The sequence below is a fragment of the Onychomys torridus genome, chromosome 13 (assembly GCF_903995425.1).
Source record: "Onychomys torridus chromosome 13, mOncTor1.1, whole genome shotgun sequence".
Taxonomy (NCBI): Eukaryota; Metazoa; Chordata; class Mammalia; order Rodentia; family Cricetidae; genus Onychomys; species Onychomys torridus.
The window spans coordinates 73,926,712-74,070,890 of NC_050455.1; positions in this window are offsets into that span (position 1 = coordinate 73,926,712).

Here is a 144,179-nt window from a genome sequence, read left to right on the forward strand (position 1 = left end):
CATTGTGGAAGCAGTTTCATGAAGTTGTTAAAGTTTTATAGAACAAAGAAAAAGTCAAAAGTCAAGCTAAGTTTAAAATGAATTGGTGTTTACATCAGAGATGGAGGTACTTCAAGATGGAGGAGCTTTTCTATAGGCCTAAGATGCTCTATCTGAGCTTTTGGGGTTGGTGGTTTGCTAAGTTAATAGATTCCAATTTTCTTTTTATCTATTAGTCACAGGATGTTAGTTCTGACCCAGAGTTGGGCAAGAAATGACTATTTCTATAGACCTAGGCTAAAATAAGGCAATTAGTCTCTGAACCTGCAACATTCCAATCTCTCCACACTACTGAATTACCAACTAGCCAACCAGTGTGCAGGCACAGCTTCTCTTCAAGACCTCATGTTCACAACAGCCTAACCTGATATTACATGACAAAACTGTTGAGCCCATGCCCACTTTTCTTAATAATAACTTTTCCCTTTCCTCCTTTGTATCTGTTTTTATGCACACTTGTGCACCCCCACACACACCCACACACATCCATTACCAGGCCTTGTCCTGAAACTCTAGGCTTTCTCATTCTTTCCTTGATGCTCATATCTCCCCTCTTTCCTCCATGAATCTGTTTGCTGGCCTCCATTGCTGAAGGTTCCAGCTTTCTTGAGCCCTAACTTACAAAGTCATGTATTTTTCTCTTCCTCCTCTCCATCTCCTTCCTCCATGCAGCTACTTTTAATCCTGAGATTTGCCAGAGGAAAACCAATTCCAGAATTCTGAGCCAAATTTGAAGCAAACTTTAATTAAGTACTGACCAGGATAGACTTTGGTCAGGACCATTCCCTTGAATTCCCAGCTGAGTGTTGACATGATATATGTTGTAGGATCTATTTAAGGACAAACCACATGCTGCCATATTTTCCCAGGAGGCTTGACTGATATCTTTCTTGAACTACAACTCTCAGCATCCCAGGAAGTTACTTGGTCCCTGGGCAGGTGGGGTCTTACAGGTTAACTTCAGCTTTGGATCTTCACTACCAAGATTTACTAGTTGATTGCTCTGTTGGTTTTTCCTTCAAAGTGTAATAAAATGGTATTTGAGCTTCCTTCTAAATTCATTTTAAAAATTCTTTTATCAAAGGGATTAAGAACCCAAAAGAGAACCCTGATTACCCCAATAACAAGGTGATCTGTATGTATCACACTCTGACTTCTCAATGTGATCATCCAAGGATGGTAACAGTGGAAACTCTGTGTGTATATTAGAGACAAGTAGTTGTAGTCAGTGTGGTCATTACAGATAAGGCCTCCAAGAACTAGAAATGCTACTGCTTAGAAAACTACTCTTTCTTCTGTAGCCCACACTCCATCCTTCCATTCCACTAGCAGTGTTTCATCTTTTCTCCAATTTGTTATGTATCCAGTTTGGAAAACAGCTATGGTCTCTGTCACATAGAAGCAGGTTTCTGGATCCAAGGAAGTCTTATCTTGGAGCCACGCCTTAACAACTGTGAGCCAGCATGGGTGAATTAGTTGTGGGAGTTCAGCTTCCATCTTTTTCCACCTCTTCTGGGGTTCTTAGGAGGAGGAAGAGAGAGAGATAAGAAAACATCAGATAGAAAGGGAGACCTAGAAAAACAGAAACACAGGATAGTTTTGGGAGGGCCTGGTTGTAGATGTAACCAGCTTGTTAAATAAGAAACACAGAATTAGTTGCAGAGTTAAAAACCACAAGGTCAGAGCAAGAGCGGAAAACCTTACCCTTCACTGCTTCTGCTGTTCTTCCTCTCCACAAGAGATCTACTTCTGTGTGTCCTGTCTATTTATAGACTTCCTGTTCTCCTTTCTCATTGGTTGTAAACCCAGCCTCCTCGTCACTGCCTGTCTGTACAGACCTCCAGGTCTTAAAAGCGTGTGTCTGCCATGCTGGCTGTGTTCTTGAACACACAAAAATCTACCTAGCTTTGCCTCCCAAGTGCTGGGATTAAGGGCATGCACCACTACCGCCCAGCTTCTGCTGTGGCTTGCTCTGACCTCAAGGCAACTTTATTAACATACAAATAAAATCACATTTCAATACAAATAAAATATCACTATACCTGGTTCAATACCTAACAGCCTCGAATGTTTATTCAAAAGGCTTTTTATAACATGCCAAGGGGATAGGCAAAAGACCTCTGCCTTGCAAGATCAAAAAGCATCATACAGCCAAGTGTAGACCCTTCCAAACACTTGATAAACATGTCTATGGTCAAATCATCCCATTATGCAGCCCTGCTGGGTAAAGCAAACTCAAATTCTTTGACCCTGAGTAAGTTCTCACTAGGAAACCTCTGTGAGCACCCAAATTTAGTAAGTCTACATTGCCTGGTGATTACATTACTTTACAGTGAAGGTAAAGATAGAACTAGAGTCAACAGCTGCTGTGAATTTTCCTCATTATTCTTCTGTGGCAATCAGTAGTTACATTATTACTTTTTAAACAGAGACTCTCATTGTAGTAGCATTTAAAAGCTGATAGCAAAAGAGTCATAAAAAACAATAGAGAAGTGGTTTTGGCCTGATCTGCAATTTACAGGTCTTTTCAGATGTCTTTCCTGACCTGCAGCTTCACAGCAAACAAAAATAGAATCCTCCCAGCTTTTTGTAACAGCATCATGAAGGGGGTTTGACTTTGATAATCTTTCCACAGTGAGGTCTATGAACATTCATTGGTGCTTTCTTAAACCCAACAAAGGGATTGAGACTTTTCAATGACAATTTTCTCAAATTCCCATTTGAGCATCAATATTCAGCTATCTTTCATGCTTCTTGTGTGAGCCTATTATTTCACGTCTGTGTGAAACCCAAATTGCTCTGCAATTGCTTCGCAGTTGTCTGAGCTTGACTAGTTGCCTTCTGTGTAACTATGTGAAATCCAAGTAAACAAGTAATGACTTGCATATTCAAATACTAACATATATAGAAACAGAAGCAGGACTGGTTTTAAATATCTCCATGTGTTCAGAAACATATGTGTACAATTTAGTTCTGTATTAACACCTACAGGTCAGTTACTCTGAGTTTAGCACTCTTCAAAGTTATTTAAACATCCCATTCATTTAAACTATTACAGTGAACTTCAAAGGCTCAGTTTCAAATCTGTAGTTTTAGATATTATACATGATGCTGAATGAAAGATAACAGCAAAAACATCTTGTTGATTATTTGCTACAGAGTATTTACATTAAGATTTGTTCTTTGTGTGCAGTGTAAAAGGCTGACAAATAATGATTTAGAATAACCTACAGAGGATAACAGGAATTCATAGTTTAAGACAGTTCTTTAACTTCTCTTTGAGCAGTAGCTTAGTTAGCCTGAGGTGCCTTGACTAAGAAACAAAGTGGGGTAGCTAATCCAAAGGAACATATTTCTCACTGTTCAGTCTGTCAGAAGAGGTCACGACAAGGGTGTCAGGAGATTTGTTTCCTAAGAGTTCCTTTTTGCTAGTGTATAAACTATGTCATCACATGGAAGATGGAGGGAGGGTGGGTGGAAGTGGGAGAGAGAGAGAGAGAGAGAGAGAGAGAGAGAGAGAGAGAGAGAGAGAGGAAGCAATGAGGGAGGAAGAGGAAAGAGAAAAAGGGAGAGAAGGAGCAGTGTGTGGAAGAAAAGGACACACACATACAGGAGAGGGTTTACAGCGTTATTAATTGGACAATAATTCCATTTGGGAGACTTCATTTTCATGAACTCATACCTCCCATAAATAGAATTAATTCCCAAATAGCCAAACATACAACTACCTATCATCATATAGAAGTGTAGGGCTTCAGTACGTGAAATTGAGCAGAGTATATAAATATTTTATAGCAAGTTGTATTGAATAAATTCTTCTTTGATTTGTTTTAATGTTTAATTATAGACATACTCCCCTGCAATCATTGTAGATATTTATTTAATCTAGTAATTGGTACAATTAGATAGTGTGACTTCCTGAGTTAGAAACGGGGCATCTTCTCAGTAAAAATATTTTGAGTATATCCACAAATATCAGGTTAAGGCCATATAAAGAATGTGAAGAGAGTGACACACACACACACACACACACCCATAATGGGGGAGGCATATCAAAGTTTCCTTTGGGATAGAAAATGGCTTAATCTTAGAAGTGACTATTTAAATGATCCCTTGGTCCTTCCTTCTATCTGATAAATCTCTGCATTCATAAATAATGTTAATGTGAGCAAAAGCCAACAATTTCCCAAACACTTTCAATGGGGGGAAATCTTTTTCTTGCTTGAATTCATTCTTTAGGTAAGTTTCCAAGTGATGTATGCCACAGTTTTAGATTATTTCAGTTATTTAGGATTCCACTTTCTAAATGTCTTGCTCCCTCTCTACGTCCACAAAGGACCACATCCACACCTGAGCTTGTCACATCTCTTCCCCCATCTGAGGACTAGACCTCTGTCACTTATCTTTACTGATCATTCCCTAAATTTTAATGTTACTAACAGTTGACTCTTCCTTTCAGAGCTTTTCATTAATTTCCTCATTAAACTGAAATTGTACAATTCATTCTAAAATATCTAGAAAAACCTTCAAAGCCTTATCCTGCTCTTACATGTGCTTCTGAGGCAAAATCCCTTTTGATTATGCTCTATTTTTCTGTCTACAGGAGGATGGTAGGCCGAATAACAGAGCTTCCCTAATGTCTACATCCCAGTTTATAGAGCCTGAAAATATTTTAGTTTACCTGGTAAAGTAAAAGTAACATTGTAAGTAGAATATAGATTGCTTATAAGTAAACCTTACAGCAGTGATCAGTCAGGTCAAACCAATGTTATTATAGGCTGTTAAATATTAAAAATGTTAAAAATAAAAATGAAAAGCCAGTTGTGGAGAATCCTATATCTCTGGAGGCAAAGACGGATATTCTAGAGTTTAAGGATAGCCTGCACTACATAACCAGTGTACAGCCTTGCCTTGTTCCATGTTTTAGTGGAATTGCTTTGAGTTTCTCTCCATTTATTTGATGTTGGCTACTGGCTTGCTGTAAATTACCTTTATTATGTTTATATATGTTCCTATATTCCTGATCTCTCCAAGACCATTATCATGAAGGGGTGTTGGATTTTGTCAAAGGCTTTTTTCAGTATCTAATGAGATGATGATGTGTTTTTTTTCCTTTCCTTTCTTTTTTTTTTAATAGTGGATTACATTGACAGATTTCCCATATTTTGAACCATCCCTGCATCTCTGGGATGAAGCCTACTTTGATCATGGTGGATGATTTTTTTCAATGTGTTCTTGGAATAGGTTTGCCACTGTCTTATTGAGTACTTTCCCATCAATGTTCATGATGGAGTTTGGTCTGTAATTCTGTTTCTTTGTTGCATCTTTGTGTGGTTTGGTTATCAGGGTAACTGTAGCCTCATAAAAAGAATTTGGCAACATTCCTTCTGTTTCTATTTTGTGTAAAAATTTTAAGAGAATTGGTATTAGCTTTTTTTTGAAATTCTAGTAGAATTCTGCACTGAAACCTTCTTGCCCTAGACCTCTTTTGGTTGGAAGACTTTAATGACTGCTTCTATTTCTTTAAGGGTTATAGATCTATTTAAATAGTTTATATGGTCTTGATTTAATTTTGTTATGTGGTAGCTATCCACAAAATTGTCCATTTCTTTTAGATTTTCCAATTTTGTGGAGTACAGGTTTTTGAAGTATGACCTAATGATTCTCTGGATTTCCTCAGTATCTATTGTTATGTCACCTTTTTCATTTCTGATTTCATTAATTTGGATAGGCTCTCTCTGCCTTTTGGCTAGTTTGGATAAGAGTTTATCTTGTTGACTTTCTCAAAAACCAACTCTTTGTTTTATTGGTTCTTTGTATTGTTCTCTTTGTTTCCATTTTATTCATTTCAGCAACCAGTTTGATTATTTCTTGTCATCTACTACTCCTGGGTAAGTTTGCTTCTTTTTCTTCTGGAGCTTTCAGGTATGCTATTAAGTTGCTAGTGTGAGATTTATCCAAATGCTTTATGTGGGCATTTGGCAGTATGAACTTTCCTCTTAGCACTGCTTTCATAGTGTCAAATAAGTTTGGGTATGTTTTGTCTTCATTTTCATTGAAATCTAAGAAGTCTTTAATTTTTTTTCTTATTTCTTCCTTGACGCAGTGACAATTCTGTTGAGCATTGTTCAGTTTCCATGAGTTTGGAGACTTTCTGTAATTTGTGTTGTTGAATTCTAACTTTAACCCATAGTGATCAAATAAGATATAAGGGTTATTCCAGCATTTTTAAATTTATTTATTTTTTTTATTTCTCTGCTAAGCTTCTGTCTAATAGACCTGTCTATTGCTGTGAATAGGGTGATGAAGTCTCCCACTACTAATGTGTGGGGTTAGATGTGTGATTGAGGCTTTAGTAATATTTCTTTTACAAAAGTGGGTGCCCTTGTATTTGGAGAATAAATGTACAGGATTGAGACTTCACGTATGTGAAACTTTTTTGTCCCACCTGGCCCTACAGCTGTTCAGTCCCAAATAAACACACAGTAGTTCATATTAATTACAAACTGTTTGGGCTATGGCTCAGACTTATCATTAACTAGCTCTTACAAGTTGCTTCAACCCATTTCTATCAATCTATGTTTTGCCATGAGGTTTCAGGGTATTACCTGTGTTCCATTATATCTTGCTCCTGCAGTGAAGCTTGGCATCTCCCCTGACTCTGCCATCTCTTTGTCTTTCTTCTTGGATTCCCTGCCTGGTTCTATTCTGCCTTACCATAGACCACAGCAACTTCTTTATTAACCAATGGTAGCAGCACATATTCACACTGTACAGAAAGACCATCCCACAGCACTTCCCTTTTATGTCTAATTAAAAAGGAAGGTTTTAATTTTAACATAGTAAAATTATATATAACAAAATAGTTATCAATAAAAATTATAGTTATAATACCTAGCCTATTTGTATTTAGCAAAATTAAAGAAAATATTTTATCATCTATCCTATATTTGTAAGTCTAGAGTTTCCTTTCTAATTTAGCTTTTATCATAACTATCTAGTCTTCAATTCCATCAAAGACCCCAGAAGGATATAATACTATCTGAGTAAATTTAGATCCCTAAGACTTAAGGCGAGTGGGTGTGATAAAGAAACACTATAAGCAACTTCCAAAGTTCTAGGAATGGCAGAGACATCTGGCTGCCTGGGCAGTCATCCAAAGTTCTCTTGTAACTTTGGGATAACCATCTTCAGCTTATCAGCCTAGAGTATCTGGGAGACTTTTCATTGAGCAGGGAATTTGAAGGACTTTTCTGCTTGTTGTCAAAGTTTATCAGTCACTTTTCTCAGTATCATGCAGAATGTCTGGCAGTTTCTTCTGTGAAGCAGGAACCTGAAGTACCATCCCTCCCTGTTTTAGCAAAGTTCAGTGGTCATTTTCCCATAGGTCCTGTGTAGTATGAATCTCAAAGAGTTCTTATTAATAAGAACAAACCTGAGGCCAGTTATTGGGGTGATGGCTGGAAGATCAGAGAAGCAGAACAAGCCACGGCTCTCTCACCTTGCTAGTTCCTCAGGTGATCCTGTTTCCTCAGGCTGGAAGCTTCTGAGTCCTCCTCCACATGAATCTCAGCTGAACTGTGTTGCTCCAAATCCTGAATGCTTAACAAACCAAATGCTTAACTAGCTACATGTTTTACTCACTACATACTTTTTTCTCTTTAGTTCCTGGTCCTCACGCCTTATATACCTTTTTCTTTCTGCCCCCCACTCCCTGGGATTAAAGGCAAAGGTCACCATGCTTAGCTGTTTCTAAAGTGGCCTTGAACTCAGAGATCCAGCTAGCTCTGCCTCCCAAGTGCTGGGATTAAAGGTGTGTACCCCCACTGCCCAACTCCTGTTATGGCTTACTCCTCCCATTTTCTAGCCACCATTTCTGGCTCTGTTCTAGTGGCTGTCTGTTCTCTGACCCCAGATATGTTTATTTCGGGGAACACACAATATTTCAGGGAACACAATACCCACCACAGTCCTGCATATCCAGTTTATACAGTATACTATCAAGCAGTCCATGCAAGAGAAGTTTCTTACTCAAATGGGTAGCCTTTCCCATATTGTGAGCAAACTCCATAATGAATTTCTTCAGTGTCCATCATCCTCTTGGGAGTAGATTGGTGATGCCAGGAGCAAATGTGTCTCATTTTCCTGAAAAGTCTAAGTTATTAAAACATATTAAATGCCATATTCTGTAGGTCTTTGAAGTGTTTGAAGATTACCTACCTAATTAAAATATATCTTTGTGTACCTAGAAAACTTCACTAACATGGCTGTAAGTTTGCTGATCATACATGACTAATTATTAATATGTATTTCTTAATTATACATTACAATTTTAAATGAGTTGCATAAGCATAATACCTAAAACAAGAGTAGAAATATAAATATAGTTTAACAAAATTGACCTTAAATTTGTATCAATAAACCAGATCCATGTCAATATAAAGTACTTTGAGATAAACAGTTGTTTTTTAGATCAAACAACAATGAAAAAATTTTTAAAATGGGATGTATTTAATGCTGGCCAGCTCTTCCTGATCATTAGGCCTGCCTTGTGTCACTCCACTAGGGGGAAAAACAAAGTGACTTTCCTTCTCCATGAAGCTATTAATTGCAAATAAATACTCTGTTAAAGTTTTTGTGTCTTCTTTCCCTTCTCCATGCTGGGATTTTATCTGGCTTGAATTTGTGTGAGTCTTGTACATGGTGTCACAACCTCTGTGAATTCATATATGGATCATCAGTTCTGTTGTGTATGAGAAATGTTTTCTTAGAGTTGTTCTGCCTCCTCTGGCTGTGCCAATCTTTTGGCCTTATCTCCTGTACAGATCCCTAAGACTTAAGGCGAGTGGGTGTGATAAAGAGAATTAGGCCGAGTGCACTCAAGTTTCTTAGTCTCTAGACATTGCCACTTGTGTCAGTTGCTATCTACTGCAAAAAGAAAATTTTCAGATGATGTGCAAGGGATGCACTGATAAATGAGTATGCCAATATGTCATTGGGAATCCTCACACTGTTATGCTGGTTTAGCAGATTAACAGTAGTAGGTTTATGGGCCCATGTTCTATCTAGTTTCAGATTCTTGGCCTCCTTAACAGTCCCAAGTATGGGTCCCATACATGGAGCAGGCTTCAAATCCAATAAAAAGTGGTTACTAAATCTCATCATAGTATGCCACTATTGCACAGTGGTATATCTTGCAGGTGTATCACTATTATATATCACAGGGTTCTCACTTGGTTGAAACTGACTTTATGCTTAAAGTCCTGGAGAGAATAAGGATATGAGCAATATAACTCAACACAATAAAGGTAATTTACAGAAAGTTTATAGCCAACCTCATTCTAAATGGAGAGAAATTAAAGAGATTTCCACTAAAATAAAGAACAAGAGAAGGGTGTCTATATATTCTTCACATCTGTTCAGTACAGTGTTCAGAGTCTTAGCTCAAGCAGTAACATAATTGAAAGAATCCAAATGGATAAAGATAGCAAAGGACAAAGCCAAAGTATTCTTATTTGCAGATACTCTATGAGGAAACATTTACAGCTGACAAATACTCTTAGCAAAGTAGCAGGATACAGAATTCACACACAAAAATCAGTAAATTTCCCATAAATAAATGACAAGCAAGCTGAGAAAGAAACCGAGGGAAACTATGCTTTTTACAACAGTCTCCAAATATATTGGAATAACTCTGATTAAACAAATAAACAGTTCATAGAAAACTTTTAAGCGACTTCAAATAGGAATTGAGAAATCATCAGAGGATGGAAAGAGTCTCCCCATGATTACAGATCCTTAGGATTAATACTATGAAAGTGACCATCCAACCCAAAACAATCTAGAGTCAATGTAATCTTGTTGCTGGATGTTTCTCCGGTCCTGCCTGGTCCATGGTTGCAACGAATCTCTCCCACACGTAGCTGCTTACAAATTAATTACTCAGATTTATTACAATTTTATTTATTTATAATATTTTCTTAGTATTATATAGTTTATGATATTAAAATTTATAATATTAAAATATAGATTATAAAATTTATAGTATTTATTACAAATATTAATTACAAACTGTATGGACTATGGCTTCAGTTTCTTTGCTGTGGGATGTCTTTGTATGCTGTGAGTATATGTTGCATGGATTGGTTGATAGATAAAGCTGTATTGGCCTATGGCAAGGCAGCTTAGAGGCAGGCAGGAAATACTAGCAGAGAGGAAGAAGAAAGGAGAGGAGGGAGACATGCCAGCCTGCTGCCCAAGGAATAACATGCCAGAATACCTGTAAGCCATGGAACACATGACAAAACATAGATTAATAGAAATGGGTTAATTTAAGTTATAAGAGCTGGCTAGAAAGAAGCCTGCCATAGGCCATGCAACTTAATTAATATTAAGCCTCTGAATGATTATTTTGTAAGTGGTCATGGGACCCTGGGGCCAGGAGAAATGTGGTCTACTGGCATCTTGTTGTTCCTTCTTCAACAGCAGGTTCTCATTTCTCAGACTCCACTCTTTTTCATCTCCATCTTGAGTTTGAATGTACCGCCTAAACTCATTCTTCCTTGCCATTGACCAAACAGCTTTATTTATCATCCATTGAGAGCAAACCATATTCACAGTGCACAGAAAGACACCCAACAGCAAATTTTCATAAAAATTGCATTGCAATTCTTTACAGAAATTAAAAACAATTACCTTAAACAAAATATGGAAACACACATACACATCAAAAGAAAACAAAATTATGATAGCTAAAACCACCCTGAATAATTAAAGAACTACTAGAAATGTCATCATCCTAGATCCTAAGTTGTAATATACAGTTATAGTAATGAAAATAACATGTTATTGTGATATAAAAGAATAGTTTTTCAGTGGAATGAATGGAGGTGAAGACTCAGACATAACTCCACACATTACAGACAACTGATCTGTGACAAAAAAAAGCAAAAATACACATTAGACAAAAGATCAAATAATTTTCAACAGTGGTAGCAACACTGGACACCTACACATAGAAGAATGAAAATAGGTATCTCTTTTCCTGAACAAAACCTACTTCCAAATGGAGCAAGGAATTTCCAAAAGATAAAGTAGGGAGTGCACTGGAACTCAGTGGCATGGGAAAGGGCTTACTGGAAAGTACCCTGACAGCACAGGAATCAAGATAGACATTGTTGTTGTTTGTTTTTGCTCTTTTTGGGGGCCTGCCACCCAGTTCCCAAATAAATCACACACAGAGGCTTATTCTTAATTATGAATGCCTGGCCTTAACTTGGTTTGTTTCTTGCCAGATTTTCTTAACTTTAAATTATCCCATCTACCTTTTGCCTCTGGGCTTTTCCTGTTCTCTGACTTCTATAAATCTTGCTCTTATGCTACTTTGTCTTGCTGTGCAGTTGGGTGGCTGGCCCCTGAGTCCTCCTCCTTCTCTGGCTCTTCCTTTCTTCTTTCCTCTTCCCAGATTTGTCCTATATAGTATCTCTGCCTGCCAGCCTTGCCTATTTGTCTCTCCTGACTTGCTATTGGCCATTCAGTTCTTTATTAGACCATCAGGTGTTTTAGACTGGCACAGTAACATAGCTTCACAGTGTTAAACAAATGCAACATGAACAAAAGTAACACACCTTAAAATAATTTTCTATAATAAGAAGTTAATAATGGGATTTCACGAAGCTAGAAAGCTTTTTTTTTTTGGTTTTTTTAAACAGGGTTTCTCTGTAGCCTTGGAGCCTGTCCTGGACTTGTCCTGGAGACAAGGCTGGCCTTGAACTCACAGAGCTCTACCTGCCCCTGCCTTCCAAGTGCTGGGATTACAGGCATGAGCCACCACTGCCTGGGAAGAAAGCTTTTATATTGCAAAATACACCATCATTCGTGCAAATTGATAGCCTACAGAATGGGAAAACAAAATTTTACTATTTATACATCTAACCCATGGTCAGTAGTTGGAATATGTGAGGAACCCCTAAAACTGAACAGCGTGAAAACAAATATCACAATTAAAATGGGGTTTAAGACTAAACAGAAAATTCTGAGATGATTAAATAAAAATGACTGAGAAACAATTAAGAACTTTAAACATGCTTAACCATTATGGAAATTATAACTGATATTTCAACTTAGCAAAGTAAAAATGACCAAGACTAATAAGTAAATGGCAGCACATGCTGGTGAAGATGCAGGGGAAGGGGGACACTTATTCATTGCTGGCGGGACTGCAAACTAGTACAGTCCCCATGGGAATCAGTGAAGAGGTTCATCAAAGAACTCGTAATAAATAGGCCTACCACAAGATCCAGCTATACTACTCTTGGGCATACACCCAAATGACTCCACATCACATTATAGAGATACTTATATTCATTGCTGTCCTGTTCATAACAACAAGAAACTGGAACTAGCCTAAGGGTTAATGAGTTTAAAAATGGAAACTGAAAATGTACATTTATAGATGGAATATTATTCAGCTGTTAAGGAAAATGAAATGATGAGTTTTTTTTTTTTTTCAGGCAAATGTATAGAGCTAGAAACAATAATCCTGAGTGCAGTGATCTAGACACACACACAAAATTGGTTGTTTTCTCTTACATGTGGATGTTAGCTTTTAAAGTTGAGACATTTGTGTTTAATTTAGAATATCCGCAAAAGTTAGGTGTCTAGTAAGGGACTGGGGGAGGAAGTGATCCTCCAAGGAATAGGAAATAGAATGAAATGTTATAAAAGGAAAAAGGGGAATGAAAAGAAAGGGTAGAGAGGGGACTTTGGGGAAAGCTGAGCAATTCTGAAACACTTTTGAAAATCTATATGGAAACCTGCTATTGTAGAAGCTTTCTAAAAGATGAATACATACAAAAGGAATTTAAATGGAGTTACTATATAATGGGGTAGGGGGAGATAGTGCTCACAAGTATACAGCATATGCTACAAAATAAAACTCCCAGTATCAGAAATGGGTTACGTGGTTTACACCACTGGCCAAAGGTATCCTATAGACTCCCTGAAATAACACAAGTTCTTGCCAAGGCTGTTGGTTATCCTCTACAACCTGCTTCTAAGGTACCACATGTCACTGAGCATGGAGAAATATTCAGCTAGAAACTTCACACCTGCTGACTAGCAATCATCGTATTGGAAACTACCATACTTGCTATTGGAGGAGAAAATTAGCCATCAATACAGAATCAATGTCTTTCCATTTTAATCCAACTACAAGTTGGTCTTCCTGATCTACCAAGGCCTGTTACCATAGGGAATACCGTATTCACTAATCTTCTTTTAGTTCTTACATATACTGTTGGTGGAAGTTCTTCTGTCCCTGCAGCTACTTCCAAATCACTACACAGAGGCTTATATTAATTATAAATAGTTGGCCAATAGCTCAGGCTTGTTACTAGCTAACTCTTGGGTTTTAAATCAACCCACATTTCTTACTTATGCTTTGCCACCTGGCTCGGTACCTTTGTTCAGTGTGGCTCATTCATCCTTCTTCTCCCTGTGTCTGCTGGCAACTCCCCTGACTCTACCCTCCTTCCAGCATTCTCAGTTTGACCATCCTGCCTTTTGCCTGGCTACCAGCAAATCAGCATTTTGTTAAAGCAATTTGAGGGACAGATCTTTATAGTGTGTAAAGGGAGTATTCCATAGCATATACTAGCATGCTTCCACTAGGTGTCCTTAGTCTTTTTTTGGATTCTTCTGGTAGATATCCCATTGGTGGCTTGCTTACATTTGTTTGAATTAATGTCCCCTTATTAGTGAAGTCCTTTTTATTTTTTTAAATCTAAAGTAGCAAAGACTTCTTCCCCAACCCAAACACATCTATCCTGTATTCAAGATTTTATTTCTTCAACTTGCTTATTAGCTACTTAATCTGCAACTATAGCAGGACTTTCCTGATAATTGCTGTTCCTCAGAAGAATATTTAGTACTTACACCCTGAAGTAATTTTGAATGAACAAATGGGAAACAGTATCTTCCTATTTATTGCAATAAACATTTATCATGTGCCACCATTGCTTTGACCCATATATACACTTATATTTTTGCCAGTTTTCTATCCCTCTGACTATCACTAAAGTGTTAGGAGAAGTTCTATCCTGGATCATAGTTTTAGAGATTTAATTCCAAGATGGGCTGCTCCATTGCTTTTGGTCTAAGGGGAGGTAGACCATCATGGCTATGAGTGCATATGACAATGGGCTGCTCATGCTAAAGTAGGCAGGAAACATGGGTTAAAGGAAGACTCTGGATCCAAGACAGACCCTTCAAAGTTGTGCTCCCTTGTAACCAATTTTCTCCAACTTCCACAGTTCTACCATTTTCTAATAGTCTTCAAATTTTTAATATTTCAATTTAAATCCACAGATGAATTCAGAATTTTCATGACCTACCTGTGACATGATACACCTGCACAATACAGCCAGAGATATGCTTCAACAATATCTTCAATATCTATTTTAGCAAGTAGTCAGGCAAAATTTAGCATAAAAAATCTGACTTAGCAGAAAGCAAACATTTAACTGGAGTTAAGATGTGATATGAAGCAGAGAAAAGGCATGCTCAAACCTGTTTTGGCAAAAAGTATTCGTTCTAAATTAAGAACTTCATAGAGAAGAGACATGTAACCACCTTTATGTGTGCTTTCTGTTGTGGAACACGTGGAAAATAAATGTGCATAATTAAATTCAAATTCTTATTGATGTATTTCCAAGCTGAATAAAAGTAACTGGTTAGACTCTATTTATATCCCCAGCTTACAGACCATGCACCTGTTTATCTGTCCACCTACCAATCCATCCATCTGAAACAAAAGTATTATGGAGCATCTGCTTTAAAAAAAGGCATGGGACCACAGTATAGAAAAGCAAAGTAAGAAAGTGGGATTTGGATTTTTAGCATGTTCCTCATTTCTAAAGATCACTTCCTATTTAGTAGTATTCTTATAATCTAAATAAGGTCTCTACCTCAATTTCCAATATCCATAATTCATAAACTCTTCCATTCCATTATTAATGAGAGAAGAAAATAGAACATTTTTTTAAAATTCTAATTTTTTACCAGAATAATCTTCACAAGATATGGTATTTACTTACATATGGCTTGAATAAACTGTTGTATTTAGCCATGTTGCCTCATCTTACTCTATGCAGCCCACCTTGTCAGGGATAGTGCTGGAGATTTGGGGAATATGGATTGTTTTCATCTCTGAATAGGGCAGACATTCTATTTTTATTCTGGGACCAATATAAACAACACATATTTCATACTTAGAGTTAATACTTGGTTGAGCTGAATTCAAACTAGTGGCCTAGAAGTGAAGGGATTCATTTTTCTTTATACAAGACTTCTAAAATATCAATTCCTTGATATGGTCAGAAAATAATCTGACCTAAACCTATTTTGTACTCTCCTTGGTTTTGAGTATAACACACACACACACACACACACACACACACACACACAGAAAGTGAGAGACAGAGAGAGACAGAGAAAGAGAGACAGAGAGGTAGTGACAGAGAGATAGAAAGACAGAGACGGAGAGACAGAGACTCATATACAAATCACATTTGAGTTCTACAATTCCAAATATAATTCAGAAATACCATCCATGAGTATATATTTGAAGAAATATGTTGGTATATGTAGTTAGAGTTTTCCTGCCTGGCCCACACTCAGGACAAATCTCTCTCACCTGCCAGGCCCATAGATGCTCAGAACCAACCAAGTAAACACACAGAAACTTACATTGTTTACAAACTGTATGGCTGTGGCAGGCTTATTGTTATCTACTTCTATCTTAAATTAACCCATTTCTATTAATCTATACTTTGCCACATGGCTCGTGGCTTACCTTACATCTTGTTATGGCAGCAGCTGGCCATTATCTCTCTGCCTTCGCCTTCCACTTTCCAGAATTCTCCTCTCTCCTTATCCCTGTCTATACTTCCTGCCTGGCTACTGGCCAATCAGCATTTTATTTATACAGATCAATATCCACAGTACTTCCCCTTTTCTTTTTTTTTTAAAGGAAGGTTTTAAGTATTACATAGTAAAATTACAGATAACAAAATAATTATTAAGCACGAATTACAGTTACAATATTCAGGAAGATATCCTATGTATCTTATATTTGTGAGTCTCAGGTTTTTATATCTAACTTATCTTTTCTCATAACTGAGGAAATTGTAACTATCTAGTCTTCAACCACATCAAAGACCTCAGAAGGATATAATAATACCTGAGAACCGGGAGAAGGATGCAAGCAACTTTCAAGAGTCTTGCAGGGTAGACAGAGACAGCTGGCAGCCTAGACAGTCAATGTTCGTTTTTAAAGTTAGGGCATTTGTCTTTAGCTCAGAGGGCTAGAGTCTCTTGGTCACTTCTCTCAGTGTCCTGTAGAATGTCTGGCAGTTTCCTCTGTGAAGCAGGAACCTGGAGGACCATTTTGTTAAGCAAAGTTTAGTGGTCACCTTTCAATGGGTCCTGTATGTCCAGTTGATCAAGCAGTCCAGGCAAGAACAGTTTCTTGCCCAAATGTCTATTTTTGCCAATGTGAAGATAAGATATGAAGTGTCTTTAATGCCCATCCTCCTCTCTGAAGTAAATTGGTGTTGCCAGGAGCAGACATGTCTCACTGTCCAGAAAATCTAAATTTTAAAAATATTTTAAATGGCATATTCTGTAGACCTTTGAAGTATTTGAAGATTACCTATCTATTTGAAATAACTCTATGTACACCTAGAAGACTTAACTAACATGGCTACAAGTACGATCAAATATGACTGATTATTAATCTATTTTTAATTATCCATTACAATTTAAAATGAGCTATATAAACATAATACATTAAACAAGAGTAGAAATATACACACAGTATAACAAAATTAACTTTAAGTTTGTATCGATAGACTAACGTCTATACCAATGTAAAAAATTTTAAATAAGTTGTTGCTCTTTAGAAGTAAGTTCCTTAATCTACCCTTTCATCCTATTATATCTATATCATATCCCCTTTTCTTCTTTAGGAAGAGATCGCATTTATAATCAACCTGCTTTAAATAAAAATATTGGGTTTTTTTCTGTCCCACACCAGAAGGCTCTTCTGATTTGGGACACAAGAATCTCTTAACCTTTTCTTTTAGCAATATGTCTGGGTTTAGAGAAGGAGTGAGCCAATTCCATCTCCAAAGCCAGCTTGATAATTTTGGGAAATTGGGAGTAGTTTTTCTTACTACTTCCTGCTGGAGGAGGGGCTCTGTATCTTATTGGTACATAAAGAAAATTTTAGGATTATGGAGTAGTCCATGAGGGTAAACCTCTGAGCCAGTTGTCTTGAAACCATTCTGGATGTTGGATCATCTGGGCCATGGTGTCATTGGAGACCTTTCAGGTGGTCTTGGCTGATCAAACCTGATGTCTCTTAATCTGGAACAAATCCACAGCCTCTGGCTTTCTGTGGAAACAAAAGCAGAGACTCTTTTCCAAAGCAACATATCCTTATATCCAAATTTTGAAGTCAAGGTGTCTTTAAAATTCACATATTTGTTTAACTCAACATCTTTTACAATCAAATCTTTTTCTGCAGTTAAAAATCTCAAAGACAACATAAACCAGATTCTCTGTGTAATAACCATCTTTGTAAGACCGAAATGCTGCTGTGGCTGCTGGCTCCACCCACCTCAGCTTCTCAACATGGAGGTGGTACAGTTTATCTCCAGCTCTGGGTCTGGAGCCGTGTGTACCATCAACTATCAGAAGCAGTTCTATCAAAGCAGTGCAAAGCCCAGACACTTTTTTTTTTTTAAACTAGCAAAGGCTAAATCTACCATGCAGCAGAGTAAAGTGCCACTTGTAGACTCCTCATTCCTGCCCCACTGCATGTCAGATGCACATGCCAGGAACCTGCAAAAGTATCTCAAACAGGCAGGCTGCTGCTAACTTGAGAGAGACAACTAGGAAGCTGTTTTTAGCTCCGTTTAGAATCTTTTTTCTTTAGCATGTCTGTTAATTTACATGTTCAGTTCATGTTTAGGCAGTCATGTTAGTGAAATTTTATGAATATAACTTATGATATTACTAGAATACACAATATCACACCAAAATTCCCAATCCTTTGACTATTTAAATATTTCTGTCCCCTTTCCTTCAGTGATCACTGAATCTTAGCTGTAAGTATTGTATTGTAGATGTATCCATTGATATTAAGCTTAACAATTCTGTGTTTTCATTGGGTGTGGTTGTCTGTGACAGGCCCTGTTTGTTATAAAGAGGAGTTCCCTTATTGTAGTATTGTTCATAATAGTTGGGATATAGAATCGGCCTAGATGATTACCAACCCACTATTGGTTTGAAAAAAGGGGGTGTCATTTCATTTCACACACTAATTTACAATCCCACTAAGATAATTTTAGGGTTTTTTTTTTCAGCCTACTTGCCAACTTTATTATTTATTTTCTTGTTGATAGCAATTCTGATTCGGATAAGATGGAATATCCAGTGCAATTTAAATTTTCAGTTCCCTGATGGCTAAAGGTAATTTTTTTCATCTATTTATTTGTCATTTGTATTTTTCTTTTGACAACTTTCCAATTCAATGGCTCATCTATTAATTGGATTATTTGAGTTTTTCTTATTTTTCTCTTATATAATAAACACATCCTGACCACAGCCTGACCTCCTTCCCCTCCTTCCAGTACCTGAAATCCTCTCACCCCAGATGCACTCCTCCTCCATTTCCTGTTAGAAAAGAGCAGGTCTCCCAGGGGTATCAAACAAATACAGCATAAGAAGATGTAATAGGCATAAACCCTCATATCAAGGCTGCACGAGGCAACCCATAGGAGGAAAACAGTCCCAGGAGCAGGCAAAAGAATCAAAGGCACCATCTCCCTCTCCCACTGTTTAGAATTCCTCAAAATCCCCGAGCTAAACAACTAAAGCATGTATGCAGAGGACCTAGAGCAGACCCATGCCAAATCCAGGGTTGCTGCTTACTCTCTGTGAGCCCCTATGAGTCCTGCTTAATCAATTCTGTGAGCCCTATTCTCCTGGTATTCTTGATCCCTCTGGCTCCTAGAATCCTTTGCCCTGCTCTTCTGTCAGGTTCCCTAAGCTCTGTCTATTTTTTCAATGTTTACTATTTGAATTACCTGTATATCATCTTAAATATTAATTTACTATAAGATACAGAAACTTTTTTTCTCATATTATACCCTTTCTATACATTATGTAGAGTGTTTACTTGCTGGGTAGATGTACTTTAATTCCATACCTTTCCACTTGGAAATATTTAAAGGTTCTTAGTATTATAGTATATTTAATTAATCTAACTATCCATTAATGGATGAGTTGGTGTTGAAATGCTTTGTATCTGATCAATGGAATACTATTTTGCCAAAAAGGGGAGATCCAAACATTCACAGAGCCTCAGTTAAGCTGGTTGGACATTTTGGTACTTAAATAATGCAGAAAGACAAATACTGTCTGATCTTTCTTAAATGAAATATCACAATGTTGATCTCATAGAGTTGAGTTCCTCTTCCCAGAGGCTAGAATCTTGAAGATGTTTTGGAAAGTTATTGGTCACATGCCACATTACTGTAGTTAAATAGAAGCAGTAAGTTCACAAGGGCTGTTGTAGATTAAGCTGACTACACTTGATGAATATACTATGTTCTTGAAAAATCCTGAGAGTACAGGTTGATGCTTATTACAAGGAACTCATTTTATAAGGCCAATACTACCCTTATATTAAAACTAGAAAAGGACATACCAAAAAAGAAAGCTATACAAATTTTCCTGATGAACATAGACAAAATTTCATAACATAGTTGCAAATTACATTTAGAAACATATTAAGATATAAACCTGGCTTTATAGCAGATATCCAAATTTATTTAACAAGGTTAGCTTAAATCATAAATACAATGTAGCATATAAATATACTTGATGGAAACAGCATGATAATCTTAGGAGACACAGGGAATGCATTTGTCGTTATTTCATGAAAAAAATCTTTGAAGACTACCAGAGTAAAAGGAATGTATCTCTGTATAATCAAAACTCTCTCTCTCCTCTCTCCTCTCTCTCTCTCTATCTATCTATCTATCTATCTATCTATCTATCTATCTATATATATATATATATGATATTGTACTAAATGTAGAAAAACTGAAAACATTTCCTATAAATTCAGTAATAAATCAAGCGTGCTAACAATCATCAATGTTGCCTGATATAGTGCATACATTATAAATTGAAATATAATAATTTTTATAGGAAGCTCAAGTAATACTGCTTTATGTGAAAGTGTTGTCAGATGGTTTGGTGGGAAGAGACCTCTGGCACAGGGTCTGGTGGCCTGAGTCATGACTCACATAGTGGAAGGAGACAACAAACGCCTGCAACTTTTTCTGACCTCCATGTCGAGGCTCTTCTACACATGAACACAAACATGCATGCATACACACACATCATCACATACATAGGCATGCACATGTGTTACATGTGCCCATACACACATATAGTCAAACTAAATAAATGTAATTTAAAATAAAACAAGGAACAGGAAGCTCGTTATGAAATCCGATACAACGTCTGACATTTTTGATATTTTTTGGACACAGTAATTCTCTATTTCTGCAATGACATTGTTGCATGGGCTTCATTCTAAGAAGTTTGTTTGGACACCAGCGTTGCTAATAATTTAATTAAAGAATACTGTGCAGAAGCCTTTCATGTACAGTAACCAAGTTTTTGATGCCTAGGCGACAAATGTGGGTAGCCATTGTGTTATGTAGTGGGTATCTTAGACTATTTTCATCATTCAGAAAATCTTCTAATAGTTCTGAATTTACTGATCTGCCTCTGTGACTGTGTTGTTCAGTCATTTATACCCTTCTTATTATTATGACACCCATCAACATTGAATTTTATTTTGAAAACAAAAGAGAGATTTTTTTCCCAGTTCTTGCCACAATTATTCTAAGGAAAGCTCACTGGGATCAGCTGAGATCTGCTGTCATCTTTAGACATGAACTGCCCCAAAGATGAGAGTAGAGGAAAAGCTGTATTTAATTATCAGTCAGATTTTCACTTTCTGTGGTTTATCACTCCTTGAAGAATAAAAAAAAAAAAAAAAACAAAACCCAAAAAACCTTTTATTTTCTTATTTGCTACTAAGAAAGGTCATTTTCTTTGAAAAATGTTTATGCATTTTTTTCTGTTCCCCTGTTAATAAGTATCATATTTTCCAAATAAGAAGGAGCAAATTTAGATCATTTTTATTGAGAAATATATAAATGTGTAGATAATAAAACCTTAACAGTGAGAAGCATAGACATTTGGGAATCTTAATGCGATTTTTCAGTTATAGACTTTTTTATCTCCTTGCTCTCAAATTGCATTTGATGTCAAATGATGCTTTTATTACAGCTTTAGCCCATTCTCTAGGAGAAAATATACCAACATGTATTAGAAAGTCTGAGGAGATGTTTGGATTCGCCTTTCTTTCTTCACTGTTCTTACAGGTTAAGGAATGTTATAACAGCTTTGATTTAACACTGTCTATAATGCAAACCATGGTTATTTATATGCAGATTTCATTACAGCTTTTGGTGAGAAGGTTCATTCAATATTTAAGTTATTGAAAGATACAGATTCAGCTGGTTTATATACTAAATAAATATATCATTGATTACTGACATAGTTCAACATTTTGGATTTACATGATAATTTATAAACTAAAGCCTTACTATATATTTGACTACAGATGCTTGAATTTTCCTTTCACAAAAGAGCAAACGCTTAAGAGAGGTATGTGACTGACTCCTTTATGTTGACAAAGCCTGTCAACTGTAGGTAGAGCTTGCCCAGAAATACTTTTCTTTGAATGTTCACATTAAAGGACTCTCCAGACAGCATCATTGCTTATCTTTATCATGTGGGTCAGAAGTGCCAGAGTATCCATTGCCAGTTGTTGGTGTAAGCTATCTCCTAATCAAGTGATAAATTTTAGCCAATTATCAAATTTTAGCTGTGGCATGGTAATTAATCAAGTATCATGGCACAGAATATAGACAGCACTATGTACTGGCTAGTTTTATGGCAACTTGAGATGAACTAGAATCATTTGTAAAGAGGGAGACTCAACTGAGAAAATTCCTGCACCCCACTGGCTGGAGCAAGCCTGTGGTGCACTTTCTTGATTAATGATTGATATCAGAGGGCCTAGTTCACCATGGGCGGTGCCACCCCTGAGTTAGTGGCCCTGGGAGCTATAAAAAAGCAGGTGTAGTTATGGACGAGGAGCAATCCAGCAAGCAGCATTCCTCCATGGCCTCTAAGTCAGTTCTTGCTTGCAGGCTCCAGCCTACGTGCTGGCCTGAGAACTGAAACAAATGAATTCTTACTTCCCCTGGTTATTTTGGTTACAGTATTTTGTCACAGCAAGAGAAACACTAAGACAGAGCCAGTTGTTCCTCCATCTCTTTGTTCTTAGTAAGAGGCTGGGATTCTCAGGTCAGCTGCAATATTTTGATAGGAAATAGTAAAAGTGGGTCTGGGGAGATAGATTAGTCATGAAAGTGCTTGTCACACAACATTAAGGACTTGAGTTTGGATCCCTAACACCCTTGAAAAACATCAGGCATAGGGGGTAAGAGCCTACAACCCTAGTGCTACAGAGGCAGAGAATGGAACTCATTAGCCAGCATGTCTGAGTCTGTGAGCTCCAGATTTAATAAAACACCTGACTCAAAAACATAGCTGAGCAAATGCCCTTGTGGTATGATTGAGCATTCCTTCGGTATATGCCCAAGAGTGCTACAGCTGGGTCTTGTGGAAGATGGATTCCCAATTTTCTAAGGAAGCAATATATTGATTTCCAAAATGGCTGTGCAAGCTTTCATTCCCACCAACAGTGGAGGAGAGTTCCCCTTGCTCCACATAATCTCCAGCATAAGCTGTCTTCTGTGTCTTTTATCTTAGCCATTCTGACAGGTGTAAGGTGGTATCTCAGAGTTGTTTTGATTTGCATTTCCCAGATAATTAGGGATGTTGAGCAATTCCTTAAATGCCTTTCAGCCATTTGAACTTCCTCTGTGGAGAATTCTCTGTTTAGTTCTATAGCCCATTTCTTAATTGGACTGTTGGGCATTTTGATGTCTAATTTCTTGAGTTCTTTATATATTCTGGATATCAGCTCTCTGTCAGATGTGGGGTTGGTGAAGACCTTTTCCCATTCTGTAGGCTGTTGCTTTGTCTTTTTGACCATGTCCTTTGCTCTACAAAAGTTTCTCAGTTTCAACAGGTCCCATTGATTGATTGTTTCTCTCAGTGTCTGTGCTACTGGTATTATATTTAGAAAGTGATCTCCGGTGCCAATGCATTCAAGAGTACTTCCTACTTTCTCTACTATTAGTTTCAGAGTAACTGGATTTATGTTGAGGTTTGACCCACTTGGACTTAAGTTTTGTGTTCAGTGACAGATAAGGATCTATTTTCAGCCTTCTATACATTGACATCCAGTTATGCCAGCACCATTTGTTGAAGATGCTTTCTTTTTTCCATTGTACATTTTTGGATTCTTTGTCAAAATTATATGTTCACAGGTGTCCAGGTTAATGTCAGGGTCTTCAATTCGATTCCATTGGTACACATGTCAGTTTTTATGCCAGTACCAAGCTGTTTTTATTATGGCAGCTCTATAGTAGAACTTGAGGTCAGGAATTGTGATGCCTCCAGAGATTGTATTATTGTATGGGATTCTTTTGGCTATCCTGGGTTTTTTGTTTTTCCATATGAAGGTGAGTATTATTCTTTCCAGGTCTGTGAAGAATTGTGTTGGTAATTTGATGGGGATTTCATTGAATCTGTAGATTGTTTTTGGTAAGATTGCCATTTTTACTATGTTAATCCTGCCTATCCATGAGCATGGGAGATCTTTCCATTTTCTGACATCTTCTTCAATTTCTTTTTTTCAGGGACTTAAAGTTCTTGTCATATAGGTCCTTCACATGCTTAGTTAGAGTAACCCCAAGGTATTTTATATCATCTGTGGCTATTGTAAAGGGTGATGTATCTCTATATTCATATCAGCATTGTTTGTAATAGCCAGAACCTGGAAACAACCTAGATGCCCTTCAACTAAGGAATGGATAAAGGAATTATGGTACATATACACAATGGAGTACTACTCAGCAGAGAAAAACAATGACTTCATGAGGTTTGCAGGCAAATGGATGGATCTAGAAAAAAATCATCCTGAGTGAGGTAACCCAGACTCAGAAGGACAAACATGGTATGTACTCACTCATAGGAGGATACTAGATGTAAAACAAAGGTGACTAGACTGCTACATAACTCCAGGGAGGCTACCTAGAAAATGGGACCCTAGGAAAGACACAGGGTTCACCCAATGACAGAGAAATGGATGAGATCTACATGAACAACCTAGATGACAGTGGGAGTAATGAAGGACAAGGTTTGAGGGAAAGAAAGCTTAGGGGAGCAGGAGATCCCAGCTGGATCAAGAACAGAAACGGAGAACAAGGAATAACAGACTATGATAAATGAAGACCACATGAGAACAGGAAGAAGCAAAGTGCTAGTGAGGTCCCCAGAAATCCACAATGATACATCCTCTGTAGACTGCTGGCAATGGTCTAGAGAAAGCCTGATCTGACCTAGTTTGGTGATCAGATGGCCAAACACCCTAACGGTCGTGCTGGAACTCTCATCCAATAACTGATGGAAGTGGATATAGAGATCCTTGGCCAGGCCACAGGTGGAGCTCCAGGAGTCCAATTGTCGAGAAAGAGGAGGGATTGTTAGAGTGTGAATTGTTGAGACCAAAATTGGAAAAGCACAGGGACAAATACCCAAACGAATGGAAGCACATGAATTATGAACCAAAGGCTGTGGAGCCCCCAGCTGGATCAGGCCCTCTGGATAAGGGAGACAGTTGAGTATCTTCAACTGTTTGGGAGGCACCCAGGCAGTGGGACCCAGACCAGTCCTTAGTGCATGAGCTGGGTATTTGGAACCTTGGGCTTGCTTACACAGGGACACTTTGCTCAGCCTGGAAGGAGGGTACTGGACCTGCCTGTACTGAATCCTTCAGGTTGAATTGAATCCCCAGGGGAGTTTTGGCCCTGGAGGAGATGGGAATGGAGGGGAGGGGCTGGGGGGAAGGTGGGGGTGGGTGCGGGAGGGAGGAGGAAAAGGAACCCATAGCTGATGTGTAAAATTAAAACACAAATATAATAAATAATAAAAAGAAAAAAACTCTCCTGACTCAAAAACATAAAATAAAATAAAAATAAATTAGAGAGCCACTTAGGAAGACACGCACTGTCAACCTCAGGCCTCCACATGTATGTCCATTTGCACTCTGGCACCCTCTCCCTTTGTGACCCTCTTGTCAGTTCTTTATAACCTACAATCTTGAATTTGATAGCTTATTTATTTAGTCTCATGACACCTTGTATTTTTTTTTTTTTACAACAATGGACTCTTCCAGAACAGATGAGATATAGTCTACTAGTATATCACCCAGAGCTTCATCTGTGTTGCCCTGTCATGGTAACCACATGGTTGTCAAGGCTAACTTCTTCCAATTCCACTGCCTTGTTAGTATCTGTGATATAATTCATCTTCTTCACATTCATGTCAATCAGTTCCCAGGCTCTCTTACAGTTATAACTATGGGTATGATTATTTGTGTTTGGAAGTCAGAAAGTCTTACAAATCGGAGTTGTTTGTACTGGGAAAATTCTTTAATATTATAATTCTTTCATTCTCAAAAATGTAATTATACATTTGTCAAAATGAACTATACTGAAAGAAAGAGTATAGGTTCCTATTTAAATTTCATCATCATGTAATGTCTAATCTAAAGTGATAACGTTTGAGTAATTAGAATTGACCATAAACATACATACACACACACACACACACACACACACAATTACTTCACTTTGTTTCTGTGATGCAAGTTTGTAAGAATTGTAATTGTGTATAGTAATAATCATGCTGGAATTATGTTAACCTGTTGATATTGATGAACCATGGTTTGGTGAAGCTAAGGTAATCTTTAGGTTTGATGCAGTTGCATCAGGAATTTCCTGATTTTTTTGATGCAGTTACATCAGGAGTTTATTGATTTAATAAAGGGCTTGGTGCATCTGAGGCTACTATAGACATCTTAGACCCATTCAAAAAGGATATTCCATCTTGGTCATTCTCTTGCCCTTTACTAGGGGATGTGGCAGCCACAGGGATTGCTGTGGTTGTTCTGGCTACTTGCAAACTCTTCGTGGGGACCTGATTCATAGCTACATAGAGATAAGCTATGTACTTTTTCCTGCCAGAGGTTCATAGTCAGAGATGGATAAGTCCTTCTTGCTAACTGCCAACCTGAGACAGAATACACTTGACAGGAAGTGCATCTCCATGATGGGAAAGGCTGATTATTGAATAAGGATTACCTAAGGCAGGCACAGTCTATCTGAGGGGTCTGAGGGCCCTTTAAAAATTTAAGAAGGTGGAGCTGTGGAAACCCACAGATGTTTCCTAGTAAGAACTTACTCGGGGTCCAAGAATCTGAACTTGATTTACCCAACAGGACTGCATAAGTGGATGATTTGACCAAGGATGTGGTTACCAGGTGTTTAGAAGGGTCTACACTTGGCTGTGTGGTGTGCTTGATGTAACAAGGGGGAGATCTTTTGCCCCAACCTCTTGGCATTATTATAAAAAGCCCTTTTGAATAAGCATGAAAGGTTGTTGTGTACTGACCCTGGTCCACCTTAAGCTATTCTGTGTTTCTTTCTACTCTTCGCTATCTTTCTATGTAATATTTTCTTATACCTCTCTCCTCCTCATAAAAACCCTTGAAAAGGTAGGAGCTGGCCTCCCTCACTTACCCCATATTGTTCTAAAGACAATACCTTTCATTGAAGTGGAGCTTGCAAATTTGGCTAGACTGGTTGGCTAGGGAGTCGCAGAGGATAATCTCTGCCTATCTTACTGCTTCAGGTGCCCAAACACGTTGCTGGTGAAGGCTTGTAACACGGGACTTAGGGATCTGAACACAGGTATTCATGCTTGTGTGGAAAGTGCTTTTTTGACTGATGTAATTTTCTAGCCCTCAAACAACTTTCTATGAACTGAGGCAATATGCATATACTGTGTGTTTCGTAGGTTCTGTATAAATATAACTTTCACTTGGGTTTTCCTAGTAAAGTACAACTAAAATCCTGCTTGACAACTTCATTTTTAAGTTTATTTTAAAATGGTTATTTATTTAATCTCTCTCTCTCTCTCTCTCTCTCTCTCTGTGTGTGTGTGTGTGTGTGTGTGTGTGTGTGTGTGTGTATGAGTATATGTATATGCACCATGAGCATGCTGTGTTTGTAAAGGTCAGAAAAGGGTGTCAGAACTTCTGGGTCTAGAGTTACAAGATTTCATAACTCTTGGGGACATAATCTGAGTCCTCTACAAGAATAGGAATTTTTCTTAACCACTGACTGGACTGTCTCTCACCATAGACAACTTATATGCCCCTTTTCAAATCTTAGGTCAAGTGGCAAGAGACCCACATTCTTGTTGCATTAAGAGACAGAACTACAACTTCTTCAAGACCTAAGTAGCAAAATTGTTGGATGCTAACTCATAAAATTCACTTTAACTTTTCTTTTCCTTTTCCTTTCTTCCACTTCTTACCTCATGTCTTCCCTCTTCCTCTCTCCCCCTTCTCCTCTACTTCCTTTATTTCCTTCATTTTTTCCTCTCTTTCAACAAGGTTATGTAGGCAAGACTTTTCTGAACACTTGCTGTGTAGAGAGCCAAAGATGGCATGGAGTGTCTGTTTTTCCTGCCTATCTATACCTTTCAAGTGATGCTATTACAGATACATACCACCTTGCCTACTTTTATGTAGTGGTGGGTCTACTCTGCAAGCTTTGCACATTCTATTCAAGCACCATACCAACAGAGCTACATCTCTGGACCTGGATCTAAGACTTAACTATAATTTATAAGTCTAATCTCACTCAGCCTCACTCTGTATTTTACTTTTTCTTTCCTCTCCACAAACAAGGTATTTTTTAGTGATGCTTCAATAAAGTTCAAATATGCAATAGTAAAGCTTACTTCCAAGAATTTACTTACTTTTCCTAATATATATTAATTAATTTGATTGATGATTATCCATGTGTAATTGAATTTAGGCCACATAACTAGTTTTATACTCAAGGACTTATTTTAAAAGACTTAGCATACACGAATGAGAAGCATACTTTCAGTAATTTGACTAAAATGTTATTTGAAAATAGTGTCCAATAATTCAAATACATATGACAGTCAAGGTATCATAAATAATAGACATACAATAAAAGCTGAAAAAAGGTAAATATGAAGATTGAAAGTTATTGATTTATGCTTCTTTCTTTTATACTTGTCAGAATAATCAGAGTTATCTGAAAATTTCTGAAGCATTTCCTGAGCTCACTTCATTACATATAACTGAAAAAAAAATGATACCATTCCTAGAATTCAGACAGTTAGGATCTTCATGAATCATTGGAAATTTCCAGTACCAATTGAAATAAGCTGATGGCACATAGCTCAAAATCACTGTCTGAGTGATGACTGCAGCACCCTTTATGATCAATGGTGTAGGAGCTCGGCTAAGGTCAAGTCTGGTGAAGGACTTCACCTCGGGAGAGCAGCAAGGATGACACTGAATGCTGGCACAGGGCTGAGCTACTGCCACTGCCTGTGAATCATGGGAAGCTTGTTGTCACAGTGGTCATCATTAGTCAGCTGTGAGATGTCATGGATTCCAAGAAATTTGGCTTGATAGCAAGATTACTAAACTCTTTCTTCCATTTTGTTTGGTTAATAATAAAATATACATTTGCAATATGGGGAATATTTGAAGCATAGTTGAAAGGTTAACTTTAGAGCCATCTTACCTTTGGATATTTTAAAGGGCTATATCTGACAGGCAGGTTTTCATAAATCAGAAACTCAGTTAATTCTACTGAAATTAATTTATTTTAAGGAAACAACCCAGTCATTTATTATCCCATTAGCCTCTCAGTTGTATGACTGAAAAAAAGGAAACTGGGGATAGGGGTCTTAGAATTTTTAACCCTGCATATCTTTTTTCATCTGACGGTTTCTCTTTATGTTCTCTTGGAATTTCTCTGCTGCCTGTCTACTTTAAACACAGTTTTCTGTTTATTATAGTAACATCACTAATTGTGGAGATGTTACTTTGCCCCTTTTATGATTATAAAAACTTCTCTCAGGAATTGGCTGTACATTTATGTTATCTGTAGTAGCCCAGTCTCAACATAGTCACTTAAATCTTAGATATAGCACAATCAACCACTGTGATAAAGCACTTTTTCTTTTCTTTTTGAGCTGAGGATCGAACCCAGGGCCTTGTGCTTGCTAGGCAAGCGCTCTACCACTGAGCTAAATCCCCATCCCGATGATGATAAAGCACTTTTTAGTAGTATGGCAAGTAGTTTATTGAGGTATCAGAACAGAATTAATATCCATTGAATCAGTCTGTGTAAATAATGGCAAGCACTGGATCAGCTTGCTGAGCAGAGAATAGTAACTCTCAGCTCTAGACTCCAATTTATGTGAGGGAGTGACATTAGTAAAAATATCAGAGTAGCTACCTCCTGTTCATAGATTCCTGCCTTCACAGAAGGGCCAGGCATTTAAGAAAGCTCTTCTGAATCAATTGTAATCAAATATCTACATCCAAACATTTATTTTCTACTTGTAGAAATACTAAATCAAGAGAAAGGAGATCCAGGATTGGCAAGTAATCCTTATGATAGTTGTACTTGCTCTTAATGCCTCTGTGTTATGGAGACAATGCAGTAGATGCTACCTACAGTCTGATTCTGGACTGTTTCCTCATGAAGTAGAAGAATGGACCTCATTCTCCTAGAATTACACTTTATTTTTACCAAACTATCTATCTGAAAAAATGTATGCAGGCCCTGTGTGTTTGCTTATCTCAAACAGAAATTTACTCAGAATGGCATAGTGGCAGGCACTATAGAGTACAGTATTTTGTAGTATAGTATATAGTAAAGTGTGGTATAGGTTAGTATAGTATTGTATCATATACTATAATATGGTATCTTAGCATTTCTGTTGCTGGGAAGAGACACTGTAACCATGGCAACTCTTATACAGGAAAACATTTAATGGGGTGGCTTATAATTTCAGAGGTTTAGTTTACTGTCATCATGGGGGACATGTTGGTGTGCAGGGAGACACGGTGCTGGAGCTGGGAGTCCTACATATTGACCCATAAACAAGTGAACTGAGACACTGGGCGTGGCTTGAGCATATATGAGAACTCAAAGCCTGCTTCCACAGTGACACACTTCCTTTAACAAAGATACAACTACTCTAACAAAGCCACAACTCCTAATAGCAGTGCTCCCAAAAATCATATGGGAGCTAATTAATACATATAGTACGAAACACACCACCTACAAATTTCTAATTGAAGGAAATCATAGGTTAATTGAAAATGTGGGGAGAAAACCTTGTTTGAAACTGGAGAGTTTAAAAGCATGTGTGCATACTAAAGAGGTTTGGAAATGTGGTCATGCCCATAGAGGACACATGCTCATATGCCACATTTTCACTGCTGGTTTTCTTCAATATTAGTACAAGTAAAACTTGAAGACTAATACCATGTTCCAACTGTTAGCATGTTGAGTTCCCCCTGTAGTCATTTTGCAAGGTCTGAGTATTCCATTTCCCTCTTCTCCCATCTCCTCTGTCCTCTTCTCTCCCCTTCCCATTATCTCCCTCTGTATCTCTGTATCTCTTTCTCCCTTGTCTTCTGCCTTCTCTCCTTTTATCACATTGCTTCTTTTTCATTCTTTCTCTTGATTATTGTTCAAGAAAAAATTGGATCAAATGAATATAAATTGAAGAAATACATTCCAGAGGTCAAATTAATCTACTGACAAAGTACTTTCAAAGGAAATAATGAATAAGCAAACTCAGAATAACATTATCAATGGAAGTTATGAAATGAAATCAATTATGAAGTTTAGAGCCAAAATGTGTAAGAACTGATATAAAAGTTACCAGGAACTTTTCAATAATTGATATAAGCAGACAGAGAAGAGGTAAACTAAAAAAAGATAAGATAAAAATCACTGATAGCCGGGCGGTGGTGGCCCATGCCTTTAATCCCAGCACTTACTCGAAAATTTATTGAATAAAAAAATCAAAATTAGTTATTATTTTTACAAAGATTGCCAAATAGGCAAAGCCAACAGGGTAGTGTTTTTATTCATAATATAAATCAAACTGTAAAATTCCTTGGAGTAAGTTAATCTGTTGATCATTTAAAAGACAAAGAGAGGTAAATTATGAATACATTGATAAAAGTAATATAAAGATGGAAAATACCCACAAATACATTAATTGCTAGTCTAATAAATTTCACAGAAGGAATTTTTAAGAAAACTCAAAATAACTAATAATTTGAGGTTCATGACAGCAATATAAGAGTAGAATCTAAGAAAATGGTCAAATTACAAAATGGGAGGGGATATTTCCTAGACAATGAAAGGGTTATTATTTAAAATGTTATAGTTCACAAATGTCTGGGATAAAGGACAACTTCAAATGCCTGGTTACTCATTATTCTAGTGTGCTACTGACACTCTCCCCATGGTTTATAGTAATGTAATAATTGGTATCTAGAAAGTTAGGTTTGTTTTATTTCTTTCTATGTGTTCATCTGATCTTGTGCCACTGCCATACCTTCATTTGTATTTAAATCTCATGTGACTCCTGTTTTCCTTCCAGCATTCTAATAGATACACTATCTATTCAACTGTACAGACACTCATTACAAGAACCTCATTCATGTTGTCAAAACATTCACTGTTTCCATAGTTTGTAAGCTTTCTGTTGTGGATATCCAGCTTTAATCCCTGGTGGTCTGATAAGATACAGGGTGTTATTTTAAATTTTTCTCTATTTTTTAAGACCTGCTCTATGTTCATGTATGTGGTGAATTTAGGAGACTATTCCATACAGTGCCAAGAAGAATTTGTATTCTTTTGTAATATCCTTTAACATCTGTTAGGTTCATTTATTTTATGACACCTGTTAGATTCAACATTTCTATGTTTAGTTTTTGTCTGGATGTCCCCTCTAGTGGCAAGAATGGGATACTATCAGTGTGTGAGGGTCAGTATGTGATTTAAGCTATAATAGTGTTTCTTTTATAAACTTGCGTGCCTTTGCATTTGGTGTATAGAAGTTAAGACTTTCAGTTTCCTCTTGCATTTTTCTTTTGATGGGCATGTAGTGTCCTTCCATATCTCTTATGATTATTTTTGTTTGGAGTTTGTTTTGTCCGATATTGAAATGGCTATACCAGCTGCTTCTTAGGTTCATTTTCTTGGAATATCTTTTTTCATCATTTCACTCTGAGGTAATGTCTGTCCTTGATGTTAAAGTGTATTACATGAATGCAGCAGAAGAATGGATTCTGTTTCTATATCCATTCTATAATTCTGTGTCTTTGGGAGCAATCAGTGTTGGTGTTTGTGTTGTTGTGGTTGTGGGGGTGGTGTGTGAGTATGTGTGTGTTTTCCCTCTTTTGATTAGCTGGACTGCGATTATTTATTCCTTGTATTTTCTTGTCTTTTCCTTATTAATGTAATTTCCCTTACTCTTTATGTACTGCTGGGTTTATAAATAGATATTGCTTGTATTTGATTTGTATTTTTCCATCTACTATGACTGAAAGTTTTATGGGTATAATAGTCTGGGCTGGCACATGTAGTGTGTTTTAGTCTATAGCATATCTGTCCAAGCCCTTCTGAGTCTTGTGAAAATTCAGATTTGCCTTGTATATTGCTTAGTATTTTTTCCTTGCAGCTTTCAATATCTTTTTTTGGGTTCTCTATATTTACTGTCTTGATTGGTGAGGGGAATTTCTTTTCTAGTCTAATATATTTGATATTCTCTCTGTTTCTTGCACCTTGATAAGCATCTCCATCCTTACATTATGGAAATTTTCTTCTATGATTTTGTTGAAAGTATTTCCTGTACCTTTAAAGTGGATTTATTCTCTTCCCTCTATTCCCATTATTTTTAATTTGGTCTTTACGTAGTGACCCAGAATTGCTAGATGTTTTTGCCAAGAGATTTTTAGATTTAACATTTTCTTTGACTGATTTATCAATTTCTTCAATTGCTTTTGCACTTCATGAGAGTCTCTCTTCCATCTATTGTATTCTGTTTGTGAAGCTTATTTGTGAGGTTCCTTCTTGAGTTCCTAAATTTTTCATTTCCAGATTTCCTTCAGTTTGGATTTTCTTTATTGACTCTATTTCTACTCTTATATCTTGGCCTGCTTTATTCATTTCCTTCCATGGTTTGTTTGTGTTTGCATAGATTTTTAAAAGGGAATTACTTACTTCCTTGTTAAGGTTCTAATATTCATAACGGCCATTTTAAGGTCTTTTCTTTTCCCTCAACTATGTTACAATTCCAGAGCCTATTGCAGTAGGGTTGCTGTGCTCTAGCAAAGACATGCTGTCCCGGCTGTTCTTAATTTTGTTTGTATACCAGCATCTAGGCATCTGGGTTTGCGAAGGTTGTAATTTTAGGTATTTATCTTTGTTGGCTTTGCCTTTATTGGGTGGATGCTTTGTTATTTGGTTTCTGTTGCCTTATCTGATTGTTAGAAGGGCACAGTGGCTGTGTATTGCCTGGTAGGGGATTCTTCTTGGATCCTGATAGGTGTGACCACTGGGAGATCCAATAAATGTGGTTATGGGTATTGGAAGCTGACACTTGGGAATGGAGATTGACTTGAGTAGTGAGGAGGTCCAAAGGAAGAAAACAGTGTATTTCATCAGTATCTGCTTATTCCTTTGGGAATGGGGCCAGAGAGTAAAGGGACCCAACAAGTAATCTGAGACAGAGAAAGGAACGAAACTAGGGGATTGTATTTGAAGGAGAGGTAGGAGAGTGAGGATCTGAAGCTGCCTGTCTGCTTAGCTGGCCTACTTGGTTCTCTGGCTGGTGGGTTCCCTTGGAATGTAAGCTGAAATGGGACCAGAATAAAGCAATGAGTGGTGGGAAGGAAGGTGGAAGGGTGTACTGGGTAGATTTTTTGTCAACTTGACACAAGCTAGAGTCAGCAGAGAGAAGAAAATCTCAATTGAGAATATGCCTCAATAAGATCTGTCTGTAGGGCATTTTCTTAATTAGTGATAAACAAGGGAAGGTTCAGTTCATTGTGGGTTGGGCCTTTCCTGGGATGGTGGTCCTAGATTCTATAAGAAAGCAGGATAAGCAAGCTATGGGGAGCACTTCAGTAAGAAGGACTCCTCCATGGCCTCTACATCAGCTCCTGCCTCAGGTTCCTATCCTCACTGGTTTTTGATGATAAACTGTTAGATGGAACTGTGAGTGAAATAAACCCTTTTCTCCCTATGTTGCATTTTGGTTATGGTGTTTCATCATAGCAGTTCTAACAAAGCAGAAGATCTTTGTGACCTACTGGAGATGGTAACCAGATGGGAGGGGAGGTCATTGCAGGTGGTCTGACTGAATGTCACATGAAGGTTTGTGTCCTCATGTGGTGCAGTTGCCAAATATACTCCCTCAAATTACTGCTATTGGAGCATTACTACCAGGCACAAGAATGAACTTTTCATGACCTAACACTCATCCACTAAGCCCCCATCTTCTTAATGCTATTGTATTGCAGGTTAGGTTTCAACATGTAACTTTTGGCGTGACAGAAGCATAAAGATCATAGCAAGAGGTTTGGATTTGCCTCTCTTTGTTTTGGCACCCTTTCTTGCAGCTTCATAACATTGTGAGGCATCCCTGTTTTGTCTACAGCCACACACTGACCCTTGTTCCTACCCCTGTTGATAAGTGAAGCTTAAGACATAAAGACTGGCAGAAGAATTTGGAGAAAGCATAAACATTAGAGCTTGTGTTCTTCTCTGGAGTCATGCTTTAGAAAATATATATATATATATATGTATATATATAATGTTTAAGGTAAAGTCTTAGATTCTTTTTTTACTTTACAGCTCATGTATATGCATACACATACACATACCATAACATTTTAAGTGTTTGTTACTAGAAAGGGTTTTAAAGACTGTCTTGTTTGCCATATGCTGGATATAAAATTCTTTATGAATACTAATTTCCTGTATAGATTGTAAAAATAATTTGAATTATGCAGAATAATTCAGTGAAAATTATTTCATGGGAAAATACACATAAATTTAATTATGTATAAATTTAAAATTCACTTTTTATGCAATTTCCCCCTTTTGAAGATGTAAGGTCACAGTACTATATTCAAGAGCATTCAAGGCACATGTGCAATACAATCCTTTCTCTGAAATCTCAGATTTCTCTTGGGAGCAATGGCACCTGCTGTCAGAGCCTGTACCACAGAATGACAGTGAAGGGGTACAGTACAGATGATTAGAAGTTACTCTGGGAACATAGATTATTATTTTCTTCAACCGTGGCATATCATAGGTGGTTCTTAGAATGGTACAGATGAACTTTATTGTCAGTAATGAGTAGTATTTTCTTATACTGAAGCAATGATGCTAGAAATGTGACACAAACAACAGAGACATGGTTCTCTTAGGAGAGTAAGACTTTTGAGGAAACACTTTCTGTAGCAATATTTAGTTCGACCCTTTCAAGTAAAACAGGGGGAAATGACTTGGGAGAAATTAACTTTCAGGAAGCATCCAGTGTGTAAGGGTTACTTCTGTTGATAGTTTAGGTTCTAAAGAAGACCCAGTGATGTCTTTATTTCCTTCTTGAATTTTAGATAAGTAAGCCAAGACTTCACTAGCTAAGTATTCTGTTGTGGTCTTGTTCCTCAGCTGGTGAAAGCAAAATAAGAGCTAACTTTGCTGGCACTAGAATCAGTGACTTTTCTGCAGTGTCAGCTGACTTCTCCCACTGAAATTGTTTTTTTCTTGGCCATATTTGTTTGTATATTATGATTTTAAAAACTACATTTAAATACTTTAGCTCTCTTTCCTTCGACCCTTGCCTTTTATTACCCTACCCCTCGAGTCCACTTTGCTCATGTAGATCTCATCCATTTCTCTGTCATTGGGTGATCCCTGTGTCTTTCTTAGAGTCTTCTTTACTAGGTAGCCTCCCTGGAGTTGTGAGTAGCAGTCTGGTCATCCTTTGCTTTACATCTAGTATCCTCCTATGAATGAATAGATACGATGTTTGTATTTCTGAGTCTGGGTTACCTCACTCAGGATGATTTTTTTCTAGATCCATCCATTTGCCTGCAAACCTCATGATGTCATTGTTTTTCTCTGGGCTGGAGGAAGGGCATGGGGAGGGGGGACTGGAGGAGGGAGGACAGGGGAAACCGTGGGTGATATGTAAAATTAAATTAAATTATAAAATAAATTAAAAAATACTTTAGAAACTCAACATTGGATATTTTAATTTCACCTAGTTACTGTTGCTCATAAACATTTAATCTAGTTGTTTATTATGACACTAGGACTAAGAAACTTATAAAAGTGTAGGTAGCTCTTTCTTTGATAATAGAATTGTTTCAAATTTTCAGCATTCTAAAGCATGATGGTCATAAATGCTCCCCATAACATCATAACACATAAATACGACCTGTTCAGGCAATATAGTGACACTTGTTATGTGTGTCTTCCAGGCTGACCATTTGGTATTGGATAACAAATTATTGTGCTCTTCCCCAGTGAAGGCTTTTTCTCTGGCTCTCAGTATTCCTTAGTTGCCTATAGATATTTTTGTATGATGGAGGGCTCTCTAGCTTTCCACATCTGTATTAACAGTTTATTTTTGTAATCCTTGTTCATACCATGCAGGCTGCCAAAGAGAGAAGCAAGCAACAGTCCTATCTAGCTATGATAACTATGAACTTACCATAGTTCATAGTTTTACTTGAAAGGGTCATTTTGACCAGCATTTCAAGATAAGCCTAAAGAGAATTCCTCATGCAACAGACAGAGAACAGTATTTAAAATTTCAACCAATCATAAGGCAGAATGTTGGAAAGGAGACATATTGAATACATCTAAAACATAGCTCCTACACCTAAGACTGAGGATCATTGCAGATGAAGGAAAGGCAAGAGTGTAAGAGCCAAAGAACTAGGAGTTTAATTTGAGATTGTGTTTCCTAGGAATTTCAGAAGCTACACCCCCAAAGTCTCACCACCATGACTATCTAAACATGTGCTATCAGCTTTTAGCCAGGATTCTAGTGAGTATCAGGAGGAAGATGCATTTGAATAATAGAATTAGAGCAGATGCATTTGAATAATAGAATAGAACCATGAAAAAGAAACCAAGACACTTTTACTCAGACAATAGGAAAGAAACCTTGACAGCATTCCAGAAACTTGCCAGAATCAAGTCATTGAAGATTCTAATGATTTATTTTAAGTATGAGAGAAAACAGAGTACTCTACTTAAACAGAGCTACCTAGGCAAGACTTTTCTTAGGGTCAACCATGCATATACTCATAGATCACTGTAGCTGTCCAGGGTACCTCAATACTGCTTGAGCTGGCAGAATAATGTAGCATTGTCCATGTCAAGTTGATTTTATAACATGGAAAATGTAATAGTTTTTCCTTCAAAGAAACTCTGGTGAAGATTTCTCAGGGAGGTCAGTTAGGTCAAGAAATGTACACTGGGCTTAGATTTCCTCTGGGGGAAGTATTGAGAGGACGGTGATAGTAAAGTCCATGCTAAAATGTAGTACAGTATCGGAGATGTTAGGAACATGGAATATCTGCTAAGGTAAGCTCCAGTTTCTGAATGGAGCAAGCCTCTTACAGGATACAGCAGCTGAAAACATTAAAGCTATAAAGTTGGGGCTTCCTAACCATAAGGGAGCTTAGATGTCATGGGCCTTCCTGGCAGACAGGGAGCTACAGGGTTTAATGGATACTACTGGCTGCTTTTACTTCTTCCTCTCCTTCTTGTTCTTTCTTGTTCTTGTTCTTGTTCTTGTTCTTCTTGTTCTTGTTCTTGTTCTTGTTCTTGTTCTTGTTCTTTCTTGTTCTTGTTCTTGTTCTTGTTCTTCTTCTTCTTCTTGTTGTTCTTCTTCTTCTTCTTCCTCCTCCTCCTCCTCCTCCTCCTCCTCCTCCTCTGTTCATCCTTCTCCTTCCTCTTCCTCCTCCTTCTTTTCTTCTAAGGTTTCATGTAGATCAGGATGTTATCGATCTTTCTATAAAGCTGAAGATGATCTGGAATTAGCTTTCCTGCCTCTATTTTTGAAATGGTGATGTTACAGGCATGTCTCAGCATAGTTTGCTTATATAGTGCTTAAAATTTAATTAAGAAAGTTCTGCATGTTAGGAAACCACTCTTCTAACTGAGATGTCTATATCAGCAGTTCTTAAATTTGGTGTGCTACCCCTTTGGGGTCACATAACAGATATTTAGGTTACTATTCACAGCAGTAGTAAAATTGCAGTTATGAAGTAGCAAGCAATTTTATGCTTGCGGTCACCAGAACATGAAGAACTGTATTAAGGAGTTTCAGCATTAGGATGACTGAGAAGCACTGGTCTAGACCCTTCATCTTTTCCTTGCTTTTGTCCTGCTAGTTCTTGTTATTCTGTTCCTCCACCTTGAAATGAGGATGCTTGCTCTACTATTGTTTATTGGATTCATGTAACTTTCTTTTTATTTTATAGGAGTATGAAGCTAAGAAATGACCTTGAATCTGAGTACTTACTTAAAATTAGACATTTAAGGAATACTGGAACTGTAAAGTCCATGAGGGTCCTTGAAATTGGACTGAATGCATTTTGTAATTATAAAAACCTTTTGGTGCTAGGGATAGAATGTTACTGTTTGAATCTGAAATGTCATCCATCAACTCATGGTTTTAATGCTCATTTTTCGGCTGCTATCTCCTGTTTGGCAGGTGGTAAAATCTTGAGTATATGAGGCCTTTTCTAGCAGGGGTACATCACTGTGGGCACGTGTTATACCTTTCTTTCTGTTTCCTGACTGACTGATACAAACATAGCTTTCATCACTATTGCTGTAACTCACCTCATGTCCTGTGTTAGTCCCAGTGTTGGACTGAAATGCTCTCAGATCACATGTGCATCCAAACATTTCCTGACTTAAATTGTTTTGTTACCAATTATAACAGTGCAAAACTAACTAGTGCTGAAAGAAATCATAGCTTACTCTTTTTTCCTACTTTTCTTTTACTGAAATAGTTTTTTTAAATACAATATATTCTGATCATGGTTTCCCCTCCCCAACTCCTCCCCAACCCTCCCATTTGAGTCCACACTCTTTCTGTCTCTCCTTAGAAAACAAGTAGGCATCTAAAATAATAATAAAATAAAATAATTTCTTAACTCTTCATTTTGGGGCTACATGTTTGTATCAGATAGCAAATCACCAGAGATCTGTGCTTTCCCACTGTTTTGGTGTAGTTTAGCTTACATTCCACCCTTTAATCCGTTGTACCATCTTAACTGTGTATGACTAGTATATTGTCATCACTGCAGCTGTCCATGGTAGACTTGGTTATAGCATAACCTTTGTCTGACTTTTGTGAGCCCTTCCTCCACTTTTAGATAGAGTTGGTCATTGTGTCTACATCCTTAACATCATTTCTTATTCCATATTAAAATATTACTGACTTAAATATTTGTCTATCTTTTTTATTATTAGTTCTTTTGGAGTTTCATACATCATGTTTGATCATATTCACCCCCTCAAATCTTTTCACATCCAACCTTGATCCCTAAACATTTACTTTGTGTTTTTTCATTTTTAAATACTCCAGAACTAATTTGTTTTGTCCAAATATTCTTGCATGTGTGGTTTTCTATTGGAGCATGGTCAACTTACCATAGTCTATATTCTTAAAGAAAGTCTCTCTCCCTCTCATAGTAGCTAACAATCCTCAATTGCTCCATGGCTTGGTGTGGAGTTGTTTGGTTTCCTCCCCATCCATGTTGTGATTTGGTATGGCTTGTGTTTGAGAGGCCTTGTGTATGCCAACATAATATCTGTGGTTTTATATGTATAGCTGTCCTGATGTGTCCCAAAGATACTGTTTCCTTTTAGTTGTGTAGCTACCCTGCAGAATTCAGAAACACTGTTTTGTGGTAGTCCTCCACTGCACTTGGGTGCTTCACTCCTTCTGAAAAGATCTCTCAGACTTGGGAGGTGGGTATAATTTGTAAGTTCCCCTCAGGCCTGAGCATTTTGAAGTCTCTTCCTCTGTAGGCTGTCTAGGTGTAGGTCTCCTTTTCAATCACCATCTACTGCATATAGAAGCTTCTCAGATGATGATTGTAAGATGCACCATTCCATGGAAATAAGTATAAGTCATTTGGTGTTGGTTTAATACTGTGTCTATTTAGCAGAATAAAAGTAATAAGTTCTCCATAGATCCTATGACCTGTTTACTGTAGTTTCTTGGTTCTGTGATGGTGCCAAGTATAGATTTCATCTTACATCCAATCAGAAAGTGGTTGGTTACTCCCATGATGTTTGTGCCACTGTGATATGCACACAAGTGGGCATATTTTGTCAGGTTAATCATTATTGTGGCTCACAGGGCTCAGGGTGGGTACAATTGATTAATTTTCTCCTTCAGTAGATTGTATAACACCTTCCAGCACTATGAAAGCTAGCCAGGAAGAATCACAATTCCAAGTCTAAACTATCTTGATTTCTTCATGTTTTGTGACTTAAGTATGTGGAGTTTTCAGCATTTAGGGTGTTACTATCAATCAAGTTCTGGAAAGTAGACTGGCAATAGACTGTAATGGCAATAGACTGTAATGTTTGGAAGAGCTGACTGGCCAACACCAAAAGAAATAATCCATTTAAGCCTGAGGTTTTTATTTGGTAGTCTCTGATTTTTAGTAGGGACACTGTACTGTTTCCCTTTTATAAGGTACTTCATTGTAAGTCTCTCTCTCTCTCTCTCTCTCTCTCTCTCTCTCTCTCTCTCTCTCTGTGTGTGTGTGTGTGTGTGTGTGTGTGTGTGTGTGAGAGAGAGAGAGAGAGAGAGAGAGAGAGAGAGAGAGAGAGAGAGAGAGGAAGCTTCTAAAACATTAGATTTCCATATGTCCTTTTCAAAGGAGCTTCATTGTTACTTATACCTCACTAGACTGCCTCCTCCACCCCACCTTCTGTTCTTCTACCCTACATTAATCCTTTCTTTTCCATTATATCTATCTATATTAATCAGTGAAAATCTCAAGGACGGCACTAGAGTTTCTGTGTCTCTACAATGCCTTATACAAAACAGGCCAGACATTGACTAGGTGTTTATAAAATGGATGTACACACAAACACTTTCAATAATAATAATAATAATAATAATAATAATAATAAGTGTATGTTGTTGTGTGAAAAACATTAGAAAGTTTCTCTTACATATGCCTTAGCTATCTCTGAGGGTAAAATCCAGAATAAGAATGAAATGATGTTGGGAACATGAAGGACCTTGCAGATCTCTAGGAAAACCAGTAATGTTAAGCACCCAGGATATTCCTTTCAAAGAGGAGGACATACAACCTGTTTTTCCAAAAGGCTCGTAATTGAGGTAATGCCTGGTTATCTGCATTATACAAAGGGCTAGACCATATTCAAGCTTCCATACCCAGGACCAGAAGGCAGTTAGTAGTTTAGATGACCCTTATATTATCTGTATATCCAGGGGCTCCCTCAAGCTCCAACACCTAGGACCAGAGATGAATTGCCAGTTTCTTCCCTAGGTCCTTAGCCTAGTACAGATAGGCTATCTTTAGAACCCATATTCTTGGAAGAAATGACATGTACTCTAAGTGGAGTTTTGATGTAATTATGCTTCCTTGTGCACCAGGAATATTATATCAGGAAACTCTCCCCCCAATTGTACTGTGTTTAAATATGCTGGCAGTAGGCTGACTGGCATCACTCTCTAGAAGTTTGATCCAGTTTCATGAAGTCAAACTGAACTGAATTTGCACTTGCAACTCTTCACAGTTAATTTCCCTGCCTGTCAATGACTTCCTGCAGGGACCCCTCAGAATTAAAAATGTAAAAATTGGAAATTCTTATATTAGGGAGAGAAAAGTATGGTGGATATTCCTATTTGTGATGCGGTTTGGAAATTAAATAACTTTATCAACCAAACATAAAACCCATCTCCTTTAAAGATATTTACTGTATTAGAGCATTGTTAAGGATACATTGAAACAGTGGACAAAGATATTAAAATAAATCATCCTCAAGAAGAAAAATAAACTGTATAAATCCCAGGAAGAGCAGCAGTATTCTGCACAAAGGACTGTGGGAAGAGACTGGGAAACACAGGGTACAGAAAAGTGACTGAGAAGTGGATGGAGAGCAAATGATTGCAGGGCCAAAATTAGAAAGACAGATCAATAAAGTCTATGCTAGATGCTGAGGTCTCAAGGCTGCAGAAATATGTTTGTTAAGCACAGGAGGCAATGTGGTATTTCAAGCTCATCATGAAAGTGTCACTCAGAAGATTTGTGTCCTAATCCTCTTTTGACACGTGGGCTCTGAAAATACAGATGACAGCTCTAGGTCCTATTTGTTAGTCTGACTGTAGGCAAAACGCTTCAACATAATGCACAAAACTGCGAGAAAGGTCAATAAAACATTTTACTACTAATTTCAGGCTAGTAAATTGGTTATGATAATTGTAATTCTTGTTAATAATTTATAATTAATAGATTTAATAATTTGAATATTGTTTAGTAAGTATATCTTTAAAGATTGATTTCATAGGTTTTTGAGTCTTAGATTTAAAAGTCAGTATTAGGGTAATTATCAGTTTGTAGTAAGCCATGTGTTAGTCAATGATAACAGAAAATAGCACTATAGAGGCTGGAGAGATAGCTCTTGGTTAAAAGTGTGTACTGCTTTTGCAAAGGATCTGAGTTCAGTCCCCACTACCTGTGTCAGATATTTCACAATTGCTTACAAATCTAACTTAAGAGGTTATGTCATTAGAGTTCTTCATCTCACACCCAGATGAATTTGAACACCTGTTTATAGTTTTTTGTAAGGTTTGATTTACCATTAAATATGTACATGTGTGTGGGTATGCATATGACCATGTTCATGTTTTACATCCTTGTTTCTTCCTTCAATGATGTATTAGGATAGTATTAGAGGGTGTTCTTTTTGTTTGTTTTAAATTTATTTTTGTTTCTGTTTTATTGTGGTTTTTGTTTTCTATTGTGTTTCCTAATGCCATTTGGCACTTTCTGGAGACATTTGTTTGGTGGTTGTGACAGCTGTGAGTGAGAAGTAGCAATAGTGTTGCTTTGAAAACTTGCTACATTGTTTAATCCTTTGTGAGATCTATGAGAATGTTTTATCATCTCGTATGATCTTTGTATAACATACAGACGAATTTCCAATAAAGATTTACTGGATTGCTACATATATATTTAATAGTATAAATAAAGCCACTGGGAATAATACACTGGTAGCTATTTCACACTACATAAGTATCTTATAGAATATAACTGTCCTCAAATGCCAATATGTAGGCGTGATGATGGAAACTTACATGAATAAAGTGAGTGTTATTCAATAGAGACAGGGAAGAGAATTTAAGCAAACTGGCTAAACTGGGGCCATAGACAATGAGGTCTTGTTATAGGTACACAGGGAGCTTACAAACTACTATTTTGAGTTGTTATGTTTATTTGAGCAAGTAGAAGATATCTTATGATGCAGACATGCTAATGTAAGCAAAATAATGCTCAAGGAAATAGCAGAGCGAGGCTAAGCCTCAATCAACCTTAAAAACTATCTTTCGACTATGTATCATCATTCTATCTATCTGTATCTGTCTGTCTGTCTGTCTGTATATCTATCTATCTATTTTTAATCACTTATATATCTATGCATGTTACAGTTAGGACTTAATTATTCCAGGACTTAGTTATACCAATTAAATATACAATGCCAATCTATGCTTAATATATAATACTACTTTTTTTTTTTCCGAGACAGGGTTTCTCTGTGTAGCTTTGCACCTTTCCTAGAACTCGCTTTGGAGACCAGGCTGGCCTTGAACTCACAGAGATCCACCTGCCTCTGCCTCCCGAGTGCTGGGATTAAAGGCATGTGCCCCCACCGCCCGGCACTACTTTTTATATTTAATTTCTCCACTCACTATGCTATCACATATAATATTTATATTAATTGTCCAAACACTTCTATTTATAAGTCTAGAAGCTAAACAAATAGGGACTTTATTCTATCTCTAAGAGTAACATCATTTTGAAGTATTTTAGTATACATTGTGGTTGTCTGCTTTATGATACTCAGTTAAATACTCATTGTGGTTCATTGAGTCCTTTAAAAATAATACATTTATAGAATTTAAAGTGAGTTTTGAATGATTTCCTCTCCTTGGAGAATTACTATATTTTGGATAAACACAAATTTCTAATTAATTACATGCATCTTAGTTCTATGAACATTGTAGTTTCCTTCTCACTTCACTGTCATTCAAATGGCTTCCCAAAACATTGCACACACACACACACACACACACACACACACACACACACACACACACTCCACGCACACATATACACAGCCATGCACTCATGCATGTGTGCACACCCACATATACATGCATTCACATGCACACAGACACATAAGCTTTCAGTGAAAATAACTTAGCTTTAAAAAACATACTTATTTTTATTTTATATGCATGTGTGCATGTCCAAATAGAGGCCAGAAAATAGCATTAGATTCCATAGAGCTGGAGCTGTGAGAAGTCCTGAGCTGCTCAGCATGGGTGCTAGGCACTGAATTTGTGTCCGCTGGAACAGCAGCGATTGCTTTCCACCAATAAGCCATCTCTCCAGGCCCTCTTAATTAACTTTTAGTAAAGAAAAATTATTCACATTTGTCACACTAGTATTCTTACTCCATTGAGGTTAGTAATTTCCTATACAGCAGGCATGGTGACACATACCTTTAATCCAAGTACTTGGGAAGTAACCAGATCTCCATGTGAATTCAAGGCCCACCTCATTCCAGTCTACTCAGAGTTACACAGTGAGACCCTATCTCAAAAATTTTTTTTCTTTTTTTTGGAAATCAACATCTTTTTTTTTTTTTATTTTCTTTTTGAGACCCCAAAATTACTTCATTAAATTGATGATTCAGAACTTAGAACTTTACATATAACTGGTCAAGGTGCAGAGAATAAGCGACTGTGGAATGCTGAGCCCTAGTGTCTGTATCACAGAATCTCCTCTCAGGCTTTGGAATCATGGTGAAAGAGCTAATAGAACAGATGTCAGATCCAGAGGTGATGGATGACCCACATGCAGCAGGGTGGCTGCACATATGATCTCACAGTGGTTGTGCCAGCATGATGAGACCTGTGCAAGCCCAAGTCAAACCAAGTCTCATCATGGCCTGGGACACTGAGCATAAAGCCCCACCCTTAGAGAAGTAGCTGCTGACAATAGATAATGTCTGGGGAAGGAGAAATAAATATTTAAAAGTTTATCCTCTGGGAAGACAACCACACTATAGTGGAAAGACCTACATCCAGAAATTTATGGAAAGAACAAATTAGAAATGGCAAGTATAAAATAAAAAGAAATAAAAAAATAAGGGGCAGATGCAAAGTTGGATGGATATGGAAGTAGAGATTGTCTCTCAGAGGAATTGGGGGCATGAATGGGACAAAAACACACTGTATGAAATTCTCAAAGAACTAATAAATGCTTCTAAGATCTAAAATATTTCTAAAAAAGAACAAAAACCTAAAACACACACACACACACACACACACACACACACACACACACACACGCACACACACACACATCTTGATGACTACTTATAACTCATAAAATTTCTGGTTTTAAAACTATAATTCACAGGAAATGTGTAAAATATGTCAATATAGCATTGTATTTTATAATATTGTGTTGGTCAACTTTATCTTGTTGTGGTAAACTACATAAGAAAAGTCAGAATCATAGAGGAAAGGTGGGTTTTGACCTGTGGTTTTAGAAGTCTTGGCCCAGGGTCATTTGGATTTCTTGCTTCTGGACCATGGACAGGCCAACTCTCATGGTGGAGAGGCACCATCAAATGAAGCTGCTTACCTCATAGAGGCTGTAAGCACTGTGCTCACTGGAGAAAGAGAAAGAGAAAGGAGATCAGAGACACACAAAGGAAGGACAGGACCAGGTTGTAATTTCCAAGCACAAACACCAAAGCACTTTTCACTTCAATTAGATTCAACTACCAAAGTTTCTACCATCTTCTAGTAGCTTATAAACTTGCAGAATATCACATATGATGAATTGATGTAATTACAAAGATTAGAGATTGACCCAATTCCTTTCCCAAAGTCCTGCTTCTGAATATTGTTGCACTTGGAACCACACTTTTAAGGTTTGAACAGCAATTCACATGCCAAACTTAACAGCAATGAACAATAAAATTATTAATACACAGCAATAACTAAATTTCTTTTTCAGTGTTACTGAAAGTGAATAACTTAAGCTAAATTTAATTTGAATGCCATGAAATATATAATTTCATATAGTTATTTAACATATGATTGACCCCATGTGTATTAAATTGTGTGCAATAAAGAAAAACATCATATGACATAGGCAATCATTGCAAGTAGCTTTGTTCCTGATTAAGATAGCATTTGAATTTCTACACATGAAGGGATTATTTCTTATTTTTGCTACTTTCAACAGCATAGATCACTGTATTATGTCCCAATATCTTTCTAAATTGGAACTCTTTCCCCACCCTAAGGAAAATAATAAATACTATTGTATTTAGAGTGACTCAATCAAACCCTTTCACCGTCTATGAAATACTGAATCTAATCTGGCACTCTTTAGGATGCTGGCTAATGATACAGTGCAAAGGAAAAAAAAACACAAATATGATTAAAATCAGAAAGTGAATGCAAACCCCACAGAGGGAGAGAAAAGAGCTGGAAATGAACAATTTTGCCAGGAAATTTATACAGAAGGACTCCTTCACTGGGTCACTTATTTATTCCCAGCTTATTGGCAGCCATGAGAAATGCAGAAACACAACTTTTCTATTGATCTATTTGTCTGTTAAAAGAAAGTTTATCAATTCTGAGAAAGAAACTTATCTTCCCACTGTCACTATGTTCTCAAAAATCCTTTCCATTGTATAAAAATTAATCAAAGTGTAAGTTTATAGACTGGTGACAAAAGTTTCAGAATCATTTTAACATAGCCATTTACTACATAGTCTCTTAGTAAAATATGGGGACAGCACATTACATTTTTCTTTCAAAGAAGACATAATAACTGCAAAATGAATAATTAAATAAAAACCCAACAGAATGTCTCTTAGAATTTCCTAAGGATGAATCATTCCTTTCTCAGAGTAGTAATTATGTGCAATGTTTCTTTTGCATTTCACGGTAAGAAAAGCATAAAGAAGGAACATTGCCATCCAGGTGATATTTCATCAATACCAGTGTTCTGATAAACGATTGAGTACACTATGTGAGGCAGGGTCGCTTGCTGTGATGTGTGTATGATTTCATATTAGAAGAAATACCACTCCTTAGAAGAATTAAGTGCCAGTCACTTGATTAGCCATCTTGTACCTTGCTCCCTATATTGCTATTACTATGATTAGATTACAGACCAATGATGCCACCATCCTGGGTGAAGATTTTTTTCCAAGTCTCTTCTCTTGTCATCACAAAAAAATTCACTGTGGTCTGATTTACACAAACCATGGATTTCAAAATTCTATTTCTTGATATTTGAACATTTAAACACTATGACTTCACCTATTCAGTAACATCTCAACCCACCATTGACTTCATTTTTCTTTATTTTACAACCAACATTTGAACACCTCAAAGTAAATATTTAATCATCTTATTTTCCAATTAATATGATTAATCATTGCCTGTGTATGTTCTGAAACCTTTTTAATTCATAAATTTGTCTTGACATCAACAACTGTTGCAATTTAAAGCCCATGGGTATATGGGCATGGCAGATTCCGGGCAAATCTGAAAGATGTGTTTATTTTTTTCCAGTCACACTTATGTTTGCTGTTCTGCAGGGCACTACACAGGGTTCTACCTATGTAGACAATGGCCATACTTAAACTACTGGTATTTAGGACACTCTTAGTTATATGTTGCCTGGACATCTAGATTTTAAAGATAGAACAGCATAGTGTTTAGTTTTCTTGAGAGGATACAAATTAAACCTCTGCAAACACTGGTAATTATGTATGCTATTTATATGCTTCCTACAGTCTGTTCTGAAGGATTTATGGCTACAGACTTCCTTGTTCTTTTCTTTCTCCCATATAATGTGTCTTCTTGTTCATTTCATTGTATCTGCCTGTCTTCTTGGGGTTTGGGATCCTGGCAGAAAGCAGAGATGAATGAGTAGGAACTCAAAGCAGGATGTGGACGTTGATTCTGGAAGTAAACACTGCAGAGTTCCAACACTGAAGGAGTTCTAGTGTTGGAGATGAATCAAGCTAGTGATGTTCCCTCCAAACACTGGGAACTTGGCTATTAGCCAGTGCTTCTTTTCCTTTATTTCACAATTCACAATTTCACAATATATGTATGTGAGAAAACAAAACACCTTAGACTAGATAATCTGTGAACAAATACTTTTGTAGCCCCTCAGTTTCAATATTTGTACATTAAATGTATTAAACAATCTTCACTCTCATCCTTTTCCCTTTCTTTCCTCTCTACCACCTTTCTTTCCTTTACCTGTCCCTCCTCTGTTATCTTTCCTGCTTTCTTTCCTTTCTATTCTTGCCTCTCCTCCTTTCCAAGTCTTTCCCCCTCCCTTCCCTTTCTCTTCTCTCCCTTTCATACCCCACTTTCCTTTCATTTTCTTTAGAATGGTGTCCTATTGTGTATACTGTTGCCTAGCACCTGCCTCCCTCACAATAGACTATACATTGCAGATTATTTTTCCTCAATTTATTTGGGTCTACATCATCACTAAGTGACTACATTTTATACAGTCGGTACATCATGTATTTTAACAAATCCAGTTTAGCTTGACATTGAGACAACATTCATTTTCCTCCCAATTCTAACCATCATACACCAAACAGTTCTTATTAATGTGCTAATTATTGTGCCTTAAGTTGTGATATTTTTATGACTAACATTATTTCTTTTAATATGTTGGGTTGTTTCTACAAAGAGAAGAACAAATTCTTGAGTGCTGTGATGAAAGTAGTTAATACATCATTTCCTCAGATTATTTGTCTCCATCCTCAGGAATCATACCAGAAATTCAGTAGTATGATTTTCATATCCAGTTATGAAAATCAAAGACCTTAAACGACTGTGATCTATACTTGGTGGATTGGTATCAAAGCCAAGAAAATGATCTTCTTTCTGGCTTGTACCAGGTATATTTCAGCCAAATGTTATTCCAAATTCTTATTCTGAAACTTGACCTTCAGTGTGGTTTACTAAGGGAAGAGGGCCACCACGACTAGGTCCTCATGAATGGGGATAATGCATTTATAACAGAAGTCCAGGGAGCTTGTTGATCCCTTTTCTTATGTAAGTACTCAGCAAGATACTGAATCTATGAAGCAGAGAGAGACCGTCAACAGACCCCAGATATGTCAGCACCAGAATCTTGGACTTCTCACTTCTCAGAAAAGAAGAAAATTAATTATCCAGTGTAAGGTGTTTTGTTCTAGCAGCACAAATAATCTAAGACATTGTGTATTTCCAAGGTCATACCTCCTTCTTGGCCACCTTCTGTTGGGCATTTTTTGGTAATAACTTCTCAAATGATGTAATTTGATGGAACCTAATCTTCTAATCTAGTCTTGCAAGTATCAATTCTATCTGATCAAAACCAGCTAATCTTATCGAATCTAACTTTAGTGTCTACATAAAAAGCAATGAATAGTCCACAGAGATAACACAGAACCACTCTGAAGGGTCCCCAGTCTACACAGATAACTATGATTGGGATTTTAAGGGTCTGAAATGAATGGTTAACATGTAGGCTCAACATAGATCAAGTTCCATTTTGTTGTCTCATTATTTCGGTCTCTATCCTGCTCGTAGCCTTATAACTTTCATGGTTCTTTCTTTGTAAACAATTTGCCTTTTTCTCATCTAATTTCATAGCCCAACTGTATCCTATGAACTATATTCTGTTTACCTTGGACATATGAACCAGGTTTATTTATTACACCTAAATCGATAAGCAGACATACTCATACAACCCACCAATGATACCCATTTATATTCAGAGCTTCCTAGAAAATGATTCTGAGATGTTTTCAGAACCATGGATTTTGTCATAGGAGGTTTAGTAAGTCAGCAGTAATCAATCATTTTAGAAGCAACAAAGTATGAAAGAGAATTTTTTCTGCACAGTTTTTAGATAAGGAAGTTCATGGAAAGCAGAACTCAAGGCTTGTTCATTGACCTTAAGAATCACTTTGGAGCTTCCTTTCTCCTGCTCTTGAGACTCTTAAGCTTCTTTGAATAGTGATTTATTTCATCTTAGTGAGTCATGAGATTCCTTAGTGATTCTGTTTTCTTTTAGTGTTAAACTAATCATTATTATTATTATTATTATTATTATTATTATTATTTAAAGAATGCCATCATATATTGAGGTTTTGCTTGCCAATCCATTCAACAAATGAGTGGTTGTGTAATAATTCATGCTGAGTGAGGATTACCAACATATCAAGATACTTGTAATAAAGCAAGTGCATTCTATGAAGCTGAGCTATTATGGAAAAACACTGTTGTAAGATGTTAAAGACTTTAAAATCTCTCGAACTATGTGGTGTGTGTGTGTGTGTGTGTGTGTGTGTGTGTGTGTGTATGTGTAAGAGATTTAATCACCATATAATGGGGGGAATGTCCCAATTAGACATCTTATATCACCAAATGAAGCCTTAAGAGTCAGGAACAAGTTATATCTTGTTGAGTTATTGGATAATGGGGTCCCACAGACAACCCTCCCTGACAACAAACACTATAGCTGGTCCAGGTATCAAGAGGAAGAGACTTTGGAGCACTGAGCCTTAAATGGAATGTCTTCACTAAAGCTTTGCCCTCAAGGCCCAGAGATCTATGAAGAAGGGAGGTGGGAAGAGTGTAAGAGGCAGACGTGATAGGTGACTGACTCCACAGAAACATTGTCTTCCATATACAAAAGGGCTGATCCTCACAAGACTGTGAAAATATGCACAGGACCTGCACAGGCTCAAACCAGACAAAATTCCAGTCCAAAGAAGAAAAGTGGACAAGAAGTCCTGCCACTAACCATGCAGCTGTTTTATATGGATATTTGCTGGGAAAGGAAGGTCAGTTAGTTTTCTGCTCTGAGTGACCCGGGGTCTATCAGCTGCACTCCAGGGCAGGCCCATGCTCAGGGACAGTTGCCTAAGACAAAACAGACTCTGTGTTTTTTTGTGTGTATTCTTTTTGTAGTTTTTTTAGACTTGTTGATTTTTATTTGTTTTTTACTTTCTTTGATTCTGTTTTTGTCTTATTGGTTTCTGCTTGTTTTGATTTTTATTCTTTTATTCTTTTCTATATTTTTTTTTTTGTGAGAGAGTGAGCAAGAGAAAGACCATGAGGTTGGGTGGGTAAGAGAGGTAGGGAGGATCTTGCAGGAGTGGGAATAATATGATCAAAATAAATATATTTTATAATTTTTTAATTAAATTTTAAGAGAAAATAAGACTTGGAAGAAAATCTGCTTAAATTTGTCATTATGTTTTGAAATATCTTCTGAATTATTTCAATATTAATTCATGCCCATTGTGAAAGAATTGTTGCAATCAGTATCTTTATTTCTCTTTGTAGTGGTAAGTGCTTGATACTATAACTTTCTGATTAAACTTCAATCATTTTGCCAGCTTTGATATATTTAAGTATTCTTTTCCTATGGGGTTAATTTCACTATTTCATCAGAAGAATATATTGAGAGGTATAATATCCACATAGCAATTGAATTGTGAACTTCATTAAACACACTTTCTCTTGAATGCTGTACATCTTATTACAAATTAACAGTTTCCTTTTGTATCTCAGGCTATATTGTAGTCTGCAACTGTAAATTTCTTATGCCCTATAATCTCCTCTAATATACACTGTCATTCAGGGTAGCATCTTAAGTGTCTCCTGGCCATTATTTCATTGACCATTGATGAGTCATTGTAGTTCACATATTTCATAGAGTTAATTCTGTCTAATAATCGCTGTGTTTTCTTAGATCATACATTATACATCTTGTTTTGTTTTTTCATGAGTAAGAGTTATCACTTCCCCTTTGTTCTATCTACATGGCTCTACTCAGAGGTGCAATGTTCATACAATGTTCATACATGTTCCCTGTCCACTCATGAAAATGACAGATTCTCTGGGGCATATCTATGTGAACCAAATCAATAATAATCCAGAATACAGATCACTGCATATGGATATAAGTCTAAACTCAGTGTCTCAGTCAAATTGGACAAGCTCACAGAATTCAGAGGCAGAGAGAGAGAGATTATTTTTCCCAGAGAATGAGAAAGGGAGAGGAGGAGTAAGAAACAGAGAGAGACAGAGAAGGAGACAGACAATGAGAGAGAATAAAACAAAGTGAAAAGAGAGGGGTCTTTCACAAGTACTTGAGTTAAATTATTAATATTGGAGACTAAAATTTGATAACTGGAGACTAGTGTTAGCTCTACTCCTAGCTCAAAGTAGATAAGAAGCTACAGTGTGAGACAACATGAGAGAAAACTAGAGAAGAGGGTGGAAGAAGAGGGACTATGTGAAGGACATGGGGGAGATGTATAGGAATAGGAGAGCATAGAGAGGCATGAAAACAGGGATGAAAAGGAGGAAGAGGTTGTAGAAGGGAACAAAAGAGCAGAGTGAAATGCTGGAAATCAGGAGAAAGATGACAAAAAGGAAACTAAGACAGATGAGGGAAGAGAGAGAAAAGCATGGGGAACTGGAAATGGGGTGGGAGTCAGGGGAACCGACCTGAGACAACAAGACAAAAGACATCAAATACAGGACAAAAGACACAGTGTATGTAGGGGAGGGAGGAGGGGGAGAGGGGTTGACAGCAAGATGCAGGTGAGAGTGTAAAGTTGCATAAAAGAAAATTTGGGGTGTTATTTCTGCCTTGTTAACAGCTTTTTGGCTGATTTAATAGTTAACATTTTCAGCAATGTGAGATAACTTTCTCTTTTTAATGTCACTCATTTATGAAAAAGTATCTATAATGACCATTTGTTATTTATATTAAAAAAAACTTCAAACCATGCAAGAGGGGACCTTTCTCTTTTATCAAAGCTCAGTTGTGCACCTCACATAAATAATATTGCATGTGAAAAGCATCCTTACTGTGCTTCACTTGATTAATCATGCTTCAGACATGATTTTAAATTAAAATTTTACATTTTAAAATGTCATATGCCCTTGCAAAATATTGATGATTTAAGATGTCTCTTTAACTTTAATTGTATAGGGGCTAAAAACCAAATTCTTAGACATATTTCATATATTCTAAAAGCAAACTTTTTGTTTTTTGACATTGATTGACAATTTATTTTATTTCTATGTTTGAGGACTTGGACTTAAGATACAGAAGAAAATGTTAAATAATCAACATATTATCCACATATTTTTATCATCTCAGAAAGGCAAGGCTTTCCTCTGGGCCCTACAATTACTCTGCTAAATGGATATAGTATTAAAGTGAATGCTAATGGCTTTTAGTTAGTCATAGATCAGTGCATCTCTCAACCCTCATCAGAGAAGCTTCTTTTTGTAGTTGATGGCAATTAATACAGAGGCACACAACTGGCTGGGGGGCAGAGAATAAGACTACAGAATCACCACCCCTAATTGGGATATCTGAATTAAACAATTTCCTCCCAAGTCTCAGGGTTCATTTTGGAAAAGGGGCAAGAAGTCTTTAAGAGCTATATGGTCTAAATGACTGCAAGGAAATCATGTTTTCTGGACTTGGTACAATGTCACATATGAATTCAAAGGAGCTGAGACACCGTGCATTAAATCTGAACAGGTTCAGGGTTGACAAAAGTCCAGTGTGGTGAGGGGAGATGGGTATCAAGATCTCCTGGCTAAGGAGCAGTTGATTGCTGGTAGGAGAGAAAAAGCCAGTTTTGCTTAAGTCTGCAGCTCCTAGTGTGTTAACTGCACTCTAGGGAGGACCACACATTAAGAATATATGGATAGCACAAACTTTAAAGATTGAAAAACTAAAAGTAGACACAACAGTGGATGAATAGCAAAGGGGTGACTGATCAGGGAGGAATGTGGGAAGAGATCACAGGAATATGGTCTACATGTGTTGTAAAACATTCCCAAAGAAATAGACTAATGGAGAGAGAGAGAGAGAGAGAGAGAGAGAGAGAGAGAGAGAGAGAGAAGGAAAAGAAGAGAAAAAGGAGAAAGAAAGAAAGGAAAGCAAGAATTTGGGAGCCATGAATAGATGATAACAGATGCACATGTGTGATCTCTTTCCTGTGCAACTGATAACTCCAAACACTGACTCTGCATTCAAAATAAAATATGGAACAGAAGTCATGGGATAATATTTTTATTCAAAAGTACTTACACTCTCTGTCAATGTTTTTAAATTGACATGAAATTTTACGTGCATTAATGGACTCATTTGACATTTTTAATATGTAAAGAGTAATTGACAATTAAATTCTCCTTTTACTACTCGCCCTACCTTGTCTAGTCTCAATAATAACAAGTCACTTTCAAGTGTATTTATTTTATTAGCTGCATATTTCTGAAAAGATATTTTTGTAAGTATCATATTAGTTTCTAACATATCTTTCATATGTATAAGTTTATTAAGCTTTATATATTGTTCATACATTGTGAACTACTTAAATTAGCAATCATAATGTTTTCATCAGTTTTTTTGTTGTGGAAAACAGGTTGCTTATATTAGGATACTTAAGTTGTATCTGTCCATACTTCCAGTGTTATTTCTTTATAATAGAGGCATAGATGTACTAAAATTTGATTTTATTTCTTCAGGGTTTCCAGAGCACAGTTTTTTTGTTTTGTTGTGTTTTGTTTTTCTACAAAATAAAAGAATAGAAATAAAAATTGTAGGTAAGTCTTTTCAAATTTCAGTTTAGTCTAAATAATTGCTTTCTAAAATATGAGTAAATGTATCAATGAAGATGGATACACTTGGGAAGAAACATAATGGTTTGAGTCAATGTAAGAAGGAGTATGAAGCCTATAAAATAGGATATGAATATCAGGGAGAAATGGAATGCAAGGTAATGATCTTTGTTTTGTGCAAAATGAGGTTGAATATTCTTAAGACAATTAAAATATCTTATTTTTGTATATGTGTTTTAGTTACTTTTGCAAAAAAATTTGAAACTTAAATACATACATATGGATTTAAACTAAGTAGAAATATACTCACAAGAAAAATGAAACCTAGTTGAAGCTTCACCACTGTCTTTAATGATTTATGCCAATAAACTCCAGTTTGCTAAAACAAATACCCAAGTTAGATGAACTTAAAAGAGAGAAAAGGTTGTTTGGGGCCAGAGTTTCATAAATGTTAATCTATGCCCACTGGTCTCTGTCAGCTTTGGACCTGTATGGAGGCAGATGTTGAGGGAAGGAATCTGTGGCAAGGACAGAAGCCTGTTTTCCTCAGAGTGGGCAAGAAGCAAAAGCAGAGGCAGGAAGGCATGTGGCCCCGTGGTCATCATTAAGAGCATGCCTCCAGTGACCTAGCTCCCTTTAGGCTTGATGTCCCCAAGTTCCATTCCTACAGTGTCATGGGCTGAGGATGAAGACTTTAACACAGGAATTCTTGCAGGCATGTAAGATCCAGGAATCATCCAATTTCAGAACAGGACAGTCTCTGCATGACATTTCATGTATAAGATAGAGATTCTGGTAGATTAGGGTGAGAAAAACATACCGAATGAGTAGGGAATTATCTTTTTTTTTTTGTACAAGTAAAGAACTTCAAAGAGTTCTAAGACTATGCCAAAATAAAAATAAATAAATAAAAATAAATAAACAACAAACAATAACAACAAAAACCACTACCTGGTCCAAATACTTTGGAAAATACATCAAAACTCACACAGATGTTTATAGAAGCTTATTTTTTTCTACCTTTTTTTCTTTATTATTATGTGTTTTAAATTTTATACATCAGCCATGGGTTCCCCTGTCCTCCCCCACCCCACCCCCACCCACAACTACCCCCAGCCCCTTCCCTCCATTCCCATGTCCTCCAGGATCAAGGCACCCCTGGGGATTCATTTAAACCTGGTGGATTCAGTACACCTCCTTCCAGACTGAGCAAAGTGTCCCTGTGTAAGCTCAAGGTTTCAAACAGCCAGCTCATGCACTAAGAACAGATCCTGGTCCCACAGACTGGGTGCCTCCCAAACAGATCAAGCTATTCAATTGTCTCACTTATCCAGAGGGCCTGATCCAGCTGGGGGCTCCACAGCCTTTGGTTCATAATTCATGTGCTTCCATTCGTTTGGCTATTTTTCCCTGTGCTTTTTGCAATCTTGGATTCAACAATTCACACTCTTGCAGACCCTCCTCTTTCTCAAGAGTTGGACACCTGGCTGAGGATGGAGAGGTAGCTCAGCCGTTAAATGCTAGGCTCACAACCAAAAATATAGCAGCTTATTTATACTTGCTAGAATGTGGGAATCAGAAAGAGGTCTTTCAGTATGGTAATGAAGGATAAACTGTGGATCATAAGGATGATGGGGTATTATTCAGTGATGAGCCGCCGTGCCTTGAAAATGCATGGTGGACTTCAAGGACTGGTATGGGTTTGGAAAGCCAGTGTGAATGGCTATGCGTCATGTGATTCCAGCCAAGGCATGCTCTGCAAAAGAGGAATCTCTGAGGATGGTAAAAGACGGAATTGGGAGGAAAGAAAGGTGAATAGTCAGAGCACAGAGGATAACACATAAGGAAACTGTGCTGTGTGGAACGATAATGGTAACATGCATCATTGAACACTTAACTAAAACCACAGAATGTTTTTGTCAGCCAAGCCTGCTGTGAGCTCTTGGCTATGGGAGATGATGACATGTCAACAGAGGTTCATTGATTTCACATGTGCACTACTGTACAAAGGGTTATGGGAGCTCTATACTTTTTGCTTGGACTTTATATGACTAAAACTACCTGAAAGAGCAGGTTATTAGGGCTGCAACATATAAGTACATAGACCTTCTTAGCACTTTGTTGCTCTGTGTTCAATTTCAGAAATAGTGTTCAATTCCAGAAAAAAAAAGCTTATTCTCTAAAGAAATAGCAGAAGAATTATAAACACCTTAAGTGAAGAGATCATGTTTTTAATATTTCTACACCCAGCTAACAGATAACTGTATACATTAGTTTTAGGTCACTGTATTTTTACTGATATTTTCATACAAAGGCTGTGTTTTGAATTTTCTACGTCATGTTGACATTTAAAACATTCAAAGTTTAGCATATTTTGGACATTGGAATAGGATGTTCAGCCTGTATTGGGAATCTTATTTCTCACTGCTACCCTTATCTTATCTCCTAATTACATCTTGTAGGTTTTAAACTAAGACTGTAAACCTCTTGATTGGATTCTAATGATGTCACATACTGCTTGAGTTTTTAAAGAAAAATTTTAATAAACTCAGATAAATGGGATGCTACTGCTTATTTGATTGTTCAATTTCAAGATAATTCCTTGTGTTATGAAAATTAGCTCATTGTTATTTCTTCCTAAGTGTTTAGCCAAAAGCTTCTTCTGCTCAGGGGACAGCTGTTGTACCATAGGAGGAGAGGTTCAGGCTTCAGTGGACTGCACTGCTGGGTCACCTAATGCCACGACAGTTTCCCTTTTCAGTAGGAAGTACACATACTTTCTACAACACATTCATGATTTGGACAAAATACTTAAAATTCTTCTATGTATTTTATACATTCAGAATTCTGCAGGCATAACCTGGAACAGATCTTGACTTTGGTGTGTGTGGGGGGCGCAGGATGGGGGATCTTCTGCTTGCCTTTATTTTGTAATAGTCCATGGGCAGCCAATAATATCATGTTAACGTATTTTAGAACTGTGCTTAGCTTACATGAAGATTGCTAATTACTTAAGGTTGGTATGACCTTCTTAAAGTTTAACATGGGAGTTTATTGCTATTTGAATTAGCCCCAATATAATTTTTTTAATCACAAGTCAAATTTCATTTTCCAATGTGAGTTAAGGCATTTGAGCTCCTCACAATTGAAAAAGCTGCTAAATTTGGAAGATTCTCTGTCCCTGTTCTTCACATGAACATAAACGTCTAATATAGGCATACATTTTCTGCCCTGTAATCCTAACAGAACAATTCAGAATGTATTACTTAGGCTAGGGAGCGAGACTTTCCATATACTCCAGTGAAGAGCTCTAGCAGGGTCATCAAGAGGAAGATGTTTCTGCCCATAATATCCTGTCTCATATGTAATGCTAAATGGATTACTTGGCATTGTAAAAATACAAATATTCTTTGGGAAACTTTGTTGTTATTATGATACATTGCAAAATTAGTGAAGGCATTGACATATATGAAAACCACTTCAAGTTTAGTGCAGAACTAAAGGCAGTTATAACTTGAAAACTTAGTTCTGGATTAAAATGAACCTGTCTGACCAAGGCATTTCTGAATGCAGCTCACTTGGATGATTCTGCACTCCTGAGTACAGCACAGGTTACTATAAATTCTTCACTTATTCTGAGATCCACACATGGGTTTATTGCCCCCAAACCCTCCACATAATTCCGTAAGTAATTTTCCTGAGAATATGTCCAGTAAGGGAATTCACTTTCCCTCAGCCCCAAGGATGGGTTGCTTTAATCAGAAACCTGGGCAATGTTTAAATAATTGAACCTCTTTTCTGGTCAAGGTCTTGACTGTATATTTTACTGCTGGTATGTGGACCTAGGTAATTTATCTCTTATCTGCCCATTGACCTTTTAGGTTTCAGGCACTTTTACATTAAACCTGGAGAAGACACAGTTATTGACTCTAACAGAATGGAGGTACTTATGTTATGGAGGATCCTTTAAAAACAGCAAAATGCTTAATATTTGTCGTGATTTTATTTTTCTTTATAGCAGACTAAAATTCCATTGCACATATGAGTTGTGTTTCTAAAATCAACCATCTATGGTAGATGTCTAGGTTGGTTGCATCTATCATCTATTGTGAAGCATGTATCAATGAATATGAATGCACAAATCTCTTTATGTTAGGATATATGGTCTTTTAAGCATATCTCCAGAAATGTTGTAAATGAGTCAAACTTAGAAAGAGGGATATTGGACATTTTTTTCAGGTACAGATCCTAGATATTAATGTATTGATTTATGTGTGTATGTCTGAATGAATATGAGAGGCATAGTTCATGAAACAAATGGGCAAATAAATTGAGAGAGAGAGAGACAGAGAGAGGAAAGAGAGAGAGAGAGACAGAGAGATGGAGTGGAGTGGATATATACAGCATGAAAGCAGAAGTGGGAGAAGGTAGACAGAAGAAGGAAGAAAGGAAGTAGGATCAGGAAGAACAAAGTATGCATGAAAACATCAGGAGGGAACTTGGATGCTGCTGCAAAGACAGTCAAAAGAAAAACAATAGAATGCTTGCTGTGAGGTAGGCTTCCCAAGAATCCTCAGCTGTGTGGAACAGTAACTCTGATTGTTAGACTCACATCTGATCCTACTCTCTGATTCACATGAAATGGCCAACTGAAGATCACATGTGTAATAATGACTTATAGGTTGAACCCAAAGTTTCTTTCTTATGATTCACTTTATGTCTTCCTTCAGAAGTTGCTATGTGAAATATACTCAGAATTTACTTTTATTTTGATAGAGCAAAGGTAGTGGTATGATGTAATTTCTGTTTTAGCAAGATGTTATGATAAATATCCTATGTTAAACTGTCTTTCTGATATTCATTGTTGTATAATGCCTCATTTTTAAGCAACAGTGAAATGTTGACTACTCAATCATATCCATAAAAATAACTACTATTCTCTTTTAATGAATAGTGTCCCATATTTGGGCCAATGAGATGGCACAGCACATAAGGCACTTGCTGCTAAGAATACAAACCTGAGTTCAATACCCTGGACCTACATTGGAGAAAGAAAATCAACTTCCAAACATTATCCTCTGACCATCAAATGCATAATATGGTTTGTGCACACATACAAGCATATTCAAGAGTGCATACACATGCACAAAAAATAAGTACATACATAAATGAAGTAAATTAATATTGTCCCAATTTTATAAAAATGATATGCTTACATACTATTATATATATATATATATATATATATATATATATATATATATATTCTTTGTATATGAGATATTCTTCAATTGTTGCAGAAAATGCCCACTGTGTATATACATTTATTAAAACACAGATACAAATTATTTAAAAATATCCACTAAAAAGTTTCTTTAGACTTTGTACATTTATTTCAAAAATACACACAACTGATTTTTTTTATTTTAAGGTAAAAATTGACACAACCTTTTAACCAAAGTATTTAACACCTATACAGTTAGTTTCATAGATAACATCATGAGCTTGGTGCACATCAGTGTGCATTTCAGTGATTTTTTTGAAGCAAATTACTGCAGTGGTACTGACATTACCATAGTTTAATTCTAGGACACTCCTACAATTTTAAAGACATCATCCACCTGCAGTAGTGTAAATGGCCCATGTCCATTCTTCTCCTTTTCTCATATATTGCTGGTCCTACATCATTGTTATAGAAAAATTGAAAATCAATTTTAGGAAAATATTGATCATGATTCTTTTCAAGAGTGTGTTAGGTACATTCATGCAGCATCTAGTTTAGACTATAGGTCTGCACCACATCATGCATCTCTTTCTGCTCTTCTTTCTAGTTCCCTTCTGCTCTCTTGCCTATAAGGGACTCTGCATGGACATCCTTCTAAGGAATTCCTTCCAGGTATTGTGATATGATTATGCACCCTGATCACTTTTCTGTACTCTAGCTACTGTTCTCAGACTTGGGAGATGAGGAGTTTATAGAAACAGTGAGGACAAAGTCATACTCAGTACTATAGTACCTTTCCCTTATTCTCCTGCTGGGATAACTGATTATCAAGGATTTGAGCCAAGTAAACAGTAATTGTATTTTCCACTGCAGTATGATTACACAAAAGTCTAAGCAGAATTTCTTATCTGTTTTTTCCCCTCAGAAACTAAATTGATAGAAGCATTTTGAATTTTATAGATTAGGGAAAATTGCTATAATTACTACCATGTAACTTTTTAATGCAAATATTCCTGTGGACACTGACAGGAGACTGTATTGGACTAGAAGGTGAATAATTTCTTGACTTTAAAAGAAACACTCTGTCAATTTTAAAAACATAATTTCTTGGAACATCTTCAAAATTTTTTAAATTTAGTTGATGTTTTGAAGTGTTTCATTTATCTTGAAATTGTATGTTATTTTAATACAGTACTCTGTGGTTGAAACAATATTTTTGTTATTCTGTATAGAATTCTATCTGCATTAAAAAGTTATTCCTTATCATTGCTTTTATAACTCTATTATAGTTTTACAATAGCTTTCTGGTTTGGAAAATTTTTAAGTTACTCAGAAAGGATTTGGATGAATATTATTCTCAGTAAACAATAATTTTGCAAAGGTTAATTGTTTGTAGAAGTTGTGTGGACCACTGACATATAAAACATTTTACCTCATGACCTTTCTTTCTAAAATCCAGGCATAAAATTCAGAAGCAGCTTATATGTTCATGAAAGAATATATGAGAAAAGAAAAGAAAATGTGGCCCACATATACAATGGAGCTTAGGCCAAATGCAATTACATCACTTGTAGGAAATGAGTGGAATTAGAGATCATCATGTTAAATAAATACATAGACTAAAGAAGACAATCATAATGTGTTCTCTAGCATAATCAGTATACAGTGAATATCTATCTATCTATATCAGAATACAGAATGCAATATATATATACAGAGAGAGAGAGACAGAGACAGAGACACAGAGAGAGAAATCAGAGAGAGAGATGGATTTTTAATAGGGGGAAAGCATGTTTGTCTTTTTTTTTTAAACCAACATTGCAATCTTTGTTCCTCTCCCATCCTTTCTGAATATGTATTAACCACCATAAAATCTCCTTCTGATCTCTCAGAAATGTTTGTGTGTGTGTGTGTGTGTGTGTGTGTGTGTGTGTGTGTGTGTGTGAGACAGACAGAGAGAGAGAGAGAGAGAGAGAGAGAGAGAGAGAGAGAGAGAGAGAGAGATCAAATTCATTTTTTGTTCTGTAATTTAGTGTTTTGATTATTATGTGCTGAGGGGGCTTTTTTTTCTGGTCTGGTCTATTTGGTGTTCTGTATGCTTCTTGGTGCCTTGATAGGCTTATCCTTTTTTTGATTAGGACAATTTTCCTCTAAGATTGTGTTGAAAATATTTCTTATCCATTTGACCTGTTTTTTTCTACTTTCTCTATTTCTATTATTCTTAGATTTGTTCTTTTATTTATTTATTTTTTATTTTTATTTTTTTTGAGACAGGGTTTCTCTATGTCGTTTTGGTGCCTGTCCTGGATTTCACTATGTAGACCAGGCTGGCCTCAAACTCACTGAGATCCACCTGGTTCTGCCTCCTGAGTGCTGAGATTAAAGGCATATGCCACCACTGCCCAGCCGATTTGCTCTTTTCATAGTGTCCCAGAATTCTCTGTTTGTTTGCCAGGAAGTAATATTTAGATTTAACATGGTTTTTTCACCAAGCTACCACTTATTCTATCATGTCCTCAATATCTGAAATTCTTTCTTCCATCTCTTGTGTTCTGTTGGTGAGATTTGCCTCTGATGCTCCTGTTTGAATTCCTTTAGTTTCCATTTCCATATTTCCCTTAGTTTGGGTTTTCTTTATTGACTGTAATTCCACGTTCAGATCTTGAATAGTTTTATTCATTTCCTTTCACTGTTTGTTTTTGTGTTTTCATAGACTTCTTTAAGGGATGCATTCATTTCCTCCAAATTGACCACGATGTAAAGGGCACTTTAAGGTCTTTGGCTTGTGATTCAGTTGTAATACTTAGGGTCTGCTGTGGGAGGGTTTCTGGGCTCCTGGGTGTCAGTGATTGTGTTTTTATGCTGTTTTATGCTGGCTTCTAGACATCTGAGTGTGGGAAGATTGTGATTTCAGGTGCTGATATCTGTCTGGTCTTATCTTTGTTAGAAGGATGTCTTTGTTTCTGTTACCCTCTCTGGTTTTGAGGAGAATGTGGTGGCTGTGTGTTGTTTGGTAGAAAATTCTTCTGGGATCCTGATAGTTGTGGGCCCTGGGAGTCCAGGGTAAAATATGTTTCTATGTATTGGGAGCTGACACTTAGGAATGGAGACGGGCTGGGAGGGTAAGGTTAGAGGGTCCATAGGAGGGAGAAGGCAGTGTTTATACCACGTTCTGCTTGGAGCAGTGGTAATAGGAGCAGAAAGTGAAGAGATGCTACAATAGGTAGTCTTCCACAGAGCTGGTCTTTAGACTGTGGCCAGGAGGTGGGTTTGGATAAGATGAAGGGTAAAGTTCTGAAGCTTGAGCTCCTGAATAGTAGGTCTACTTGCTTCTCTGGCAGGCTTAGCAGACAGGTTCCCAGAGAAAGCCTACTGTAGTTGGGGACTGGGATAACAAGACTAGTAGGGTGGAAGTTTGGAGTAGAATCTGTATGTGATCCTTTGAAGATGAGGGCAGAGAGGATGGGGCACAGAAGGCAGTCTGCTACAGAGATGGGAGTGAGAATGAGGGGATTAATTTGAAGGAGAGAAGGAAGTGGTAAAGAGTTACCATAAAACTAACTACTTCCCTGTCTGGAGTGGCCTCTGGTTCCCAGGGAATTCCTGTTGGATTTGGGGGCTGGTATAAACTAATGTACACGGGGAAGGAAATTTGAGGGGAAGACCTGTGTGATCTCCTGTAGATGAGGGAAGCAGGAGAAGAGAGGCTGCAGCAGCTGGTGTCCTATGGAGTTGGAATGAATTGGAAAATCGACTTTGGGGAAATGAGGCAGAGGTGGACATCTACAGTTAGCCTACCTGCTGCCCTGGCTGAAGTGGGCAATAAAATAGGAACAAGTGCAATTATGCTAATTATGGTAATCATCAATTATCTTCACTGAAAGTGTTGATGGTTAAAACAGAAAAAAGCCACTCTCTTGCTTTTTCTCATGTTTTAAGACATTTTCTCTATCCATCCTGAAAGGAGTGGTATTATTAGTATGCCCACGAAATTTTAAGGCTGTTACTTATGAAATTATTGTTATTGGCATTTCATACTATTAGAAATTTAAAGGTGTACTACATGTCTTTTCTAGGATTGAATGGTTATGTTTTACTGAATAGTTAAGCAAAAGCCAGGCCCTGTGTTTTATCATTTGAAAATTGTTTTGATTATTTGTGTTGGTCTATATGTGTTTTAAGCCATGCCATTGTTCTTTCCATTTCTTGTTGAGGAATTCTGAAATCTTGTTTGGTTTTGTGCTATGGATTTACACAGAAGATAAAACAAAATTCTATGATACTTGTGCAAATAGAAAAAGGTTTGTTCAAAGATCAGGAATCAGTGACTCTAATTTATTAATTTATTGATAAATAACTTAAGAAACAATAAAAATAAAGTATACTTATTACTGCAATGATTCTATAATCATAACATTGTTTGGCATGACTATATTCATGTCACATGCTTAATAAATAAAGATTGAACTTATAACTCATGTTCTGTGATATGACCAGATGCACACTGAAGTTAGGAATGAGTCTAGGGACTAAACTTGCTGCGGCAGTTTACTGTGGTTAAAAGCGCGGACCTATCTATGGTAGTGTGTCTATCTATGGTAGTGTGTCTATCTATGGTAGTGTGTCTATCTATGGTAGTGTGTCTATCTATGGTAGTGTGTCTATCTATGGTAGTGTGTCTATCTATGGTAGTGTGTCTATCTATGGTAGTGTGTCTATCTATGGGTAGTGTGGTCTATCTATGGTAGTTGTTTTGGGTGTCTATCTATGGTAGTGTGGTCTATCTATGGTAGGTGTCTATCTATGGTAGTGTGTCTATCTATGGTAGTGTGGTCTATCTATCGGTAGTGTGGTCTATCTATGGTAGTGTGTCTATCTATGGTAGTGTGTCTATCTATGGTAGTGTGTCTATCTATGTAGTGTGTCTATCTATGGTAGTGTGTCTATCTATGGTAGTGTGTCGTATCTATGGTAGTGTGTGTCTATCTATGTAGGTGTGTCTATCTATTGGTAGTGTGTCTATCTATGGTAGTGTGTCTATCTATGGTAGTGTGTCTATCTATGGTAGTGTGTCTATCTATGGTAGTGTGTCTATCTATGGTAGTGTGTCTATCTATGGTAGTGTGTCTATCTATGGTAGTGTGTCTATCTATGGTAGTGTGTCTATCTATGGTAGTGTGTCTATCTATGGTAGTGTGTCTATCTATGGTAGTGTGTCTATCTATGGTAGTGTGTCTATCTATGGTAGTGTGTCTATCTATGGTAGTGTGTCTATTGCGGTCCTTCTTTGGCTTATGTTTAGGCAGTCATGTTGGTGAGACTTCATGGATACAACTTTTCCAACATTCTAGACACACAATTCCACAGTAAATTTTCCAGTTCCTCTGGTTCTTAAAATCTTCCCATCCCTTCTTCTGAAATTTTCCCTGACAAGTAGATGCCAGAATTGTGCTGTAGTTGGGACCAGTCTCCACAACTCTGGATTTTAATCCGTTTGTTGTGTTTTTCTGTGTTGGTTTCCATCTGTTGCATAGACATTTTCTTGTTGAGAGGTAAGAACTATGGGCAACTAAGGAATGTTGAAAGAAGGAGAAATAATCTTCTCCAAGGAAGAGTACACTAGTTGGTTATCCAATACTAAATGATCAGCCTTATAAAATATATACATACAAGAAAACTATATAGACTGAGAGGTTTCTATTTATATGCCTTGGAGAGTGTGTGTGTGTGTGTGTGTGTATGTCACAACAATTAGAGAAAAAGGGGCTACAAATTTAAAATAGAGAAAAGTGGAATACCTGAGGTAGGTTGGAATGAGGAAAGAGATAGGGAGAAATGATGTAATTATAATCCCCCAAAATGAAAAATATATAATAAAAAAATGATATTCGATTCAAATTTTGAGTTTTTTAAAAAGAATGAAACATAAATATCTTTTATTTTTATTTTATATCTATGAATATTTTGACTGCATTTATACACACACACACACACACACACACACACACACACACGTGTGTGTGTGTGTGTGTGTGTGTGTGTGTGTGTGCGCGCGCACATGCAATGAGTGAGACTGTGGTGCCCAAGGAAGAACAAAGATGGTACTGAGTTGCCTGTAACTAGAGTTGTGCACAGATATGAGGTACCATGTGGGTGCTGGAAACTTAACTCAGGTCCTCTGAAAGAGCAGCAAGTGCTCTTAACCACAGAACCATTTCTCTAGCCCCTTAAGTCTAATTTTTGATAACCTAAATACATTAGAAACATCACAATAATTATTAAGATAGTTCTATCATATAGAAAAAGGTTTAAGTGTCTATATTTTCTACACCTCACCATACATAATTAATTAGTCATGAAATTTTGTGGCCTACAATCTTTGTAAGTTGAAAACCAGTGTGAGCTCCACTTTTTTCCTTATGAATGTATTTTAAAGCCACATCATGATAATGTTAATGGAGAAAAGAATTCTTATGAAAAAGACATCAGACTTGGGGATCTTTGTCACATCATCTCTTTGGTCATTTGAGTCCATTATCAATTAATATATCCAATTAATGACAGCATTCCTGTGCAAACATTACAATTCAGACATTTTCTGAAAAGGGGGGAATTGAGATTCTAAACTTTTAATATATTGGCTCCAATTAACATAAAATAGTAAGTTCATGCAACCTAGTTAGAAAGCAAGAAAGATTATATATATATATATATATATATATATATATATATTACCAATTAATAATGAAATGCTCATAAAAACTGAAAACCATAATGCTGAGCTAATGGGAAAACCAAATGAAGAATGTAACGTCATGAACTCTTAACAGATGTCCTAATTAGATATCATTAAGGAGACTATATTAGGAACTCAAATTGAGAATTTTATTTAATACCAAAAATACACTGTTTAATTAATAATTAAGCAGTTATAGGGTGAATTTTCACCTGTACACTGGATGAAACATAGGTTGGCTGGCTGGAACTGTTCTCTTTTCTAAAGTAGATTAATGTTATTCACTTACTACTGTACCGCTTGCTGACAATATCAAATGTAGAATATAGAGAACGAATTTTCTTAAAATTAGATTCCTACAGACTTCCAAATAGTTTCCAAATATTCTTAGGCTGTTTCAAATTTTGAGGGTTTTTTTTTTTTTTTTTTGAGACAGCTTTCCTCTGTGTAGTTTTGGTGCCTGTCCCATCCTCAAACTCACAGAGATCCGCCTGGCTCTGCCTCCCCAGTGCTGGGATTAAAGGTATGTGCCACCCTGTCCAGCACAATTTGAGTTTTGATACTCAGTAAAAACAACTAACATTTTTGACATTTTTAGTAGTAATTTCTTGTTCAAAGGCTCTTAAAAACCAAATAATTTGTGTTGTTAAGTTTGTATTTCTTTTCTATTCTTATTAAATTTATTTAGTGTGTGTGTGTGGCCATTGCAGGCATGTCAGAGGGCAACTGGTGGAGTTGATGTCTTCTACTAGAAGAGACTCCATTTTCAGGCCTAGTGGCAAGAGCCTTTACCTGCTGAGATAACTTGCTGACTGAATTTGAATTTGATTTAATTTGTATGATTTGTACAATTTGTATGAATATGTAATTTGAATGAAATTGTACCCACATAATGTCAGGCATTTTAATATTTGGTTCCTTATTGCTATACTGTTGGTGTAGGTTTGGAGTTGTTCCTTGATGGATGAATTATGTCATTGAGTGAAGGCTGTGAGCACTTAAGACTGCACCCTACTCTCAGTTTACCCTCTCTGTTTTATGCATTCTGTTCAATATGTGATCTCACGCCTGTTGCTTTTTGTCATGCTGTCCTTGCCACTATGGACACTAAGCCCTCTGGAACCATACACCATGGTAAACAGTTTCTTTTTTAATTGCTTCTGATATGCAATGGAACAGCAGATGAAACAGTTATTCTTGAGGAATAACTAAGCTCACCTCTCTCAATAGTAGACTGGCGTTTAATAGAGAGATGTGGAGAAGAACAGGATGCCAAGATGAAGCCACATATACACAGCCAAGAAAAATGGACAGCTGAATTGAAAAGACATCAATAATTTCCAGAATTTAAAATCCTGAATCATGACATGACACTAATGGAATTCAGGTGTTTCTGGTACATGGACTGCTCTCACCAAATGTGAGGTCAAACTGTTGACCTTGTATACATCTTAGTTCACAAAAGAGTCTGTCAGATACGCTAAGCCTGTAGGCTGAAGATGATGCCCCAACACTGTGGAGAAACCTCAGGTGACTGTCCAGGCAGCTGGCTGTTTCTGTCAACTCACATTTTTTTTTGAAGCTGCTTGCATGCACTTCTTGTTTTTATTTTTTATTAGGTAGTATTATTTCCTTCTTGGGTCTCTGAGGGAGTTGAAGATCAGTTATAGTTATAATTATCTTTGTTAAGGATTTCAGAAAAACTCACTAAGAGCTGTAAGTGTATAAATTTGGAAGACGTTATAAGACAGTTCCGTTAGCTATATAAGTTAGGATAAAAAGTGAATCAGGTACATTCTGGACTTACCAAAATAGGATAGATAATGGAATTATTTTCTCTGAATTTGTCAATTACAAATAGACTAGACACTGTTTAGGTATTTATTGTTTGTATATATGGTATATATAGTTATTGTACTTTTGTATATAGTTTTTCTTACATTAGTTATAACTTTTTCCTTTTTTTCTTTTTATTAAAATAGAAAAGGGGAAATATAGTGATATTTTATTTGTATTGAAATGTGATTTTATTTGTATGTCAATAAAGTTGCCTTGAGGTCAGAGCAAGCCAGAGCAGAAGCCAGCAGTAGTGGGGCACACCCTTAATCCCAGCACTTGGGAGGCAGAGCTAGGCGGATCTCTGTGTGTTCAAGGACATAGCCAGCATAGCAGACACACGCCTTTAATTTCAGTACCAACCATAGAAGACCTGGAGGTCTGTACAAACAGGCAGTGACGAGGAGGTCATGTGGCTGGGTTACAACCAATGAGGGAGGAGAACAGAAAGTCTTTAAATAGACAGGACGCACAGAAGTAGGTCTCTTGCGGAGAGGAGGAACCGCAGAAGCAGTGAAGGGTAAGGTTTTCTGCTTTGGCTCTGACCTCGTGGTTTTTAACTCTGCAACTAGCTCTGTGTTTCTTATTTAACAAGCAGGATACATCTACATTGGCCGTGGTGTTTTATTACAGCAACAGAGAAGTTATCAACTGAGACATTGGTAACTGAAGTGGAGCATTGTTGTGAAGAACTTGACTATGTTGTTTTTTGGAAGAATGTAGAAGACTGAAACTTTTAACTAAATCGTGATTGTGTGCTATAAACATATCTTAATGGGCCATCTTAGATGGACCAGCTTGGAAGACAGTAATGGTGAAAGCTTTGTAGACTATGGACAATTGACTCTAGATGTTTCTGAGGGGAGTTATATGAGTAACTGAACCAGAGGCCATTCCTGTGATGCTTTCTCAAAGAGTAAGGATGTCTTCTGCCCTTGTCCCAAGAATTTGCTGGAGGATAAATTAAAAAGTGACAAACAATTTCTATGGTGGATTCAATTTGAAGGCAGCATTGTATGGAGACTGTGGCATATTTAATGACTATAATGTTAGTCCACATTGAAAAAGAGGAAGTAAGGCAGGAAGGCACTCAAAATGCACAGTTAAGAGAGAAAGAATACCAACAGCATTATAGTTACAAGCAAAGATTGTGCTAAAAATTACAAGGAAATTAACATTATTAAGGTGACAAGTCAGGCTCCACCCAGGAATTAAGAGAAAAGTATCTTTAAGCAAAACCCCAATCAGCTAACCTTGAACTTGTGAAAGATATCATAAGGCATTTTCTGCTCCTAGAAAACAACTTAATAAAAGAGCTAAAGCTAATGTGATTTAAGGGGCCCAAAGTCCCCCTTGAGCTTGTGATTGAAGAATCAGCAGTTCAAAGTCTGGTAGAGAAAAGTGAGGAACAAAAGAGAGAAGGAAAGAATGGAGAGAGGGGGAAGGGAGGAAGGAAGAGAGGGAGAAAGGGAGGGGGAGAAGAAGAAAGGAAGGGAGAAAAAACAATGAAGGAAAAATGAAAAAAAAAAGGAAAGACTACAAGGAACTAGGAAGGAAAGAAAGAGACCCCTGCCCTGTATGCTGACTCTAAACTCCTGTGTCTGTTTTACCATCTGGTCAACAGCAACCGAGTAACATGTCTGTGAGAATGTAATGTCTCTGGCATGCATTACCTGAAACGCATCCAGGGTGTTTTCCCATTGTTCCTTTAAGGGTACTTTATTTCAGGTGTTTTAATGTGATTAAGCATTTGAGCAACTTAGATTTTGGAATAATTATCTGTATTTCCTCATTTTATGATAATTTCCATAACAACTGCCAGAAAACCAACTAACCAATAAATAAATAAACATTGGCAGATGAAAATGTGAATTGGCTTCATTCAAAGTCACCATCCTAAAGGAGAAACTGGAATTGCTATGCTATGCTGGGAAGCTTAGATTTTTAGAATCATAAAAGATGTAAATACAAAACTCATGTATGAAATTCTCAACAAAATTAAAATGTAAAATAAGAAATCCCAAAGGATGAAAATAATTAAGAACATTGGTGTGAGGAAATAAAAATCCATCCCACTGTCATTTAATTTATAAGAAGATACAATGGTACATATACACAATGGTGCACTACTCAGCAGAGAAAAACAATGACATCATGAGGTTTGCAGGCAAATGGATAGATCTGGAAAAAATCATCCTCAGTGACGTAACCCAAAGTCAGAAGGACGAACATGGTATGTACTCACTCATAGGAGGATACTAGATGTAAAACTAAGATGACTAGACTGCTACACAACTCCAGGGAGGCGACCTAGAAAACAGAACCCTAGGAAAGACACAGGGATCACCCAATCACAGAGAAATGGATGAGATAGATCTACATGAACAACCTAGACGACAGTGGGAGTAATGAAGGGCAAGGTTGGAGGGAAAGAAAACTTAGGGGAGCAGGAGATCCCAGCTGGATCAAGAACAGAAAGGAAGAACAAGGAAGAACAGACCATGATAAATGATGACCACATGAGAACAAGAAGAGGCAGAGTGCTGGAGAGGTCCCCAGAAATCCACAATGATACATCCTCTGTAGTCTGCTGGCAATGGTCGAGAGAAAGCCTGATCTGACCTAGTCTGATGATCAGATGGCCAAACACGCTAACAGTGGTGCTGGAACTCTCATCCAATAACTGATGGAAATGGATGCAGAGATCCTCAGCCAGACCCCAGGTGGAGCTCCAGGAGTCCTATTGTCGAGAAAGAGGACTGTAAGAGTGTGAATTGTTGAGACCAAGATTGGAAAAGCACAGGGACAAATAGTCAAATGAATGGAAGCACATGATTTATGAACCAAAGGCTGTGGAGCCCCCAGCTGGATCAGGCCCTCCAGATGGGTGAGACAATTGAATAGCTTGAACTGTCTGGGAGGCACCCAGGCAGTGGGACCCACACCTGTCCTTAGTGCATGAGCTGGCTGTTTGAAACCTTGGGCTTACACAGGGACACTTTGCTCAGCCTGGAGGGAGGGGACTGGACCTGCCTGTACTGAATCCACCAGGTTTAAATGAATCCCCAGGGGAGTCTTGGCCCTGGAGGAGATGGGAGTGGAGTGGAGGGGTTGGGAAGGGGGGTATGGGGGCCAGAGTGGGGAGGACGGAGAACCCATGGCTGATGTTTAAAATTAAAAAAAAAAAAAAAAGAAGTTACAACAGGACTAGAAAGATGGCTCCATTGTTAAGAACACCTCTTGATCCTTTAGAGGACCTGGACCTGGCTTCAGTTCCCAGCACCCATGCTATGGGGTTTAAATACTGCCCATTATGCATGCTTTAGAACATCCTACATCACTCCTGACTTCCTCAGGCATCTGCACTCACATGTTATTAAAAACAGAATGAAGACTTTGTTTCAAGGAAGATGAAATAAAACTGCATAATTCAGTAGGAAGCATAGGCGGTCTCTGAATAGGGCTAGAGTTCTTGTCCTTCCTATGCTAAAGCTATCAAACAACAATCTAAGAGAGTTCATTAAACTAAATAAGAAAGCACGAACCATGATGCTATAGTCAGATCTGGAAAAGCGATCCTTCCTCTCCAAGAGGATTTATTGGAAGTGATGATAGAACATTTTTACAACAAAGTGCGAATTATGGAAAACAACTCTACACCTTTGTGAAATTGACAGTTTCCAGTTTGTGATTCTCATCGTGTAATGAATGTTTTCTTCATCACCCCCACGTTTAACAAGATTGAAACTCTCTGACATAGTACCATGGATAAGTTACCTGTGAGAATGTACCAAATACAGAACAACTCCTATCTGCAATATTAGTCATAAGGATTGGACTGTGAACAGGGATTAAACAGTGCCTGGGATAGAAGACCACGGCAGAAATCTCAGGACTGGTGATGACAGTCTGTTTCCTGTAACCGTGATTACACGGCCTTTTTGATTTGTTACGGTATTGATTTGGCAAGAATTCATCACTTTGTGTACTCAATATTTGTGCAAGGTCCTGCACTTATGCTGCGCATTACGACAAAAGGTGAAACTCAGTTCCAGTAAACAATGCGATATCAAAGGACTGTTTTGGAAATTATTACAGCACATGTGATTAGCATATGTATGTTTATAAATTAAATTATATTCATTTTGTACACTTTAACATATTTCTCTCTATACATATTATTAGTAAACACAGAGGCTCAAGTAATTCGAGAAGTACATTTACAAGGATAGCTCGGTTAGAAACCAAATGAAGGGAAGATTTGGGATTTTCTATTCCATTAAACTGTTGAAAACTTATAAAAACTTTTCCCAACAGTTGTCAATAGAGAGTTGAAGTTTTCAAATCCACTGTAGTGAGTGTGATTTTCATTACATGTTTCTGGAGGTTGACTAGGTACGGAATTAAGAGATTCACACATTTTCTAGCAATTACAACTTGAGGAATAAATTCAAAAATTACAGAAAGATTTTAAAATATTTCTAAAGATTTTTCTTTATTCTTCAGTATTTCATACATGTATACAATGAAATATTATTGTGTTTATACCTCATTTCTCTCCTCCAACTCACCTCAGATCCTACCCAGCAATTTTTCCTCCTAATTTTTTGTTTGTTATTTTTAAGTCATTAAGTCCAGATAGTGCTGCCCATATATATATGGCTGTGGGGAACTTGGCAACATAGAATCCTAACAGTTGGCCACATCCTCAAAACAGAATGATTCTCCCTCCTGTAGAAACTATCCACAGGCAACAGACCCTGAGGAAGAATTGGCCTGTAGATCATCTCCCCTATATGTACTGGGATTTCAATTGCCTTGGTCTTGTGTGGTTAAACAGAGGTGCTGGGAGTCCATAGGCATCATAGACTAATGAAGTGTTCTTACTATAATGGAATTCCCATTAAATAGCAAATAAGGGCAATAAACTCTAGGCTGTGTATGTAATAAGTGCTTTGAAACTATACAATACGTGAAGTAAAACTAAATATTGTGAATATGTAGCAGCTGCTATTCTGATAGGTCTCTGCCACTCCCTGTGAATGTGCCCCTGCTCCATATGAGTGTGCTCCTGCTGCCCTCTGTGAATGGGCAGAGGTGCTCACTGTTAATGTGAACCTGCTGTTCCTTTGGTTTTGTACCTTCTATGAATATAAATGTACAGCACCTATTCCACCTGAGTGTATGACTTTTGCTCCATGTGAATGTGCAAGTAGTGCTCCACGTGATTGTGAATCTGAATCTATGTGCAACTACTACCCCATGTGATTTTTCAACTGCTTCATTTGAATGTGCACCTAGTATTGCATTAAACACATAGCTGCCACTCACTTGAATCTGCAGTTGTTTCTACATGTATTCATATCCATCTGGTTCATCCTGGTGTTGTAAAATCTGTTACCTTTGCAAGGCTAGTTTTGGAGTCACTGTTTAAAAGATTTAAATATACTTTGGAGTATCTTATATACCCCTTGGCTCCTCTATATACCACTGAAGTTCAGTTTTGATTCCTAATGCATGGGGAATTAGACCTTAGTCATTAAATAAGAATGTGTTAACTGCGACCCAAATACTTGAATATTTAAGTCAATTGTATCTTCATTAAGATAGAACTATGTAGAGACTTCTGTATTTAGAAAGAAAAAATTCTTAGATGTAATCAAATACAATGGATATAAGATAAACAGCTAAACAGGTTTCCCAAAATGTGTGTATATATATATATACATATGCAACAATGAACAAACAAAAAACCACTTCTCAAAATGTAAGGTAAATGTAGAATGTAAACATGTCTTCAAATTTTATTCCTTGACCTCAAAATGTCAAATACTATGCTCTTAATTCTGGAAAAGTTCACATTTAAAAAATTAACATTATGTTCACTATTAAGACTTGGAATATCCCAGAACTCAAAGAGAATAGATAGCTACCACTGATAAAAAGATAAAAATCCAATTACTCCTGTCACTTAAGAAGAGACAGTATGACTTTAACAGTATCTGGTGAAGTTTGTAGCATTTCCTGGACAAGATTCCCACACATTGTACAAGTGGTAGACAAGTCATTTAATCATTCCTTGAGAAACATAAATAATTATGGATCCATGCAACTCTCATGTACATAGTCAATGACATATACCTGTCACACACACTGGATAGTCCACATCTTCAGCACTCTTATTAAAAGCTAGAAGATCTTATACTTCTATTTGTATCAATTTGGATATTTGGGGGGGGGACTTTATCAGTCACCTGAAATAACCACTTCCTTATGTCCAAGTGACGAGTGCTTACCTTTGGTGGCTGATTTTGTCAGATCGTAAGTTTTTCCTATCCTTTTTGTTTTTGTTTTTAAATTCTTCTTTCATACAATATATCATGACCTCAATTTCCCCTCTCTCTACTCCTTCCAGTAACTCCCTTTTCCCCCAGAGCTACACATCTTTTGTTTCCCTTAGAAAAGAGCAGGCCTCCCAGGGATATCAGCCAAACATGGCATAACAAGTTACAAGACTCGGCACAAAACTCCATAGTCAAGGCTAGACCAAAGCTAGATGTGGCAACCCATTATAAGGAAAAGGGTTCCGAAAGCAGGCAAAAAAGTACCAAAAAAAAAAAAAAAAAAAAAACAAGCTAAACAACCACAACATATATACTGAGGACCTAGGTCACATCCATACAGGTTCCCTGATTGTCACTTAGGTCTCTGTGAGCCCCTATGACCTCTGCTTAGTTAATTCTGTGGGTCGTGTCCTTGTGTGGGTCTCAAAACTTCTGGCTCGTTCAATCTTTCCTCAACCTATTCTGTACCTTTCCTGAACTGCCTAATGTTTGGCTTTGGTCTCTGCTTCTACTCCCATCAGATGCTGAATGAAATCTCTCTGTTGATAATTGGGATAGGCTTTGGTATATGAGTATATCTTTAGAAATCACTTCATTGAATTTCATCTTTTTTGGCCAACATTTTAAATGGCTTATTTCACAAGTTTTAGATTATAAGAATGAGGTGTATATGAGAAGTGTGTGGAGTGAGTTCTGTTCAGGTTCTCTAGGCTACAGGCAGGTAGCAGAGTTTCTTCAGTTCTATCAGCTTCTCATCCAATGCTGCTGCTGCTGAAAAAATGGTTTAGTCTGTTGATGTGCAGCTTAATGATCAGTGCATATGCACTTGAGGACAATCCTTTCATCTTGACTCTATATTGGAATATGAAATCATAGTCACTGTAATTACAATGCCATGATTCCCACTGAATATATTATTTACATATTATTATTATTATTATTTATTATTAAACATTATAGATAAAATAGTATACAATATATTATTAAATATGTTATTTACAATATATTATTAAATATTGATATATGCCAAATTCAATGGGAAAGGGGAGCATGAACATGTCATATTTCAGAAGTCAATTTCTGGGAATCTGTTTTCTCTTTCCACTATGCTTGGGAAGAAGTGACTTTACTCTCAGACCATTTCACTGACTAAGGACTCCATTTTATAATATATTTTTGTTTGTTTGCTTATTTATTTATTTGGTTTTTCAATATAGGGTTTTGTAGGGAGCCGCCATTCTAAGATGGCGCCGACTTCCTGACAGCTTTGCTGTAAACAACTCCATATTTGGCTGTGCTTGCTGGGCTGCGTGCCTCGATGCTTGCACATGCACGTATATGGTAATTTGGCCTTATGTCCTCAGCCTATCCCGTGGCTCCCCGTGCTTGCATTCTGGCGGGATCCAATCACAGATTGACCCGTTCGCTTGGTTCCCTATATAAGCAGCTGCCTTTGGGTTCTTGGGGCCCCTCACCTCCCGCTCTCCCTTAATCAAGAGGCTCTCCAATAAAGTGTGATCTGAGAAGAATCCTTGAATGATGGTCGTTCTTCCTCGCTGGTCGAGGAGCTCGCCACAGGGTTTCTCTGTGTAGCTTTGCACCTTTCCCGGAACTCACTTGGTAGCCCAGGCTGGCCTCAAACTCACAGAGATTTGTCTGGCTCTGCCTCCCAAGTGCTGGGATTAAAGGCGTGCACCACCACCACCCGGCGTGCTTATTTGTTTTTTTTATACAGGTTCTCACCCTCTTTGGCCTAGAACTCACTATGTAGCCCAGATTGGCCTCAAATTCATGGCAATCCTCCTGTCTCAACCCCCTGAAAACTACTATCACAGTAGTATTAAAGGCCCATTAAGGAAAAATTATTACCTTCTAGTCAAGAAATGGACTCTCTGATGTGGATGAACACCTGACTTTCTAGATTGGCATGTTAATCATCTGGCTAATACCTCTCAGCAAGGTTGGCTTATCTTAAGCCGTATAAAGATAGAGGTGGAATAATTATCCATATAATGATGTAAGACAATTTTCCTTCCTAGAATTTCCACCACTTAGCACAGCAGTTTACAAAACTGCTGCCATTTAGCTTATAACTTCACTTACTTATCTGCATTACCATGAAAGCATTTTTCTTTTTTAGTTCTAATAAGAATTTTCTCGTTTCCATTGGAACCTATTCCTAAAATCTTTTACTAAGGAGACTATTAACCCCACGTGGAAAGTTCAAATTCTTTAGTAACATGTGGTGACTCTGTAGGGATGCCCAAAAAAATTTTTTTTCTAGTAAAACTGAGGTTGTAGAAATTCACCACTGTGCCTGGCTTTAATGTATGTGTTTTCATAGCTTTATTTCAAAGAGGGTTTGTGGCAACATCTGTTTGCCAATACAACATGGTATAGTATGTAAATGAAGTTGAAGGGAAAACATGAGTATTTTCCAAAACAGAATTGAGTCTTTGAGTTTAATATCCAAAATGGCTTGTCAAAATTTAATGTTCCTAAGAAGCAGTAGAATGAGCTAAGGGGTTACTCAAGTTCGTTGCAGGCTAATCAACCTGCGTAGGATGTGATTTGGTCATTATACACACAGCCATTTCTGTCACAGATGTAAGGGAGAAACAGCTCCCTTGAGTTCACCAGGGTGCAACCTGTAAAACACATTAGCTTCCTTTCTCCCTTACTTGAAAAGAAGCCATGTGTATACTAGAACTTTTCTCTGAAGTTTCTTTTGTGAGCAGTGGGAAAGATGCCAGACTCTAAGTAAATGTCAAGATCGTGTGGTCCAGGTGAATCTTGAAGCTGTTTTGCTGTGTTTGTTCACTTCCTCCACATCCCCACACATCTCCCACACACACAATGCCTGGGATTGCAGTGCTGAGGACAGCAGACATTTTTCCAGAATTAGATGTCTATAGCTTCTTAGCTCCTTTTGCTATTCTTCACTCCCAGGTGTGCCCTTCTTCTCCAGAATCCTAGTGCTGATTCTTACCTGAGAGAAGAGTAGCAGGAGGCTGATCATGGCACTTGTACTTGGAACTTGTAGATGAGAAAGCAATGTGGTGGGGCCATGAATAATCCTTAAAGTCCAATGATCAATAATTATTTATGATGAGAGAAAACATATTCTTACTGCAAGATTGGGATCTTAGAGTAATAGACTGCAAATACTGTAATCTACCATAAGTCATTTTTACTGCATAAAAATACTATAGAAAGGTTATATATTTTATCAGAGTGTTTTGTTAATAGAACAAAACACATGAAACTGGATAATTTTATAAAGAAAGGATGATTTAATTTATTCACAGACTGGGAGAAGGTGATCAGTTTCATGGATCTGAACCTCTGGTGAAGGTCACTGGTAGGTGGTTATTGTGACAGAGCACATATAGGATGAAGGACACAAGGACAAGCAGGAGCTGGAGAGACACTGGATTTGATAAGTTGAGACTTTCATTACTACATCATGTCATGGATCTTCCCTCCAGAGGTCCAGCAATCCTTTCCCAGCTCAGCAGTGCAACAGTGTAAGGATATGTGACTGGGCCTAGGCTCCTCAAGTTTCCAACACTTCCTTCGTTGCTTTGTGAGGGAAAAGATTGCAACACATAAACTCTGGGGAACAAAACCACATCCAAACAAAACCATAATTCATGTATATACCTGTGAACTTTTATTAGCATCTCGAATTAGGTTTGAAAGGACAGTTCCCTGAAAAAGGTTCAGAGCAGAGACAGGTTCAAATGATGTCTGAGGGAATTATAGCTGCTAAGAGGTAGCTGTATACAGTATATGGTTCTGAATTTGATGCATATATTTTATTTTTCTGTAAAATGGCTGGCATGAGAAGTACTTTTTAAATCAAACAGTAATATGGATGTATGTATGCATACACATCATAAAATAATATATCCCTATGGCATTTCTAATCATCCTTAGTGTTCTTTATCCCACCTCCCATCCTCTCCTGCTACTTTTCCCTCCTTTTCCAATTCCTAAATAAAACCTTCTCCATGTTTAACTCCCATTCACAGCACCTGTATCTACTCTCCCCTTTCTCAAGCTCCCTCTACCTGCTCCCCTGAGTCCTTTTAGATTTTCATGAGGTAGCAGTTTTTGCAGGATATACACTGGCATCTACTCCCATCTAAAGATTTGGAAGCAGGATATGCAAATGAAGGATAACATGGGGCCATTGTCCATCTGGACCTGGGTTACCTTATTCATTATATTTTCTAGTTCCATCCTTTTACCTGAAGAATTTGTGATTTCATTGTACTCAAAAGTGTTATGCAAGCTGCCAGAAAGAAAAGCAGTTGATATAGTCCTAACTAGCTGTAAAGCTTACAAACCACAATAATGGACAGCACAGCAAGACATGCCCACGAGTGCAATAGTTGCCCATATATCTTGAGTTAATCAATAGTCATTTAGTTGGATAGCCTCCCTCCCCCCATAGGAGAGAATCCATGTTTGGTAGTATTTAACTGGCCAACTACTTGTGGTAGATGATGCCACAGACAGGAGAGGAAATCTAGTGCTGCTTTCTTTCACTAGTATAATTCCCTACTGTGTTCTAAAGACTTATGGCTACAGCCACAGATAGTGTACCTGTCCCTTCTCATGAAAGAAACCTTTTTTTTGCAGTGTACACAAAAATGTGAGAATTTCACAACAAGTCAAAGTGCAGAGAATAGCTGACAATGTGGAACCCAGTCCCAGTTGATAAATCAACAACACAACTCCTACATCCAAGACTCAAGGACATCATGAAAGAGGGAGTAGGGAAAAAATAGACCAAAGGACCAGAACATCTACTGTAAGTCAGTGTTTCCTATATATGATAGGGAACTGCACCCACAAAATCATAATGATATGGTCACCTAAAAATCAAAATCACAGTGACAACACCAGCTGACATTCTAACATGGATGAATGATGTCTCACAAGCCTGTATACTTAAATGAAGAGCCATGGGCAATTAATGGGTTAATGGGTACTAAGAGAGGAATAATTATTTTCACCCAGGGACCCTAAGCACATACACATAAGCATTAAATCAATTCAGCATCTCTCTCTCTCTCTCTCTCTCTCTCTCTCTCTCTCTCTCTCTCTCTGTGTGTGTGTGTATGTGTGTGTATAATAATTAGAGAATAAGCTGTGAACTTATCAAGGAGTTATAGGTAAGGAAGAGTTGGAAAAAGCTAGAAGAGGAGAGAAAGGGGAGGAAATGATGCAAATACAGTATTCATACACAGAATTCTTAGAAAAGTAAAATAAAGTAAGTGTAAAATATTAAAAGAGAGCGATGTACATAAGATACAAAATAGTGAATAACCTGGAATATACTTCATGTTTAATAGTGTTAATATTGTTATTATTTTATTTTATTTATTTATTTTTTTGAGCTGAGGATCGAACCCAGGGCCTTGTACTTGCTAGGCAAGCGCTCTACCACTGAGCTAAATCCCCAACACTATTTTATTTTTTATAATTATACTAGAAGATAGAGAATAATATTTTATTAAATCAAGAAAAATCAAGGCGAAGACATGGATTAATTTATATCACAAAATATTCTATCCATAAAATCTGTACATTGTAGTGATATTTTATTAGTGCTATAACATGGGGTCAGAGAACAGAACAGCCACTAGATTAGACACAGAGGCCAGACGCTGGTGGCATACATCCTTAAACCTAGCATTCTGGAGGCTGAGATCCTTCAAGATCCCTGTGAGTTCAAGGCCACTCTGGAAAAAGCCAGGCATGGTAACACACACCTTTAATCCCAGCACTTGGGATCTCATGTCTTGCTTGGGAAAGACGCATGCCTTTAATCCCAGGATGTGATGGCAGGAAGCAGATAGGACCAGGAACTAGAGGCTTTTGAGCAGCAGTTCAGCTGACATCCATTCCAGTGAGGACTCAGAGGCTTTCAGTCTGAGGAAACAAGATCAGCTGAGGAATTGGCTAGGTGAGATTGGCTGTGGCTTGTTCTGTCTCTCTGATCTCTCAGAATTCAACCCAATATCTGGCTCTGGATTTTTCTTTTTTATTAATAAGACCTTTTAAAATTTGTGCTACAATACATACTGGAATGAGTCAAATAGAAATACATCTAAAGCTATATAAAACATTAGTTATATAATATATTAAAAACAAATAAATTATAGAATCTGATAAGAGCTATACCTTCAGGCTTAAATCAAGAAATAAATGCTCAGAAGTTACTAAAGAAAATATCAAAACAATTGGGAATGAAGGAATAAGTACACAGACAATTTAGAATTCTTAGGAGATTCTTAGTTGATGCACAATTCCCAAAAGAAGTTATTTGTGTCTAATTGATATAAACTATTAAGTGTCTTTAAAATATGGCAGCATCAAGAATAAATCACACAATCCAATTCTAATTCTTAGGATCAATGAAGGCTTTAGCAATATAGCATTCATCAGTAGTATAAGCAATATATGATCAGATAATACACAATTTATCAGTGTTTTGACCAATGATAAATGATGTTACTACTAAGACCAATACCAAATAAGGTTTTTTTTTTTTTTTGTGGACTGTATGGTACAGCTAACTTTGTATATCTCTTTCTTCTTAGCTCCAAATACAAAATGATTAAATAAAATTGTCCTGAATAATAAGGTATCTATCAATAGTACCAAACTCACAATTTGTGCCTGGTACTCAGACATTCTACAGAACAAATTGCACACATCTACTTGTGAAATTTTGATGATTCCTACACTTGAATTCCTCCAGTGATTCATGTTGGAACTGTGTGAAACATTTCAGCTCAGCTGAAAGGAAGCTTAGCTCTTTTTATGCGTATGTAGCTCCATGTTGTGCTGGCATGGAAGGGGTCAGTTGTTAAAAACTAAGCCTGGTGATTCAGACATGCAGTCTCAGCTGGAGGATAGACAGAAGCAGAACAGTTATAATTCAAAATTGACTTAGACTCCAGACTAATTATAAAGCCAATCTGAAAAACTTAGTAAAACCCTTTTAAAACAAAAAAAGAAAGTTGGCAATATAGCACAATGGTAGAACTTTGCCTAGTATACATGAGGCCCTGTGTTCAATTTCAGTATTAAAAACTGCAAACAAAAAAAGCTTTTATTAGGAAGGTATATTCTATTAGTCAATCGCTCTATTTATGTTTTAATTGTCATCAATATATTCATGTATCTATCTGTCAGAAAATTTAAGAAAATGCATGAAGAATTGCATATATGCACATTAAATTTACACACACACACACACACACACACACACACATATATATATGAGAAAACAACAGGAGATGTATGAGTTACACATATCCAATAAAACAGTGGGTCTTATGATTATGGAAACAGGTGATTCAAATATGAAGTGTGGGGCCAGGAAAGCCTTTTTTGTAGATAAAGTTCAAAGTTCATCTGCTGGATCCTTAGTCTTTCATTTTATGCAAGCTTCCAGCCAATTAGATGAGTCATGACCACATAATAGATGAAGTCTGATATATTTTACCAAGTAACATGTCACCATTACTCCAAAATAAATAGATAGAAATAGTTGGAAAATATCTGCTGAAAAATTCAGATACCTTAGGTATAGTTAAATTGCCATATTAAATTAATTACCCATTTACTGGATAAGGGATGTCACCATGGTGGTGCTCTTGACTAGTTAAGTGTGAGGGCCTGAGTTTAATCCAAAGGGAAAAAGATAAATATGTAAAATAGTAAAAAGTTTAAAAGTCTAACCATCACATTAAGACAAACAACAAAAACAAAGTTTCACACTTGTTTATTTTCTAGCATTACCTTGTCTTATTTCTAGTCTTATCTCCAAATGCCAGTTTCTAATCCCACAGCCAAAACACAAATACATGGGCCATACCTGGCTCCCAGTTGTTCATATCACAAATAAATTAGAAATCTTCTAAACAGCAGAAAGAGAGAACAGGGATTAGGTGGCAACTTAGCAGAATCTAACCCACTAATGCACAGACTAATATAGTCTATATGTTAGGTGTATAAAAACCCAACAACCTTCTGATTTCTAGAGTTAACAAATCTCAATTTTAAAAGATTGTTCCAGAATTTTAGCACTAGTAAGACAACAGTCAATCAGGAGACACAGGTAAGCAGCCACAGAGACTATCTTTGCATGTCAGTCCACTCAGTCCAGCAGAAGCTGTAGACAATTTTGTACACTGGTTTAATAAAATGCTGATTGGCCAGTAGCCAGGCTGGAAGTATAGGTGGGATAAGCAGACAAGGAAAAATCTGGGAGAGGAAGGCTGAGTCAGGAGACATCAGCTTGCCGTTCAAGGAGCAGCATGTAATGGCACACAGGTAAAGTCATAGAACACATGGTGACATATAGATTAACAGAAATGGGCTGAGTTTATGTGTGAAAGCTAATTATTGGTAGGCCTGAGCTAATGGCCATTTTAACTAATATAATCCTGTGTGTGTTTACTTGAGTCTGAGTGGCTGTGAATCATGGGACTGCGGGAGCTGGGCAGGACCAGGAAAACTTTGAACTACAAGAAGCTACCACCCAGACAAGGAAAATTTGAGAGAGGATTTGCAATGGTATCATTACCATGTCTTTCTGTGGGTGCCTTTTTGTACTCTCTGAATATGTGTTACTGTGATTGGTTAATAAAGTTTTATGGGAAGCCTCTCTGTATGCTGTGAGTAAGTGTTGTTCTGATTGGTTGATAAATAAAGTTGCATTGGCCTATAGCAAAGTAGCTTAGAGGCAGGTGGGAAATCCAACTAGTTATACAGAGAAATGAAAAGCCAAGGTAGAGGAGACACCAGACTGCCATCCTAGGAACAGCATGTAATGGGATGCAAGTAAAGTCATGGAACATGTGGCGATACATAGATTAATAGTTATGGGTTGAGTTAAACTATAAGAGCTATATAGCAAGAGGTCTACCATAGGTCATACAGTTGATAATTAATATTAAGCATTTGAATGATTATTTTATAAGCAACTAAGGGACCTTGAGGCTGGGCAGGACTGGAGAAACTTTCCAGGAACAGTGTCTGATGAATATGTGACTTTTGTAACTAACTAAATGTCCATTTTCCTTTGTTCATACAACCCAGGATATATTGGCAAATTCCCTTTTGTGTGTATATGAACATATCAACATTGAAGACAAACTTAGATATTCCTTTTTTTTATACTAACTAAATTTGGCAATTGGTGATGGCTTTCTAGAAGACAGATTATATGTATCATTGTTCATATAAAGTCTTCTAAAATTTCCTGGACAGACAATTGCTTTCTAGTGTCAAACAATTCAATCTTTTTTTAAAATAATTCATTTAACTTTAGTTTATATGCCTTGGTATGAAGCTGTCCAATTCCCTGGAACTGGAGTTGTAGACAGTTGAGAGCAGCCACATGGGTGCTGGGAATCGAACCTGGGTCCCCTTGAAGAGCAGCCAATGCTCTTAACTACTGAGCCATCTCTCCAGCCTCAACAATTCAGTCTTCTTCTTCTTCTTCTTTTTTTTTTTTTTTTTTTTTTTGAGACAGGGTTTCTTTGTGTAGCTTTGGCGCCTGTCCTGGACCTCTGCCTCTGCCTCCCGAGTGCTCAGATTAAAGGTGCGAGACACCACTGCCTGGCAAACAATTCAGTCTAAACGACTAAGGTTTTAAACATTTTGTACCAGCAGAGACACCTGGATTCAGTCTCTTATTGAAATATCAGGAGACAGCAGCAGACATGTTCTAGATAGTGCAGCAAAGAGGTGAGGGATGAGGAAGTAGAGATCAAACTAAGGCTGTATTTACTGAAATTTACCCAGAGGATGTGCTCTAAAAGTGCAAATTGTGTAGATTGTTCTGTCAACACAGACTGTTCACTGAATATCAATTCTGTAAATATTTAAAGGTATGATCTATTTTGACAAACATTGACTTTCATTTTGCTATGCATACAAAGATCTTTGTAATAAATGACATAGTACCAGCACAACTCTTGTTTAACCTCTTTATTATTCCACATATCAATGTTTGAAATTTCGTTCTATTTTATTCCAACTGTATAATGAGGCTTATCATAAAAGGCCTGCTCAGAAATAGAAGAGAGCCATTTATCTCACATGTTTTAGGAATGAAATAGGCACTGTATATAAATTTGGCTCATGCCAAACTCTGTTTGATAAAAGTAGCTATATATTTTAACATTGATGACTTGGTATTGTTATGAATCAAGACATCTTAAATATATTTTTAAAGAATTCATCATGAAGTTTCACATGAAAATAAGCCTTATAGTTCAGAATGTATAAACTAATAAATTTCATCTGGGTAAATTTTGTGTGAAGTATTGTGTTAAAATTTTGTCTATTATATTTTGTCTATTATTTCATCCCAAAGGAAGTGAGATTTTAGAATTTTTTGCCAATTATTTCAAAAAGAGCTGCTAATGTCACGAGTGCATAAAATCCGGCTGATTTTAATAATTACTACAACTACTGCAATATGAAATGAACGCTATCTACTGCTTTTGCAGCATTCTAAAATGGAGCTATTGTATGTTTCATAATCCAGATGCAACAGCAAGAAATAAACTGGTTTTAGATATAAGGCTTGTTTTGCAGAATTCTCTTTAGAAGATGTGGTACTTTCCAAATATAAAAGTTATGTCTCTGGGTTTTAATTTTTCACTAAATGTGAGTCCCTGGTGGGATTGCCCCACCTGTGTGCCAGGAATCATTCCTGATATTCTGTGAGTACTGTTCTCTGTCAGCATATAGGAAGGGCTTGGTGCTTCTTGTATTTCATTCAGTGCCCTTTGTCAGGCTTATGTCTCCCACGTGAACATCCCCATCAGTCTTCTGGTTGTTCTTCTTGTCTCTATTTTTTATCCTGTTATTTTCCCTGTATTTCTTTCTTTATCTTGCAGCAAGTTCCTGTGTTGTGTTCTTACTGAATCTTAGAGTCCTTTAAATCACTTGTCATGCCATCATATTAGGCCCTGTTTCTTCAGACCTTGGCCTGTTCTGAACAGCAAGCCTGTATCTCTCTTCCTCCTGATACTTGGGATACCTCTCTGTCCTCCAGCCTCAAGCTTTCTTTGATTTCAGTGCCTTTGACATCACTGTTCTTTCTAAGAACTATGTTTTCAGTTCACAGCAGGCCTGATTCTTACTCATTGTTCAGAACTTAGTTTTCTGGGTTCTTCATGGGCTTATTAGCTACACACATTGCTACTAAATTATTCCCTTTAACATGACCATCACAAATCACAGATTATATCAATATTCTAATTTCTAGAATTATCTAGTGATGATAATTATTGCTATTATTTTCAGTGTTATTTTGATAAGGTTTCATGTAACCCAAGCTCATCGTAAACTTACTTTGTTAGCTAGGCTGGCTTTCAACTGCTAATGTTTATATTTCTACAGCCAGAGGGATGAGATTAAAGGTATATGACCCCCATTCTGGACTTATTGCTTCTTTTTCTGAATTGCCTCCCCCTACTACCCTTATATAAAGGCTATGGCAGTAATGGTAGTTCCCTTTTTGGAGCTGCGTTCTGAATGCTTAGAAAGAAAAAGCTGGCTTTGTCGCTCCTCAGGAAATGTTTGTGAGTTAGCTAAGCAACTGATCTTCCAACAGAGCACTGATAGACTAACCTTCAGTATAAATCCAGCAACGCATACTGCCCGCTCACATGAATCTTTAACATGTGGCTCTTCTAGAAGCAATGATATTATTTGTAATTTTATGGAGACATATGCTTTATACTGTAGTTATTCTTTCAGAAGCAATAATGAAATTCATTCAATATAAGAGAAAAACAATAAAGTTTGAGACAGGCTCTGAGAGATTAATATTCACTTTGTCTGAATTTCAAATAGCTGTTAGTGTGGAAATTGTCTCTGCTTAAAGGGGATGGTGTGACTCAGAAACTAGCTCTGGGTCGCTTTTCTCTGCTTCATTATAAAGAAGTATACAGTTTTGCAATTTATCATGTGGCAATATTTTTACTGATTAATTTTCTAAAAAAATGGAAGGCAAGAGAATTGCCTCCATTAATATTTTCATGCACCATGAATATATTGATCTAGCTACAATTTCAATCGCATAGTAACAGGAAGGAATTTTATTGAGCTCATTGCATTTTAAGGAATTCCAGATGCCAAAGTGGGAAATGCAAGCAATAAAAATCATTCCTTCAGAGTGCAATGTCTCCCATGGGCTCATGTATTAGAGAATTTTGTCCCTATCTGATGGCGTCATTTGGGGAAGACATGGAACCTTTATGACATGATGTCTAGCTAGCAGATTTAAGCCAGTGAAGATGAACAGTGAAGGCTACAGCTTGACTGTGCTTCCAGTTTGTCTATTTTATGATGTGCTAAGCAACAAGGAACCTCCACTACAACTTCCCATCTGCCTTAATAAAATATGCTTTCCCCACCATGACGAACTGAAGCTGGGGGCCCAAATCAATCCTTCTCACTTGATACTGATTTTATTGGTTATTTTTGTCACAGAGATAAGGAAAATATACAATGCATAGCCCCTTTGTAGTGGCATGACCTCTCAATTGCCCAGGTGTCATTGAAAATATGCAAACACAAATAAGTAAAGCTATAAGTCTCTGCCATAAATTAATATGTCCACAGTAGTGTTGCCCAAGAAAAGTTACTATGATGATATATAAGACAAAAATGTGGAAGTGACAATAATAAATACAATGAGCAAACACAATGAAGATAGGAATAAATACCAGAACAAAGACCATGAAAACACAATGAATGAAGGTTGAATAAAATAATGTGGTCATGCACTACAACGCACTACAAAGGGGCAATGTGTTATTTATTATTCTTATCTCTATGGCAAAAATCACCAACAAAAGCTCAGTTAGATCACAAGAGTAAGATGGTGATTATAATACACCATGCTCACCACTAAAATACATGGAAAAAGTAACTCAAGATATGAGAATATAATTTAATATATATAATATTTAATATAATAAAAATTGTGGGGAAAGCTACAGAGACAATTGAACCAAGCTAGTGGGAACTTACGAACTTTAGACCCACAGCTGTGGAGCCTCCATGGGACTGGACTCGGCCCTCTGCATAAGTGAGACAGTTGTGTAGCTCAGTCTGCCTAAGGGGCCCCCTGGCAGTAGGATCACAATCTATCCCTGGTATATGAACTGATATTTTAGAGCCCATGACCTGTTGTGGGATATTTTGCACAGCCTTGGTGTAGGGTGAGCGGCTTGGGCCTGTCTCAACTGAAAGTACCAGGCTTTGCTGACTCCCCATGGGAGGTATTACCTCTTTGTGGAAGGGAAAGGGGGTGAGTTGGGGGAGAAGGCTGAGGGGGTGGGGGAAGCGGGAGGAGGGAAGAGAGGGAAGATCTGTGACTTAAAATAAAAAAGAAAAGAAAATCTCCAAAGAAAAGCCAAAATGAAATAGAACTCAAAATGAAAAACTCAGGAATTCAAACAAAATCTTAGAAGAGACACTAACGAGTTGGATCCAGCAGACTAGAGACTATCAGGTTTGAGAAATCAGATCACTCTGTTAAAGAAAATGTTAAATCATAAACAGAAACATAAAACTCTTAGCAACAGAACATGTGTGAACCTTTCACTATAATTAAAAGACCAACCTTAGGATCAACTATAGAGGAATTTAGAAGAAACCCAGGTAAAAGACACAGAAAATATTTTTAACAAAAATCACAGAAGAAAATTTCCCAGTTCTAATCAAAGAGATACCTATTGATGTCCAGGAGACATTCAGAATATCAAATTGATGGGGCCAGAAAAGAAACCAAACAGTCATCTTCCAATAGTCAGAAAATCATATCTACAAAATCCTAAAGGAAAGTTATTTAAAGTTAGAAGAAAAAATGTTAAAGTCACATATAAAGAAAGGCCCGTGGGAATAACGACTGATTTTTGAGTATAGACTGTGAAAGCTAGAAGGACTTGGAATGGTGTCTACAAGTTACAAAACACTACAGATTCCAGCATAGATTCTTATACCCAGCTCAGCTGTCAGTCACAGTCAAGAAAAAAAGGACAATTTCCATGAAAACAAACAGATGTAAACAATATATAACCACTAAGACAGTTTTACAGATAATACTGGAGGGAATACTTAGGGCAGAAAACAAGGTTAAACATACCCAAGCAGGCACAACGAGATAACAATTCTAGGACATTAAATGAAAGGAGATCTAATAACACATCAAAAAAGCAATAGATGAAAGGACTTAATAATACACACTGCTTAATAACTCTTAATATTAATGGTCTTAATTTCCCAATAAAGAGATTTAGACTAACAGATTGGATTATAAAAGAAAATCTGGATATTTTTGTTTATTTGTTTCTTTTCTACTTCCAAAAATATAACTCGTGATCAATACTGATACTACCATGGAGTAAAATGATGGGAAAATATATGCCAAGAAAATAGAACTAAGAAACAAGCAGTATTAGCTATTTTAATATCTGACAAAATAGACTTCAAACCAAAACAATTCAGAAGAGAAGAGAAATGATACTGCTACTCATTAAAAGAACAATCCACTAAGAAAATACTGACATTTTAAACATTTACCCATCAAATACAACAACATCCAATTTTATAAATGAAACACTTTTAGATCTAAAACCTCAGTTCATTTCCAACAGTAAATGGGTGATTTCAACATGTCACTTTTACCAGTAGACTGAAAAATAACCTGAAGAAGAACAACCTTAACAACAACAACAAAACCAAAAGTCCCAACAAACTAAACAGAGAAACTCCATGGTTAAGTGACATCCTAAATCAAATGGAACTAACAGATATCTACAGACCACTCCACTGAAATACTAAAGAATAAAAACTAAAACAAAACAAAACAAGCAAGCAACCAAACAAACCCCTACAATGCTCAAGAGTGATACCACTGGATCTTGTGGTAGATGTATTTTCAGCACTGTGGTGAGTCTGCACATTGATTTCCAGTGTTGTACCAGTTTGCACCCTACTAAGTGTTCTCTTCCCTCCCCTGTCCTCCCCAGGACCTGTTATCATTTGAATTATTACTCATGCCCATTCTGAGTGGGGTAAGATTAAATCTCAAAGCAGTCCTAATTTGCATTCCCCTGGGGACGGCTAAAGATGTTGAACATGGTTGTAGGTGTTTCATATTCTGAGGAATTTGTGATTAGTCCCATGCCTGTGTTGGTTTGAGTGAAAATGACCTCCAAAGTCTCATATGTTTTGGTTTGGTTGCTGGTGGGTTGACTGTTTGGAAGTATTAGGAGGTGTGGCCTCGTTGGAAGACATGTGTCACTGAGGGTGAGCTTTGAGATTTCAAAAGCCCATGCCAAGCTCAGTCCCTTACCCCCATCTTTCTACTTAAGGATAAGATGTGAGGTCTTAACTGCTGCTCCAGCACCAGGCCTGCCTGAGGCCAAGCTCCCCCCATGCTAGTAATGGACGCACCTTCCAAAATTGTAAGCGAGTGCTAATAAAATATTTTCTATTGTAAGTTGCTTTGATTATGGTGTCTTTTCAGAGAATTAGAAGAGTAATTATACCCCATTTTTAAAACAGAGAGTTCTTTTTTTTTGGATGTTCAGTGTTTTCAGTTTTTTGTATATTCTAGATACCTATAATGTGACAGATGTACAGCTGGTATTTACTAGAGTGAAACATTATAATAAATGAAGAAGCTCATATATTTGATTTTCTAATCATACACTCTAATATTTCAATAAATTTATATTTTCATAAACTGTATAAAATACTTCAATGCAGGTATTATATATTTCATTTTATGCACAATTATGGATACAATAGTATTTTGTTTTTAATCTTAAGTAAATATATATACTGGATTTGATGTACTGACATGTGTAGTTTAATTTAATTTAGTCTATGCATGTCATAATTTATCCATAAATGTTCAAGATATATTTTTAGATCATGTCCAATATATCACTGTAAAAAATGATAGAAACTCATTCCTTGCTCTGGCTTTTTAAGTACATCAGTGAACAATATAATATCCACCTAAATTACAATTCAATAGTATATTACATTATAATTTTACTTAACATTGACAAATGCTTCTATGTATACTTAAATAACTGATGTTTGTTGTAAATAGATTTCTATTTTTGTGTATTACCACAAATAGTGGCATAGCCAGACTTTATAGTTTCATCATTTTTGGAATGCCTAAGATAGCATTTCAGTTAATGTGACCTAATTAGTGATGAATGATTGATAATCTTTATACATTTAATTACTATTTCTATAGATAATAGTAAATTATCTATAATTTTTCTGTGTGTTTTATTTGAGTTGCTGTATTTTTATTATGGTTTCTTAGTTTGTAGACTCATCTTTATTTTGTATGTAGGAGTGTGTGTCTACATATATGTGTACGTACTACATGTGTGTCTGGTACTCCTGGAGGTCAGAAGAAGGTGTAGGATCTTCTGGAACTGGAATTACAGATAGTTGTGAGCCAATTGAAGGTACTGGGAACTGACATGTCCTATGTTGTCCCTCTAGCACCTATGTATGATCATCGTTAATAGTAAACTATCATAAATGCCTATGTACATTGGGTTCGTATGCAGTGTCCTTGTGTCCTTGTTAATTCTAATAAATATCAGTGTAGATTCTTAAAGATATTTAGGAGAAAAATTAACAATTTAAGATTTATGTTACACTAGTCTATCTAGACCACCATGTTCATTTTGAAATGAAAGAATTGATAGTTCCATTCTAAATATATAGGTTTGCCTAGGTTTGGGGATACTGAACACTGAGCACTTGCCCTGGTCAGATTTTGATTGTCATACTAACTCATATTCATGAGCAAATGTTTGAACCAGCATTAATGGTATTCAACTCAATATCAGCATGAATTAAACATGTACTATAGAACTTTTAGGCTTTTTATTTAGTAGTCATTATGAACATTGATAAGAAACTGAATGGGGACTTTGAGTTACCTAACTTGTCCCTTCCTGTCTGGAACTACTGAATGAGTTGCTTAGGATTGGTAACTTAAATGCATGTGTGGCTTACTGGAGTGCAGTATTTGGGCTGAGTGCTTATTCTTATGCAGTGGAAACAGTGTCAAAAAGCTTGTAATTTAAGGATGAGTTTCCAGTTTCAAAAATAACCAGGGTTGTGACATAATCAGTTCAATCTTTGAAGGAGAGTTGCCCACCCCAGACCTTTGCAGAACGGGAATAACATAACACCTGCACTAAAGAGTTGGAATGCTGTGGGTGGCTCCATAAATAGCATGCTTCACAACAGAAATAACATCAAAACTTTCTTACAGGAAGCCCTCCTTACCTGGGCCCATACTGGAAATCCAATTAGTACAAGAGACCATAGTGTGTTGTAGACAAGGTGTTACTGTGACTGTCAAGTGTCTGCTTAAGAAAAATGAAGAAAAAAACATTGACACCCTTCTACAATAGATGAATATCCAACAGGAGAAAATAAAGAACACCAGTTATGTCAAAGGAGTTTTGCAGGTGGCTAGCATAGCGAGAGATTAAAGGTTGGCTTGAGCAGATGCTCAGTGGGTAAAACATTTGTCCTACATTCGTGGGGTCCAGAGTTTGAATCCCCAGAGCTGACATAGAGACAGATAAGCATGTCTGTGATCCCTGGCCTCCTGTGGTGAGATGAGAGGCAGGAAAATCCAGAGAGGCTGTTGGGCAGGCTCTCCTGGACTGACACTCCAGACTGTCCATTGACCTCCAGGCTCATACTCCCAGGCATGCACATGTGTGCACACACACATATACCTCATAAACCCATATACTCAGTGATAATAAGAGCTTGAATAAATAAATGTCATCAACAGGTAAATGATCTGTTCATATATAACCGCAGATTCGAAATGTAGAAACAAACGACATCACCCCCAAAGTAGCTAGCTCATTTATCCACCATGAGTGGGTAGTTCCTGACAGCAGTAAGAGCAAATGTATCACAATGCTGTGACAAACTTACTCATGCATTAAACTGGAGGAAGAATTGCACATGTGAGAGGGTTTTCATCCTGAAGAAACTTAAGGCTCTGATTAAAACTGAACAGCCTTTACAATGGTTAATTCATACATTACTGTAACAAAACCTTTGAGAACAGTGACACAGGAGACAAGTGTTTGTCTCCGAGCTCATGGGTAGTCTATCAGGAAAGGAATGCCGTGGACCCAGAAGGTAGAAGTAGCTGAGCACACATTGCCTCCAATCAAGAACAATACTCATTTTCTGTTTCCCTTTGGATAAGAAGCCCAGCTGATGGAATGGTGTCACCCCCATTTAGGTTATATCTCTCCTAACTAACCTAATCTATAAACACCCTCAATAGACATGACCAAAAGTTTGTTTACATGGTGGTCCTATGTCCGATCAACTTGGCAAATGAGAGTGACCATCACAAACTAATTGTGGTAAAACAATCTTCTAGGAAATATTGACTATGATGCCCTATGAATCATGGCACCTGCTGTGACTCAAACATAGTGCCCTATGAATTGCAGCACCTGCTTGAGAAAAGTGGGATTGAACATAGGAAAGTTCCTGTGAGTCTGTGGCAGCAAACATCAGGGTTACAATGAGGCACAAATTAGAAAGCAAAAAGGTGATTTTAAAGAATCAAATAGTATGCCATGAAAACATACATACAGGTAGCATTATCTGTACTTAACATAAATATAATTAAAAATAATTATAATATTATTTTATATAAAATAAATATAACCAAAATTATTATAAACATATTCCTAAATATAACCTGATATACATTTATAATAATATGAAAGTATCAGGAGTTATGGGAAGATTTAGAAGGAGGAAAGTAGATGGAGAAATATTGCAATTAAATTATAATCTCCAAAACAGTAAAAGAAAAATTTAACAAAAAATAATTGAAGTGAATGGATATGATAGAAGTACTCAAATGCTGGACAAAGTTCACCATTCAATAATAATTGATCACTTGAATAACCTTGTGAGAGACCATAGCTCTTTCCAACAGTAAATATTAAGTGATAATTGCTGGACTCCAACAACAAATTGTTCTGATTGAAAATAAAGGGGCATAGAAATATTCACACACATTAATTTTTGTAGTAATAGTATATAATATATGTATATATATTCACACACAATATTTTGTTGCAAGAACAGTAAGTTATGGGGCAATGACTAAAAGTTGACTCGAATTACTTTAACATAATAGATTTTCTACCTAAATTGGAGATGTAGAATTAACTACTAAAGTAATCCAGTGACTCAGAATGACTCCTGAGCTTATAGACACTTGGCTGATTCTTCTCATGTCTCTGTAAATTAGTAAAGAACATGAGAATAATTTGTTTTTCATTGGCAAGACTACAAAATGTATTTGCTGACTTTCTTGAGAATGATGAAATTCTCTAGTGTGTTGAAGTCACCTAGTGAGGAAAAATTTAGTTATGATTCATCATCAATCAGCTTAATTTATAAGTTTCATGATGTAATGAAGAAGTAAAAAGATATGAGAACATTTCTATAGCATCAGTTGTAAGTGAGGTTGAGTTATTTGGTTAGATAAAATGAAAAGATTACTAGATCAGCCAGTTAGTATCTTGGGTATAACTTGAGTTGGGCACATAGGAGACACTATACACATTGTATGAAATACTTAGTATCTTTACTAAAACATGCTGATGAGAAAGATTAAACTAATGGCATTTTGAAGCATACCTTTAACCTATAATATTTTATTGATTATTTTTATCTATGTATAAGAAAAATATGATTTTAAAAAGTCCTCAACCAAAATTCTTAGAGAACGTTGCAGCATAAGCATTATTAGTATTTTTTAAATTATATCGTGTGTAAATATGTATGCCTGCTTGTGTGTATGTGTGTCAGAAGAGAATGATAGATTTCATGGAGTTGGAGTTATTAGTGAGCTGATGAGCATGGTGGGAACCGAGTCCATGTTCTTTGTACTAGGACTGAGTGCTCCTAACTGATGATTCACCTCTCTAGTTTGTTGAAACATTATGATTGACAGATGCTTTCCTTACTGAGAATGTACATTTTACAACACTATTTTGTGATTCCCACACCTCCCTTCATAGAATTGTTTCTATGTGCATCTTTAACTTCTATGCAAATTGGATTTTTAATTTTGTTTCTGATTTTTGAGTTTTCCTTACATATGCTAGATTTAAAGTATTAATAACTTGTTTTGGAAAGATATTTTTACAATAGATTTATATTTTCTAGGTTATAATAGTATTTTTAAGAGAACAAGCTTCAACTTCTTGTTTATATTTTCATGGTTTATGGGTTTTTGTTATAATTATTTAAAATTTTACCATCAAACCCCAAATTGTGCAAGCTTTAGCTTATATTGGTTAGAAATTTTATTTGTACATGTTATGTCATTTCTATGAGATTTTTAAGGTGTTTTCTGATTCAGTTTGAGGGACTCATTTAATCACTTATTTTACTTATTACAAATGTATATCTAGTTTTTAGTTTTCTTGGAATACCACCCTTTGTTGATGAATCATCTTTACATGTTTTTCAACAACATTTGCATATATTTTATTAAATTACTTATTGTATTTCTGGTCCATAAGACTTTTTATATAATTTATATATATATATATATATCTTGTTTTCTAAATTATACAATCCCTAAATACTATAGCTTTATGTTAATTCTGAAAACTGGACATTTTAAACATACAAATTTTATTTTTTTTTTAGTTTGCTTAGCAATTTAATTTCATTCTCATTCAGAATTCATGTTATAATTATGTTATGAAAATCCACAAAACTTTTGAGATTCTCACTGAATCAGACTTTAATAATAGTAAGTCTTTCTATTCATGAACATAGCATATTCCTCCATTTATTTAGGACATTGATTACCACTGCCCTAGTGTTTTAGTTTTTAGTATAGGCATCCTTGACAGATTGTACTCCAGCTTTTGCACTTCTGCATTTCTATGTACTAGTCTTCTGTTTCTCTATGTCTGTCTACTTTCCCATATAACCATGGTCATATATATGATTTACTTAGAAAATTCAGTTGTCCACCCTGAATGTCAGACTGTAACATATTTGTCATATTCCATCTATGATCTTGCCAGATTTACATGTTTGTCCTAAAATTTCTATACAACGATACCAAAGGTATCGGGTTCCTCCTTTCCAGTCTAGCATTGTATCTTGCCTTATTCTTCTGTCTATATCTTACACTATGATATGGCATAGAAATGATAACACAGGGTATCTGGAGTCAATGTTGCATGTAGAATGTTTGTGTAGGTCTAAAGTACTAAGATTAATTCTTTCTTCTCTTCCTCTTTTCCTTCCTTCCTTCATCTCTTCTTTCCTTCTTTTCTGTTTGACTTGGGATTGAACCCACAGCCTTCTATATGCTACACAAGTACTTTATCACTGAGATATATTCTCAGTCAATGTTAGCGACTTTCTGATTAATGTTTTTTCTCAATTATGCAGAGAGAAATGTTGAAGATTGCCTATAGTTTTAAAGTTCGCTGTTTCCCATTTTAGATCTCTCAATTTATAGATCTTGGTATTTGAAGCTTTATAGTATATTTCTTTTTAGGATTTTTATGTCTTAATTATTTTACTATTAAATAATATTTCCCTTGATTTGTGATGATATTCCCTTCTCTGTACTCTATTACCTTTATACTCATTAGAGCACTCTCATGTTTGCATGTGCATGTTTGTCTTTTCTTCATACATTTCTCTTTATGGGATACATGTCCATGATAGTTTGGATGCAGTTGGCTGCATAAGCTCATAGAGAATGGTACTATTGGGAGGTGTGGATTGTTGGAGTAGGTATGGCTTTGTTGGAGGAGGTGTGTTACTGTGCAGGCAGGCTCTTGAGGGTTTATATATGCTCAAGCCATGCTCAGTTAGACAGACCACTTCCTGTTGCTTACAGACCAAGAAGTAAGATTCACAGCTCCCCCTCCAGCATCATGTCTGCCTGCACACCACCATGTTGCACCATGATGATAATTAACTAAACCTCTGAAATTATAAGCCACCTCATGAAAAGGTTTGCCTAGTAAGAATTGCTATGGTATGGTGTCTCTTCACTGCAATAGAAATCCTAATTAAGACAGAAGTTGATAACAGGGACTGGGGTATTGCTTTTACAGGCCTGGCCATGCTTTTGTTTAAAGGAATATGGTCCTTGAGACTATGTATTAGAAAAAGTGTTGAATGCTGTAAGTGCTGCTTCATAGACCAAACTAGTAGGAATAGGGAAGACAGTGGTACTCAGTGTGATTTGTACTGTGGGTACCCAAATAAAGAAGTTTCAGAGGAGAAGAATATTAGTTATGTGGCCTAGAGACTATTCTTGTGGTATTTTGGTGAAGATTGTGGCTACTTTTTGCCCTTGTCTGAAAAGTCTACCTGAGTCTAAAGTGAAGAGTTGTAGATTAATTCTGTTGGCAGAGCAAATCTCAAAACAATCTAATATAGACTCTGTCATGTGGTTATTAGTGGTAACTATAATGAAGATTTATAATCAAAAGGAGCATACTGAAAAAGTAAAAATACCAACTGTACAATTTGAGGAGAAAAAGAATACCAGGAAGAGGAATTGAGTAAAGTCCTGTGTTCAATGAGATAAACAGATAAAGAAATAGAAGTGTAAGATTCTACCCAACTAAATTTCCAACTTGTGAAAAGAAACTAAAGAAAAGCTTAGAGCAGGGTATGGTGGTTCATGTCCTTAATCCCAGCACCCAGAAGGTAGCTACTGACAGATCTCTGAGTTGGAGGCCAACATGGTCTGTAGATCCAGATTCATGACCATGAAGTTAACCATCAAAAACAGAAAGCTGGTGAAGATGTAATTGGTCCAGCCCCAGCACTAGCACAATCTGGTGACTATGGCCACATTGTTCTGGCTTAAGAATTAAGAATAGAAGAAAAGGGTTATGGAATTAGCCTCAGTGATTAAGACAAGCCACTGAGGTCAGGCATATGTCAGGCATACTTAGGGTGTCCCTGAACAAAGGTCTAGAGAAGCCATTGTGTGAAACTAGGAAGTTGAAGCCTGGATTGTCTTGGAGACCCCAAGATGTTGGAAGGCCAGACTGTGGATACCTGCCAAGGAAAGTTGCTAACAGAGAGTAAAACAAGGGAAAGAAGTGTATTGAGTTCAACAAAGCTGAGTTGAGTTGGAGATCTGAAGGAAGAGTGCTTTGATATCAGACATGGAGATGCACAGTTTTGAGTTTAACTTGGTTTGGTTAAGTATTTACTCATTATGTTCCCTTCCCTATGTTTTGTAATGGTACTGTATATCCTGTGCCATTATATGTTGGAAGTATGTGATCTGCTTTCTGATTTTGACTTATAGGGGATTGCAGTTAAGAGATTGCATGAATCAAAAAACAAAGTTTGGACTTCAAAACATTGTTGATACTGTGATAGATGATGGGGAGTTTTGAAATTGGACTAAATGCATTTTGCATTATGGTATTGTTACAAGTTTATGGGTGCCAGGAAGTAGAATGTGATCGTTTGGATGTAATTTGCTCCCATAAGCTCATAGGGAATGTTACTATTGAGAGGTGTGGCTTTGTTGGTGTAGTTATGGCCTTGTTGGAGGAAGTGTGTTTGTTACTGGGGGGGGCGGCAAGGTCTTATATATGCTCAAGCCATACCCAGTGAGACAGATCACATCCTGTTGCCTCTGGGTCAAGATGTAGGACTCTCAGCTCCTTCTCTAGCTATATGTCTGCCTGCATGCTGCCATATATACTGCCATGGTGAAAATGGACTAAACCTCTGATACTGTGAGCTGCCACCCAATTAAATGTTTTCCTTCATATGAGTTGCCATGGTCATGGTGTCTCTTCACAGTAATAGAAACTCTAATTAAGACCATGTCTTTATAGAGATGATGTCTTATAAGGTTTTGGCATATGATATATTGCTGGCCTAAAATCCTTCTACTTTTTTCCCTTTGTCCATCTGTCTTTTGTTCTTTGTTCTTTTGCTCTTTTAATTATGTTAACTGAACATTTTCAATTATTAATATACTTTTTTTCTTATTTGCATCCTTTTAAATGTTTTCATTTAACTCTGTAGATTTTACCATATACACATTTCAGTGATCATTGTGTTATATAACACTTTACAGATTTCCATGGCAGAATACTTGCTGCCCACACTAATCTCTTCTGTGGTATATATATATACATCTACAAGTTCTTCAACTGAATCAGTCTGATTGCTTCCTGCAAAGGGTCTTCGCACATATAATTATTGTTAATGATTTAACTTAATTGGCCATAAGAAGGGGATTAAACGCTTATGGTTCTAACAGTCAGTAAAATTTTCTCAAAGCACTGAGTTTTTAATTATTCAGAGAAATTAAACATGCATGATAGATTTCTTGTAAAGATTATTATCTGTTGTTGATTATAAAGCACATGAGGGAGGACCATTTGACAAGAGATGAGGGTAGTATTAAAGAGCGGGAAAAATACCCAGTTGTCAGACAGGTAATACTAATGATGGGTATTTTTTAAAACTATACTATAATTTTATTTTTATTAATACACACATTCTAGTGATAAAATTTTCCATTGCAAACTTGGGAATAGCCATTTCACAAAACAACATAAATTATCTTCAAGGTGATATTTAACAAAACAATTTTGAAAGTGATGTAGAGGAATTCATGCAACTAAAAGACCCCAAGAAGAAAGAATCAAATTTGTCCTCACACTTAGATGCATGCCTTTCCTGTTTTTGACACAGAACAATGGATTTTTTTAAATCTATTTTCTCCCATATGAATGCAATCAGTTAATCATGTGTGTTCTGGTGGGAAGCCATTGAGAACAGTAATATTCCCAGACAGATACCATGGAAATTACTTCTGGTCTCTGACTGCCATTGTTTCCACTGGGAAAGCTTAGCACACCATGATAAATGCCCTTTCTCTGTGTTCAGAAAAATCTTACAATTCTTTGTCCTTATATTTAGAATTCAGTTGTTGCTTTGTGTGGCGACTAATTCTGGAATTAAGTAATATCTAAAATTGGAAGGTCCATCTTTGAGGGATTTCTGCTTAATTCGAAGTGGGAAGATCTACTTCTAATCCAGATCTTTGAGATGTGTAAACACACTTTGCCTGCTTGCTCTCACCTTGCTAGCAAGTCTGTTCATTCACTGGCATTAAAGCTTGCTTACTTCTTCAGGATTCCAGTGAATCCTGAAGACCAGCTCAGACATCCAACCTTATGGAACTGAGTAACTACTGGATTCCCGGACCTCCTATTCACAGGTAGCCATTGTTGGATTATCTGGACTACATCCTATATTCTATTCTAATAAACACCCTTTCTATATTTATAGAGAGATTCATTCTATAAGTTTTTTTTTTTTTATTTTAGAGAGCCCTGACTAATGCACTTAGAAAATAATTTTTCAGCTTTGAGGACTTAATTTCAGCTTTGGGAGATCACCAAAGGCAACAGTGTCTGTAATTTTTTGGGAATTTCATGAACTAATCTGACCAACAACTTATATGTGTGATTCTCAGGCCTGATATGGATTTGGGGGTTTGTTGTTTTGTCAATGGCTCTTGGGGGCAACATTGCCAACTAGGTGGAAAATTTTCATTTAAACACACACCCACCCACCTCATACATACATAGACATTACATATGTAGTTTTAGATGATTTCTTGTGATTTTTTTTTAGGACACCCTTACTGTTTTTCTTTTTTTTCTTGTATGTTCACATCTATTCTTCAAATTAACTGCCCCTCCCTGGTATTCTCATTTCTTCCTCGAATTACTTTTACTCCACTATTACTGTCTCTACTGCTCTCCTGCTAAAGGTCCATGATTTCCCTTTTCTGGATTCTGTTATTACTCCAGGTTATGTCCTAACATCTGAAGATTTGAAGTTAGGAATCATAGATGGGAGCAAACATTTGACATTTGTCTATCTAGATCTGGGCTCTTAAAGCTAGAAAGGTTGCTGGATCTACCAACAGCTTTAACATTTTAGCCTAGAAGAGAACCTCAGGTTCCAGCTCATCCACCTGAATAGACACCTTGATGTTTCAGACAAGAGAGACCAACTGCTGTTTTGAGAATTGAAAACGTACAAGTAAGTGCATGTTGTTTAAAGCAACTAAGTGTAGCTAGAGACCTTCTATTCAGCCCCCACAAAGCCCTATTAGTCTGACAACCACTTATAAAATAAACACACAGACACTTACATTATTTAAAATGCTTGGCCATTAGCTCAGGCCTATCATTGTCTAGTTCTTACTCTTATATTCACCCCATTTCTATTAATCTATACTTTGCCACGTGGCTCATGGCTTACTGGTACCTTACATCTTCCTTGTCTTGGCGGTCGCTCGAAGTGTCCCTCTTGCCTTCCTCTCCTCTCAATTCTCCTCTCTCTTAGTTCTGCCTATACTTCCTGCCTGGCTACTGACCAATCAGTGTTTTATTTACCAATGAATCATCCACAGCAACTAAGTGTGTGTTTGTTTTCTATGCAGATGGAAAACAAATAAAGCTTAGAGCACTTAGCTTACCACTGCATAGCCCGTCACTCCATCCTTCATGCTTGTCATCTGTTTCACTTGCATATAAACACAGAAAGGATTGTTGCTGCTTTTACTACAGTTACTACTTTAAAGCAATTAAAATCAGGAGAAATGAATTTTACATTAAGTTTTTCCATTCCTAGTGTTCCATTTTGTATAGGACCAAGGGATTTCCTCAAGTTTTGCTAATGTTCAGTTCATGTCTTAGAAAACTAAAAGTAATGCATAAAATATTTGAATTTGGACATAGTTATATACTCAGGTTGTATCATTATAACCAAGGCAGAAAACCAATCGATGACTTTCAAGATTTTCTTGTGGATTTATTATGTTGTTTCTTGGGGAGGGGTATTAGCATGTGTATGATCATGTATATGCATGAAGATGCTCCTATGTGTGTGCACCAAGCCCATAGGAAGCCATCTGGTATCTTCTTCTATCCCCACAGAGAAGAAGAAAGGAATCAAAATAGAATGTCACCAGCAACCTTTCTGACTTTCTCACAAGAAATTGTTCATGATTTGGTCTACTATGTGCGTCATATGTTTATGGTGAAGAAGCAACATGATTCCTATGTATCTGTGAGCCCCACAGGGTTTCATACATTGATGCTAACCTATTATGTATTAGTAAATTGTCACATCAACAAATCAACAAATGATAGATCTTTTACTGGCTTTATCACTTTGGAATTTGGTTCTATTGTCTGGTTAAAATTCAGCTCATTTCATACCATTGGACTGGATACAGAAGTGTCTGTCTTTTAACTTTTAAATAAGGCTATGGAAGATATCAATTCTACTGCGACAAAGGATACATATATAAGAAAGTTTATAAATCTGAGGACTACAATGAAAATTCTCCATTCCAAATTTTAAAATTTATTCACAAAACTTAAATATACACTGTGTTCCTCTCTCTTTTCCTCCTTCCTTGTCCAGCCAATCCTCCTCCTACTTCCCTGTCTTCTTTTTGTATGTAACCTACTGAATTTAATGAGCACCTATTTTCTGAGCAAGGGTAGAAGCTTCTGCTGGAGCAAGGGCAACTTATCAGTGCCTACACCACCGCAGAAAATCAAATCACCTTCCCAAGAACTATTTACTATTGATAGTCTTTCAAAGATGGGTGGAGTCTCATTAGTCCTTCAAAGATCCAGATTGTAATGCCTATGGGTGATATCTTTTGCTTGTCTTGTGCAGATAATCACAGCTCTAGTGAGTTCAAGAAAGCAGCAGTGATGTCATGTCCAGGTGTGCAATAAACTATTTATTTTACCTCATTGTGATGTCATTAGAATATGAAGAAATCACTTTCTGATGAGCCACCCTTCTCTTTGCTATCCCTCCCCTCCCCTGCTCCACATGCATGTCCAAATTTGCTGGCTCAGATTCTTGTTTGCTTCCTTATTCTCTTGCCACCTGTTGCCATCCCCACACCCATAGGCCTAACTCCAGACACACCCCACACATAAAACAGTTTTCTTCATGAACCACATTTGCCTACTAAGTCTCTTTTTCCAGTTCCTGTCTTTCACCCTATCTATTGTTATTTACACACACACACACACACACACACACACACACACACACACACCTAGCTCCAGATCCACTGCCTTCAAACTTGCTTTGATCTTAAGCCACCTTTGGTGAGATGTCTCTTCCCACTGTTCCTTCTCTCCTCCTCCTGCCTTCTGAGTACCTACAAGCCTGCTCTGGATCTCTGATTTTGAAGCCATCTTTGCCTGGCCCAGTTAAATAGCTCAACCACTAGCCTTACCTGTAACTAGGCTCTAATACCCAAACCAGGTAAAGGCACACAGATACAAAAACCAAAACAACAAATAGCAAAAGTACTGACTAATATCCCTGATTAACCTAGATATAGAAGTCTTCAATAAAATACTAGAAACTGAATATAGGCATATACAAGGAGATCATCCACAATAATCAAGTGTTCTTTATCCACGAAATACAAGGATTGTTAAAATATTTGAGCAGATAAATACAATAATAACTTGATCATCTCAATAGAGGCAGAAAAAGCCTTTAACAAAGCCATAGACTTGAAATAAAGAAAGGAGAGGTATAAGGTATGTTTTGAAGGGAGGGACAAAAAGGGGAAAATGATGATGTAATTAAAATCCCCTAGATGAAATAATAAAAGAATTATACATAACAAATTCACAGTATAAAAACTTGCAACAATTCCATTAAATGCAGGAAATAGACAGTGAACTCCATTTTCTCCACTCCTGTTTAATATTGTGTTGAAAGCACAAGGCAAGAAAAAAAGAGAAGGAAATTAAAGGGATATGAATAGGAAATAAGTTAAATTATCCTTGTTTACACATGAAATGTAAGAAATATGTAAAAGATGACCAAAATTTCACACAAAACTTCAAGAAACTATCAACAATTGCAGCAAAGTGACATGGTTAAAAAAAATCAGCTCAAAAAACTTTAACCTTTCTATACATAAACAACAAACACTCTGAGAAAGCATTCTACAGTAGCTCAAAAGGCAATAAAATAAAACGGAACAAGCATAAGCACGGAGGTGAAAAATCTTGACAATGAAAAGTTCAATCCCTGAAGAAAAAGCTTGAGAGAAGCATTAAAAAAAAAAACAAAAAAACAAAAAAACAACAAAAACAAAACAAAACAAAACAAAACAAACAAACAAAAAAACCAGAAAGGCATTCTATGTTTGTGGATCAGTATAATTAAATTGTGAATATTGCCATCCTACCAAAAACAATTTATGGATTCCCTATACCCCAATGAAAATATTCACCGGGTTGGGGATTTAGCTCAGTGGTAGAGCACACTTAGCAAGCACAAGGCCCTGGGTTTGAACCTCAGCTCAAAAGAAAAAAAAAAAAAAACGTGTGTGCCACCACACTTAGCTGGTATTTGCTGGGCGGTGGTGATGCACGCCTGTAATCCCAACACTCAGGAGGCAGAGGCAGGTGGAGCTCTGTGAGTTCGAGGCCAGCCTGGTCTACAAAGCGAGTTACAGGAAAGGCACAAAGCTATACAGAGAAACCCTGTCTCAAAAAAAAAAAAAAAAACAAACAAACAAACAAAAAAAGATAAAGAAAATATTCACAACATTCTTCACACAAACAGAAAGTAAAATCCTAAAATTTATATGACTCTAGAAAAAGACCTCACACATCCAAAGCAATCCTGAACAAAATGAATAATACTGAAGGGACTGACTGTATTTCAAGTTATATTATTGAGCTATGGCAATAAAAAACATTGTAGTAATGCAAACCAAAACCAAAACCAAACAAAAAACATGCAGACTAATGGAATAACACAGGTGTACCACATGTGAGTACATGTAACTTTAGAAATCTAACATTTGACCAAGAGACAAAAACATACATTGGAAAGAAGACAGCATATTTAACAAGTAAAGAGGAACAGGGATGAGGGAGGACAGGGGAATCCGTGGCTGATATGTAAAATTAAATTAAATAATAAAATAAATTTTAAAAAAAGATACCTACTATGCAGTGGGAAACATAAGCCTTCAAATGTAATTCAAATAAAAATTGGGGCAGTGTCCTGACAGAGTCAAATCTTTGACAGAAGAGTGAGTAGTAAAGAAAAGGAATGTAAACAAAAACTTTGGTAGAATGTAATAGTTTATTATCCAGGATTTTCAATAATCATGATCATATCTATATTTTTCAAAATTTTGTGTTTAAGCTTCTTTAAATCTTAACTTACACATTTCCTCCAGGAACTGTGTTTAAGCAGATATGATGAAGCACAAATAAAGCATTACTCTCTGAGGAGTCTCTACCTACACTTGGTATCTCACTCGAAAGCTGTTTAATCAGCCTTGAAATGCTCATATCTGTGGTCACTTGTGAGACAGACTTTGGAAAATTTTGCACAGTTAATCCACCTCTTGGTTTATTTTACATTAGTCCACATTAGGAGTTAGAACAATTATTTCTGGTTATGACAGCATTCAGAATCTTCATCAAATATGTCCTAGCAAAATCATCTTAGGAGTTACTAGGCCTTGGTATTCTTGCAACAAAATGTAGATTCAGAAACTGTTTCAAGTATGATTTGGATTGTTTTCAAAAGTGTTGTTACTGTGCTATGGAGATACAACATAATTTCTGCGTTAAATTTGAGATGTTTGTAAGGCCACGCAAATGAAGATGGGTATTTCCTATCAATGGTTTTTCTCAGGTGTTCTGACCACTTAAATTAGGTTTTGTGAAGTCAGGAGGAAAGTACTATTTGTTAGTCATTTAAAGACAAACCAGAGCTGGCTTCCATTTCAACAGAAAGTTCAAGGTCTTCTGAAATAGTTACTATGTAGAAACCATACTTGCTCTCTCTAAAAGTTTCAGAAGTCATATTTCTGCATTGGAAAATACTACATAAAATGTTTAGGGAGTGTTAAAACATGAGTACTACTGGGGTTGGATAGATGGTTCAGTAGGTAAAAGTATTTTCTGTTCAAGCATATGACCTGAGTTCAAATTCCCAGGACCCATGTAAAAACCTATACCCTTTATACCCTTTGGGCTGGACTGCTGACCTTTGGAGGATTGGAAGATCACAGGACTTGCTGACTACCAGCCTAGCTCCTGGATTATTGGGAGACCTTGTTTCATAGGAATAAGATTGGAAATGATAAAGCAGAGCATCATGATGACCTCTTCCAGGACTCAGTGCACATGCATCTCTGTGCAAAAACAACATCTTTGTGTATGATAATTCAATATAACCTAACTCTTTATTTCAATGTGGTCATTAAGTAGGTACAGATTTGAAGTGGTATGTTAACTGATGGTTATCAACCTTCAATCTGTCAACATTTGCTGGCTGTAAATGGAGGTGGAGTTTCTCTGTCCCAACCTCCTGACCCTAAATTATCACACAAAAGCTTATGTTAATTATGAATGTTTGGCCAGTGGCTCAGTTTTATTACTAGCTAGCTCTTGCATTTAAATTAACTCATATTTCTTATGTATGCTTTGCTATATGTGGTGTTTAGCTTGTTGTTTCATTTTCTACATGTCTTACATCCTTGGCAGCAGGCTGGCATCTGCCCAACTCTGACCTTCTGCTCATTGTATCTCCATTTGGCTTTCCTGCTCAACTTTATTCTGCCTGGCTATAGGCAAGACAACTTTATTATCAACCAATGAGAGAAACACATATTCATAACATACAGAAGGACATTCCACAATATCTCTCCCTTTCTGTATAATCAATGGTTTTAACTTTAACATAGTAAAATTATATAAAACAAAAACAGTTATAAAGTAAGAATCAGTTACAATGTCCAGTCTATTTGTTGTAGTGGATAGCCATCCCAGCATTGGCCTGGAAGTTCCAACCTCCACTGAGGCTTCAGTAATGATCACGCCCACAAGGCGGGGCAGAGGAGGGAGCAGAAGACCAAGGAGCAGGAGGAGGTGGCTCTCTTGGTTGCGGGACGCCGGACGCTGGGGTAGACCGAGAAGAGTTCTCCAGAGAACACCGCCGGACTACCCTATACCTTTGTCAGACCCTGCAACCTACCCCTTCATTTGTAAGTTACCCCACAAAATAAACCTCCCTTTTAACTACGTGGAGTGGCCTTAATAATTTCACCAATAATTTGTATTTAGCAAAATTAAAGAAAATGTTCTATAATCTATCATATCTTTATAAGTCTAAAGTTTCCTACCTAATTTACCTCTTATCATGACTAACAAAACTGTAATTATAATTATCTAGTCTTCAACTCCATCAAAAACTCCAGAAAGATATAATATTACCTGAATAAACAGGAAGTGCTTTTCAAACAACTTCCAAAACACTAGAAATGAGAGCCATTTGGCTTCCTGGACAGCCACCCAAAGTTCTTATGTAACATTGAGGCATTCATCTTCAGACTACAAACTTAGAGTATCTATCAGACTTTTGAGTGAAGCAGGACTGTCCTGCCTTGTACTGGCAAAGTTCATCAGTTGCTTTCCTCTCTGTCCTGCAGAATGTCTGGCAGTTTTTGTTTTTATGTTTGTGAAGCAGAAACCATGAAGTCCATCCTTCCTTGTGTTGGCAAAGTTCAGCAGTCACTTTCCTATGGGTCCTGCATGTCCAGTTTATACAACATACTTGTCAAGCAGTACAGGCAAAAGCAACTTCTTGCCCAAATGGCTAGCCTTGCCACATTGAAAGCAAACTCCATAAGGAATTTCTTAGATGCCCATCATCCTCTTGGAAGCAATTGATGCTGCCAGAAACACATGTGTTTCACTGTTGAGAAAAGTCTAAGTACTTAAAACATTTCAAAAGCCATATTCTGTAGGTCTTTGAAGTGTTTGACAATTACTCTGTCTAATTGAAATATATCTTTGTATACCTAGAAAACCTAATATGGCTATAAGTTTGACTATTATAGATGACTAACTATTAATTTGTACTTTTTCATTATATATTACATTTTTAAATGAGCTGCATAAACATAATATCTTAAACAAGAGTAGAAATATACATACAGTGCAACAAATTTGACTTTAAATTTGTATTAATAAACTAAAATCCATGCCAATGTAAAAACATTTTTTTTTAGATTAACAATTGTTTTTTGGATTAAAGTAGATTTATCCATCTACTCTTTTCTCCATCATAATAATTTACTCTTTTCCTCATTATTTTTATATTATATACCCCTTTCTACTTTAGAAAGAGATTGACTATGGCTAATAACAATTTATAACCAAACCCCCAAACAAAGACAAACAGCTATAATCTATAATGGGAGCATAGTTCTCTAAATGACTTCCTGATGATTGGGGGCACTGGTAACCCTTGAGGGACCCTGAGAAAAATCAGGACAGTTGTTAAATCTTATGTGAGGCCAGATGGTCTCGGTCAGTAGCCTTGAAGGTGTTTTAGATGTTGGATCATATAGGCCATTTTTCTTGGTGTCTAGTCCTCTTGTTCTGAAAATATATAAACTTTTAAATACATGTCTGCATCAATACAAATATAAACTGTGCATTGTAAACTGGCCAGTAAGAGAATTTTTTTGTTGTTTTATGTTGGGCAGGTAAAATATATGTTATGTGTCTTGTAGTTACATAGGTATATTTTCTCATGTCTGTAGTTAGAATTTCAGTGGGTCTTCCTCAATCAAACCTGATTTTTCTTACTCCAGAATGAGCCCATAGTCTCTCATTTCCTGTGAAAACAAAAACATAACCTTTCTCCCAATGTAACATACCTTTTGACTTAAATTTTGGAATCATGATTTCTTTTAAATATATAGGTTAGTTTAGTCTAGCAGCTTTTACAGTTAAATGTCTATTAGCAGTTATCATTTGTTCATTAACTGTCAAAAAATCCAATGAAAAAACAATAAAATATAAAATTCAGACTCTCTGTGTATTTCTCATCTAAATGTGGCAATTATATTTTTTGTTACTCTACTCCTTTTTTAAGACTCTACTATTATTTAATTTACCCCCCCCCCCAGCCTATGCACATTTTTCAAACATACTGTGACCCATTTAGAGACCTTTTGGTCTGAATCTGTTTTTACTGCATATCTCTCTCTTTCTGACATGTGTCTTTAAATTGCTAAGTGGGTGGCTAGGACCAAAGTGGCTGACTCTGTCTCATTCCTTGGCTTCCTAAGAGTCTAGTATGGTATGGTACTGATGGCAACCACATGTATTGCTCAAACCCTGGGGAGCTTCTGGGTCCTTGCTGCCATTGAGCAGTATAATGATGCCCACTGCTCACAAAAACCATCAAACTGTTTGGTGGCTCAGCCTCTCAAAAGAGCTGCCAGTTTTTGCTTCTAGCAGCAAGCCAGAAAGCTATCTCTTGTAGGAGCCATGCCTCTGGTCATCACCAGCAAACAGAGCCCACAAGATTAAATGAAGCTACCAAGAAGCAGTGCTTGACTCTGTTCTTGTGTGTCTAGAATGCCTTCTTAAGTTTTGTCAGGTTTTACATGGAAATTCCGGCCCCACATTGGAACTCCATATGTAACTGGAATTTTTTCTGTCCTGCAATGGCCTGCAGACACTTTCAAATAATCACTCTGAGGCTTATATTATTGTAAATGATGGGCCAGTAGCTCAGGCTTATTACTTGGCAAACTCTTACACTTAAATTAACCCATAATTCTTATCTGTGTTTGGCCAAGTTGCTTGGTACCTTTTCTCAGTATGACATTCTCATCTTGCTTCCTCTGTGTCTGGCTGTTGATTCCTGACTCCACCCTTCTCCTTGTATCTACATTCACCTTTCCTACCCAGCCTGCCTGTCTATAGGTCAAAATAACTTTATTATCAACCAATGAGAGGAACACATATTCATAGTATACAGAAAGACATCCCACAGCAGCTGGCACTACAGATTGAAATGTTTTTCAAGGCTTTTAAACTTAACATATTTGCTCCTGTAGCGATCTGGACTGCAGCACTAGGACTCTGGTGACTCACAGGCATCTGCTAGGAGTAGAAGAGGCACTTTTACCACTTGGTTCTGAATAAAGCCATGCGGCTTTGCGAATTCATGACAATGTTTGATAAGTAACGATGCAGAAGAATTACTCCTGTCATTGAAAAATAAGGAGGAAAATAAATACCCTCGCCCAAACACCTGTGCTCTTTCACTCATTAATAACATGAATATTTCCTGGTTGTCAGAATTCCAAGTCACAACTGGTGCAAGTACACAAGCAAGAGCATCGGAAGCAGTGAACAAAGAGGCAGTAAGTTCTCGGTAAATGTCACTTAGTGATGTGTTTGAATAACAGTATAAACATAGGAACATGAAATGGATTAAGGAAAGGGCATTTTGTTGGAGAACAATTGCAAATGCAAACTTCTGCAGATATAAATGACCCAGTTTTACATAAAATCAATGTTAGTTCTATGTACAGATTTTGTGTATAGAAAATCAGGTTTTGAGTTTATTATTAACCCAATAGATTATCGCTAGCAGTGACAATCAACAAAGAAAGAAGCACATGCATGCACACATACATATGTACGTACAGAGACAAGCACATATGAATAAATGCATAAACACACATACACACATGCACACACACACACATACACACACATGCACACGTACAAACACAAAGGAAATGCAACTTTTTACTTTTTTCATGTACCTTATTAATAAATAACATCCATTCTCACATTGTGATTATTTTAGGAAGCCAAATTTAGATGCTCTCTGATCAATAGTCCTTAGTGTGAAGGTTTCTCAGGAGGGACTCAATGAAAATTGAGAGATGGTGTGAGTGATAGAAACACAGGCTGAAAAGAAAGATCTAATGTTGGACAAAAGTATATAATGATGTACGTGTGCATCATTGATCCATGCAATGCAATTATCAATTTTTCATGAATTGTGTACCTCTAGACCAGTTCTATTCTCAGCCTTGGTCAGAGAAACTTTTTTGTGTATATGTAGCAGTTGAAGCAGAGATTCATAACTGGTCACATGTTAAGGATTAGTGATTGTTAGTTGTCAGTCCTAGTGGATCATATACATCAACCCCCACAAAACTGAGGGAACATTGTGGAAGAGAGTATGAGAAGAATGTAAGAGCTGAGGATGGGTAAGAGAGTCTGCACATTACATCATCATTGCACTAGTGAACTCACAGCAGCTATGATTCATTCCACCAGACCTGTGCACAATTAATCCATTGATAATTTCAGCATTAATGGGAGAAGTGTTCATGAGGCTCCATTCCTAGCTGAGGAGCTATTTGCATCTGAGGGTATTACTGAAAGTCATTTTTATTTGAGGATGTGGCCACTGGAACATTCTGGAACTAAGCATATGCTGGTGGCACTTACTGAAGTCAGTGCAATATAAAAAAAATAAGATGGGAGGAGAAGGTAGTTTGGGGGGGGGGTGATTCACCGAGGGTGATTAGAAGGAGTGAGCTTGGAGTCAGTGTGATCAAGTTATATTATATATGTGTATAAAGCTGCCAAAGAGTAATAAATTCATTTTTAAGAAGTAGATTCCCATATACTCAGTTCCTATTTTCTCTATAGAGTGGTAGTGCTAAATACTTCACTTCTTACCTAACTGTTATCTGTATATTAGGAGTGTAAATATTAATGCTGATTTCACAACAGTTGGTTATTAAATGTGTGGTTTGATATACATGTAAATAATGAGTTATGAAATGGAGCTAGTTTAGGATTAGCATGTTGTCTATGGATATGAAATGTGATGCAATTAATAATAATTAATCTAACTGGTTATTTTCAAGAAAGAAATAACTCAATTTGTTTGCATAAACAATATAGCAAACTAAGGTATATCCAATGATACATATCTGCAGGTACAGTCTGATGATTTGTACTTAACATATGCTCAAGGCACAATAGTTCAACAGACATTTTAGCCATAAGAGATGACTGAGTGTAGTAAATGGACTTTGGAGTGAGGAGTGGATCAATACGTTACAATATTGTACATGTAGTGAAATTTCGGCTAGTAGAAGTTATGTAATCAAAAGTAACATCCAGGGTTGCCAAGGGAGTGCTCAGGTAGTAAGCTGCTTCTTTTTCATCTTTTTTTATTTATTCTTTTCTTATACAATATATCCCAAACTCAGTTTCCCCTCCCTCCACTCCTCTCAGCACCCCCTTTCCCTCTCTCCCAGATTCACTGCTTCTCTATTACCCTTCAGAAAAAGCATGCCTCCATGGGTTATCAACCAAACACAGCAAAACAAGATGAAATGAGATTAGGCACAAACCTTCATATCAAGGCTGGATGAGACAACCCAGCAGGAGGGAAGGGTATCAAGAGCCAGCGAAAGAGTCAGAGACACCCCTACTTCCCCTGTTAGGAGTTCCACAAGAATGCCAGGCTACACACCATAGGGCATATGCAGAACACCTAGGTCAGACCCATACAGAGTGTGTGTTTGCTGCTTCAGTCTCTCTCAGCCCCCATGAGCCCTGCTGAGTTGACCTGTGGGCCATGTTCTCTTGGTCTCCTCAACCCATCTGCCTCCTATAATCCTTCCCCATCTTCTAGGTGGTTCCCCTTGGTCTGTCTAGTGCTTGGCTGTGGGTCTCTGCTTCTGCTACCCTCAGCTGCTAAAGGAAGCCTCTCTGATGAAGATGGGCTAGACAGTGATCTATGAGTACAGCAGAACATCATTAGGAATCATTTCATTGACACTGGGGATGGGCAGTCATGCTTGGTTTGGAGAAGAGAGATGGCTTGTCCATTAAGGCTAGGCTCACAACCAAAGATATAAGTGTGTTCTTTTCAATTATGATTACCTAAATTTAATCCATCCCCCAAGCTATGCAAAAAAAAAAAAAAAAGTCCTAGTGAAGCATGCTTGTAATCACAGTGCCAAGGAGGAACATCTCTGGGCTGTCTGCCCAACCAATCTAGCCTCATCATGGTGTTCCAGGCCAGTGGGAGACAACTATGTCTCAAAAAACAAAATGGGGACAGTACCTGAGGAATGACACCTGTACATTCACACACATATGTAAACCCATAAACACATGTAAAAATATACAAAATGAGGTCAATAATGGGCTTATAATCTCAATCATTCCATATATATTTAATAACTTCACTTTTGTAAGTAAATCCCTTTCTGCTCTGGACATCTCACTGTAGATATTTGTTCCATTTCCTCCTCTTAGTCAGGCAGCACAGTGCAGCTCTACTGTACAATCTCTGTCCCTGCCTGAGTCCCTCCTAAGTATCTCTTGTAGAAATTGATTATAAGTATATTTCTTACATTCTAAGAGATGGGAACATTTGCTGGACCTCATAGTAAGGTTACCAATACACTTTGATGCCACTTAAGTCTCAAGAGTGTTATTCTACTGTATACTCAGCCTATTTGTTTAACCTGCCTTTGAAAAAATAACGCACCAGGAGGTGGTAGCACATGCCTTTAATCCCCGCACTTGGGAGGCAGAGGCAGGTGGATCTCTGTGAATTCAATGCCAGCCTGGGCTACAGAGTGAGTTCCAGGAAAGGCGCAAAGCTACACAGAGAAACCCTGTCTTGAAAAAAAAGAAAGAAAGAAAGAAAGAAAGAAAGAAAGAAAGAAAGAAAGAAAGAAAGAAAGAAAGAGAAAAAGAAAGAAAGAGAAAAAGAAAGAAAGAGAAAAAGAAAGAAAGAGAAAAAGAAACAATAATGCAAAGCCAACCTTATTTGCCTTGGATTTCTCATGTTATATAACCTAAGCTGATATTGCTGTAATCTTAAATTATCTAATCTTCTATGCCCTGACCCAAGAGAACTGCATGTTTGTGTATATGTGTAATGTTAATTATTTGATGTAAATATCAAATATAGATAGAAACAATGTTATAAAGTAAATATATGCTAAAGATGTTGGATACAACATTGATATAGTTTGATAAGTCTGTTTGCAGTGATGTTTGAAATGCTGTTTGTTGTCTGGATCATTTAGGGTCAGTTGGAGTCGATGACTTTATCACTTGTGAAACTCTATTAAATACTCCTGTAAATCATCCCTCATTCCTTCCCCAGGTGATAAAAGAGCAAAGCCTTTTTGTTAGGGACAGACACAAAAAGACAGAGACAGACAGATTTTCAAGACAGCCTTCAGGCTTGTACCAATTCAGACTCATATACCAGAAAGACGGGGATGACTGAAAACACAGGGAGAGCAAAGCAGAGAATCCAAATCTGTGCTGGTTCTTGGTCAGATGACAACAAGGGGAAATGTTTTGATTTTTGGACTTAATGCAACATGGACATGTTATTGATGACTCTGATTTTTTATTAATGCTTTCATACCATGGTCTGGAATATGTGAGGCCTTGTGAGTAATTTACAATACACTAAATGTACACAATTGTGTGTGTGTGTGTGTGTGTGTGTGTGTGTGTGTGTGTGTGTGTGTGTTTGTCTTCATAGGCTAAGGCATTGGATCCTCCTAGAGCTGGAGTTACAGTATCACTGCCATCATCTCCTGAATGCTTCATCTTCCAAACTGGAACTCTACATGAATTGAGCACTTGGCCTGTATTCCTCACCAGGTGGTTCTCATCCTATTGGCTCTGTGAACTAGACTACTGCAGATACCTCATATCAGTGGTTTTGGCAAGTTGTTCCTGAGTGATAAATTTTTCTCTTTTCTGTCCTGGGCTGCTCCTCAGTCTCTGCCCCTGTCCTTTGAATCACACAGGCTCATACTTCCTCTTTGCTCTTTTAGGTTAACTATACCCTACAACTATTGGTCAATTTAGGCAGAAAGCTGTTTGGTTCAAGGTGTGCCAGCTGAGAACTAAAAATACTCTACAGAGAATTTATTCAGTACATCTGTCATGTCCTTATTTATTCACCTTAACAGGAATATCTGTCTATCTCTGAGAGTTAAAATGGAGATAGAACCTGTAACCTCTCCAGCACATATAGATACATTCCATATGTCCTAGATTATCCTTCTCTACAAAATTGAAAGAAAAAATAACCAAAATGAAACCTAGGCAAGTAGTCTCAAATTTCTCATTCTCTTTTCAGAAACATGTAAGATGGTGCATAGAAGATTTAGAGTTTGGTAAATGGAAGCACCTGAAGTGACAGAGTGTGTCCTGCTTGTGCAAGGCCCCTCAGTTGTAAGATCTGCTTACAGAAGCCATTTGCTATCATTATTGCTAAATGAGCTTCCAAATATTCCACATTTGGCATAACCTAGAACACAAAATAACAGAGATGACAAATATCACGTCACATATACAGTTGTAGAGTTCACAAAAGGCTCTTCATTATTTGTGTGTCTCTACATGCTGTGAGTATAGTAGTCCTGAGGAGAGAGGGGCAAAGAGGAAGAGAATAAGGAGTGAGCGAGACAGGGAGAAGATAGAGAGGCATTAGAGTGGTGTGGAGGGTGACGTGTGGAGTACATGCTTGTCTATGCCAGGCTGCATGTGGACTCCTTTTCTCCTCTCTGCATAGTGTTATAAACACTACTATTATATGTTTTATGAAAGGATTATAAAATCTAATAGTATTATTACTATTATGGTTATTTCACAGAGTGCTAAAACAGAGGGCACCAAAGCCTCTCTTAATTCCAAATGTATATGCCCTACTACACTCCTCTAATATTCTAGTGTTGTTCCTGGTTCCACAGGAACCTAGAAACTTGAGCAGCCATTGAATGAAGGGAGTTTCTACTCAATGATGAAATGGTTTCCTAGTCTATCTGTTGCGTTGTTCCCTTGTGAAGCTGGCTTTGGATAAAACAGGGGAACATGAAGTTATGCATGCTTCAGCAATCTGTTTTAGAAGTGGAAAATGGATGTTGATAAAATTTTGGTGATAAACTAGGTGTATATTGGAATTTCAAATTCTATAGATTGAGTTATATAACTAAGACTAAATATTTCTAGAAGGTACCCTATATTTATCAATCATATTACAATCAATTGCACTCAGTGTAAGAAACACAAAATATAACACCAGCAGACTTGTGTTTCCTCTGTGTCTCCATCTAGTATACTGAATAGTTGAGCATCATTTTTGCTGATCTTTATTCATGTGGACATCCCTAATATCATTATTCCAAGATAATTACACTTTCTCCTGTAGGTGATAATAATAAGGCCCATGAGAAATTAAACACAGACTATTAGCAAATATGTTATATTCATGAATTAAAATAATTTTGATGTACTCTAGCTTGATTTATCTCTTCAGAATAACATTTTAACTTGTATAATTCAAAACATCAATTATACCAAAGACAATAAGATCTTAAATGTATTTTATTCAAAATTGTGTTTCTTCTTTCAAATAACTTGTTTGTAGTGACTCAGAAGTATGTTATAGAAATAATAGGTGCACATTTTGCATATGTATTTGCTAAATGAATTGTGTAGTAGGAATGCTACCATGTAATAGGAATACAAAACATAAACTCATAGTTGTCTTCCAAATGAAACCTCCTTGGGGTTGCATTTGAAATGGCTTTATTTGTTTTAATTGTTGTTCATTAAGGTATGCTTAATCTATAAGAAACTGAATTAATTTAAAGTCATTTTGCCTGTATATGGTTGAGTGGCATGCAATCATCTGTGTGTATGTATTTACAGATGTATAAGTAGAAATGTGTGGAAGACAGAGGTTGATACTGGGTGCCCTCATCCATAACTTCTCACCTTGTATATTCAGAGAAGTTATCTAGCTGAACCTGGTGCTTCCCATTTTGGTTAGTCCGGTAGGCCAATGTGCTTGAGAATTCCCTGTGCCTGCTCCCTGCATGTTGGGATTACAAGTTTATTATCATACTTTCTCAGTTTTCAAATGGATTCTGGGGATCTAAACTCTATGTTCACACTTGCAAAGCAAACATTTATACATTTATAGAATCAAACACAAGAAGGAACATTGGCATAGTGGTAGATTCAAATACATGTCTATATGAACTTCTGGGAATGGCCATTCTTAAAGGATACCCCAAATATCTATCTAGTGTAATGGAGTCCACTTGAACCTTATAACTTTGAATAGAAAGTATAACCATTTTAGATTTTGCTTATGTTTTTTCCTTTTAGGTAAGAAATGAAAATTACCAAGCCAATTGTCTGTGTATATATTGTGCAAAATATATACATATATACATGATATGTACACATATATTGAAAATTTCATACATGTATAAAATGTGTCCTAACCACATCTACTCTGTGCTCTCTTCGTCCAACCCTTGCCATAGCACTCTATCATATCTCTCTTCCAACTTCATGTCTGCCTTTTTGATTTAATTATTACATTTTAAAAACTCACTGTGTGCAGTTAGTTCTGTTAATACGTCCATAAGACTGTTACTTTCATTTGATGTCATTTCGTCATCTATCCCATCATTCACTAATGTGTGATTATTAATTGCATGTAGTTAAATTAAAGCCAACTGTTTTTGTATTCATGCATAGGTTTACTATCTGTATTACCACAATAGAAACCTCTCATCATTCATATACTATACAGGTCTCCAACAAGGTCACTGTAAAAGTTATAGTCCCTAATCTGTCACTAAAATGAGAGACCTGTCTTCATACCATTGTTCCTTGTAGTAACTCAAGTCTTGAACCAAACAATATTTACCATTTAACTTGATGGATTTCATTTTCTCTTTGACATCTTACAATTATTGTTTCCACGATGTCAGAAATATCTTAATCTATAGTCATTTCAGTATATTTAATGTCATCGGCACTGGAGCGGAGAGAGCACACCTATCATATCATTTGTTTTAATGTTGGAAGGCAACCATTGAAAATTAGTTTGAGATTTTCTCTTCAGCGACAGAGAAACACGAGAATCATGCCATTGACTTTGATAGGATTCTGGAAGATACTTCAGTTGACAATGGTGGATTTGCAACACTCATATCTTTGGACACTGATATAGATACAAGGAATGTCAGGGTCCAGTGTTGAGATCCAGCTCTGAACTATTGAACGGTCCCATAAAACAAGGAATGCAGAACTGAGAAATGCTAGACAGAAAATATAGAAGTAGATAAAGAAAAAGACAGAGACACAGGATAACTTTGGAGGGCTCTGGGTCAATACACAGTAGCCTCAAGTTTATTTCTAATGGGCGTTTTATATACTAGCAAAGGAAGAGGCAAAAGACCCCTTTCTTTTTTTCCACTTTTTATTATTAAGAGATTTTTCTATTCATTTTACATACCAACCACAGATTCCCATTTCCTCCAAGGCAAGATCTCCCAAGGGGAATCAGCAGAGCCTGGTACATTCAGTTGAGGTAGGTCCAAGCCTCTTCTTCCTGCACCAAGGCTTTGCAAAGTGTCCCACCATAGGCTCTAGGCACCAAAAAGCTGGCTCATGCACCAGGGACAGGTCTTGATCCCACTGCCTGGGATCCCCCTAAATAGTTCAAGCTAAACAACTGTCTCACCTACCAGAGGGCCTAGTCCAGTTCCTTGGGGGCTCCTCAGCTATTAAGGCCTTCCCATTTCAATATCAAAGCCTAGCATACAACCAAGTGTAGACCCTTCAAAATACCTGGTAACCATGCCCCATGACAAAGCATCTTGTGATTAGGCCTTGAAGTATAAGACACCTGGTATTCATGCTTTTGTACCCTATTATGCAGCCTTGGAGAGCAACATAATCTCTGACTCTCTGACCTTGAGTAAAACCACAAGTTGGAACCTTTGTGGGCTCCTACAATTGGGGAGTATAGTCAAGCCTACAGATATAAATATCATTTGCATAAAAATTGGATATGTGACCTTGATTAGAATGTTCGCAAGAGATGACCAAGTAGACATTAGTATTCACTTGCATAAGGCTTTGCTTTTCCTCAGATTTAGACACCCCTTCTATCACTTAACTTTCAGTCTGATCTTACTGTATAGAGAAGATCCCAATGGTATATTATAATACACAACTGGTTCCTGGTATATTGGAGACACAACTATTCCCAAGCTTAATGGGAAAACACACATAATGTTTTCTCCAGAGCAATATTTTAGTATTTGTTTTGTGTATCTTTTCACAGGTAGAGACGTTGACAATTTTTCAATTTTTCTCAGTGTACTGCTGGCAATTATGATGAGTCTGCTTATCAGATGATGATTTAAGACCTTTTGAAATAGTCCTCACTCATTAATAGATTAATCACATAAGTAGAACTGTTGATGTTAAACTGTCTTGATGTGCCATGTTATCATGGTATTCAGACAGAAAAATGTGGTTGAATTTAATATAGATTTTATTATATGAGATTTTATTCATGTTTCAAAGTGTTTATTGGAGTGTGTTATGTCAATTGACTTTGGAAATTTTAATAATATTAAATATTATTAATTTAAATATTAAAATTATAATATTAAAATTATTTGATCACTCTTCTCTGATTTTTTGTTTACCTTATTAAAGGATAAATGTATATATTACCCCTCTAGAAATTTGAGTAAGCATACTTGTAAATCCATCAGATGACTTGATTCTCATTACTAATTTTTCACAGATACTCTCTTGAAAATTTTGTTCACAAGATTCTTAAAAAGTTGTTTTACAACTTTTATTTTTAAATTTATTAAAATATTTTTATTACTTTTTATTCTATTTAAAATGATTTCCCTAATTAGTTCTATATTGGACTTCTTTGTAATCTGTCTCTTTAGCTTTGTTGCATATTATTATCTATCATCACTTTCTTTATTGTTTGATATTTATTCTATCTAGTTTATCAATTATGTGTTAATGTGTTTGCTACTTACCTGAGACTTCTAGGATACTGACTGATATGTGATAAATGCTCACTGAATGTTAGGTAAGACAGTTATTAGTGTTCTTTCATTCTGTATCCAACTTTTGAACAACCAACATGAAATTTGGTAGGCATAATTCATGATCAGGAACAGAGAAAACATGACAAATTTATATGCTATGCATCTAATAGAATGATAACCCAACATTCTAATCTCTATAGGTTTGATGTTAACTATGGACATCAGTTTCATTCATTGTTTTTTCTTATAAACAATGTTGAATCATTACTTTATTAAATCTAATGAAGACAAAAATTTGAACTAAAACAATTTGACTCAATATTCAAATGATCTGAGAAAAGATTTGCTCTTTCTACCTCATTGCACAGGCAGAATCTTTATCTGTTTTGTCCATTAAAATAATCCAAGTTCTTGGAAGTTCATTTGACACAATGATTTTAAAGAAATGTTCGTGGAGTAAACACAAATCTCTATGTTATGCATTCATGGTAATTGCCTCCAAATCTATAACATCTTTTGACATTAAATTGATTATTTCATATTTGGCTAATTTTCCTGAATTGTCAGTATTAATGATGGCTTAAAAGCACATTAATATCATCTGGCTTTATTTTAACAAGCACACAGCTCTGTGGAACATGCTCCTATAATTTATTCTCCAAAGTTTACCACTTCTTCATCATTTGACTACTTACAAGTACATGTGGTTTTTTATTTGTATTTTACTTTTTCCTAATATATTCAATGTTATGTAAAAACTTAAATATATGTAATAATTTCTGTATCAATTACCCTAGATGATAGCAATTCTGGACACAATGATATAAGCATTTTACAGGGTTATATGAATTGTGATGTTTATTTTCCTAACAGCCAGGTGTCAGGCATGCATCTTTCCCTCTTATACTGTGATGGTTAAAAACATACCCACACCTGGGCTTACTGCCTTGCTCCAGACTTTAGTTTCTGAGGTGGTGATTACGATCATGATGTTTAATCTCAATCTCAGTTTTCTTATTTCAAAGTGAACATAATAATGGTGCTCTACTGAGTGCTATGAGAAATGATATATGGATCCATGCTGTTACAGAAAGAGTTAAGAACATGTCTTTCTATTATATGGCAAGGCTGAGTTTACTTAGTGAAGGTAAATTTAAATCCATAATCTATTTTCCATCTTACTATGTACTTCCTGATAATCAGGTCTTTGAGGGTTTGCTATATTGATGGAACATCATTAGTTTCTCTTATGCTGCATTCTACCTGTTGTCTGGCTGTTTAATTTGATTTGATTAAATATTCAAATGATCCAAGAAGAGTCTCTGTTCTTTCCACCTCATCACACAGGCAGTATCTTTATCTATTTTGTTCATTAAAATAATCCAAGTAATTGGAAGTTTGCCTGGTATGAGGATTTTAAGCAAATGTTTGTTAAGTAAACATGAATTTACATATTAAGCATTGTCCTCTAATTCCAAAGATACTATTTTAGTATAATAAAAAGCAAGGAAGTAAATGACCAGTTATAACACTAACTCATCTATTCTAGACTGATTTCAGACATCCTGGAGCTTGCATGCAAACCTGTTCTTTCAGATACAGATGCTGGCTCTGAACCAGTCCACTCTTGGCATCAGTATCTTCTAACCCCTAGGGGCACCTCAGTCTCAGCTGCTGCTCTTGTTTATTTCTCCCTTTCTGTTTATTTTAATTACCTTGGCTGCTCCTGCATTTGCCAGAAGGAGAGTATGGGAGATAATGCAAAGAACATTATGCAACACATGAGGTCAAAAATGACTTGGTGTATGAAGATCATTTAAGAAAGAAAATCAACCTGAAAAGCTGGGTTTGTGCTCTGAATCAAAGAGGTTAGAACTCTAAATATTTTAAACAGCCTTTAGCTTTCAATGAAATCTTTATCTTTCAAAGTAGGAGACAATGGGTATTCTCCAAACACAAACAATGTAGAAGAATGTACAGAAGGCAAGAAGACATGCTTCTTAAAAGCTAAAGTCTTTATTTTAATCAAAACAATACATGCACATGAAGAATATATGGAAAACTACAGAATATGCTTTAATCACTTACAAAGACAATGGTCTTGTCACCCACTTCTTATTTCATTTTCATTGAAAGGTTGAACCTTTTTGTTATTCTGTTTCTAAATTTTTCTGGTTGTTATTGCAAAAACACATACTAATATATATAATCATCAATTATTTTAGCATGGTAATTCTTAACGAATCTGTTGCTGATCAGCTGTGATTTATCTTTTCTGACCTTTCCACTTTCTTCTATTTTTTTTTTGTCATTTACATTGATTTACTCTTTTGTTTTCATTTTATTGAAAATATGATTTTCTCATAAAATACATTCTGATAATGGTTTTTCCTTCCTCCAGTAATTCCAGTTTCTCTCCCCTCCCCTCCCATGTGGATTTACTCTCTTTCTCTTTCTCATTAGCAAACAAATAGGCTTCTAAGAGATAATAGTTAAATGTAATAAGATGATTCAAAAATTAACCCATTGAAATTAGACAAAACCAACAGAAGGAAGGGGCCAAAGAAAAGGCACAAGAAACAGACATTCACTTATACACACACACAGGAGTCCCATAAACACACTAAACTGGAATTTATCATGTATACACAGAGGACCTTCTGCAGACCTCTGTGGGTCCTGTACTTGCTGCTTCAGTCTCTGAGTTCATAAGAGCCTTGCTCATGTTGATTAGCAGGACATTGTTTTCTTGATGCCCCTCTATCCCCTCTGGCTCTAACGCTCTTTCTGGCCCACTTCCTGAAGGCTTCTCCTGAATGCTGAGGGGTAGGGAATAGAGGAGCACAACCTATTTAGAGTTATATGCTCTACTCTCTGCTTAATGTTTGTCTGTGGCTCTCTGTTCTCATCTGCTGCAGGGGGAAGCTTCTCTGAGGATGGCTGAGCGAGGCACTAACACATAAGTATAGCAATATCATTAGGAGTCATTTTAATGCACTTTTATTGTTTGTTTTAGAACAGTAGTATTTGGTAAATTGTTTACATTTTAATTTAAGCTTTTACTTAATCCTATTTTTACTTGTGGGGTCACATTAATAATCTCTTGAATCCTCACTGCACACAATAAAGATGTTTTTCTTTCTTTCCTCACATCTTTGTTCCCCGTTTCCTGCTCCCTTCTCCTCTCCTCTTCCTTCCCTTTTCCTTTCCTTCCTTTCCACTGTTCACCTTTAGCCATTCACAGAGGGTCTGTGCACATTTTTAAGGTAGAAGAGGTTAAAATCCCAAATGTTTCAGTCTTCACTTCATCTTTACATGCATGTTGAGCATTTTAAGATGGTCTACAATAGCTGAGAACACTTTTCCAGTTGGACTGTCATATGGTGGCAGTTTTCAGGCATACTTCTTTTCCTCTCACACTGACACAGGCCTGAGGTGAGTTCTGAGGTCCTGCCATGCAGAGAAGCAACCATTATTACTGCTGATTCTTCAGAATAGGGTACACACGGTGCCATCTCCACTCTGATCTATGAACTCCAAGTTTTCATATAACAGTTCTTCCATAAACAAGCTAATTTATCTCTCCTCTTTGTGGGGTATTACAAATTTTATCTTTTATTATTTGTCTATTTACACTTATAATTCATTAGTATGATATTGGAGGCTGTACTTCTGAACTACAGTGAATGAAGACACTCCTATTCTTTCTGTCAACCGCCTTCTTAACTTTACTCCTTTACAGACATTCTGTGATGTTTCTAAAATATCCAGTCCCCACTTTTCTGTTGCTTCATTTGCTTAATAATAGCCTATGATTTCTGAAGGAAGTATGAGGAGAACCCTCTTCTTTTGGACAAAACTAGCTAACTATTTTACAATGTTAATTAAGTTTACATTTATTTGTAGTTCATTCTCTCTCTTCTTTGTCTTTTGATTTTAACTGTTTCTGTATTTCCTCTCTCAGCCTTCTCTTCCCTCCATGTAATGATCCACTGCCTATTGTTCTTATAATCCTTCCTCCTCTTCCCAGATGATTCCTAAGCCTGAGGAGGGGGATGGAATGCAACATGAATTTCCTTTTGGGCCTGGGAACTCAGGAGCCTCTTAGTTGGTACATGTTGATCATTTGTGTTAATCACCATCTGCTATTAAAAAAAAAAAAGAATTCTTGATGGTTGAGCAATGTATTAATCTATGTGTATGATATGCTTTTAAGACATTTAATAATTTAATTTAGAACATTTAATATTGTCAGCTTAGCAGAATAATATTAGTAGGTTCTCTCCTATGACCTATGCCCTACTTACTTGCGGATTCTTGGCCCTGTTAATAATGGCAGTCATGGGATCCATCTTGTGGAACAGGATTTGTATCTAGTACAATTGTGGTAGGATATTCCCATAAATGGTTGTATCACATTATTGCATTAGTGGATTAGTGGGCTGTGGGTTTTTTTGGTTTTTGGTTTGGTTTGGTTTGGTTTTTTTTGTTGTTTTTTTGTTTTTTTTTTTTTTTTTTTTTTTTTTTTTTTTTTTTAGTGGGCTGTGTGGCTGTGTTTTACCAGGCTGATCTTGTTGTACCTCCAAGGTTCACAACTGGATAAAACTAACAACTATCTTTCTCCCTTAGTAATTTGTTATAACACCTTACAGCATTATGCAAGCTAGCCAGTAAAAATGAAGCTTCCACATCAACACTAGCTTACTCTTCTTTTTATTCTATGACTCAAGGATGTGGTGTTTTCAGCAATAGATTCTTATTACCAAGTTCTAGAGGATAAAGAGGAAGAAATGCAAAGATCTATGATGTTGTATGTTAGAGAGGGGTGTGTTTTATGCAACCCTCCTACCAACACCTCCAAAAGAACTAAGACATTATTGCCACTGGGCTTTTCATTTGACAGCCAATAATGTCTTAGAGAAAAATTTCCCCCTCTCTATTACACACACACATACACACACACACAAACACACACACACACGGAAGTTTCTATAGTAACAGGTTTCCATGCAGGTTTTTCAAAGGTTTTTGGTGTTAATTATCCATTATTCCTCACCCCTTTTTCCTTTTTTTAAATCAATTTAGTTTTTCTCCCTTCTCTTGAAATCCTTCCTGTGGGTCTTTAGTGTTTTCTTAATGTCTGTTGGTACATCAATATAAATACAGGTTTCTAAAGATTCAAAGAAGCATCCACTTATGAAAGAGAGAATACAACATCTGTCTTTCTCAGAAGAATTATTTCTACCTCTATCAATTTTTCTGCATATTGTATAATTTCATTTATCTTCACAGCTGAATGATATTTCATCACTCAACTCTACAGGAGTTTATTATTCCTATATCAGCTGGTAGATATCTTGGCTTCTTCCATTTCCTGGCTATTGTGAACAGAGCAGCAACAAACATTAATGAACATGCATCTCTAGTAGGATATAGTTTGGGGGATATATGCCCAAGAGAAGTGATTTGGAGAAACAATAGGAGAACAATTAGAAGGAAGGAAGGGAATGGGGGATGGGGAATGGTCTTTATTAAAACACCCTATATGCACATAAGAAATTCACAAACAGTGAAATGTACATTTAATGCATATAAATTAGGTTATTTATGTAGTAAAAACTAAATAATTGTTAATTCCCTTTGCCTTTGATTTTATCTACTTGATTAGTTTTGTGGCTAGCCTGGGTGATACTGAGTTAATCATAGATGACATCTCACCAGTGTAAGGATTAGGTACCTCTCATTGAGGCTATCTTGATTGTCCTTATTTGGTATATTATTATTTGCATTTATTCTCTGAGTTTGTTGTTGGAAATTGGTTGGACTTACACCTAGGCACTCCAAATATTATAAATTATGGAATAGTTGAATTATGCATGAATAGAGACAATTTAAAGCCGCTCTCACATTTCAATGTGCTGGTGGCTTCTGACTGGCAGAGTTCGATGACCAAAGATGCCATCAGAAGTTAAAGCACCTGTGCTAATGCAGTAAACTGTGTAATAATCCACTTCATTAAGCATCTATTAAAACATCTGATCTCCTGTGAAGCTTTTCCTTAGGGGTGATTTATGCTTCAATTTCTGATAGAGCCCATGAGCTCTTGGTTTTTTTTTTGTTGTTGTTGTTTGTTTGTTTGTTTTGTTGTTGTTGTTGTTGTGTTTTGTTTTTGTTTTTGTTTTTTTTTTAGTATGTGTCATAGCTGGCTAGCTCCCAAGTCAGGTTTCTAACATACAGGGCAACTCTAGCAAATAAATACAGGATCTTCTACTGATCACCTGGTGCTTCAAAGGACATATGACAGGTGGAATATGTTTAGCTTATTCCAATTCATTTTCTTTATAAAGATATAAATATTTAAAACCAAGGTATTTTCTTTGCTCATCCTCTGTGTCTGAAAGTACATATTTAAATATTGGATGACCTTGTATATTTCACACATGCCAGTATCATGTCTGGTCTTTTTGAGTGCTTTTATCAAGTATACAATGAGAATGGAATCCATGTTTATAATTGCAAAACACTCAGTATATTTGTCATACTGAAATAATTATAATATTCTCATTACACTCAATGGTTAGGCTTGACAAACATCTAAGCCATAGAGTATTATAATCCTCTATTGTTACTACAGAAATCAATGTAAAGAAAGTCATCCATTGATTTGCTTCAAACTCCATTTTTAGTGCCTCCAACTAGTCATTGGAAATGTAAAAATAATTAGCAAACTCACTAAACTTAAGGAAATATAGTGCAAAAAAGAAAGGGAAGAATAGAATTTAAAACTGTATACCATAAAATAATTGAGAGGTCAGTGTTAAAATATGTAAAGAGATATTGTGGTTTTAATTATCAGTTCAGTATTACTGAATAATATTCAATATTATTATTCAGAATAAATGAATAATATTCACTATTATTCTGTCTTAGTTGAGTCATTACAATCCAACTGACATTCTTAAACAGGTATGATAGTCACTTATTGATCTAGTGAATTACTTTTATAGCACTGAGGGTAGAACCTTGACCTGAGGGCCACAGAGTAGTCAAGGGCTCTGGTATGTGCTACATCCCTAGCTTGTTTTGGAGTTTTTATTTTGAGATAGGGCCTTTCTAAGGTTCCTACTCTGACCTTCACAGGAAAGGCCAGGAGAGCCTTGAATTCACAAGGTATCACAAGCTCACATTGTAACCCATGCTGGCCTTGAATTTGCTGTTTATTCATGTCAGCTTTAGGAATAGTTGAGAACACAGGGCCTGTGTCACTATGCCTGATTCTTTAATTTTATTGTGATAATTTTTACAGTTTTCTTTCTTTAATTTGTACAGTATTTCTTCACTGACTGTTGACTAAGGTAGAGTTAATGCACAAGAATTTACCTTTGAGATGTTAGAAACTGGTTCTTATTTCCATCTTCTTTTCTCTTCATGTGTAATCTATAGCTCTAGATTCCTGTTTTTTATTTCTATATTTTTGAATCATGGTGTTTGTATAAACTTATGTGTCATAACTTATTTACGGATACAGTGTTTGATCATGATCCTGTTAGCACTTCTATCTCGTATAACAATCTTTTCTCTGTCATGAGACCTTTCATTCAACTTCAGCAGCTTGACAGGTAATCAGAGATCATTGTAGACAATTGTTGTTACCACACCGTGCAATGAGAAGCTAGAAGTTGTTCCTCTGCTGATGAATTTTATTCTTTGGAATTTCTTTAGACAGGCGATGCTTTGCCCAAGAACACACATTCACTGACACTCTAGAGATTACTGACATTGCTTGTTGCTGCTTCTCTTCTTGCCAAACAGGTTCAGATTCATGCCTCTTTAGTAGTATCTTATTTTCTCCTTTATTACCACACTGTGGTGTGTACTACCCCGATCATTTCTTTTTTGAGACTCTGTCTTCCAAATCCACATGAATCCTGAGAGGAGAAATGGTTTTCTGCCTTGGCCCACATTGTATTTTTATTTCTTGCATAGTGTGTACCACCTAACTGGCCTTATCAGATACTTACTGAAATATATCTAAGAGCTTAATATCGACTATACACAAAAGCAATGCTAAATGACTGGCATGTATTTGAGTCATTTAATATTCACAGGATGTACTGTCATTCATAGTGTGGATAATGATACAATATTTTCTACATTTAATAATTATTAGTTCAGAATCCCAAGACTTACTGTAACATAGTCAGACCTGAAGGCCTCTTATATGGGAATGAAAACAACAAGGGTGTAAGTTAAAAATGCAGTAAAAATGATAGCACTGTGTTGAACTTTGCTTTGACCATTCAGCTTATGAAGTGTCATAGGTTCTGTTTGGCTTGTCATAATTCTTCCCACTGTTTCTAGACTAGGCAATTTATAAGGCAGAAATTTTAATGATGATTTCTAATATGAAACAGAAACTGAGACAAATATAACTAAAGTTAAAATTAAAATATTTCTCTGAGATAGGATGACTTTGCATAGCTATCAGCTATATATGGTTTTAATTAATAGCAAATGAAAATCACTGTCTTTCTCAGCCCATAGCCCCAAAAGGGGTTAAGATTGATGGATATAGAGACTGACTAACTAAGCTTGCTTTAAATGTTTTAAACTTACTTTAAAAGAAGAACATTACCTCATGTTGTACCGTTGTTGCTCTGCTAAGCATGGTATCATCCTGTCAATCACCAGGTTTCTCTATTTAATTATAAGTTCCTCTCTTTGTAAGGATATATATATTGGGTGAATACTGCTCACTGTGTATGGCTAGTCAGCTGCTGCCATTGGGAACATTGAGAAATAGCTCCTTCACAGAGTATACATGTGGAGGTAACATGATACGTTTCCATTTTACCTCTGTCTATTTGCCTGTCATCTACCTGTTTATTTTTCCTTTTTGGCCACATTACACCTAATTGACATTTGATCACTTTACATTTCCCCCATGTTTGTTTTATTCCTTTTTAAGTCTTTTCATTAGAAATATTCTTCTTTCAAGCAGTATATCCTGACCACAGTTTCCCCTCCCTCCATTTCTCCCAGCTGCTCCCACCTTCCCTCTCCCATGAAGCACTCCCGCTCCTCTTCAGAAAAGTGCAGGCCTCCAAGGGTGACAGCCAAACAGGAAAAACAAAAAACAAGACGTAATCAAACAAGGCCAAAGCCCTCATTTCAAGGCAACACCACAGGAGGAAAAGCATTTCAAGGTCCCACAAAACATACCAAGCTAACTGTAGAGGACCTGGTGCAGACAGGCCCATGTGGCCCTGGGCTTGCCACTTCAATCTCTGTGAACACATATGAGCCCTGATTGGTTTTGTGGGCCATGTTCTCCTGGTGTCCTCCATGCCCTCTGACTCTTACACCCCTTCCTCCCTGTCTTCCACAGGGTTTCTGTATCTTCTTGGCCACTCCCACAAGGTTTGTATGTGCCACCATTGCCCCAGCATATCTTATAGGCAGGACACATTGTAGGTCGAGGGTTTTGTGGCTGGTGACTGTGTTGGTGTCTGGGTTTCTCTTTCTGTGTCATACAGAGTATCTTTTCTAAAGAGACTAGATTATAGGGGTGAAGGCTGCATATAGGCTCCAGCTCACCATCTCTGGGTTCAATGAGTAGTGTGGATGCTGTCCTCCACAATGGGGTCCAGCTGTCAGTTTTCAGAGAGCTACCTTCTGTCCTAGTATCACTGTGGGCTGTTTAGGGATCTTCAGAGAGTCCTCTTGAACAACAGTTCAACTTAATGCAACCCAGTCCCACCGCTAGATGCTTTGCCTGGCTACCAAAGCTGGCCAATTCAGACTGCATATCCTCCATTACTAGGAGTCCTCCATTACTAGAGTCACCCTCATGGACTCCAGGAGGTTTCCACCACACTAGTTTCCCACAGTGCCCCCTCCCAGTGCTCCCCAATTCCAGCTCCCTCTCCTGATATTCTATCCCTCTGCCCTTGCTCCCAGCCCACATTTGATTCCTCCAGCTCCCATCTCACCTTCCCAAGTCCACCAGTAAAATCTATTCTATTCCCTTCCCAGGGAGAGGCATGTGTCCCACCTAGAGCCCTCCTCTTCACTTAATCTCTCTACGTCTGTGGCTTGTAGCTTGATTATCATTTACTCAAAAGCTCATTTCCACTTATAAGCGATACAATTTGTATTTCTGGGTCTGGATTTCCTCACTCAGGGTACTTTCCTAGTTGCATCCATTTGCCTAAAAATTTCTCGGTGTCATTCTTTTTTAGTAGCCAAGTCATACTTCATTGTGTAAATGTACTACATTTTTGTCTATTCTTCAGTTGAGGCACATCTAGACTGTTTCCAGTTTCTGGATATTATAAATAAAGGTGCAAAGAATGCAGTTGAGTAAGCGTCCTTGTGGTAGGATGGAACATCCTTTGGGTACACGCCTGAGAGTGATATACCTAAGTCCTGAGGTAGAGTGAGTCACAGTTTTCTGACGAACTAACGTATTGATTTCCAGAGTGACTTTACAAGTTTGCACTCCCACCAGCAATGGAAGAGTGTTCCCTTTAATCCACATCCTCATCAACATGAGCTGCCACTTGTGTTAGAATGGCTGAGATCAATAATACACATGTTATATCTTTTAAACATCCTGCTAAGAGAATTTGAGAATAGTGACATAAGCAAAGCTTTTTATTAGGTTCAATTTACACAAAGTTATATAGAGCAGAGCTGTTTACATGCTTTCTTCAGATGTTTATCTCTTATCTGTTCTGTGTACCACAGTGAATGACAATGACCTCAAAGTCATGGAGATAACATGGAAATGGCACATTCATTGTATTTTCTAGTATCTTTACATGATTGCTTTTTATTCTAATCTTTGTGACTATCATAACCTGCTGTATATCTGTACTAAGGGTTTACTCAGACAGATAATGGTCTTTGTTAAAACAGTCAAGGGTATCTGCTATAGTAGCAATAAACATCTGCACTCCAAGGCTGTCTGCTTGGCTTTTCTAGTATTAAGTACTATCATGAGGGTTTGTTTTAGAAAGATTTATTCATGGTGTTCTCTCCTAAGTGAAGCTAATAAGGAACTATAAGGGGTGAAAAGAAAACCATGAGATTTATGAGAGTTTCTATCCTGTTTTGTTGTTTCGTTTTCTTTTTTTCAAATTAGACACAAACTAGAATAATTTGGGAAGGGAACCCCACATGAGAAAATGCCTCTATAATATTTGCCTATTGGCAAGTATGACGGACATTTTATTTTAATGATCAATGGTTGATATTTGGGTATTCTAGCCCACTGTGGGTGGTGGTACTTCTGAATGGATGAGCCTGGGGAGTATAAAAGAGCAACCTAATCAAGTTCTGGGGAGCAATCCAGTACACATTATCTATTTATGGACTCAGCTTCAGTTCCTGCCCTGAGAGCCCACTTTGACTTCTGGTCTTGAATCTCTGTCCTGAGTCCCTGTCCTGAGTTCTTGCCCTGAGCTCCTGCCCTGAGTTCCTATCCTGAGTCCCTGCCATGAGATCCTATCCTGAGTCCCTGCCCTGAGTTCCTATCCTGAGTTCCTATCCTGAGTCCCTGCCCTGAGACCCTATCCTGAGTCCCTGCCCTGACATCCTATCCTGAGTCCCTGCCCTGAGATCCTATCTTGAGTTCCTAACCTGAGTCCCTGCCCTGAGTTCCTATCCTGAGTCCCTGCCCTGAGTTCCTATCCTGAGTTCCTGCCCTGAGTTCCTATCCTGAGAGCCTATCCTGAGTCCCTGCCCTGGGTTCCTGCCCTGAGATCCTATCCTGAGTCCCTGCCCTGAGATCCTATCTTGAGTTCCTATCCTGAGTCCCTGCCCTGGGTTCCTGCCCTGGGCTCCTGCCCTGAGATCCTATCCTGAGTCCCTGCCCTGAGTTCCTATCCTGAGTCCCTGCCCTGAGATCCTATCCCGAATCCCTGCCCTGAGATCCTATCTTGGGTTCCTGCCTTGATGTTCTGCCCTGAGTCCCTGCTATGACTTTTCTACTTGATGAATGACAGCTGTTAGCCAAAATAACCTTTTTCTTCAATGAGTTCTTTTGGTGATTTATCACAGTAACAGAAACCTAATTAAAACAATTTTAGAAAAAGCTCTGTTGGGGGCAGATCCAGCCTGATTCTGCTGCATTTCTGGAAGGTTAGTGTCTTGTAACTCAAACTATTAGTTGGTTCCTATGTATCTTCAAAAGGAATCTAACAGGTATGACCTCTGGGTCTCTTAGCATAGAATAAGGGAATTCTACTCTGCTCATAGAAGTAGAGGCACATTTAAGATATTAAAAGGAAGTATGGGCTGGTGAAGGGCATAGGTGAGACATGAGAAAGTATAGAGACAATGAAGGGGTAAGTGACACAGGGCCGAGCACCAAGGCCAGACACACAAGTCAACAAAGGGGAGCTATATAAGCTTCTTCATATTTTGTTTCTTAGGAGTACATAGTTAAGCATCAACTGAAGGGCTCAAAAGAACAAGATATTTCACATACAGCAACTTTCCACACATACAGGTAATGATTCTAAACTCAATATGAGGCAGGTCTTTGGTCCCTCAAAAACAGAGAGAAGAACCCTATCTTGCCTTTTCTGGCTTCCTGTTGCTGACAGTCTCATGTCCTCTGTGACTTGTCATACCATCATGTGGCCATTGTCACATGGCTGCTATCTCCCTAGGTATCTCTTTCTTTGCATATACTTTGTCTTAAGAGGATGTCAACCATGCTTAACTTCTGTGTGCTTTAACCCAGTGTGACTTCATCTTAACTCCATTCCCTGTACAAAGTTATAATTATAAATAAGATCACACCCACATTCACCTAACATTAGGATTTCAACAGAACTCTTTAGGTGATACATTTGCCTCATATTCTGTATCTAATCAACAGCATACAAAAATGTACAATTAATCAGGAATGTTAATGCACCCCACTGTATGTTCTGAGATTTAAGATACTGCTGGTTTCCTTACCAAATGAAATAAAGAATGGAGTGGCTTTTATGTGAAAAAATAAAAACTTTGCCACTTGGCATTTTTAAAATTCTGATACATTTTTCAAAGAGTAGTAGGAAGTAGTCAAATTTATAAGAAAAGTAAATATCATTGTGATAGCATTAAATTATCATAATATTCACATAGTGTAGTTAGAGTTTTCCTGCCTGGCCCAGTCAGGACAAATCTCTCTTACCCACCAGTCCCATAGTCGATCAGACCCAACCAAGAAAGCACATAGAAACTTATATTGCTTATAAACTGTATGGCCGTGGCAGGCTGCTTGTTATCTACTTCTTCTATCTTAAATTAACCCATTTCTGTTAATCTATACTTTGCCACATGGCTCGTGGCTTACCAGAGTCTTTACATGTTGCTTCTCATGGCAGCGGCTGGCGGTGTGTCTCCCCAGCCTTCTACTTCCCAGAATTCTCTTCTCTCTTGTCCCGCCTATACTTCCTGCCTAGCCACTGGCCAATCAGAACTTTATTTACACAGAGCGATATCCACAGCACTTCCCCTTTTCTTTTTTTTTTTTTAAGGAAGGTTTTAACTTTTACATAGTACAATTACATATAACAAAACAATTATCAAGCAAGAATTACAGTCACAATATTAAAGAAGATATCCTATCTATCTTATATTTGTGAGTCTAAGGTTTTATATCTAACTTATCTTTTATCATAACTGAGAAAATTTATAACAATCTAGCCTTCAACCACATCAAAGACCTCAGAAGGATATAATATTACCTGAGAACCGGGAGAAGGATGCAAGCATTTTTCGGGAGTCTTGCAAGAGTAGACAGAAACAGCTGGCAACCTGTACAGTCACCTAATATTCCTTTGTAAAGTTGGGGCAACTGTCTTTAGCCCACAGGGCTAGAGTCTCTCGGTCATTTCTCTCAGTGTCCTGTAGAATGTCTGGCAGTTTCCTCTGCGAAGCAGGAACCTGAAGGACCATTTTGTCAAGCAAAGTTTAGTGGTCACCTTTTTATGGGTCCTGTATGTCCAGTCGATCAAGCAGTCCAGGCAAGAACAGTTTCTTGTCCAAATGGCTATTTTTGCCAAGGTGAAGATAAGATATGAAGTGTCTTCAATGCCCATCCTCGTCTCTGAAGTAAATCGGTGTTGCCAGGAGCAGACATGTCTCACTGTCCAGAAAGTCTAAATTTTAAAAATATTTTAAATGCCATATTTTGAAGGTCTTTGAAGTATTTGAAGATTACCTATCTATCTGAAATATCAATATGTATACCTAGAAGACTTAACTAACATGGCTATGAGTATGATTATCACAGATGATTAATTATTAATCTATTTTTAATTATCCATTACAATTTTAAATGAGCTATACAAACATAATACCTTAAACATGAGTAGAAATATATACATAGTATAACAAAATTAACTTTAAGTTTGTATCAAAAGACTAAAATCTATATCAATGTAAAACATTTTAAACAAGTTGTTGCTCTTTAGAAGTAAGTTCCTTCCTTAATCTACCCTTTCATCCTATTATATCTATATCATATCCCCTTTTCTTCCTTAGAAAGAGATCGCATTTATAACCAACCTGCTTTAAAGAAAAATATTGGTTTTTCTCTGTCCCACATCAGAGGGCTCTTCTAATTTGGGACACAAGAATCTCTTAACCTTTTCTTTTAGCAATATGTCTGGGTTTAGAGAAGGAGTGAGCCAATTCCATCTCCAAAGCCAGCTTGATAATTTTGGGAATGTGGACGTAGTTTTTTTTTACTACTTCCTGCTGGTGGGGGGCGATGCATCTTATGGGGACACAAAGAAAATTTTAGGATTATGGAGTAGTCCATTAGGGTGAACCTCTGAGCCAGTTGTCTTGAAAACATTCTGGATGTTAGATCATCTGGGCCATGGTGTCATCGGAGACCTTTCAGGTGGTCTTGGCTGATCAAACCTGATATATCTTTATCTGGAACAAATCCACAGCCTCTGGCTTTCTGTGGAAACAAAAGCAGAGACTCTTTTCCAAAGCAACATATCCTTACATCCAAATTTTGAAGTCAAGGTGCCTTTAAAATTTACATATTTGTTTAACTCAACAGCTTTTATGATCAAATCTTTTTTTGCAGTTAAAAATCCCAAAGACAACACAAACCAGATTCTCTGTGTAATATCCATCTTTGTAAGACTGAAATGCTGCTGTGGCTGCTGGCTCCACCCACCTCAGCTTCCCAACATGGTGGTGGTACAGTTTACTGCCAGCTCTGGGTCTAGAGCCATGTGTACCATCAACTATCAGAAGCAGTTCTATTAAAGCAGCGCATAGCCCAGAAGTCTTTTTTTTTTTTTTTTTTTTTTTTAACTAGCAAAGGCTAAATCCACCACGCAGCAGAGTAAAGTGCTGCTTGTAGACTCCTCATTCCCGCCACACTGCAGGTCAGACGCACACACCAGGAACCCGCCATAGTAGCTCAAATCGGCAGGCTGCCGCTAACTTGAGAGAAACAATTAGGAAGCTGTTTTTAGCTCTGTTTTAGAATCTTTTTTCTCAGGTTTTAGGTGGAAACTCTTGCCCCACGTTGGGCGCCATTTGTAGTTAGAGTTTTCCTGCCTGGCCCAGTCAGGACAAATCTCTCTTACCCGCCAGTCCCATAGTCGATCAGACCCAACCAAGAAAGCACATAGAAACTTATATTGCTTATAAACTGTATGGCCGTGGCAGGCTGCTTGTTATCTACTTCTTCTATCTTAAATTAACCCATTTCTGTTAATCTATACTTTGCCACATGGCTTGTGGCTTACCAGTGTCTTTACATGTTGCTTCTCATGGCGGCGGCTGGCGGTGTGTCTCCCCAGCCTTCTACTTCCCAGAATTCTCTTCTCTCTTGTCCCGCCTATACTTCCTGCCTAGCCACTGGCCAACAGAACTTTATTTACACAGAGTGATATCCACAGCAACATAGCAAGCAAAATGTTAAACAGAAACAAAAGTAAGCCAAAATAAATTCTTGGCATCATAATTTTCATGTAATGTGAGGGTATTTATGTATTTTTATTGAGATTTTGAACGGTTAACACACTCCTGTTTACTCATCTTTCTACTAATGTATCTGTTCTGATGAACTACTTAAAACTGACTTGTAGGTCATTTGTCATTTGACATTTACATAATCAAGTGTCACCAAAGAATAGGAACAACTTACGGAATCACAGTGTCTTTATCATATCCATGATGCATAATAATAATTGGATAACACATAATCAACACTGAAATTCAATGACTCTAAATTTTCCTTATATGTTAATTTCTAAACCCAACAAGGCTAGGGCTCCTGAATTTTACATGACTGTCGTGTCTTCACATCTCCCAATATCTTGTCCTGATCTTGCATGATTGATAATTGCTAAATATCCCAAGGCAATCTTTGACAGAATGTTTTTCTGATTGTTTTCACATTATTATTAGCTTTACTAGTGGAAACTTTTCTCTGCAAGAACACAACAGGTAGGCATGTTTATTTCCATTATAAAATAAGTTGTCCTGGATTATTCCATTGTTGCTGGAACTAAGCATGTTATTTCTCTGCCAATCACCAGATTAATCTATCTAAAGTTAAGTTCCTCTCTTCATAATTGTGATTTGTGATATCACAAATGTGATAAAGAATGATACTTGGAGATATAGGGATTACAGTGTATGAGTAAGTTTGGCAATCAGTGATAATTCTTAGTTGATTTAGGTATTAATTTCAGGGTGCTATAATTTGATTGTGCTACCTCAAGTCTGTGAAAATCCTACTCTGGATGACCAGTGGTTAGATCTTGAGAATGGGATCATGAACAGGACCACAATGAGCCCAAAGAGGTTCACTTATCTAGTCTACTGGGTATGACCAATTTGATCTTATAGACTTCTCACCCTTCAGAACAATGGGCTGGCATTATGGTTCTGCATTTTCATAATTTTATGAACTGCTGCACATCTACATACAGGAGTTTGGCCTTTTTCCTTTTTCCTTTATTCCCTTGGTCTCTGACTTTCTTGATCTGTTGTTCATCATATTATTATAGACTCAAGACATCTTATAAGTTATCTACTTTTATAATCCAGCATAAGCAAATGACAGCATGAATCCCACTATTATTTATGGGCAGAATGGGAACTAACATGTTTGCTTGCATTTTTTAATGGTTGGAAAGTATGCAGGAAACTACTACTTTGTAATAGGCAAAGATCATATGAAGTGTAAAGAGATAAGGAAAGGAAACAGTGTGGACAAAGTGAATTGAGAGCAAAATAGAAAGGGAGATGACTCAGTTACTAGAAAACATCACAGCTCCTACCTACCAACCCAACTGGCTTTTAGAGGAACCAGAGAAAAACTCCTCTCTTGGTCATCAAATCTGCCCCTATATTCCACCTGGAAGTTTGTCTTCCAAAAAAAGGCCCATAAAAATCAGTTTCAGCCTAATGTTCAGCTAAGAATATCTGCATCAGAAGAGAGGGAGGAAGGATTGTAGGAGCCAGAGGGGTCAGGGGCATCATAAGAAAACCCACTTAATCAACTAACCTGGGCTCAAAGAAACTCACAAAGTCTGAACCAAAAACTAGGCATCCTGCATAAGACCAACCTAGGCCCTCTACAGATATGTGACAGTTGTGTAGCTCGTTCTTCTTGTTGGACTCATAACAGTGGGAGCAGGGAATGTCCCTAATATTTGGCTGCCTCTAGGGAACCTATGCTTCATACTGGGTTGGCTTACCCAGCCTAAATACAAGGGGATATGCTTAGTCTTTCCACAACTTGATATGGCCTTCTTTGATGATACTCATGGGAGGTCTGTCTCTCTCTGAACAGAAACAGAGGTGTGGATGTGAGGGGTGGTAGCTAAGGGGGCCTAGGGGAAGGGAATGGAGAGGAAGGAGGGGAAACTGTGGTCAGGATTAAATAAATAAACAAACAAACAAACAAACAAAAAATAAATCAAAGTCAGTTTGGGGCTTAGACTTGACTATTCAGACAATCAGACTGTGGACTGGAACAAGGGAAGGATGACTCTTACCAAAGACAAAGAGTTCCTATAGAAACAACAAAAAGGAACAGAAAATGACAGCCTAAATTAGGAATAATTTTCATATTGAAATTGACATCACCTGATGGTATATTTATAAACTCTACCTTCTGCCCTTCTGCTTTAACATGAACTGAGACAAGAAAAATACAGTGAAAATATTGGGTGTATTATGTGTGTGTGTGTGTGTGTGTGTGTGTGTGTGTGTGTGTGTGTGTATGTGTGTGTTTATTATATTTAGGAATACTAGCAAATTTGAGAAATGCCATATCATTTCAAGAATTTATGGAAAATTACATTTCAAAATTTTGAAAATTGGTTTGGGGATGTGATTGAGTTGTTAGGACACTTTCTTGGCATGCAGGAAGCCCTGGAATAGATCTCTTTAACAATATAGAACATACATGGGAGTAGAACCCTGCTGTCCTGGTACTTAGAAGGTTGGGATGGGAGGATCATAAGTTCAAACACTTGGTAAAATCATGAGTTGGAGGCTAGGCTGGGATAATTGCATGAGACCGTGTTTCTGAAAAGAAAAAGAGAACATAAAACTGAAAAAAAATCTCTTCCAATTCCTTAAGTATTGTTTATTATGTACATATATTAAGTCATCAGTATGTTGTATAAACTATCTACTGAGACACTGTTGTTATCCCCACTTTGGAGAAGACACTGAGATGTAATTAAACAAATTTTATTACTAGTAAACATTAGAGTTTGAGCGAAACACTGGTAGACCTGCTTCCATCAAATAGTTAAAGGGGACAAGTTCCTCATGTAGATGTGTAGCATCACTTAAAATGATTGGTGGCGTGTAATGATGGAAACATGGGCAGCTGAACAATACAGTGTAAATGATCAGTTTTCATGAGTATCAGTCATCCTGTGAAGCATGACTTCAACTCTTGCTTATTTTCTGTCCTTTTCTCACTAACAGAGATTGTTAAAACTCATGTCCTATTATGGAAAAGCTTTGTCCTGGCGCTTTTGTAAATGGATCCTTTGATTGATATAATTAAGAGGAGGGAATGTACATGGGAGACACAGATCATCTATTTCAGCCTGCTATCATCATATTGCAACTTTAATAGTTTTTGGTGAGGAAAAATTTAGTAATTATAAAACTTGAATATGCAATTACTAGGCATCACAGGCCCTGTAGCTGTTCACAAGGCCCTTTTCAAATGTAAATATAGCATGCACATATCTCCACACAATGGACTTTTCATCTGCCATTGGAAATGAGGAACTGAATAAGCTCTGCTGTGTGCTGAGGAATAAAGAAAAGGGCGCCTGTTCCTTACAATGTGGTGACAGGAAATGTTTCTGTGGAAGGTGAATGACATGATTCCTGCAAAACACCCTTCATGTTTGTGTTCCCCACCTGTCCGCTATCAAAGTGCAAAGCCCACAGAAAATGTCAGCCTCTTGTTCCTATTAAGACCCCACCACCTTACTTCACTGGAGAGCTGCTTGATGGAGGGTTTGATGTACTAAGCTTCCTGTAAGGAATGCCAACAGGCTGGAACATTTAGTGTGCACTTCCTGTTCTGCATAAGTAATGAATCATAAGTAATGAATGAATATATCATGGTAAAGAATTGAATGGTGTGACCTTTGGAGAGTTATTTCTTTCAATTCATGACAGTAACTTTAAATTTCTTTTCTGGTTATCATCTATGGCTTGGTTCAATAGGCAGTGAATAAAGAAAAAGAATATACATGAGAGTACACTTATCTCCCTGGCAATTGTGGGCACCAGCTTCCTAGCAGACATATTCAGCTTCTGAGTGACAGACCATATGCATCTCAGGACAGCTATGAATATAGTACAAGACAAAATCATAAACTTAATCAAAGCACTATGTTTTCTTGGTGATTTTTTTTGCTTGTTTTTACAATTTGTGATTCTCAAATACAAACTTTGTAGCTAACAAAGTTGCATCATGATATTTCACTCATTGAAAAGTCCTGAGAACATTAGGAAACTGACCTTGCAGCTTATCTTCAAGGTTCACCCTTTCATTCACCCACTGAGAGGAAGTCATTTCCACAGGCAGGCCCAGGTATCCAGTCTGGATTGTCAGCCAACAGAGGACAGTAAAAAATGTACTAGGGTCATTCTGAGGTGAGTGTATAAGATGAACCATATTTTCTGCTTCCTTCATGGACATCTTGCTAATGTGGACAGTAAGGAAGGACCCAAATGTGTGAGCATGGTCATGCTGAGAAGGCCAGAATTACCACCTAGGGAAACCTTAAAAGGTAAAAAGCTGATGCCCTGGTGGTTCAGACATTTTAGACAAGGTTTAAAAAAGAACACTTGGATAAATTGATATTCATACTTGACTGATACAATAAATAAAACTACGTAGGCCAAAGAACTCAGGCATTTAACAAATGTTATGCAAATTTGGTGGGAAAGCAAATATGCACACATATACATACACATATAATCTCTCCCCAACCTCTCTCTCTCTCTCTCTCTCTCTCTCTCTCTCTCTCTCACACACACACACACACACACACACACACACACATACACACTCATATTGTTGGTGAGGTTAACATTTAAATCACTACACTAAGAAAAATACTTTACCTTCCTTACCCTCCATAATGTAGGTGGGCCTCATTCAATTTGGTCAAGGCCTTAATGAAAGCAACAACTAGCCAAACAGCTGACTGCTGGGGTTGGGCTGAGGTGGGGGGACAATTCCACCAGCCATTCAAACTGAAAACCCCCTGACTGCCAGCCTGCCAGCCTGTGCTGAAGACTTTGCACTTACTAGCCTTGACACCTCATTTTGTCACACATCCTCTCCTTGACACCTATTATTACCTTACCTCAAACATAACCTGAAGCTGTCTTCCCTGTGAATGCAGAAAAACAAAGACACCACTCACTGCTTCTCCCAGCATGCTGCTGCAATGCAATCACAGGGAAAATAGTCAGCCAGCACTGGTCACACTCAGCAGAGCGGAAACCCCACAATGGGGAGGAGGGGCTGGGAGGCTGCCCTTTGTACTACCCAGTGGAAGCCTAGCAGGTGGAGGAAACTGAGTCCTCCATCCATTTCCCAGCTTGTGTGTGGAACTGGAGCTGCTGGTTGAAAGAGTCAAGTTGAGAAAATCAGAAAGAGTCGTTCCTGCCCCACACCTGACTGCAAGATTAGAACAGTTTTCTATCACTGACCCTGCTTGCAGCCCTGCAGCAGAGAGTTCCTCCAGATGGAAGGACAGATGACACAGAAGCAAGACCTTATGTGTCACAAAGAAAGAGAACTTCACAGGAGCCTCTCTGAATCTGTAAGGAGTCCTGTAAGGCATAACACAGGAAGTATCTACTAGTTAGTACCCAGCTACCTTTTATGCATCTGTCTATGCACTTATATCTGTGAGGAAATTTCATTTATAGATGAGGCAAAGTGAACAATTAACAATACCTTAGCTGGTAATAAAACAGAAACATTTCAGTAAAATAATGTTATAAAAGTTAAGTTACTATTACTTTTTTTTTTTTTTAAGTGAGACGAAACACTCATGGCAAGCAACATACTTGCCAAACCAAACTCCTATTAGAAATAGATACTAGATATTTAACCTAAAAATATGCTCCTCATAAAAACATTGTAAAAGTATCTCTTTTCTATTAAGCTTAGATGTAGCTATTTCTAAATTGTTTCCAGATATCTTACAAAATTTTATTGAGAAAAATTAAAACTTGTGGGGAAAATGCAATTTCATATACTTAAGCATATTTAAATGTATTTAACAGTTAATTGGTAACACATTGTTGATGGCTGTGCCACTGATACACAATATACTAGCTAAATACAAAATTGAAAAAAATAATAAAACCTGATGTCTCACGTATATTAATCCTAATAAAATATGTATCTGCTTCCACTGCCCCTTGCAGCATATTATCCTTAAACATACTCATGCCATGAAGTTTAAGAATTTGCAAAATAACTCTGAACCCTCCTTAAACATCCCCCCGCCCGTTTCCATCCCTCCCTCTGACCTTCTGTCTTCCAGGGAACATACAGCCACCACACTAAGGGGGGCATTCAGGAGATTACCTGTGTCTTCCTCCCCCTCCTCCATTCTCATCTCCTTAAGATGCTCCCAGACCTGCCATTACCACCACCTCAGCTGCTCCTCCTGGGATATGTCTCTACTTGTGATGCTGACCCCATGTTCCTCTAAGATATGCCTCCACTGTTCTCCTTTGAGCCGGAGCCAGAGCCCTTTTTAAAACCCCTCCCTGGTCAATCCCCTTCCCCTACCTGCTGGCCTACCCATCCCTACTCAGCATATCTGGAATTGCTTGGAATTCGAACCTAAAAATTCAACAAGAACTTCAAGTCCGGACAAACTAGAGCCATTCTTAGCTAGGACTTCCAGGGTTATAAAAAAATACCACAAAGAAAATCACTGTGTAGATGAAAGTATTTATTTCAACATGTGCATCTTGGTAACAGTCCCTCATGAAGAAAAGTCAGAACAAGACCTCAGGGCTAGAACCTGGAGATAGTAACTAATGCAGTTACCATGGAGGAATGTTGCTTACTGTCTTGCTCTTTCTGGCTTGCTCAGAATATTTCATATGACAGCACCACTACCTGCCCAGGGATGATACCACCCATGGTTAGTTGGGTCCTTAAATATCAGTCATCAAGAAAATGTATAACAGGCTTGACAATAGGCTTATCTGGTAGGGACTTTTTTTTTTTTTTTTTTTTTTTATCAATGGTTGTTTTCTCTTCTCAAATGACTCTAGCTTGTTTTAAGTTGACATAAAACTGCCTAGCACAGAGAAAAGTATCAGTGCCCAAATCCAGAGAGGCTCCAAGACTGAAAAACACCAATCATTATTGAACTGGTCCACAACTGATAGATTGAAGCAGTAGACATCAATGGACCAAACACAGACCCAACAGAAGCTGTCATAGATTTCCACACTAAGAAGCACTACCAACATTGTAACTATAGATGCACAGATGTCATCACAAGAACACAAACATGAACAACCATCACTATATTCCCCTTTGAGAAACCAGCACCCCTACTGTAATATTCCCTGAGAAAAACAATTTGCTGAAACATGAGATTTCAAAATAGCAATTATGAATATAATCACAGACCATAAAGAGAATGACTAAATAACTCAATGAAAATCATAAAAACACAGTTGAATAAAATAGTAAAATCAATATAAGATATGCAAATAGAATTAACAAAGAAATATAATCACTCAAGAAAAGTCACGCAGATAAAACTCAAACTGAAAACCTCATGCAGTCAAACAACAAGATCAGAGGAAAGCCTCACCATCAGAATGAATAAAGTCAAGGAGAGAATTCGGGTCTTCAAGACAAAGCAGAAGTAATAGATAATTAATTCAAGGAAAAATTTAAATCTAAAATAACCATGTCACAAAATATCCAGGAAATCTGAAACACTATGGAAAGACTAATCCTATGTATAAAAGCTATAGAGGAGAGAATAAAAACCCAGGGTTAAGGCACAGAAAATATTTAAAACAAATCATAGAATAAAATTTTCCACTTGTGAAGAAAGAGATACCTATAAAGGTGCAAGAGGCTTGGAGAACACCAAATGCACAAGACCAGTAAGGAAACTCCCTGTGACACATAATAATCAAAACAGTAAATATACAGAG